The 144,179-nt window shown below is 39.9% G+C and overlaps 7 protein-coding genes and 1 pseudogene across 12 annotated transcripts in view; 6 read left to right on the top strand and 2 right to left on the bottom strand.

Moving 5' to 3' along the window:
* The window catches only part of pdgfbb (platelet-derived growth factor beta polypeptide b), a 12,856-nt gene extending 10,188 nt beyond the window's left edge, over positions 1–2,668 (top strand). Inside the window, exons 6-8 of the mRNA XM_018667784.2 lie at positions 1–440; positions 561–725; positions 857–2,668. The exon at positions 1–440 is cut by the window's left edge and continues 395 nt beyond it. Coding sequence (XP_018523300.1) covers positions 1–440; positions 561–706 — 586 coding nt within the window. The 3' untranslated portion in view covers positions 707–725; positions 857–2,668. The remainder of the gene's footprint in view (positions 441–560; positions 726–856) is intronic.
* A 5,039-nt stretch (positions 2,669–7,707) lies between these two features.
* On the bottom strand, positions 7,708–19,268 carry csf2rb (colony stimulating factor 2 receptor subunit beta). 4 transcript variants are annotated; one of them, XM_051073675.1, is made up of 15 exons: positions 19,145–19,268; positions 16,870–17,068; positions 15,823–15,940; positions 15,512–15,687; positions 15,145–15,299; positions 14,002–14,146; positions 13,599–13,788; positions 13,312–13,466; positions 12,300–12,433; positions 11,370–11,541; positions 11,076–11,172; positions 10,811–10,877; positions 10,624–10,703; positions 9,993–10,155; positions 7,708–9,532 (listed from the first exon to the last, which is right to left on the bottom strand). In XM_051073675.1, the coding sequence occupies exons 2-15, from the start codon at positions 16,973–16,975 to the stop codon at positions 9,140–9,142; spliced, it is 2,151 nt and encodes a 716-aa protein (XP_050929632.1). In that variant the 5' UTR covers positions 16,976–17,068; positions 19,145–19,268; the 3' UTR covers positions 7,708–9,139. The 4 variants fall into 4 exon arrangements, with proteins under 4 accessions (XP_050929632.1, XP_050929631.1, XP_050929634.1 ...); XM_051073674.1 differs by having other exon boundaries at positions 19,149–19,261; XM_051073677.1 differs by having other exon boundaries at positions 10,050–10,155; positions 19,149–19,261.
* An 8,598-nt stretch (positions 19,269–27,866) lies between these two features.
* pvalb6 (parvalbumin 6) lies at positions 27,867–70,266 on the top strand. Of its 2 annotated transcripts, none has more exons than XM_018667745.2 (5): positions 27,867–28,145; positions 66,798–66,863; positions 68,366–68,498; positions 68,615–68,724; positions 69,557–70,266. In XM_018667745.2, exons 2-5 carry the CDS (start codon positions 66,803–66,805, stop codon positions 69,580–69,582), a joined length of 330 nt encoding a protein of 109 aa, XP_018523261.1. In that variant the 5' UTR covers positions 27,867–28,145; positions 66,798–66,802; the 3' UTR covers positions 69,583–70,266. The 2 variants fall into 2 exon arrangements, with proteins under 2 accessions (XP_018523261.1, XP_018523262.1); XM_018667746.2 differs by lacking the exon at positions 27,867–28,145 and adding an exon at positions 59,737–59,846.
* An 856-nt stretch (positions 70,267–71,122) lies between these two features.
* On the bottom strand, positions 71,123–89,028 carry baiap2l2a (BAR/IMD domain containing adaptor protein 2 like 2a). The gene is made up of 14 exons (XM_018667744.2): positions 88,783–89,028; positions 88,209–88,284; positions 86,860–86,946; positions 85,235–85,296; positions 85,062–85,133; positions 84,703–84,783; positions 84,428–84,559; positions 83,156–83,254; positions 81,407–81,476; positions 80,338–80,545; positions 76,461–76,526; positions 75,685–75,883; positions 73,711–73,751; positions 71,123–73,330 (listed from the first exon to the last, which is right to left on the bottom strand). Exons 1-14 carry the CDS (start codon positions 88,834–88,836, stop codon positions 73,249–73,251), a joined length of 1,329 nt encoding a protein of 442 aa, XP_018523260.1. The 5' UTR covers positions 88,837–89,028; the 3' UTR covers positions 71,123–73,248.
* Positions 89,029–92,456: 3,428 nt separating this feature from the next.
* Positions 92,457–105,032, top strand: cbx6b (chromobox homolog 6b). Its single transcript, XM_051073679.1, is given in 7 exon segments — positions 92,457–93,531; positions 98,674–98,956; positions 99,429–99,469; positions 99,471–99,671; positions 101,052–101,231; positions 101,907–102,038; positions 102,040–105,032. Coding segments are annotated over 7 exon segments (1,650 nt in total). The 5' UTR covers positions 92,457–92,817; the 3' UTR covers positions 102,139–105,032.
* Positions 105,033–120,678: 15,646 nt separating this feature from the next.
* Positions 120,679–128,873, top strand: LOC108877658 (extracellular serine/threonine protein kinase FAM20C-like; annotated as a pseudogene).
* A 674-nt stretch (positions 128,874–129,547) lies between these two features.
* Positions 129,548–138,746, top strand: sp100.1 (SP110 nuclear antigen, tandem duplicate 1). Of its 2 annotated transcripts, none has more exons than XM_018667764.2 (16): positions 129,548–129,883; positions 130,501–130,675; positions 131,588–131,782; positions 132,066–132,185; positions 132,321–132,454; positions 132,563–132,622; positions 132,717–132,759; positions 133,114–133,209; positions 133,334–133,462; positions 133,730–133,869; positions 135,065–135,133; positions 135,406–135,542; positions 136,739–136,856; positions 136,961–137,035; positions 137,216–137,359; positions 137,465–138,746. In XM_018667764.2, the coding sequence occupies exons 1-16, from the start codon at positions 129,740–129,742 to the stop codon at positions 137,555–137,557; spliced, it is 1,872 nt and encodes a 623-aa protein (XP_018523280.1). In that variant the 5' UTR covers positions 129,548–129,739; the 3' UTR covers positions 137,558–138,746. The 2 variants fall into 2 exon arrangements, with proteins under 2 accessions (XP_018523280.1, XP_018523279.1); XM_018667763.2 differs by having other exon boundaries at positions 129,549–129,883; positions 131,588–131,815.
* A 348-nt stretch (positions 138,747–139,094) lies between these two features.
* Positions 139,095–144,179, top strand: part of LOC108877628 (uncharacterized) — a 5,104-nt gene continuing 19 nt past the window's right edge. Inside the window, exons 1-4 of the mRNA XM_018667730.2 lie at positions 139,095–139,909; positions 140,089–140,157; positions 141,463–141,755; positions 143,076–144,179. The exon at positions 143,076–144,179 is cut by the window's right edge and continues 19 nt beyond it. Coding sequence (XP_018523246.1) covers positions 139,672–139,909; positions 140,089–140,157; positions 141,463–141,755; positions 143,076–143,960 — 1,485 coding nt within the window. The 5' untranslated portion in view covers positions 139,095–139,671 and the 3' untranslated portion in view covers positions 143,961–144,179. The remainder of the gene's footprint in view (positions 139,910–140,088; positions 140,158–141,462; positions 141,756–143,075) is intronic.

The raw sequence follows: 144,179 nt of genomic DNA, 5'->3' as shown, positions 1-144,179 counted from the left end.
CAAAGTCACACAAACGCACAGCCCGTTACTGGAAGAAGACAAATCCAAACTGACAAAGATTCACACGAGTGGAATCTCTCAGCTTGTTACTCAGAATCCTGATGCCAAATTCAGCCCCACTGAGGAAACCATTCGTGAGAAAGCTGGGAGCAGGTTCCGACCGACCAAAGAGCCAAATCCAGAGCCTCGAGAGCAGGCGAGACGGAGAGAGAACGACACTCCAGAGGAAGAGAGGATATTACGGATGGAGGAGGCAAAACTGGAGGAGGAGAGAAAAGAGCTCCTACTCCTCCACAAGAGGTTGGACCAAGAGAAGGAGATTCTGAGACAGCAGCAGATGAAACGTGAAGAGGAGGCAAGGCAGAGAGAAAAGGGGACAGATCGTCGACATCACCTGCATGGTAAACATCATCATCTGCAAACAACAACACAGAAACCAGGTAACAGACACTTTTTAATACTTGAGAGTGATAAAAGCGCAAATATAAATACCTGTCAGACCTGTCATCTTTTTTTTCTTCTTTCTTCTTTCCTCTACTATGTAAATTCTTTTCTTACAGAGACAACAACATCTACGACTACCACACAACAGCCCTCTGCTCCAGCAGGACCCAGACCCCCAGCTCGTCCACACCAAACAAAGAGAAGGATGAGGAAGAATCGCAAACGGATCAGCAAGGCAGCTATGAGAGCAATGCTAATGTAGAACTAAAAAAAAACCCCAGGTGAGTTCAGAAACGTTTAGACAGTAAAATAGAAATAAGTGAATGAACTATAATACGTTTTGAATCAGTGAATGTGAAACTGTGGAAAACTGTTTTTTTTTAAAGAATATCTTTCTCTATTCCCCCCTCAGGGACACAATGTAAACTTGGTGTATTTTGTGGATAATCCAGAGGTGAAGCAGAGTGACTCCCTTCATATAAGTATTTATTCATTCACTCAGTAACCTGCTCGTCCTGTGAGATCTCCTCAGTAACACTACTAATGTCTGGTGAACCTGTAATTACACCTGGATGGAGTAAGAAGACGTGAGAGAAAAATGGAATATAAATAAAGGTGGACCTTCTTTTTTTTTTTTTTTTTTTTTTTTTTTTTAAAAAAAAGCATTTGCCTCTACAACGACAGTTGCTGGTATGAAGTGGCATCTGAAGACGGGCAAATTTTTTGCGAGTACAGTACATCAGGGGGACTGAAACTGCATCGCTGTAGAACTGTGGATAATAGTGCAATTTTAAAACCACGTGGAACCATGTTTTGATATCAACAGAGAGAAACTGCACTTATGTATTGACAAAGCCGAGTCCATGTGGGGTTTAAAAGTTTGTTGCTGAAAGACTTGATTTTGTGATAATGATAGTCAGACTGGACTATGAAGTGTGTTTGGTAGAAAAATGGACATAGAAATGGATAAACAGTAACTCTCCTGTGTCATGATAGAATCTGTTGTATTGTAATTGGATAATCTAAGAGACAATTGTTCAGTAGACAACTAATGCTGACTAAAATGACCAGTATCTCCATGTGTGATACAACTCACATATTTAGGGCTGAGTTGGGAAGATACAGCTGTGTTGATTTACCATACCAAGGCCTGATATCATTTATTAGCTCATTAAAACAGTGATGGTCTCTCTTTAACCATATTTAATGATATTTAACTCATTACAAACACTGGAATTACACAGATGTGATTGGAGAACGAAAATGTAAAATGTTGCATTAGTGAGGTTTCTTTGTTTCAAAATCTCATGACAGGCCTGAGGAAAAAAGAGCAAGGCGCTAGATGAGGTGATAGCAATACACCTGGGATCTGACTGTGTGCTATGTTTCTTATTTATTTATCTCTACCATTACTGTGGATTAACTCTCTATAGAAATACTGAAAACAAGTTGTCATTGAGATATGTATAAAAAATTCAGTCTGTCATGACAGCTGGGTGGTTCAATCAGAAAACAAAAACCAGTATGTTCGGTGACCTCCCAGTACCATGCAGTGTTTAAATTCTATGTCAAAAAAGTGCGTGCATGTATGTTTGTTTTGTATGCCTAAGTGTGTGGTGTAGTGTGTATGGGCTTGTGCCCACACCTACACATCTGTTATGCATCTCAATACTCATGTAGAACCATATATCTACTTTTCTGTCTCTTTCTCTCTGTGATAGAGAGAGGTCTTTCTTCCAGCAATTACATTTTGGCAGAAACACATTCCCTGTAAACTCTTCAGGGAGGGAAAACAAACACCTATTTATAGCATATTTTCCTCATGTGCCCCTATATTAGTTTTATTAATCTACATCACATTGTTTTTTATATTTGATTTACAGGGAAATTAAAGGGTCAAAACAAGTAAATCAATAGGTAGTCACATGAAGGGACACAAAAAAGCCAAACTTTACCAATGTAGATATTATTTTTGTATATTTCCATTAGAAATAACACTTAGAAATACACTGTTGATGCTATTTGGTATCCAATAATCCATAATCAGCAATTAAGTTATTGAAAAACATGGCTTGTATGTCCTTTGTGTCAATTTACAACTGTTAATGATGATGATTTTGTCTGTTTTATTATGAGATATGATGAAAGAAAGGAATGTTTGTGATAACTTTGCCACCTAATGCTATTTTCATATGGGTATAAGAAGCTAATGTGCTTAAATTGACTTTGTGTGTTTTATTCTTTTTTACCATTTTTCCTCTCTATCCATTTCCTTTTTTTCTAAAAGGCCAGTGTTTTGTTATGAAATGTGCAGTTGTCACTGCAACAACTGTTGCTCAACAGGTGACAGACAAATGAAGCAAAACTGATTTGAAGACCAAAGGAAAATTCTTGCTTTCTGCGTTCATGTGAGGTAAGTTTCGTCATAATTTCCATCATTTTCACAGGGTCCTTGAAGACACTGTCACACCCTGACACTAGTATGAATAGAAGCATCTGTCAGAGGCCAAGTGGAAAACATGAGTTGGCATTAAGAGTCTACAGCCATCCTAGTCACTCAGTTACAATGTGACTTTGAGCTAAATGCTAATGTCACCTAATGCTAACATGCTGATGCTAAGAAGGAATGATGTTTACTGTGTGTTAGCAAGCTAAGATTTGCTAGGACTAAAAAAGTACAGCTGGGGCTGATGGGAATGCCATTAGTTATGCAGGTAATTAGCCAAAAACCAGTGTATTATACTAATGAGATTTTGAATTTTTAGTTGTTGATGGCTGTAAATGAAAAGTCTACCAAAGGGTAAAGCACCAAAGTTATTACATGCTGAGGAGAATATGAATAAGTGTAACAAATTTCATGGAAGTCCCTCCAGCAGTTGTCAAGACATTTAAACCAAAAAAAAGACATTTTAACCAACTGACACACCAACATTTTTATCCACAGAGCAGCTAGCATGGCTAAAAACAATACTTGGCTAATAAAGTTCAAGAGCTTTACAAATTCGAGAATCACTGCCCATTCACATGCTTGTTCACATGAGATTTCATGGCTGGAGACAAAAGTGTCCCTAATTATCCATTTAGTCTCAGACAACTTTTCCATTTCTAGTTTAGCTGTTTCACTTATGTACAGTACAGCATCTTACAATAAGAAAGCAGGTGCTTTTTAACACCAAACACAAGGGACACATTAGCAGTTTCAAGGCTAACACATCACTTTTTTACAACATCATGAACTCCCTGATTTATCACCTTGTGAGGTGGATTTATTTACTAAGCCTGTTTGGCATGTTGTGTCTACACAGTGCATCTTCAGGTCTCCAGAGACATCTTATTGACTCCTGAAATTCACTGCCTCGTACTAAGTGTTAGTTTCAGTGATGTGCAGTGAGGTTTGTTCAATCTGACAAAGCAGACAGAAAAGGAATAGTGGGGGTTGCTGTAGTGTAGGTGAACTCTGGCACACACTCTCTTGATGGTTTGTTTTTCACATTTACCCACTTGACTCTTGGCTGCAAAAAATCCCCAACTCAGCAGTCAGCTGCATAGCTCTGTCTGCTAATTATGGAGTCAAGAAGTCATCTGCTCTCCTGTCTAAATGGAATCATACGAGGAATGGCTGTGAGGAACAATAAATGACAATAATCTATATATAGATATGTAGACTTGATTTTGGTTTTAAATGCACATTGATCTCATATTAATAATCTGCCTGTATAGCATCTGCATCTTACCCTTAATTCCCCTGTATGTGACTCCTCTAACACAATGTGTATTCAGGTATTACTTCCCGTTGCCCTACTGTCAATCTCACACAGACGTACTACTTCTAAACAGCAGACCATCTCCAAATTCAGCATCAAGGTGGGATGCCTGTTTTTCCATGTGTGCCTGAGCTGCTCCCCAACCCCCCCACGGACTTCAAACAGGAACAGGGAAGAGATGTGCTTGGAGGCTTGTTGACTGTGACAAACACACACAGGCATGCTTGCGCTCATTCAACACACACACACACACACACACACACACAGGGGTCATCCACCATGACAGTGTGGGAGTGTCACTGAGGGACCAGAGACTGTGACTAAAGACACGGGATGGTTCATAGCTGACTGACTGACCTTAAAGGACGATATGGCTTGTTGGGTCTCAACAACACTATTACCTAACCTGCAAACAGCCACTGGAACAATATAATGACTCTTCATGAACAGTGCCTAATGAACAGTTTAACAAAGACCAAACTCATGAACCATGACCCAACAATTAATATTAGTTAGTTTCAATAAAATCAGGCACAAAGGAATGCATTATGCCAATTAGGGGACCCCATAAAGATGGAGGTGTTTTAAGACAAAAGTCTTAATAACGGTTTCGAATGGCCACACTACAGTACAGATAAAAGTCAGCACCAAAAACAGACACAATAAACAAATAAATATGGGGACAGAAATAGTTGTGGAGAAAATGAAAAAAAGAGAGGCTGCAAAAAAAGTTTGAACCCTGGCCCCCCTCTTAGTCACACACAGCCAGCAAATCACAGTGAGGAGTAGATACGAATGTCAGATTGCCAGCTTCAGAAAGTAACAAAACTTGTTGGATGGAGCAATTTCAACACTGGAAAAGTGTGAGGAGAGATTGCAGACATTTTTTGACCAAGCAGTTGAGTTGGAGCATACAATGTTGTTACTAGGGGACATCTGTTCGTGCAGTCACATTGTGGGGACTCTCCCCTCATTTGTCCCCACAAGGACATGCATCTTGTCCCTTTTGACAAAATGCATTAAGAATTGTTTTAAGGATAAAGTCAGAGTAAGAGTAGGGGTAAAGCAAGGGTAAATAATTAATGAATGCAATGCCCCTTTAAGTGATGGAGGCAAGTTTGTGTGTGTGAAACCAGGCATTTAAACATGTGGTGGACCTCTGGGAATGTGCATCCATGCAGAACAGGAACAGCTTTAGTGTTTCTTAACTAAAACCCTTCTTAAATTCTATTCTGTCATTTTCTCTCATCATGTTGATGGGAGGGAGAGAGACACCCACCATTTTACAGGTGCAGTTTAAATAAATTACTGCCACTGTCACCAGGACTTCCCCATCAACAAAAAGCAAAAAACAAAACAAAGCAACAAAAACGTCAATAATTCCTTTCCGATCATTTAGAGGATGTCATGGTGATAAGAAAATATGCTACTTTAAAAGAAACAAAAAGGTCAACAAGAAGATGAGAAAACAAACACTAACAGGGTGACATTACACTGCCCCGACTAAAAACATCTAATTGTCCAGACTGCCTTAAAAGGCACGTCTTTGCCATACTGAAACTGTCTGTGTTTCAGTATGGCCTGGATTCCCTGATGTACAGTAGTGAGGAAACAGGAGGCCTTTGAACAGGAGGTTACACAAGCATCCGTGTGGCGCCACGCACTCCCTACACCTTCCAGCGCTTTTATTTTCCTGTTTTTATGTACGACAAAGGACAGGGACATGCCGTACATTGATGACAACACAATTACCCACACTACACACTATCAAGCACACACACACACACACAATAACACTGGTGTTTCCATCAACATACACACCTTTGTCCTTTTAACTGCTGCCCTTTTCATTTTTCACAGTTTAGGATTGATAGAATCTGTCACTTGTTCACTCACTCACTCATTTACTCACTCACTCACTCCACCAAAGCACCCTCCTGTCCCAGGGAACAATAGCTCTCTGATGGTAGCTGTGAGACTGAGGAATGTGACTGTTTTTGGAGCAGAATGTCTGAAAAAGCCAAGAATGCTGGAAAAACACATCAAATCACCTTCCCCTACCCTTCAACTACCATGGTCAAGGCCAAAGAGACAGGCACATTAGTGCCTTTTGTGGGCACCCTGACTTAGTCAGTGTGTGTCAGACTGCTCCTCAGCCTCATCAGACAGGAAGCTGTACCTAGCGATGGGCTGAAAACACAGGAAGTTGATATCAGCATGCCTGGAATTCCAGCATTGTGTTTTCTCAGCAGAGACAAGGAAGACTTTTGCGCTGCTCAAGCACAATATGTTCATAATATTAATTTCTTAACAGTAATGTTGCATTGCAATGTATTGTGTGTATTACACACTCGCACCTACTTCCAGAAACTGACAGACCCTGAATACTGTGTACAACCCTGTCAGGCTAGATAGATGTGTGGATAAACAGAGCAATAAATTAGATAACACTGTGAATGTGTGTGTGTGTGTGTGTGTGTGAGGAAGAGAGAGATGGTCTAACCACTGTATACACAGCTCTGAGATATTCACTCTCTGATTTGGAACTCAGCTGCCAAATTGCTATCTAAAAATGTCTTACCTGAAAATTTTGCACCTGTTAACAAATACAGACACTTGGTGACTCGCTGAGGTTAACAAATGCGAGAAAATACACAGTCACACAGAATCTGTTCCTATGGACAAAAACTACTTTTAGCAAAGGCTTGGGAATAGTGACTGATTTGGTGACCACCTTATGTTTGTCATAGCTTTGCAAGTTATTACTTTGTGCTATTATAAATCTCTCTTGTGCTCTCACTTTTGTGCATCAGAGAAAGAGACAGAAATATGGACAGAAAGTTCAGTATAATGAATGACAGCTGAAATACAGTAAGTGCTAATGCATGAGTGTGAAGTGAACAGACAAGAGACTGTGCTGCCCATCAAAGACAAAACACTGTAACTATACAATGTATAAATGATAAATATATCATATAAAGATGTAATTTCTGTGAAAACATCCTTTAAAATGAGCATAAGCTACAAAACAAAGCTAAAACTAAAGCCAAATCATATTAACTCAGTAGCTGCAATCTGCTTTTTGTAGTGCTGACACTGCAATAAGTGCACTCTAGCCTGTTATTATCTGAGCTGTAAATGCTGCTATATCAAGTGAAAAATAGCTGGTAAACTATCCACAGCTAAATTTTAATTGTGAAATACACTTAGAAATATATATATTTTAAAAACATAAATAAATTTTTTTGTCATTAGTAATGACAAAAGATCTGAGTAATTGAGTTAGTTAACTGTTAATCTGGATTAGCTACATCATGATGAAGAAAAAAAAAACATATATTCCTCCTGAGGGCAATTAGTTTATATAATTTTAGTAGCTACCATCTCAGTTTATGTGCCTTAACTTTATCAAATTTTAAATTAATCAATCTTATTAATTTCAATATAAATGACACCAGCAGTCAAACAGTCACCTTCCAAAAACATGCAATAATTCCAGTTAAATATAAAAAGTTTATTTTCTCACAGTGCAATTATCCACAGTGCAGGATTTACTTTTTTGGTAATATGTAGATTCTATCTTTTGGATAAATTAAATAGCCTAAAAAGCACATCATTAAGGCATTATAACCCTTATATTATAACATCTGTTACATAGTTTGACAGCCAAACTCTTTTTTCTTCTTTGCCCATGTTCCCTACATGTTCGCACTCCCAGCTTGTCACATATGAATGCTAGTTCAGGACCATTTGGTATCACTTTTAAATGTGCAAGGCACACTACGAAAGAATTACACTTGAGGGCTACCCAGTGAATTACACAGTGACACCAAATGTAATTTATGTTTGCATATGTGTTTGGGGTGAGAACATGTGTATAATCCATTCATAAAACATACACAAAAATCGTGATTCCCTATCACAGTATAGAAGTGCAGTAAACATAGTGCAAACTTGCATTTTTACTGACATCAAATAGGTCTATAAGTAACATACTTGAGGGCAAGTTTTATATCTTAAAGGTAGCTTTAACATATTTTCATTGCAATGTAGATTAACATAAAGTTCAGCGTACTCAACAATACATAGGCTGCAACAATGACAACAAGGTCCCAACTCACACACCTTTGTGCAAACACGCATTTTGACTGCAGTGATGGCGGAAGTCAGCAGATGTACACACTTTTCCTATGAATAGCAGTTTACATAATTCAACTTCTTATCTCAGCTGTGACAGAAACACGAAATTTGAGGAAGTAATAAAAAAAAAGGGTACATTTCAACACAATTCTTAAGCATCTGTGGTTAGGTCCCGTACATTTCACATTGCATGAGAATTCGTACAAAGTCAGTAAAATGACCATAACTTCCTGTGAAAATGGAATGGAATATCTCAATGAAAATGACACACTTTGAGCTTCATTGACAACTTAATTGCTATTCTAATGGATTATATGAACATATAAGGTGATCCTGTTATTTCATCCTGATCTAGTATATGTTAGGAAGTAATTTCATTCTTTTTTTTAGCAAAGAAAAGAATCATTTTGTGTACCATACTGCAGTCACCCGCCACTTCATTGCACTCACAGGCTCAGCTCACTATTGCCCTCCATTGGTCAGACCTCTCAACCTGATCTCAGGTCAGATAACAATAAAAGAAGTAAAAAGGTTCTTCTAAAAAAAACAACAACAACAACAACAACAAAAAAAACACCTAAAACACCTTCTAATGTGTATTGACCTAATAATTAATACATATATTTGTTTTTTTCTACATGGAAGGATAAGTAGTTTGAAATAAAATGGAAAGCTTATGAAAACACAAAAAAATAATCACTGCTTGATTAACTTTCATATCTCCTGAAAAAGCCTTACAGATCCTGTTTTGATGTGCTCCTCTCTCGTATGACCCTGGTAACCAACTCTGATTAGGGCTGTGGGAGGTGGCAGTACCCCGAGGCATGCATGGTCCCACCCTGAGGCCAGGGGGTGAAAGGTGAAGAGGTGTAAGGCGGAGGCTGGTCCATGCTGGTGGCTTCGCTGTGGATGGGCTGGAAGTCTGTCTTATCAGGGTGCAGCATGGAGTCCGAACACTGTTGATCCTGCTCCAGGCTGTTGTGCCTGTGTGTGTTTGTGCTGGCATCGCTGTGAGATACGAGATCCTGTGTGGACCTAGAGATGGTGCTGTTGGGTAGACACACATAACCCTCTCCGAAAAGGGCAAAATTCACAGGGGGAGGAGAGCCATCTGATAAGGTTTTGTTTTTGTTCTCTTTCTCGTCACACTTGACATCCACTGGCTTACAGTTGGGCTGTGATGTCTGTTGAATAGACACAGTGCTGTTCAGTATGAAATTTAATGGCTGGAAATTAATTCACAACAATATTTTGATAACATTGATATACAATATTAGCTTTGCTAAATACAGTATGTAATTCTGCCTACCAGCACTTCTGTACCTCACTAATTAACGTATTATATCATATTTGTTTACAAAAACCAGAAGTGTTGACACAATACATTGTGGTTTTATGGGGATAATAATACATACTACTTCTTGGTGTGGAGAAGTGACTTCCTAACTCTGCACCAGTCCCAAAAATTGTTTGGAACATCAACCCTCATCAAACTACAATGGGTTGTTTTGACTCTGCATTTTTATGTATACTGGATAGTTTTTTTTTAAAGCTGATTTCCTTTTTGTTGATCTGTGTTGGGTACATGAGAAATTCTCATCACCTAGAAACCTGACAACCTGGTTATGGCTGTGAGTAGCTGACCTGACAGAATATGTATGGCCCACTGAAGCTCATGGAGGATGTGTCAGAGCTGTTGACCTTCTCAGTAGGGATGGGAAAGTTATCAGTGTTCCAGAAGCCCTCGTCCAGCTCCAAATGATTTTCATCAGCATCTGTGATTGGCCACAGCGACGCATGTGAGGAGCTGCAGGGAGGAGAAAGAGTAGAGAGTTTTTGCTGAGTATCGTTGTCGTTGCTGACTATCCATTCATGCAGGTGACACTCAGTGCCACAAAATAATCTATGTTGTATAATTAGTACTGTTCTCCACATATTCTCAGTTGGAGGTGCAGCAGTGTTTTCATCTATGATAGAATAATTTGTAAGTGTTGACTGTCTAGAAATTAGGGATGCAATGATATTATGGCGGAAGATCTGTATTAGTCAATATTTGCCTTGTTGATAGTGCTGTGGTATTATATCCACTCATGACAGCCACTGGGTGTCATGTGAAAGAAGGTTATATTAAAGGTTGTTTCATGAATTAGCATAATTAAATTTGTGCACATTCAAGCATCGGTATCAGCTATTGGCCAAATAGTTATTTTGGACATCTGTATCAGCTCACAATTTCACAATCCCTACAAGAAATGTCAAGAGTGAAATGTGTTACCATGTAGATATGGTGTCGAAGTGTTGCACTTCGCAGATGGAAGCGTCCTCGCTCTGAATAAAGGTCCAACTGGCTGCGGACTGGATCACAAAAATACACAACGATTCACACATTACAAACAGAATAATTTTGTGATTAATTGAATTACTACATTATGACATTGAGCTGTAGAATTATCCACTCTCACCTGTATCTCAGACAGGATTTTGCTTTTGCCCGGAGAGGGAACTGAGTCCACCCAAAGGACCACCTTTCTATTTGTTTAAAAGACACCATGTAAAGAGAGAGTTGAAACTTGATTTGGCAAGTAAAGCATATTAAAGATAAATTTTAGACTTATTTTATAGATGGACTATTTGTATAATGTATATACTCCATTTATCTGACAGTTGTAGTATGTCAGTTTTGAAGAGAAGTAGCATATATACAGAATGAATACATAAGTAAAGTACCTTTTACAAGCTGGAATGGTGCAGTAGAGTGTGAAGAAGACTGTGGCCACAAACACACTGATCAGAACATATATCAAGGTGGTGAGTGACCAGGTGGCTGTCAGGGAGCAGAAAAAAGACTAATGATTGATGATAATGATGAGCATGATTTTTAGGCCCATGTTTTATCTCTGAATTAACTGGTCACTTTCTCCAGAATGGAGAAAATAAAATGTTATTAATAGCAAAAAGGTAATTCTCACAAGAGTAGGTGAAATGAAATGCGCATCTCAGAGTTTGCGTGTCCTGTGGTACCTGCATGCGAGGTCCAGTCCACAGGATCAGTCCATTCAGAGGGGATTCCCTCGTACTTGATGCCTTTCCCGGGGATGACCAGTGACCTCACTTTGACCTGGTAGTGCTGAGATGGGACCAGAGCTGGCAGGGACATGAACAACTCTGAAGAGTTCAGCAGGGTAGAACATCCCTGATAATGCAATGCATATAAAATCCATTAAATATTGTGTGATTATGTTGATTTTAAAGGCAAAATCATATTTCATTAGCTAAATTCACTTTTCTTTGAATTTACTGAAGCCAAGCAGTATATTGTTGGATTTCTATGTGGTAAACTGCTGCAGTATGGATTAAAGATGCTCTATGTACGTTTTTGCCATCACTCCATAACCAATATAAACATTAACAGCTGTTTACTTACCAGTCTAGAGGAAATGTAACAAGTTCAGCATCAAATACCAATTTTGAAAACTCTTATTTTGCTTCTATTTCTATAACTTCTTTTCTTCTACTAAAGTTAGCATGCTAACCAGCTAGCCCTTGCCAGTCCCATCTCGTAAAACATTTTTGTGATAGTGAGTCATGGTGGCATCCAATCTGCTGTCAGTCCAATGTAAGTAGTGCTGCCAAGAGTGTTGCTGCAACACACTATTTTTTTTACATGAATAAAATAAGATAAGATAATCCTTTATTAGTCCCACAATGGGGAAATTTACATTGTTGCAGCAGCATAAGTGATTGAAAAGATAGAAAAAGACATACAAGTAAAGACAAGATAAAAACAAGATAATGATATGAACAGAATATGGCCATTGAATTATTATCAGCTGTTAATTAGCATTTTAGCAAATTAGCATTAGCAATCACTTTACCTTTAAATGCTTAAATGCTTAGCTAATGCTCAATTTTTACAGTTACAATAATAATAAAGTAATAATAGTCTCTCACCTGATCCTGTGTCCTGTAATAGCAGACCTCATAATACAGTGAAATTTTCGAAGATTTATTTGGTGCAGTCCATTCCACAATCCAATCGAGGTCTTTCTCCTTCACTCTTACTTGCTGTGGTGGGTTGGGACGGACTGTGGGCGAAGAGATTAGTTTATAGCATACGTCAGATTAAGACGATCACTACTGTAAACACATACTGCTCAATGCTCTGTACAGATTAAACACAGAAACACTTTAGAGTTTTGTGCAGCTTGGCAGTGATGGTAGAGAGGATGAAAAACAACAATGGTCTAGACTGTAAAACCTGACACTTTGTATTTTCAAAATCATCATAAGGTTACAACATAATTTCCTCAGTAACATCTTATCTCGTCTTATACAGGAAATTAGTGTATCCGGGGACTCTGTGGTTAAAAAAGAGAAAATCTGAAGAAATTTGTAAGAAAATGTCATGTATGGCTTTGATATAATCAGAGTGACTGGTCACAATCATATGTTACATTAAACATTCCCCATAGGTTTCAGTGGTTAGCAGCAAGTTAGGTGTAAATGCCTATAAGACCAGCATAGATATAGCACTGGTCAGAATTCATAGATATGACTCTGTTGGAGAAATGGGTGAATGTATTTAGTATGTAGTTTATTTCTGCGTGTCCATATTTAATCTTGGATTGAGTGTGTTTGTGTGCTTGTTTTTGTGAATTTTTGGACAAGTGTGTTGCATTCAGATTGATTTATGACAGAATAAAACCAAACCCATCTTATCTTATTGTGTGGTAATAAACAGACAGTGATGCAGTAGTGCCATTCAAACACTAGGTGGAGACACTCAATCACATCACAGCTCCTGTGTTTGTCTGCAACAGCTCCCTGCAATTTTATCACCTCTCTGTGTGTTTTTAATTTGGCAGGACATGTTATCTCTACACCCTACTCTGCTCAAAGTGACAGCTCCCCCTCCACACCCCCTCTCTTGTAATGTTGTGCGCTCTGTCTCATGTCCACTCACTGTGTTGGTGGACCCTAAAAGTCTTGGCATTTTGCTTTGGTTGGAGCTTGAGCAGCAGATGTGCGGGGTCTGCGACAATCAGAGAGCAGCTGTACTTCAGCACCATCCCGCTGGGGTCGCGACTTACTGTTGGGTTCATGCAGCAACTCTCAGACCTGGAGGCAGGGATTAAAAGGGAGCAGGAGGAGGAGGAGGAGGAATAGTCAGGTGAGCGAATGAATGATAACTGAATGGGTGCATCGTTCAGGCTTGACCAGGTGGTGTTGTCAGCGTCACACTCGACTTACAGTGCAGTCTGGCTGTGTCGACAGTCCAGCTGGTAGGTAATGAAGTGAGACAGCTCTCTGCTCACCTCCCAGCTGCACATCACCTCCTTCTCTCCATCCAGCACACAATGCAAACTGGGAGACTGTCCGGTGTCTAGGGCCAGAGAGAAAGCGATAGAGAAAGAGACAGCTAGTAAGCTCCAGACTTTTCCTAGGCTTCCATAAAAACAGACAGAGAGAAGATTAGAAATGTGAGAGAAGGAGATAAGGAGCAGGGTCTGTATCAGAAGCACCCTACGTGAGAAAAATGATTCAGTGCAGTCAATATGCGAGTTGAAGTAAATTTGTGCTCATACAGAAAACGATTTTGTTAAGTGATTGTATGTAGTTTTTAAATAGTGCACATTTTTTTCCTTTGACTCACCCTCCTCAGTCTTCCAGGTCACCACAGGACTCCAGTCACTCCACTGGCCCACACTGGCCCGGGCCCTCACCCTAGCTTCATACCGGTGACCCGGATGCAACAATTGTTTCTCAAGATTCACACTGGTGTTTGTGACTTCCTTAGTCTGCAGAGAGAGTGAAGAAAGATGCATATGAATGATGGAATGATGTGGCATGGGCCAGGGAAGAACCCAATAGATTCTGGTGTGTATCCGGATTAAGGGGTTGGCATTGGTATGCACTCAACTGAATGCCATTCTTATTTGTTTCTGCTTCCAGTGTGTGGTGACACACAGAGCAAACTCATTTTACATCATATTGGATCAGCAATCAAAATATTCAAAATACAATATTGTTATTTGTTTTTAGCCAAATGTTTAGCAAATGTTAGCATGCTAACATGCTAAACTAAGATGGTGAACATGGTAAACATTGCACCAGTTGCACCAGCTAATTTCACAGGAGCTGTACACTGCTCATTTGTATCTGGTTTCACTTGGTAACCGCTACTGTATGGGACGCAACGAAAGTAGCTGTTTTTGTACGTTTCTCTGGTATGACTAGCACCAGGGCTAATCAACGTGGAATAATGCGTGATTACACTCCCAAGTCAGCAGAAGGGGTGTTTTTCTGTTGTTCCCATTCTGCTGATATTGTGTCAGTGCAGCAAAAGTACATCCTGTTTTTTTCTTTGCAGTATATGTTATTGTACAGTATGTTTAGTATATTTACATCCTTCATTTTAGCTCACCAGGAGCTTAGTGTGTATCCCATTTTGAATACAAATGGGCCCCATGAATTCACAGCTCAAACTGGTTTTCCTGTCAGAGGTACAGTATATCAGAAATTATTTATGCACCAGTAACTGCTTTCATTATCACTGCTAAATATAATATAGCAAGCTGTTTTAACGTCAGTTAATGTCAGGAACTACAACAACACTCTTGCCCATATAAATGCAACTCTTTTCCTGCTGAAAATACACCAGCCAAATTCAATTTCAGCTTTTATATCAGAAATATTAAGTTTACCAAAAGAGTTTTGATGCTTAAAAGTCACTCCATGACTTTGATATGACGTGATAATTTGATTCAAATCTGGTGGCAGAATCTTTTACACTTACAGTCCAATTGTCCTGTTTTACTGTTCTGTAGCTGAGCTGATACGTAAGGTTTTTGTTCAGGGAAGAGGAAGAGGGGTAGGGGCTGGACCAGCTGAGCCGTCGGCCTCCATCACCTGCATCATGTGTGGATAGGTCCACTGGTATGCGTGCTCTCACTGTACAACACAACAATAAACACAAAATCCCATAGCTCCTTGAACAGCTGAAGTGATGACACTTCCAGACACAAAATAGCAGCTAAATGTAATAAACAATGGATATTTCTGCATTATAAAATGTCTTAATTCGTACTTAGCAACATAATTTATTTCTGTAATTATCACAGAAAATGTGACAGTTACAATAGACGGATGTCATGTAAACTCACAGAGCTGAGACAGATCCAGAGGCTTGTTCTGGACAGATGAGCAAACAGTCAGTGACTTGTTCTTGAGGAAGAAGACTGTGTGTTTGATGCCAATGGAAAATGCACGAGCATCATATTTGCAGTGGACAGTCCCGTGCTCATCTTGCTTTGGTGGATTGTATGGCACACACAACACCCTGCAAGGACATGGACACAGAGCTGTGGCACACACTAAACTTTGTTTCCAAAATTGCATATTTGTCTTATTCATTGCCAAACATCCTTTTCACTTTTGTTCCCTCTGCTCCTCTGGTCTTCTCTTTTGGTTTTACCTGTTGGATGAAAAGGTGGACCAAAGCTGCAGCGGCGTGTCTCTGTGTTTCCTCCATTTGCAGTGGACTTGGGACATGTAGTCATTATGGCACTGTAAGGATTCCAGCAATGAAGACACTGGGTAGAGAGGGAAAAATATCTGGTCAGTGACTATGCTATAGTGCTCTTAAGATACTGAGTTGCGCTGCATATAAGCTGTAACCAGTGGTGGAAGAAAGATTCAGCTCCTTTACGCAAGTTAAAGAAGTAATACAGCACTGTAAAAATACACCATTACTAGCAAAAGTCATGCATTCAAAATTTCAGTCAAGTAAAAGTGCAGATGTATTAGAGAAGTTTGTGCTAGCATTGTGTTGTGGACTATGCTTTCCCAGTGTCATATATGTATATTATAAGACTGTCAAGTGCAAACAGTATTTTTACTGTCGTTAACCACTTTAGTTTTGGACAATTTAATATTAAAAACTCAGATTTTATGAATATATTTCTGCCAGTAAACAGACTTAAACTTGTTTTTAATCTAAATCAACTTGTTAAAAAAAAAAAAGAAAGAATACAGCGTCTGTATCTTGAAACATGACAGAAGATGTCAGGTTGCTACAATGAAAAGTCAAAAAAGTTGACTTTCTTTCTTTCGTTGAAATTCTTGAAACACGTATTTACAGGAGAAACATGTTACAAGATTCTATCAAGATGCTTTTTTAATGATAATATTTTTTGATGATATACTTTTGATGAAGATGATAATGTGTTTTGTATGTAACTAATAACTAAATCCATCAGATAAATGTAGTGGAGTAAAAGTAAAAAGAAGCAGCAAGTAGCAATACTTGTGTAAAGAACTAGTACTTCAAAACAACACTTGAGTAAAAGTACTTTGATATATTTCACTGCTGACTGTGACTTTCCCTTATGTTCTGTTGCATCCCAAGACAAATTTAGCTGAGAGATGATCCAATTTATGAGCTGAAATATTGAAAGGATTTTGAAAGCTTTAATTGAAAAACAATCCAGATGATGCCCGGTGAATACTAGCAGAGACTTACCGTTCTGTGAGCTGCTGCTCTCATGGAGGAGACAATGTTCCAGAGCAGAGGAAAGAGCCAGAAGAGGGAGCGCTGACCAAAGCACAACCCGGAAGAGAAGCATCATTCCTGGGGACAGAGAGGGCTGTACAAGCCTGTGTTTTTCTGAGCTGGTCTCAGGAAATGTGCTGAACTGTATGTATTCATATCATCAACAAGTCTGTAGAGGAAAGGGGAGGTTATATACAGAGAAAGTAAAATAAGAGAGAGAGAGAGAGACAGACAGAGAGAGAGAGAGAGAGAGACAGAGAGAGAGAGAGAGAGAGAGACAGAGAGAGAGAGAGACAGACAGAGAGAGAGAGAGAGAGAGACAGAGAGAGAGTTCATTTACTAGAAATAATGAAGAAATGAGTCATGACTACCAGCACTCACTTCTGCTTTGACTGTCGGCTTTTTGTGGGATGTCACCACACATCCGCCTGCTTCTTATCTTTCTCTCTCACATGTCATTGGCACTGATAAAAAACTACACGTTGTCACGAGGGATCATTCATATCAACATAAAATACCAAATACTGGAGACACGGATCAGTTGTTTTACAGCTCTGCTTAAATATACGGCCTGGCACTAAAAGCACAGTGCTAAGTGTACGACGAGACAAAGCGACTCTCACACTGACAGGCTGAGTTTCAAAAGACTGTTAATAGAGACTAGGAAATCTTAAGAGTGCTGATACAAACATAGCAATTATGAATTATGAAAGTGCTCTTTCGTGCTCAATTTTGGCAAGTGTTCATGAGCTATAAGATGGTTTAGAAATTAAATCTTTAACCTGAGACTAATGTACTTTTTAAAAACTAATTTCTGTGCTAAAATGTAATGTAAATCCTATTTTCATAACATTATGAAGGTCTAAATTTTTGTTGTATTATATGTACTTTTTCTTTAAATTGTGATTATCTGTACCCAAGCGAGCCACACATGTAACACAAATGTGTAATTTCTAGGATGTATGTCCGTCCCACATCCTAAGATCCTAAAATGAATAAATAAGAAAGTCTCTACAAGTTAATTATAGGCTGAAAATTAAAATTTGGTAACTTAAGAAATGTTAAACTCATATTTATCTGTGACGTTTTTAGTTCCTTATTTGTTTTCCTGTAATTGTCTCTCAGTTCTTTAGCTCCCCTAAAAAAGTATTATCTCACAATGATTATTTATATATTAGATATATTTTAATATAAGACAATAATGTCTGTCCCTGTAGATTAATTCAAATAATTGAATTTTAAAATCATTTTGTAGCATGAGTATGTGCTAAACCTTAGTGTTTGTAGAATCTTTTTCACAGTTCTCAAAATGTGTTTATATAAAGTGAGAAACTATGTGAAAAGATAATACAGTTCAAGATAAAAAAGAACACAAAAAAGAGGTGTGATAATTTCAGGGCAGTCACACAAAGGGGGGATTTTAAGGGTCACTCGGGCTTGTTTTAGCTGCTGTTTACAGTTGTAGGTTTGGGGAAAACCCCTGTCAGCAAGAATGTGAGAATCCAACTATTGAATCTGAAACCACATAACCTTCTCAACCTGTTATTTTGTACAGGTACAGTGGCTTGCACAGCAGAGCAGAGCGGCAGGTTTGAGTGTGATGCTGACATGAAATCATCAGCCACACAAATATCAAAGACAAAAGGAGGTTAACCCCAAATATAAGCACAAATATGGAAAACGTGTGTATGTAGGTGAATGAAAGTGTGCATGCAACATCCAAGAAGACATGACAAAATCCCTTCATTATAAATAAAGTACAGAATTGGTCTTTGGATAATGTTGGCTACATTTCTTTCAGCATGATCATCCAGATCATCCTGAGGAGCGATACTTTATTACAAAATTCTAGTCTGATTATGAAAATTCACTGTAATTCACGTCATGTTTGAGTCACAGGATGTGAATGAGCAGGATTTCATGTTGCCATTCATCCACTCAACACATTTCATTATCATCAGTTCTAAGGAAGACAGCAAGTCTGTCTCTCTTTGACTGAATATTTTTAGATAAATTATTGTGTCCTGATATCATGATGTCAAATTAGAGCTGAGATATATAAATATAACTGTAGATGAACTTGTTTGTACTGTGATATCTATGTCATCCACAAAATTTTAAGCTGTGGAACAAAAGGTTAATTTAAAGAGTATAAATGTGAACAATGTGACACAACTTTCGCCCCCATGAATACCTGACTATTGATCAGCCATCCACAAAATCACAAAGTAAATCTCCCACTTACCTGCCTTAAATGATAGAGACTGCTTTTCCATTGTCCATCCAACTGTCTGCCACATTTCTTCCTTCTTGTCAACCAGCTCCTCTTGAACACTGTCAAGAACTCTGTGGGAGTTTCCTGCAATGAGCTCAGTTTCCCCTTTTTGGTCACGGTACCACTTAATGTCATTTTCGCTTTATTGCATGATCAGCTGTTTTTTATTTGTTATACTTAGTGGTAATCTTGTCAGGCAGAATTTTGAAAGATTTGAAATTCCAAACTTATTGTGGAGGTACAGACAGTTAAAGACAGACTCAGTGGTGTAAATCTAGAAGCCTACAGAATGCAAAAATACACAAACAACACATGTCTATCAGGCTGAATCAGTACCTAGACAAAGCAGTTTTGTTTCTGGGAATGCACGGTCTGCTTTTGAAACAGTTCCAGTCACTATTTAGCATAGAAAGTGAAAAAAAAAGGATTTACAAAGACTTTATAGAAAGTTGTAACAGAGAATACAAAACACAAAACACCTGATGGGCAGTATGTTTAAGACTATTTTAACTGACGTTAGCCTGTTAACATACTGTGCCTTTTACGTTACTTTTTCTGTTTAAATGCAATAAATCAAACCAATTTTTGCTCTCTGATCACAAAATAGACATATGTTTTGGTTTCATGATACAGCCTACTCAAGATTTGCCAGATACATACAACTGTCTGTGGTTAATCGACCGCATGCTTGGAGATAACAGTAGAGTTGCACATTTCCTTTATGTTGCTCTGCCACATGCAGCTGAAACCTCTACTTAGATCTTACAGATAGATATCGTCATTCAACTGTCTTACTTAAATCATTTCTAAAGATGCTTTTTTTCTCATAAGTAACTTGTAAGCGTCACACAGAACTGGCCTGAGCTCTCTGCTGTCAGTCAAAGGTGGGCGTAATGAACATTTCTTCAAAGAGCCATCATTCAGTGTCGGGACATGAGGCACGTCTTCCCACTTCTTTTGAGGGGGCACAATGTCACTGCTGTCTGGCAGTGAAATGCATTTTTACTGAATTCTAAATTTTCTAAATGGTTAGATTAGTTTAGTTTAGTTTAGATTAGATTAGATTAGATTAGATTAGATTAGATTAGATTAGATTAGATTAAGACATGAATAAGAGAGTATATATGAATAAGGTATAATTACATGTTCATGCAGTATAATGCAAATATTTTGGTGGGATTACTATGGAAGTAAGTATGGCACCCTAACTATTTCCATGAAGTTCATTGTAGAAACTCAATTCAAACATCAAAACGTGCTGCTCAGTCAGGAGATATGATATGCCTCATTACTTTCTATAAAAATACATTTAGAAGCTAAAGTGGGGGACATCACAAACTGTGCGTGAAAGTGTTAAACTTTTCTGAAAAATGTCTATTTAACTCCTCACAGCCACAAATTTCACCCTTCACACATAAATTTTTTTTTGCCAGAATTTGTCTTCTTTCACACAGTGTGACCAAAGCACAGTGACTTACAGAATTTCAACTACAAGGTTTAAGGTGGCAGGGGAACCATCCATCAGGCCCATAGACTGCAATACAAATTTAGAGTTCTAAAACTGTTTTTGAAAAAACAAAACAAAACAAAACAAAAAAACCCCACTTTTTTCCAATAGGTACCAGGAACACAAAATTGCACAGGTGTGTGCAGCAAAGTCTTGTAGCACATACAATGTAAAAAGTCTGGTGACACGAGTTACAGTTTTTGACTGGATAGCAGGAGTTTGAGAGGTGCGTCAAGCTAGACCTCACTTAACTCTGAGCACCTGGTACCATAACCATGGCAACCTCAGTTGGAGGTGGCTATACACACCTGGTGGACATTAAGTCATTAATAGCTTTTCTGGTCTCTGTGGTGTTTACACTCATAGCTGTAGCCACCATTACCCTCAAATGAGGATGTGTTCTCTAGAAGACTTGATATGAACACCCCTCTCTTGACCTTGGACCTCTGAATGTTCTGAAAGCTTTGAGTCCCCAAATGACGTGCTTGCTGACGTTTTCAGAAATGATGGAGGCCATGGAAGTTCATTTCTCGTTGGATGGTAAGTTAATATATTGTTATTTTAGTCACATAGAGTTTTTTGTTTGAGTTTTTTTTTGTTGTCCATGTTGCTGTTGTTTAGCAGAGGTGTTCTCGCAACTTCACCAAATGAAAACCAAGCAAACTGTGTACACAACTTCCCATGTTGTAACCATGAGTTCCATGAAAGCAGCATTTACTCAACATGGTGGTTCTTTGATTATGTCAACATATTTTACTGGCAGACTGTAGTTCAGTGCCATTCATCTCCCAACATCATCTGACCAATAGCAATAGTGTGGTCACGGTATGATAAACAGTGGTCGTCCATCATTTTTCACTTGAGTAAATTCACTAGCTAACTAACATTAGTTCAATCCATCCAATGGCATGCCGACCAACTTAAAACTATAGTTGAAATCTAGGCCAGTAACATTTGCATATAAATGTCAGTTGACCTTGTGTTTACTTTTTTCACTGACACAGATGAAAATGAAAGGACCACTTTGGGAAGGGAAGACATACAGGACCAGATGTGGAGACTGAAAGAAAAAGAAATATAAAAGTCGATTGAGATGAGAGAGGAAGAGCAGGTAATGCCCACTGTGCACAGGATAGGATTAGTGTTGTCCCTGTGTTGTTCAACACAAACAAAAACTGATCTGATCATAACCAAACAATGTAGGCCTAATTACCACAGAAATATATGCTCTTTGGTAGTTACAGTGGAACATATATATAGCTCAATTTAACAACATAAACCCTGCATAATCATAATCATAGTATGGTATTGTTGTATATGTAACGTTTTTGCTTATAGTCATGTAGAATGTGTTGAGTGAGCAGTGAGGAGTCAGATAATTCATACTACAGCCCACTGACAATAGGGTGTGGGGCGTTAAACTGTTGCTATATACTGTTTCCACACTACATACAAGACACATGGACCCTTTTCAACAGTTTTCACTGGAAGAGCTGTTATAACACAAATTTAGTCAGGAGTCTATTTCAGTTAGTGCCTCTAGCTGACTCCACACACACACACACACACACACACACACACACACACACACACACACACACACACAAGATAGCACAAAGATAGCTGTACAAGCACATGTCCTTGTACAGCTATCTTTGTGGGGACTTGTCATTGACATAATGCCTTCCCTCGGCCCTTACTCTAACCTTAACCATCACAACTGAGTACCTAACTACTTCATAAATGAAAATTGACTTTTACTTAGTTTCCACCAGCATTTGCAGCACTTTCCACTCCCTTCAATACAAATTAGAAATGAAACTCTGACACAGATCAGACTCTGACTCACACGATTCTCATATCTTCTTTTGTTGAAACATTAACAGTTTTAAACAAAGTGATTGGCTCAGAGGCTCAGTGTCCTGGCTCAGGACGTGGCTTTTTACCAGTCCCCCACACTGCCCTGTCACATGGATTTCAAGTAGCAGGACACCATGCATGTTCATATTCATGCTACAGCTACACTTCACGTCATTTCAATATGACTTTAAAATCTTTGTGTTATCTGACAGGTCCAGCAGTTTAGTTGTCTCAGATCATGAACCACATCATGGTGATCTCGGCTTGATGCCTTTGAGTCATGAAGAAGAAAAAAACCCCAGCAAAATCAATCTGACAAACAGATCCAGATGAAGAATGTAAAGGACATTTTAAGGCCATGTGGGGAAAAGCCAAAAACATGCATGCGCAGCAACAGATGTTTATGACTACTCAGAGAAAAAAATCTAAGTTTAAAGCTCAAGAAAACAGAAAATAACCCTCACTGAAGTTATCTATTTGCCAGTTTGTGGTTTGGTGTTTCCGATCAAAAAGGCAGTTCATGTCAAGTCAAATTCATTATTTGCACAAATTGTTTTTCACACCGCTCAGATGACTCTTCCTTTCTCTATTTTTCAAAAGCCCTCTGACTTTCTGCTGAAAGATGCTCTTAGCTCCTCAGTCTGAGCAAAATTAATAACGAAGGAAGATTCAAAATGACCTGACAGTCATGCAATTCACATTTGCAGTAGATTTCAAGACAAATGTTGGATGCCTGTCTGTAATGACATATGAAAACCAAGACTAGAAGCAGTCATAGTAAATCTTTCATTGAAACAAAATCGATGGGAAAACATGTTCTTTGATGCCGCATGCACAAGGAGCTCAACACTGTGAAATGAGCTTCAAAACAAACAGATAAAGATCAACCACTGGCATCTGTTGCTACAAAGTTGTCAGTGTTAGCACTTCACAAGTGGGTTTGGCAAGGGTCCAGACAAGTTGGGAAGACTAGAATAGCTTCTGTCTCTAGAGACTTAAAGAAGAAGAAGAGGAAGAAATAGAAGAAGAAAAACTCCCCATGTTTCTCAGAAACAATAAGAAACTGGCCAATCATCTTGCTTATATCTACATATCAGCCACTTGAGGTTTGTTTGTGTCAAGAATATGGTCAAATGAGGGGATGTGAGGTCATGAGTTAATGAGCTCTTATTTTACAAAGGAAAACTAAATCATCTGAGCGTGACCTTAAATTTACAGAACTTGAGCTAATGAACTACATAAATGTGAGATGGACTATAATTTATCTGTGGCACATAAAAATATTTTACATATCCTTGTTTAGGGGGTTTACACACACACTCAGAACCTCTCCCGAAGTTGTATCATAACAATACAATAACATCATAGTACATTTAATGAACATTATATCAGTGTCGTTTTGCAGCTCAGAAATACAATTTCAACCTCAATCGTGCCACCTAGTGATCACAAACTTACAACTGCTGTTTAGTATGCCTGGATGTAAAAGAGAAATTATTTTTTCAAAATCATTTTTTAAAAATCATTTTGAGTGTGAGTCTTTATTTAAAAGCATTTCCTAGTCTTGAAAAAAGAGCAAAACTTCTTGTTTCTGTAGACTTGACTGAACTGGACAAATTCACAGGACAGCAAATGTATCCAGCAGTGCTGAGTACCAGAGGTTTGGACAAAGTTACCTAATTATGCAACTGCCTCTGGGGGTTCAAATCTGTTTCTGTCTGAATGACTTTATCTCTCTGTTTTACAACAGCACAATAACAGGCACAGCGCATTTCTATTTTCATTTAATTCAGATATTGTGCTTTATTTATATATATGTCACAAACTGGACACATAAAACACATCTCAGCTTTATAGGAAAACACATTTTTAGTAACTTGACTTTTATTTTGAACTCCAGAATTCCTAATGGCGCTTACTGTAAGTACTTACATGACAACATCCACACTGAAAATAAATGGTCTTACAATCAATTTATTGTTTGTGTGTATGTAATTGTAAGCAGACAGGAGCCATAAGAAAACAGTTTATCCTGCATCTAAAATCATTGTTTTGGGCGGATTTTTTCCACAGAGTCAATGAAACAAGCTCAGCCATGTCTCTTAATCGGGAAAAAACAAATTGCTCACTTAATAAAATGAGATTTTATACTCTGGAAAAAAGATAAAAATAAATAAATAAATAAAACCTCACAGCCAAATCAGGGCTAATGGCATTTATACACTGCATGATCCAAATGATTGGGCCAATCTGTTGTTGTTGACTAATAGTGCAGCTTTCACCATTGCACAGCCATCATCCTTCTGGTGTAAAATGAAATACTCTTTGATGGTAATGAGAATGTGATGTAAATTAATGAGATCAATAGTGAGTGTGTGTGAGATGGGGTAGGAGGTGTGTGTGTGGTGGGGGGTGGGGTGGTAGAACAGGAGAAAGGGAGCGAGTCAATTACTGGACTCTTTATTAAGAGAGGCATACTAGTCCAATAAGAATACATTATAGTAATTATAAAGTAGTTGTGGATTAATCTGGGCAGAGTGCTGTGGGCTGATAAACAGCTTGAGGAGACATGTCTGTCTCTCTTTATCCTGTCTTATTCATTTTGTGGCTTCTCTCACGAGCTCAGGACACACACACACACACACACACACGCACACACACACACTTGATGTTATTACTGTCACAGCACAGTAACATTCCATTACTGCCTGTTTCCCAGTATCACTTGAGAACTATCAAATCAAAAGTGAGACCAGAAATCACATTTAAATTTATGCTAGTGTCAGCGGTGGTGCATCCAGACACTGAAATGACATGAGCACTTGTTTAACAATTCATGTAATATCCTGGGACCAATGATGGTCAAGTCAATTTCTCCTCCATATAACACTAAGAAACGTTTAGATGTCCAAACAACGATTTTTACCAGAATAAATAATTTCTTTAGTTTCACTTTAGTGAGTGTGTAGTGCACTCACTTCCTCTTTCATTGTCGGCAGTTGTGGTTGTGCAGTTCTGGCAGCCAGAGAGAGTAGACAGAAACACAGCAGCTTGTAAGGCAAAATCCCTCAAAGCTGGAACTGTGCCCATATCTCTCGCTCTCTCTCTCTCTTTCTCATGCTGTTTATCTCTCTTACTGTCCATTTATTTGGAAACACAAACTACGCACACATTTTGAAGGGTGATTTGCCTGGGAGTCTCACAGGGGTGATTCCCATGGTGCAGCACATTAGTGTGTTGAAAGCAACACATTAGGGCGAGCCTTGGGGAATTTTAGATTTATTTAATTTTTTATGGAAAAAGGACTGCCACTGTCAGTGTCATATGTTTTAACAGCTGAGTAAAGCTATCCCCTCTTTTTATTTTGAAAGAGACAAGAGGATCGAGGATTAAGCTCTGCATTGGCAAGCATCCACTCTGCTAAAGTGTCCTTGAGCAAATGAATCCTCACCTTGACAAAAGTAATTTCCTCATCAGCTCCAGAGTACTGCAGCTGACCCAAACCTCTGACACTGAATACAAAAAGAGATTTTCAAATGCATCACATCTGTATTATCACCGGCCCTTTTATGGCTCTTGGGCCCTACAGTAATGAATGAGACTTGACCTGTAACTTGAGAACCATACTGCACTTTCACAGAGCAATTCAGCGGCATTCATTTTTCTGCAATGGCAAACAGTTACAAACAGGCTCACACACATATGCAAAAAGAAAATACCCAAGCTTGAAATTTTAACATCTTACAGGTTGTATTTTTCGTTTTTACCACACTGTAATCACAGATGGCTTACTGAATGGGTCTGGCTGCTGTACGGGCAGGCAGAGCCTCTGCTTGAAGTAACTGTTAACATTTCTTGTTGGAATGGCAATCAAACATCTGCCAAGAGACACAAAATGTCTACAAAGATGCAAAATTACCACAAAAAGACACAAGAAGCAAAATTACCTCAAAGACAGAGCAACAACAAAAAGACCTCATGACTACAAAGAAACACAAAAATTACCCGAAAAGAGGCAAAACGACCACAATGAGGACACAAAACAGCTACAATAATACACAAAATCTCTACAAAGAGACCCAAGGTGACCATTACACCAAAAAGACTACAGTGAAGCACAAGATACCATAAAGAAACGCAAAATGACCACAGAAAGAAAGGAAATGATTACAGCCTTCATTTTGAGCCGGTGTCAAGTCTGGATGTCTTACTCAAGTGTAGAAGGGCTGGGGGTCATTAACTTGTCTGTGCCCAGGAGCCCAGTTACTATGTAATCATTTCATGACTGTTTTTAGGTCGCATGCATTCAGTGACACCGTATGTTACATGTGACCCATTGCCCACCCTAAACCCTCTGAAAGCCACATGACAGATCAGTGGATTTTCACAATATCATCATCTTCCATTCAGCCAGGTCTGTTCTTTCTTCCCTCTCTTTCCATCTCTCTTCTTCACCACCCTTTCATCCCTGAGTGCATCTACCCAGAGGTCAGTCTGCTCCTCTTCCCCCACTCTCCACACGTCCTGTCTCCACATAACCCTCGCTCAATCTTTTCTTTGGGCACCATGTTCCTTTATTCCAATTTTGTCATCAGCATCTCACAAAACTCAGTCAGCTCTTCTTTCCTCTTCTTCTCTCACCACTCTCCCCCTCTTTTTCTCTCCCACCCTTCCATCCACCACCTCCGGTAAGTTATTGCTCCAAAGTTAATTGCAGTATCTGTACTGGAACACACCAACACAGGATTGGATTACAGTGTGATTGAATGGACGGAAGGACATTTCACCACTCAGAAACTGATTGTTTCCAGGGGCAGCCCGCATGTGACATGAGTTGTACATGTAGTTTTAGGGGCTGTAAAAGGTTACACTTGTAATGGAGTAAAGAGTTCTGAAATTTGATGGATTCATTTATTTTTTCCACCAAAAAAAAAAAAAATAAATAAATAAATCAAACCCCACAAGAGCAAATCATGAGCATACCTGTTTCTGTGTTTTCTATCATGTTCTCTACCTCTCTTACTGTTTTTTTGCTTGTCCTCCCCTCTCTTTTCCCCTCAGTCTTGTCTGCCTCACCCTTTTATCCTCCCTCATTTCTCCCCCCAACCACCCTTTCCTTCTTTCCTCTCTGTCTCTGCATCCTTCTCCTTCCTCCCTCCCTCACCAACTTTCCTATCCCTCCATTCCCTGCAATCCCTCCTCCTCCTCCTCCTCCTCCCCCTCTCAAACATCATACAATCCCCTCCTATCCCAATCCAGCGCACCCTCACTCCCTCCCTCCCTCCCTTCCTCTCCCTTTATCTCTCCCTCCCTCTCTCTTTCTCCCCTTCATCTCACCTCCAGCCGGCTTGAGCACCCTCCTCCTCCTCCTCCTCTTGGATCACACAGCTCGCCTGCTTTTGTCCACTTTCTCTTTCTCTCTCACACCTCTCACTCTCTCTCTGCTGTCTCTCGTCTTTTACCTCTCTTTCTCTCTCTTTCTGTCTCTTTCTCTTTGTCTGTCCTCCACTTCTCTTCAGCCGCCAGAAGCTCGCAGGCTCGCCCGCTCTTCCTTCAACCAGTGAGGATTCAGAATCACCTGGGACGAAGTCTCTGTCACTGGAGGTAAGAGTCTCTGTGTGTGTGTCTGTGTCTTTGCGTGTGTTGGTGGTGGTCATTCACCTTACCTGCATCAGCTGCAGCTTCAGAAGCCAGATGGGATACCTGGTGAAAAGAAGAGAATGAGGGAAGAGGCAGATGTAGTGGAGAAAGCCAGCTGTTCTGCAGTGAATGGGAAAGTGACAGGATAGGGTAAAAAATGTAAAAGAGGCAAACAGCGGTAGATGATCTTGACGGTGATGGTGTCAGGGGAAAAGTGAAAGAAAAGCATGGAAAAAGAAAGGCTATTTTGATGCGGCAGTCTGCTGTGACTGCCGCATCAAAACAGACAAAAAAGAGTCAGAGAGAGTTCAAGAAGATGGAAAGAGAAGCAAAAATGGAAATGAAGACATGAGAAAAAACACAGACCATAACATCAAAAATGAACTAGAGAACAGGCAACAGAGAGAAGGAGAAATATTTCAAGTGGAGAAGGAAAAAATGAGAATGGGATGCTGATGTTCCCCCTGCTGTAGCAGCTGCATGCCTACAAACGCAGTGGCGCCTGCCTCCTCCTCTCCCGTAAAAATCCCATTCACAAACAGAACCTGAAAACAGGGGATGATGATTGGTTCCCTGAGCGCTGTGTGTCTGCGTGTGCTTCATTGTGTGTGTGTGTGTGTGTGTGTGAAAGAGAGAGAGAGATGGAGCAAGGAGGAGAAGGAGGGAGGGGGAGAAAACCCATTACATTCCTGTGCGGGTGATGCTGAGGCTTCGGAGCTGAGACTTGAATGAAACTGCAGGGTGTGAGCTCATACATTAACATTATCTATATTACACAGTCCATACCACACAATGATGCAGAGATGGTGAGCGACGTATACACACATAGATCTTAGTGCATTTTAATTTCTGAGTCCATTTTGTTCATTGGCACAACATAATGACAGACAGATGTGGTCACAGACTGGGGCGTGAGTGGTAATTTTGCACCAGGGTTAAACTCTTTTTTCCCCCTTCTCTAACACTTTCTCCCTCATTGCGTCATTCTCAGCACTGTTCCAGATTGTCATCCCTCTCCCTGCCACCGTCACAATCTTGCCGCTACCACCAACCCTCCTAGATTAACAGCTGTCCAAACAGCGATGCACTCCTGTCTCGCCTGATGCTGGCCAATTAGAAAGTGACATTTGTTTGGGGAGGGTGGGGGGTGGGGAGTTGATGCGTTAGACTTGAAGGGCAGGGAGGTGATGAGGAAGGGAGAGAGATGGAGGTGAGAAAAGGAGGAGGAGGAGAGGAGGGGAACTTCCGATACCTTTTCAGGTGGCAAAGATTGAGACAGGAGATGTGAGAGGAAGTAAGAAGAAGTTTGGGAATGATAATTTGGCATAAAAAAGAAGGAATATTTTTCAGTGTAAGATTGGTGGAAATATGTGTGTAATATACTGATAATGATTGTTATCATCCAAAAGTGGTTGAGATATTTCAGTAAAAACTCCAAATGTCAAGATGGCTCTTCAAGAAAAGTAAGGGGATCACCAAATTCATTAGGATTCATCATATGGGAACCAGGATTGTTTGTACAGCTTTTTTTGGCCAATCCATCTAGTAGTTTACTGAATAAGGGACAATTTAGATCTGTGGCACCAGACAGTTTCATGACAGATTATTTTTCTCTTAATCAAAATGACTATCTCATGGTGGAGCTAGACGAAAACACAAGAGATAACCAAAATCAGTGGGTATCATTTTCTGGGGACCATGAAAGTTGAGATATTTCAGTCTGGACCAAAGGGGCTGAATGACAGACCAAGAGACCAACATTGCTGTACCTGGGTCCATGCTGCCAACACGGCTAAAAAGTAAAATCGGACAAAAAATAATAAACTAAAAAAATAATATAATGCAGTACAGTCCAGAGGATATAAAGTCATACAAGGCAGTTAAAAGCGAGTTTAAAAAGCTGATTTTGAATGGTAATTAATTTCAAAGTTCAGGTACCATGGCAGCAAATGCACAGTCATCCTTTGCTGCAAATACAGACGTACTCAGGAAAGCTTTTTGTGCCAATCTGAGTGTCCCTTGTATGTATGCACTTAGTAGGTCAGATATATAGCTCAGAGTCAATTAATTTAATGCATTATCAGTGATAAACAAAATTTTCTAACTGCATTTAGAAAGCAATGGAAAGTCAAGTACTGATTGCAAGTTACAGTAATCTAGAAGGGTTGAATAACTTTCCCCCTGTCAATGGCAGACAGAAATTGTTTTATTTTAATGATTAAAACAACACTGAATAACCCCTTGCACTTGGCTGTCAAAGTTCAGATTTGAATTAATAAATACTATTAATAATAATTTCTGGCTTGATATTAGGAGGCATGAAGCCAAGTTGTTAGGCTGGGTATAATATAATTATTACAGTCTTGTCCTTGTTAAACTTGAGAAAGTCATCCAACATCAAAGTTATCTAAAATATCTAAAATTCAGTATCCCCAAAAGCAATCCTTTAAAGCAACTAAACTACAAGAATCTGTTGTGTGGACAGAGAGATATAATTGTGTATCATCTCCATATACGTGACACAACATAATCACAGAGTTAAGCATGTAAATAGAGAAAAAATAGGGATCCAGAATTAAACCTTGAGGTACACTGCAAATAAGTTTTGTAGACAAGGAAATATATCTACACTTCCAAAGAAAAATACCTGTCGGGGAGATGTGATTTTAACTCTCCTTTTTCCACTTCAACAACAAGCAGGATTTAGAATATAGCCTATACAATAACCATCTACATACTCCTCCGGACCTATCCATATACACTGTTAAACCCACACATTATATGTCCCCATAAACTTTATCACCACTTCCCCATTAGATATAAAAGTCAGACGTGATGCATGGTAGCATATCTTCTCTTGATTTCATGGGAATTCCGTGATTTAACAAGCATGGAGCTCTGTGGAGTGTGAAATACCCAGGTGTGATATAATGCTCCTGGGGGAGAAGACCTCACAATGTGTCAGTGGGAGCTGTTTGTGCATTTGTCTGAGAAAGAGAATAGTTACATACTGTGTCTGTGTGTGAATCAGAGGAAGGAGGGCAGGAAGGTGGAAGGGTGGTTCGGAGCATGATGTGTGAGAAGGACAGAGAGAGAAAAAAGACAAGGGCTGGGAGTGTGTATGGTGCTGAACAGGTCTGTGCAGTATTGATGCTGGTGTGTTTAGGGAAGTGTGGAGAACCAGTGAAGGAGAAATTTAGGACCTGTGTCAGAGGGACTGGGACAGGTGGACTAGGAAAAGTATCTAAGTACCATGACAGTCAGACTGGGATTTCAATGAGTGTGTGTGTGTATATTAACAATGTGTGGTCTATGTGGTTATTAAGTGCTCTGATTAACTGCAGGAGCTCTGAGTGCTGCTAAATTCTCATTTGAGGTGGCTCTTGTGACCATGTCAGTCGAGATAAAAAAAAGTGTGGTGTGCATCTGTGTGTGTGTGTGTGTGTGTGTGTGTGTGCGCTCTTCTCTTTTATTCTCTATCCCAGTTCATACATCCAGACACAGTCCTTCCCACTAACACAGTATCCACTTTTATATCTCCATGCTGTGTTTGGTTCAGGTGCAGAACATTGTTGTCAGCACATCTATTGAACTGAACAGACATCCTCATATGAAAACTGTCACAACAATTTGAGAAATCCACTACTTGGAAATTCTGTCTCCTACTCCAAAAGGAGCGCCATGCATTAAAATACTCAGTGCAGACTGGGAATGATGCAGCAATTTACTCTATATGACTCAAGCAGGATGCTGTCTGAATTTCAGTCTATTTCTGTTTTACTGTTGAGAAACTTTTGCAATGTTTTCTTGTAAACCATTGCATAAACCAACACCTAATGGTTCCTGATTTAGAACATTATGTGGTGAATAATCCAAAATAGGTTTGCTTTGAAAGACTGTCCTAAAATGTGCGACTGAGTTCTTAACACAAAATGATTTTCATTACTGGAGCATGCAGACATCTGTCCTATCAGTCCAGTCTGCCCTGCTGATTAGCAAAATGTTAGCATGCTTACCTTTTTAGCAATAAACCAAAGTGTTGGACAACAAAACTGGTGGTGGTGCTAGCATGGACAGTTGAGAGATTACTAAGATTCTTACAATTCATTCTGAGGGAGACACTGATGTTTGTACCAGATTTCATAGCAATCCATCCAATACATACCATGGCATTTCACTCAAAACCAAGAATGCCAACCTGCTGTTGGCACAAGAGGAAAAATTAGAGGATCACCAGAGTCAGGATGATTTATCCTCTGGGGATCGTGAAAAATTGTGACAGACTGACACTGCTGTCCACAAAGCCATGCTGCTAACATGGGAAGGAACAGAGAGACACACAAACACAGCAACTGTACATTTATTATCAAACCACACAGAGACATTGATTCATTATCTGTCACTACCTTAGCCGCATTCTGCAGACCCGTTTTGAAACTTGACATGAACCTGAACACAATGAAAAACAAAACCCTGCTGATGGTTGGGGTGGTGCTTGTGTGTCAGCATGTGTGTGCACAACCTATACAGTACGTTTGTGTGTGTTCCTGTGTCTAGTTGTCTATTTTCTCTCCTCTGTTGTTCATTGCCGTGTGAAGAGTGTGAGTGTGAGTGAGTGGGCTGGAAACCTGCCAGTGCGTAGACTGGACAGGGAAATTTCATTTTACCAGGAAAGATAGGGCAATATAGATGTGTGGGTTTGTGAAGAAAGTGGTCAGTTAATTGTGAGTTGTCAGAAAGAAAAAATCTAACAAAGTTGTCAGAAAGAAGCATGGTGCTTGTGTAGCCAAATATTTGTGGGAAGTGGAACTTGATATCCTTGGGATTTAACATCACCATCATCATTTCCTCTCATTTCGCTTTCCTTCCATTCCCTCTTTTCACTGTTTAAATCTGTTGTCAGTGTTAATCTTCTTCTCCTCATCCCTCACATCCTCCACCACCTGTGAGCTGATATACGACAGTACACTAAGTTGTGACTGCTGAGCATATGGTCACCTCGTCTCTACGGTTTCTGCGCTACTTAAGAGGTTGTCTGGATAATTAAAACAGTGTTCCCAGCCACAGAACAGAGGTCGCTCAGAGAGAATTTGCATTTGCGCTGATTTTGTCATGAAAAGCACCATTAACTCTGTGTTCAGGACCCTTGTTAAAAGGCACTAATTAAAACACAGATTTTGATATAAGAGAATGAAGAAGAGGATGTCACATGTTTTTTTGCTGAGGTGACAAATTTAAAAAAGAAGGGAAACTGGAAGCACTCAGTGCATTCATTGCATTCATGTGGCCCAGCTCGACAAACACACACACGGTATGCTTCATTGTGCATTTGTTCGTGGGCTGCATGCAAAGTCAACTAGGCAATTTGTGATATACTGTAGCACTGCAGGTCAGTGCGTCTTGTCCCATAGATACACGCTGATACAAACAGGCACAAACAGGTGCGCACACTGACAAAAAAAAAACTATGTACTGATGCAGGGCAGGTCGCACGATGACTTACACTGCTCCCCTCCCCCAGCCACCCAATCACATTTATACAACACACACCACCACACACAAACACACGTAAAAAAATGATATCATAATGGCCCTAAACAGAAGGCTGTGATAGGCAGACGGAGTTGTCACTGGTGAGTCTTCATTGCCAAGGTCAAGGACAGATGTTGTGTGAAGCGGCTGGCATCTGGAGAGTGCTTGATGGTTTCGCTGACATGCGGAATGATCAGTGAAAACGTGCCCAGCGCTGCTGGTTTGGGGCTTAATATTATTATGTGTGTGTGTGTGTGTGTGTGTGTGTGTGTGTGCACCTGCAGACAGCGGTGCAATGTTGTGTGTGGATGCAAGCGTGTGTTTGCATGTGGCACCAGCGTTGGAGCCGAGCCACCTGTTAATAAGGAACTATGAGCATGAAGTGAAGAGCGTCTATTGAAGCATCAGATGCTGTGGTTTAGCTTAATATTTGAATAAGTGATGGGTTTATAGTGGTGTGTAACACTCTGCCACACTGTGCTCAGCTGGACTTTATGAAGGTTGTATACACTATCCCAGTGAATGAAAAGGTCTCAGGTGTTATTCTGCCCTTTGATGACTAAATTGCAATACCTGCATTACTTTAAATGCCCTTGGTCTACTTTCGTTCTTCGTCTGTTCTTTATCACTGCAGCTTATCTCTTTCTCTCTCTCTCATGCAGAAAACAGGATGTGAAAACACTCAAACCCTGACATGTTTACAAGCAGATAAATTTGGACATGGCTAAAAAGTAACTCACCTTTTTTTTTTCAAATGTTCTGAAAGCAAAGCACCTTTTTTTCCCTTGAGGGAAAACTTAGGTCCAAAGGTTGTTTGAGTTATTTGAAGGATTGGATGTGTTTCTATGCACAGCGGTGTCAGAAGTGTGAGTATTTTTACCCAGGTCAAAAAGTCGATACTAACTTTAGACTGTCACAGAGGTCAGCCCAGTGCAACAGGAGTCAGCCCACTTCCAATTAGAGAACCCATGACCTCTTAAATGAGATCATTAATGAACCCGTAGTCAGGTGGGAGAGAGCAGAAATGGATTGAGACTTTTCTTATTTTAGAGCTTGGACTTTATTTTAGAAAAGAAAAATTAAACAGGTTGATGATGTGACCTATTTTGTCAAAGCCACTTAAAGCCTCTATCTTTGGGGAACAAAGTCACAGTGTATATATAGATTTACACTAGTTCTTAAGTGCAGCGAATACTGTCAATCGTAAGGTTAAATGTTTACTTGGGCAACAAATGTAAGTTGTCAGATTGTGCAACATCAGTGCAGTATTCTGAATTACACATATTCTACTCTTCATTGTTTTTTTTTTTATTTTAAGACCACTTTTATTTGGTTTTATGGTATAAAGACTAAACTAACATTAAACTGGAGATTCACAAAATGATGCTTAGATAATATTAAAGTCTGTTATCAAAAATTAATATGGACTAAATCTCTTTCATTTAAGGGAAGTAAATAAAGGAAAATAAGTTGAAATCCAGAAATTTCCAAAGTTTTTAACAGTTTTTAAAGTAGGATTACTTAAAGCTGAATGAGAAGTTCTTGGCTCCCAGTGCAACAGAAAAGTGGGAAAATGAAAAGCTGCCATAAAGGCCCAGTGCCCTGTATGCAAACAGCTCGAGCTAATGTGGAGCAATGAATTGGTCAAACATCAACCCACAGAGTGAATGACAGCTCTTCTCAATAGCAGAGATTAGGTGAGATGAGCCGTAGCTTTGGCTTGGCAAAGCAGCATTCGTTGTGAACAATATCCATCAATCCCTCTTGAATGTCATATCCCAGGCCACATCCTGGCCCCTCAGGAACAAAGGCCAGGATGGCGATGGAAGTTTTCCTTCCATTTGTCACTTCTTTACTTTGGTCCCCTTTCATCTGACCTTCATTTCCAATTCCCTGTCTCCACATTTCATTTAGTCCACAACCCTTATCACATCATCCGTTTTCTCTCTTCCCTACTTCCATCTCTGCATTATCGCCCACTTTGCTACTCGATTCTGTACTGAGAATTTCCCAGCAGAGTATCGGCCTGAAAATTATGACACAGCCAGGGCTTTGTCTAGGCCTAACAAAATCTGTTGGCCTGCATCTGACCCAATGCTGACCCAAAACCTAAGCCACTGTTTTAACAAAAAGACTCCCTCTCACATTTGACACACAATTTCTGGTGGGTGTACTGGTTTAAATGTAAAGGTGGCACACTGCAAAGTCAAATGAAAGATGTGAACAGATGTAAAAGTGTCATAAATTGAGGCAAAGCCTGATCATGTGGGTTGAAGATGTTATTTGACAAAAATATTCTATGTTGCATGACTTATGAACATAGAAAAAAAAAGAAAAAAGAAAAGTCTGTAGCGACAATAATAGAGTGTAGAGTGTGTTGTGGTAAAAACTGAAATCAGACTGGGTTGACTCTGGGTTGTCACACAAACACATAATGTTTTACCCCATTTTCTAAAGCTGCAACACTGATATAATTCTTCATACTGGTGATCTGACAAACACAAGGCAGCAGTAGAAGCAACACTCAGTGTTTCTTCTATATTACACTCCTTCATGAGACACATTCACTTCAGTGCTATTAGTTTGTCGACAGACAAGGAGGAGGCTATTTTCACTTTCATATTGCACTGGTATGAAACAAAGACTCTTGCAGCTGACTTTTGCCAAAGGGGTTTAGAGGAGCACGTATATGTGCTTTTCTATGGATGCAACAGTATGATATAGTAGTGTCATGCACTTTACCTTACATGTACGCAGGATGTGTGCTTATGGAAGAGAGGCCTTTTTGGATTTCCAATGTCTTTATGCGTCTCTATACATGTGCCTATGTGAATGTGTAACCTCATGGAAGTGTGCAGGACTCTATGTATCTCTATTCACTTTGTCCCCTGCAGCTATAACTCATTTATGCTGTCTCTCTCTTTTGTGGCTTTTTGAGTGACTGCACATTTCTTTCCTTTATGTGAATGTGCATATTCCATCCTCAGCCTCCTGCCTCCCGCCTATTTTCCATCCTGTTCTCTTTCTCTCACTTTGTAAGAAGGCTGGCCCCAGCGAACAGGCCTGAGGCGATTCTTAAGCATTTGAGTGTGGACCAAGCGTCAGAATGAACATGAGAGACTGAGAGGGGGTGTGTGTGTGTTGTGTATGCCCCTCTCTGAGTGTGTGTCTTTGTGTTTGAGCAGTCGAGGGTGTGCTACTACTGCTGTAACTGTTAGGGTTTTCTGCTGCAAGGTCAATGGAGCACTACCCGCCCATCTCGCTCTTTCTCGCAGCACTGCAGGAGCTGCTGTCAGTGACAAGAGGGTATCAGCTGCTGCTGCTGCTGACCAGGCATCACTGCCGGGGTTAGGGATACAGGGCAGTGAACACATACTGGCACAAATTGGCATCTACATGCGCACTCAGTGCATGTGGGTCAGCATTGCTCACTCACACACAATACAGTCTGACATGCATATACACACAGCACGCCACCAGCGCTCAGAAAAGTGTACTGATGAACACTTGAGTTCTGATGTGTGGATAGCCAACCCACTTACTCTCCTACTCCTGCTAAATGCATCATTATCCAACTGTGAGGATACACTGCGAGTCTATATTTAGACCGCCCTAAACAACCACCCGCAAACTCAAGCGCAGTGCGGGCAAGTCGTGTGTCAATATACAAACCACTTATGTAATGATGCACAAAATTAGATGGATGAATAATACTCTACAAGACAAATGCATGATTACAAGAAAGCTGCAGAAATGAAAATCATTATCATGATATAAAGTTGATGACAGTGTTACACGAGTGTACCTTGCCTTGTTGACTCAAGGTCAAACTGTCCTCCTGAAGAAGAAACAAATCTGCCAGCAATGAAGGCGAATGCCCTCAAACACTTGCCTTTATGTCCAGTGAATTTACCCAGTCTTCAAACTGTGACTTTAACAACCCCTCCTCTCCTCTCTGCCTCTTTTCTCCCCCCACTCTCCTCTTTCCTCTCACATCACAGACATGGTCCAGAATACAAATTGTGTTTTCCTTTCTTTATTTGGGTAGCCTATAATGCTGTAGGCCAGAGGAGAATGGGAGAGGGGAGTGAATGTGTCCCACCAAAAGAAAAGGGAGGCAACAATGAGGTGGTAAAGCCGCTCTGCAGACAAAAAGACGAGGGGACAAAGAGAGGTAGAAGCAGAGACACACACCGAGAGGGAGAGAATATGTAGAGAAGAATGGGAGATACATGAGCAGACAGGGAGAAAAGATACAAAGACAAAAGGTAAAATGCAGATAAAGGAGTTGTGTTCAATAATGGACTGGATAGTCTTCAAAGATGTGGTTTGAGATTTGTTCCAACCAACGGTGAAGGTACTTTCTCCTTAATAGTGGCTGTGGAGTGCTACAGGGTGGGGGTTGATTCTCAGTGAGATCGGCAGTGAGATCAGCAGCACCTGTGACCTGTTCATAGTCCAGTGAGTCATTCGAGTCAATGTCCAGATCAAAAATATTGATCAGTAAAGCTTTGACTTTTACCTGTAAGATAATACAAGTCATCAGTTACCACATAATTCCCTGAGTCTGCTTTCACAGGCTACATGGGGCAAGAAGAGATACAGTGTTCTCCAGCAACAAACTAAACGTAAGCATCACCCAGAGAAGAAGATACACATCAGTAAACAAGCAAAAACCAGGGATTTATTAGAATTTTAAGAGCTTTTATATGGAATTAATCTTGTGTTTTGATCTTTGAATTTGGACTGAAACTTTCAGCTCTTTTTAAAGTTTGCCAGACCTGGAATACCAGGCATGTATTTTACCTTTGACGTGTTTTGTCTTCAGGAAATGCCTAAGTGTAGAGATGAGTGATATATTAAGCTGGGTTTATACCTGATGCAAGAGGTTGACAGGTGTCCTTCTAAAATACCTATGGCACAGGTTTTGCTTTATAGTTTTATTTCACCCTGTTGACTGCAGTATTTTCAGTGTTTTGCAGTATTTCACACCTAACATACAACTATAAATCAAACTACATTTCACAATTCAGAATCATGGTTTGAGGAAACATTTGAAGGAGTACTCCAGTGATTTAGTATTGCACTTCCATAAAGTTGCGAGTGACAGATTAAAAACAAGAATGGTCAAAGCCAAAGCAGCACAGGGCAGGATATTCTGACTTTTTGTCCTTAGTGTGGGTCAAACCCCCAAAACACTGGATCTTCTATTTCCCATAATGCAACTTGATAGAATCTTTCATTAGACTGTTACTGCCTCCAAAATACCAATGCCTTTCAAATTCAAGGCCTCTAGTTTGTAACACAGGCTTCCTGTTATGTAAGCCTCGAGCCCTGATGACATTATCTGAGTAGTTTTGAAAACTTTGGAAATCTCTCTCCACCGTGCCCCCTTAATATTCTCTAAATCAAAGATCACTGATTTGATTTGTTACTGATCTCCCAAATCTCCAACAAGCTGGGGAAACTAATAGGAGAAGTAAACTCTTCATCTTCAAATTTATGTCTCACTGACCTTGAACAAATATAAAACTAAAACTGAACTTGAAAGAGCTTGTGTGCAGTTTTCTGGGACGGTGGCTGTATGTGCTGTGTGTAAACCTCACCCCCTGCTTCAGTTAGTCCTACAGGCCATTGAGACAGCACTATGACATGGTGAGCAGAAGGACTGTCTCTGCTTGAAGTGCCCTTGAGCAGGACACTAAATTTACTTGCAAGGACAAGACCTGTGATAAACCAACTATGGCAATGATGAAGTACGCCCTTACTCTTAACTAGACAAGGTTGTCCTGGTTAAACACTTTCAATGGTTCATTCAAGTTGCATGGGACAGCAAGACAGAGCAACAACATTAAAGGAAACAAAGTGGAACAGGGAGAAAGGAAGAAGGGTTTGGGTGAGATTGGCACCAAAAGGCCAAGGGGGGTTTGTTTGTGTGATTGTGAGTGTCCATGCTTCATATTTTTTGTCTTTTGTGTGTATGCCCTGAAGAGGTGTGTGTGTCTCTGTATGAGTAAAAAAAGGAGACACTCTCTCTGACCCCATTTACTCAGGGCTCAAACCATTTTTGTGTTGCATTGCCCTGAGTGCCACTCCAGCCACCATACGCACAAACACTCAGTGGCGCGATCGACGTCTGGCTCATTTGATTTAGTGTTTTCCCTAAACAAAGCCCAGCCAAACTGGACTCCATCACTTTAAAGCAGCCGAGGAAAAAATAGGCCCTTACATCACACTGCTGTGAGCCAGCCAGGCATGACGAAGACTGCAGTATTTTCAGCTGGGGAGACACAAACTCTCTCTCACACACACACACCCATTGTACCCGTCGCACTTTAAAGACACGATAATATAGTTGACTAGCTCACTATAGTGAACCAGTCAACCCTCTCTAATGTGGCATCTTTGGCAAATAACAGTAAATAACAGTGACAAATAACAGTATCTAGAGATAAGGAAAAGCATGGATGACTTCTCAGTGCAGTCGCAAGTGAAAGTTAAAGTTATGCTGTGATGCTCTTCTTTATTTTTGCCACTGTGTGAATCCATCAGTGTTAGAGGGATGTATATACATGTGGTATTTCACTTCTAGGATAATGGAATAACATATATATATATATATATATATATACATATGTGTGTGTGTGTGTATGTAAGTTTCTGTCTTGTGTGTGTGTGTGCTGCTCTTCATCTGTTACAGTTGTGATAAAGTAGAGTAAAGCAGATAGTGATTTGACTCTTGTAGTCAGCTCCTTGTTCAGCAGTTATGTCACTTATGTCTGTGTGTGTGTGTGTGTGTGTGTGTGTGTCTTTTTGCATTTGCATGTGTGCGCTAATGTATGAAAGTACCTGCAAGCCCACTTTGTTGGTACCTGCACTAAAGAGTGCACGTGGGTGGGTTTTTGAGCGTGTGTGTTTCCATATGTGTGTGTGTGTGTGCGTTTTGGCAGCACCGTGGCCTTCAGGCTCTCTGTCTTGTAATGCTGAAGTATAAAACAAGAGAACAAGACAGTAAAAAAGATGAGGCAGCACAGAGAAGAGACAGAGGAGCGAAGATCACTCTGAGTGACGCGCAGCCCACAGGATGGTGACACCGACTGCAGAGAGCACATAGAAACAGACATTTCACTGTCAGAGTCAAGGTCATCTGTATCATTTGAATTATATACATTCTGTTGGTGAAGCACAAGCTTTCACATCCTGTTTGCGACATGCTCGTCTTCAATTCAGTATTCATAGGAGGATAACAAAACGCAAGGTCCCTCATATACTGTACATGTTGCCCCTGAGATAGACTATAACAATGTGTCCTGGGTCAGCATGCACTGTTTTCTCTGCCAGTGCATGCTGGGTGCTAGAATTGGCTCCAGCCCACTTTCCTGCATCCCTGCAAAGGATAAGGCGGGTATAAAAAATGAATGAAACTCAACTCTGTAAAAAAAAAAAAACAGATTCACCTTCCTCAGGATTTGCAGAGGCTCACTATCCACAGTGGTGCGGCACACCATTCATGACTCTTCTACTACACCAACAAACAGAGGTCAATGTAGACTGACTGCTGTTAAAACACATGTAGGACAAGAGGAGTGAATCGCAGGTGGGAAAGTGCAACAGATTATCCAGTGTTGCAGTAAATCCCATGACAAATCATTGAAGTTTGTTCTGCATTTAACATTCTTTTTCTGTGCATTTCTGTGGGTGGACTGTCAGTGACATTATTTACAGCATCAAGGTGTTTCCAGTTAGTAAGTAATGTGTTTCCATTATTATTTTCTAGGAGACACAGTGCATCCTAAGCCCATTCTATTTTCTGCTTGGTGGAGCAACAGAGAGGGAGAGGACATGTCAGTGTTTCTTTTCATTCATGTTGTTTGTGGCCCCAGAGGAACAACATCAGTGCAAGTACAACCACAGCAACTAGCTAGGCAGAGTTTTCTCAGGAATACCAAATAATTCCATGCAATGACACCTTGTGTATTTAACATAATGACTGTGATGATAACTATTGTTTAGCTGAGGCAGAGAGCGGCTAGATGAGATATTTCATTTATTATGCCTGCATTGTTTTCCTGCTTTCCTCTGCATTTCAAAACCCTTTATCTGCTTTGCCTGATTGAAATTATTAACAATAGGGCCATTTCCATTTTGTGATAAATGTAGAAACTGCACAAATCTGTCCCTCAAGTCAGGCTCACACAAATATCAATACAAAAATGTAATTAATTCAGAAATTCTCCTCGGCAGTCGCAGACGTCTTACTGATCCCCACCATGAACGATTACTTATATTCAGATCCTCCCATTCAGATACAGTGATTCCTCTGTCTTTCCCAACAAGTTATAATGGCCATTTTTACACCTCATTGAGCCCAGAAGCAAAATTATGATAGCGCAGTCTTGGAAACTATTGATGCCGCTGTCGTCTTTAATCGGCTAGATGAATTATTCCATTTGGAATGAGAAGAAGAAAGGGAAGAGGAGAGGAGGAGAGAGTAATGGCTTGGCAGGGGAGCCAGTGAACGAGGAGATGTACATAGAATACACATTTGTCATCAAGGGGCCTAAAACCCCTAAAAGATTAAACCACACTTGTTTGTGTGTGTGCGTAAATGACAGACATACCTATATGTATGTATGTTTCTCGGCCCATGTAGTGTGTGTTTGCTACATACACTTGGAGTGTGTTTTTACCAGACATTTATTAGCAGTGGAGTGACAACACTAATGTGCGAATCAGGCATTAGAGCAGACGCTGACTGGCGAAACATGACAGACAGTTTTCCTGGAAAAAGAGGAAAGAAAAAAAGAGGAAATGCTGGGCACAGAGAGGTTGGTGTAATGATGGGGCCACTGGCTGCTCATTGTTTGTGTGTGCATGTGTGTGTACACATGCACGCAGTGTGTTTGTGTGTGTGAGCCACATCCCGGTCCTCCTGTGGTCATCATTCAATACACCACACCTGGAGCATAAGAGCCCGTCTGCTGCAGCCAAATGATCCTGCCAAAGGGGTTGGGGTGGGTGGGGTGAGGACACAGGAATGGAGAAAGAGAGATAAAAGGGAAGAGGGGGAATCAAGGATTTAGGGGTGATGCAAATGTGCCAAGAGAGGGGGCTGATATGACCTCATAGATGTGTGTTGCTAAAAGAAAATGAAAGCGTAAAATTAATGGTATGGAGATTTGGAAATGGGAAGACGAGAAAGAGAGAGAGTGAGCAAGAGACAGAGAGAGAGAGAGAGAGAGCGAGAGAGAGAGAGAGAGAGACTCAGGGAAGGACGGCCAAATGAGAGGGAGTGGATGGATGGAGAGGCCGTGAGATAGATGACAGTGTTAATTTAGGTTTCAGGGACATATTGTCTCTGCAGCTTCAAGAGGATGGAGAGGAGCCACACACACTGACAAATGAGGGAGATGAAATTCAAAAAGAAAATAGAGAAACAAAGCTGAAAACCAAGAATGGAGGAGAGGATGAGGCCAAACCAGAATTGAAATATGACAAAAAATAGACAATAGAAAGAAGAAGAGGTGGGTTTCACTCTGCTGCCCAGTCTGGCCCCAATCCCAATGCATGATATCAGAGTGGTACTGAATACTCCAACATCATTCTGCTATTAAATGGATAAAAGTTAGATCCAAGGAGACACCTCCCTCCCTCCAACCACACCCTCTCTCCCTTCCTCTCAAACTCACTCAACCCAAAAAGCATTTTTCAGATTGTGTAGCTGGCAGAGACAAACTGACGCAGTGTGTAATTACTCTGTAAAATGGAAGCCATGAAGGGCCTTTGCAGAGAGTTTTGCTTTAGGTTGACTCCATTACTTGGGTAGTGAAATGGAAAAAGATGGCATTAGGTCAGAGCTGAGGTTAAAGCTACAAAGCACAATGCCCTTCATGCAACAACATTTTCATGTTCTTATCCTAAATATCTCATACTTTGCGGCTGACTGACTGATGAAGTTTCCCAATTGGCCGTTGCTCCTTCAAAATGAATTGGCGTGAACAGTTTCTATTACATCATTGGGGAGGGGTGTTTACGAGCAGTGTTGCCAACTCAGCACCTCTGTTGCTAGATTAACCAACTTTTCAGAAAACACACCTACTGACAATTCTAGCAACTTTTTGGACAAATCTTTGCTGCCTTAGTTTTCCCTACTTTTCCTAGTTGGCAGTATTGCCCCACAAGCTTTCCCTCCTCAGATACACCAGCTGACCCAGACATGACTGACCTTCTAACTTTTTCTCTGAGTTTATAAGTAAATATAGCTGAAATCACAGCACAACCATTTCTGTAACTTATGTGTCTGGTGATTTTGTCAGACAATGCTGCAGATTTTAGCAGTGCAGAGCAGCAGCTTGGAAATGGCTTGGAAGTGACTGCTGGATGACACATAGTCTTAATGGGTTAACTGTGGGTTATATTAAAAACTGTATATGTGAGCATATAGAGTAGGAGAGAAGCAGGTAAACAGATAAAGGGCTGAAACCATCTGACACTAGGCTGAATTCAAATACAACAGAATGACATGTCATGAATATTTCTATTGGGGTATTACATCATCGAGCAACATCCCTTTTTCGAACAGGCTGTAGAACTACAAAAGAACTACTTTCCTTTGTGCCTGAGAAAAAAATGGTGAATGTGTGAAGTTCGTTCAAAAATCTGTCATAAGAGAAATTCTTACATGAGGTCCATTGACTCACCTAAGTTGGTGAATTTAATACAAGAACTAATACAAAATTTAACATGCTTTGCACGGCTAAAATAAGGTTGAAAAATTTGCAACATTTTAATACTGCATCAGCTAATCCATATAACTGTTTGCCACCCATCACAATTCTTTGATGTAACTCAGTTATTTGCCCTTATCTCTTCTTTAATGGTAAATGCATTGGTCTATTTTTTTTTTTACCTTCATGTTGCTCATCTGACAAAATTTCATGGCCAAAGAACCAACGAGAAGGTCAAAATTTGAGCCACTTTTCTTGTTCATTTGACTGTATAACTGCTTGATATGAAACTACTTGAGATGCAAAGCGACACCTGCTCATTGAGGCGCAGCATCTGATCACGTCTCGTCTCACCTGAATAGAGAACGGCATGATGATGAGAGAAATGAGAAAGTCGTCACAGACCTTGACGTGACTGACAGCTGCCAGCACCCAGCAGAGAGAGATGCTTCTCCCAGGGAGAAAGAAAGACAGAAAGGAAAGAAAGAAAGAAAGAAAGAAAGAAAGAAAGAAAGAGAACGAACTCCCCCTGGCACCAGATGTTCATTGACAAGAGACTGGGAAGAACAGGGAGGAGATGGGATGGAGGTACAATGAGAATATGAAGTGAGAATGATGAGAAAAAGAGGGCAAATGCAAAGATGAAAAAGCAGGGACGAGGACAGAGGACAGAATCTGATGCAGTTCAGAAAATCTAATCATAACCCTTTGGAAATTCTCTTGAAGATGCTTAATTGGTTGTGAGTTGGGAAATTTCTGCGTATGAAAACGTCAACTCTGGATGATTTTGCTTGGGTAAGAAGAAAGTTTTCTTCAGAGTAACTTCAGTAATTTGAAGTGTGAATTCCTTCCCTGTGACTTGAATGAGAAGGAGGTCAGGCTGCGCAGGATTAATAAAGAGATATAAAAGATAATGTGAGAGAGCCACGAACAGTTTGTCCCCTCATCGATCTCATCAAACTGTCATCAGAGCAGCTGAATCACCCTCATCAGTGAACGAGGGGACATCAGTCCTGCTGTCCTTTCTCTCTCACCCCACCTTTCCACTCTCTGATCTGTGTCTCATCTACCCCCCGTCCCTCCGTCCCCACTCCAGCATCACACGCCTCTCTTAATTACTCCCCCTGTCTGTCTCCTTGTCTCCTTGTCTCCCTCTCCCTCCCCCACCTCCCTGCTTGTCTCCTCACCTGCCCCATCTGTCACCTCTGATTCCGATTCCAGGGGCTTTTATTGGCAGGCCCAGTTCAAGAACTACTACAACTGAAACCCTCACTGTCGTTTGTGTGTTTGTGTGTTGTGTGTGTGTGTGTGTGTGTGTGTGTAGGTGTGTTTGATGTGACGTGAGAGAGGAAGAGAGAGGGAAAAAAGTGTGTGTGACCTGACGTGTGTGTCCTAACTCCTAGCAGCTTCTATTAATGTTGCAGAGCGGTCAGGAAAAATGGGCAAACTCCTGCTGAATGAAGGATAAACCAAATCCTAGCGAGGGGACGAGGGGATCAGAGGAGATCAGAGGAGATCGCTCTTACTCAAACACACCTCTCTCCTTCTCTTTCTGTCATTCACTCCCATTGTTTCCTGCTCTCTCTCTCTCTCTTTTGCTTATCATCATATCAGATCTGCAGTCCCTTAATCTGTTTTTGTTTCCATGAGATGACAGAAGAGAAAAATCTCTGGAGTGCCGTACAGTAGGAAGTATTGTATATCCTGCAGCTCTGTGTGCTGTCTCTACACACACTGCACACACTGCACATACACAAGGAAAGCCGTGTAGACATTGAAAACGCGCTAGTAAAGTGTTTAAGTTTTGATGCAGGCCGCTGAGCACTGGCTCCCTTGGGTGCAGCAGCGATGCCCTTCAGATAGTAACAACAAAGGTCAAAGTATTGATCATTATTCATCCTCACAAGCTCTGAGTTAGTGAGTCTTTCTTTCATTCTTCCTTTCTTCTCTCTCATCCACACACGCACACACACACACACACCACACACACACACACACACACGCATGCTTCCTCTATAACACTTGACGGTAGGGGAAAGGACTGGGATGTGATGACTGACTGAATAATGTTCACTCCTACATTGCTGTTGCACTTCAGGCTGCAGAATAATGGATTCCACTACTGATTATGTTCACTTTTCAGCCCACATATAAAAGATGCACACACAGGCTGTTGTTGAACCAGAGAACCAACAAATCCCACACATGTTCAGGCATGTATACATGCCTACACAAACACTTATTGGGACCCCTACACTGCTCAAAACATATATAATATCCATAATGTAATGCTTCCCCAAGGCTGATGGAAACCACTGAGTTAATGCACATGAACACTGTCAGGTCATAACAGTAACAGTCACCAGAGGGCCACTCTGTGTTTATTATATTTGCATCTATAGGCTTTACGTGCACCAGTGTACTGTAGCAGGTAGCAGGTCAGAGAGGTTAATGCAGAGGAATAATAGCTCACGAGTCATTAACTTGGTGTGATAAGAACATGATGTGGAGTGAGGAGTGTGTGTGAGTGTGAATGGGCCAAAGGGTAAGCCAGAGGCAGACGGAGTCACATTTGGAGGAGGCTGTTTGATCCAAAGCAAGCTACGCATGAAAGCCTGAGAAAAGAAACTGAGGATGAAATTGAATCCTGAGGCTGTTAGATGTTCTTTTTTTCACATTCTATTAATATTCAAAGTGCCCATTGGCCAACTTGTGCGATGGGACTTTTTAAACTTTCCATTAGCTGTACAACATTGATAGCATCAACACTATCCACTTTGTATGGCTGCATACACTCTAGAACCACTTTCCATACAACTTACAGCATTTAGTTAATGTTTGGTATTAACATATTTGCCTACTAATATTCCAAAATCCAGGATGATACAGGTGAGTGTCTGTCTGCAGTGTTCAATAATCAAGTCTTTCATGTATTCCTGCAAAGGGAACAGTGAGAGGATGCCTCTCTGCCAAAGATTTATTACGCCTGTTTCCCCAAGAAGTCATGAATGATGCAGAGTTTGTTCAAAGGCTTGGCGACACCTCACCCAAACTGCACAGTTATAACTACACTCTGCACTATCTCTTCCATAAAATGCACTGCAGCTGGATGCAGGTGAACTCATTTTAATCCAGGAATTAAAATGAAACCAATTTCTTTTTTCACAGGGCATAAAATTAAACACGGTGTGACGTTTTCTTGTTACAGTTAGATAGGAAGACTTTGCTTTCCTGGGCTCCCAAGGAAAAAAAAGTGACTTCATTAAACCATCTTTACTGTCACTGCCACTGCACGCAATGACAGCCAATGGCTCAGAGAGCAGGTTGAATGAATGAGCTTTTATCTAATCAGATCATACTGTGCTTGTAGGTGTGCACTTAATAAGTCATGCCACCATGGGACATTAGCAGGGAGTGGATCGATGCACACAATGCCGGTGCATTAACTTGACTTAATTATAGTGTCTCTCTGGTGTCAAACCCGACCCCCCCCCCCCAACACATGGATACACAGATACACTACACTCAGTCACCAGTTTATTAGGTACACCTGGCTAAAAGTAGATATTGCAGGCTACTACAAGAGTCCAGCAATAACTCCTACTTTCATGAAACTTATAATGTTCAGTTTATAATGTTCTGCGTGATCATTGTGGAGGATGTAGTTTGTGGTGCTGTTGAACTGTATTGTTTAATACCATTATTTTGTCCACTCCATTTATCTCAATGAAGGTAGGTTAAATAACACCAACACCTCTCTGAGCCAGTGTTAGCAGTGTTAGCTAGCTCATATTGGCTAGAGTGACCATAAGGAAGGCAGTTTTTTATTCCTCACAGAGCTGTGTGTCTGAAAAATATAAGATCTAAATGTTGCCCAGGTAATCAGACAGCCAACAATGCAAACACTCGCTTTTCACTCTCACAACCCAGCCTAACCAGTTGGCCAGACAGGTAGCATATGTAGCCTTGCCAAGCTAAGTAAATAGACAGGTTAGTTATTGTACTGTAACTGTGCGCTGTGTTTATTTACAGCACAAGCTGTTACTTTTGTTCTTCCTCTAGCTAAAGAAGCTAATTGGCTAAATGTGATAATAGCTATTGAACTATATAAAGATATTAATGTGTCAAAGATATGTATATTCCAAAGTGCACATGATAGACAAAGATAAATGAGCTCAGAATTTAACTGAAGACACGCTTGCACACATACACATTCAATCCTCATTTAATGTACACTAATGCCTTCAATTTAATGTTTCATCGACTGATGGATATAATGATAATGGTCCCTCCTTTCTGCCTTGCAGACTGGCATAGTGTTGTCCAGAAGACAAGTGAGTCCTTGACTGAAATTAGATTTTAACTGCAATGCGGCTGGCTTTCAGTGCACAGCAAACTGTTAGCCGGTTAGCATAATGTGTGTTAATGGACCATTCACTTACGAATGACTCTTATACTTATACTGTCCATAAAGATCAAATAAAGTCAGACATCTGCAGGATGAGAGTGCAGAACAGGTGCTTCTTTCCTCATGAACGCCGGCCTTGTTATTGCTCTAATGTTTTTGTAATGTGCAGCATATAGTAGTGTGGCGATACCAAGTCAGCCTCAGATTAATAAAGGAACACATGAACGTCAGGCCGTCTGTGACAGACAGTCTTTGTTGGGTATTATTGTAACATGCAGATGTGGCCATGTGCCATTGATGTGATTCAAGCTTAAGAGGATTTAAGGGTGGAATAATCTTAAGAGATTTTCTCTTTTTTATTGCCTGACACTAGTGACTTGTTGGAATTCGATAGACTTACTGCTCACACCCCACATATACCAATTCCCTGTACACACTGAACTTCAAGGTCAAATGCTTCTTTGTTAATTTTTAGAACATGCACGTGTGCAGTATGCGTGTAGGGTTACTGTATATATATGTGAATATTTGCATACTTACATGTACAAATTTGTGTAGGTGTTTGCAACTGTGAAAGTAGGAGGAAGGTTACATGTAGCATGCACTAAATGCTGACATGTATAAGTGTGTCCTGATGCATGTGGACATGTGTGTGTAAAGCATTCATTTCTTCCCCTCATCTGCGATTCCTTCACTGTAAATGCTGCAAATCCCCATAATGAACAGACCAGACTCTTGTCTTGATTGTAGAGATAAAAGGATTTTTCCAGTTACACAATATTTTCAATTAAGCTACATTTACTGATACAAATCAGTTCTGTGTGTGTGTGTGTGTGTGTGTGTGTGTGTGTGTGTGTGTGTGTGTGTGTCCTTAGGTCAAAACAGATTAATGTTCCCCACAACAAATAGCTTAATGGGCTGTATGAACCATAACTCAAATATTACAGGTCCAGTCTGTCACTTGTTTACAGTACTGTTTCTGCCCACCTGTCACTTAGTCATGATTCACATTGTGTTTGCAGCCAATGTGATGTACATAGTCTGCATGTGAATACAGAAAATATACAGTGTAATCTATTACACTGGACACTGGTCATTTAATATAATAATACAACTCATATAAACATATTATATGATCTGAATAGTAATATGAAAAACTGGAATATGAAATTGTCAGTCTAGTCATGTGATATATGAATGGAATATTTATATGCTTGCTTTTGGATACTATTTATGTATGGAAAAAAAATTCACATTGACACTGACATATATGGCGTAAACTTAAGTGAGCTAATATTTTGCCAGAGATTAGGTTGCTTGTCACTGCATGTTACTCCTCTAGGGACACCTGTGATCACAAACACTCTTTCTAGTCCTTCAGTTACTTACCAGATTTCACAAAAAAACTTATTTTTTAACGTATTTTACTACTTCTTACTACAGTTATCTTCTTATATCTCCATCTGTTTCCAATCCTCTTCACTATTTTTTCTCTAAAAGTTGTGCTTTGAAAAAGGAGCCCAACCCTATCCTAACTTAACTTGACGTAACTTGTTTGAAAGCTTTCTACAATGTGGTTATGAAGTTTTGCCTCTTTTTTCATCCTCCTCTTCTCTCTCTGTCTCTCTGTCTTTGAATACTCATCAACTCTCATATCTGGGTGCTGGAACTAATTTTGCTTCTGAAGTCAGTCTCAGCTATTCCCAGACACCTGTTGCCTGGGTTCACACCATCCTGCCAGCCAAGGCAGGCACCAGATACTGTGTGAATCACACAATCGCCCTGCATCTCTCATTTAGACCCTGCACTTCACACAGTGTAGTGCTGCTCAGCATTCCTGGTATGTGTGTGTAAGTGTGTGTATATGTTTGTCTATGCTTTCATCCATTATATCTAGGTTTGTCTTGGGATTTTGGTTGTATGTGTGCATCTGTTTGACAGTACACCCTGTGTGTGTTCATGTTGTTTGTGTCAAGTCAGGTTTGTTTTTTTCTGCAGGGTATGCTCTTTGATAGTTACGATTTCTGGACAGAATGGGAGATAGCAGCAGTTGGCTCAGGGACACCCTACAGGATACAATTAGGATGAAGTTCACCACACTTGTCCATCCCAGTAATTATTTGGTGATATGAGAACAGTTGTCTAATTGAATCTTGACCACACTAATCTGACTAATCTTAGTTACGTCTAAGTTACATCTGCTAGGTTCTAAATTAGTCCAAGGGATACCAGAATGACGTTTTAGAAAAAAGTTCAATCCTAAACAGCCCTAGACCTCTAGAACCACATCACCATGTCTCAACAACTATTGGCTGGATTTCTATAAAAACTGACACTTATGTTCCCTTGAGGATAGATTTCAATAACGTCTGATGATCCCTTAGCAAATTTGATTTCATCTACTACTACAAAAACAAATGACATTCCCATCAGCCGTACTTTTGTGCTTAGTGCTAATTAGCCAATGTTAGCATGTTACCTCCAATCTTCACTAAGACAGTGAACCTAATAAACAAGATCAATATGTTAGCACTATTATTGTGAGCATGTTGTTTATAGGACAAAAACAAACAGACAATAACAACAATCCAGACACCTCATGGCTTGAAGAGATCCAACACTGACCTGAGAGATGTCCCACTCTGTGCAGACCAATGGACAGATGCATAGATAGATGAATGACAGTTCTCTGTCGCCACACTCATACATCTTCCTCCCTAAATCACATCCAACAAATCCTCTTTTTTGTGAGCAGCCTTTGGACTCCTCTTTTTGCCCTCCATCATCCTACCTTCTCTCTGTCAGGGCATCATTCCTCTGTGTGTGTACAGACAGGTCAATCATTCTTTCTGTCTTCTAAGTCTCTTGGTATCTTTGTACTTCTGACAGAGGGTGTGTGCAGTCCAATATCTGCAGGCCCTGCAGCGAGGAGCGTTCCTCTGCATCAAAATGCGCCTGATGTGTGAAGCCTTATGTCTTTACATGATCTGATTAAACAGAGTAAGAGGGAGAAGATTTGTCTGGATGCCTTGGTATTTACACAGAAAGAACAATGATTAAACAGGTGGATCCTACAAACACATGTGGAACATACACACATGGACACACACATATACACAAAAACAGACAGCAGAAGAGATTGGATTGGATTTGCTATTAACAGGCGAATGATTCCTCTCCTCTCCCATCTCATTCTCATTTTGCTGTCAACAGACACCCCCCACCCCCATCTGTCTATCTATCTATTGTTCCCTTCATCCCTTGCTCAGCATATCTTTTCCATTTTTGTTTTATTCTCATATTCTGTCCTTTTTTCATCCATCTCTGCCTTTTCATGTTTCCTTCACCATTTTCAGTCTACTCACTTTTTCACTCTGCACCTTTTCAATGTGAGAGAGACAAATGGAATTCAAACTGCTGAGACACAGTAATATAATAGTACATGTGGAGGAAGAAGATGATGCCATGTAACGGCTCTGTTTTCTCTTTCTGTCTCTTTCACAAAAACTAGCTGAGTGTGTGTCATGCTAACAGAAATGTACATGTTCTTTCAACTATTCCCATTTTTAAAATGGATTTTATGTTCCTTGCAATGTCTGATAACATATAGAGTTGATTTTTTTGTCAGTATAATAGAAAATGTTCCCTTCATATTGGCATACTAAAGCTTCACCAAATGGTCCTTGACATTATTTACATTCAAGCACCACATTGAAATCTCAGAGCATACTTTAAATCTAAATGCTTTTTGCTTCAAAGCACTTGTTCCCGTGAGATGCACTTACACTGAAGTTAGTGTCTACTTCAGCATTTATTCCATGCAATCTTTTTTCAATCATGTCTTTTTTCCGCTGTCATGTCTATGTCTATCAAGCCTGTCGCTTCACTGAAATTCAGCCCTTGAATGCTGCTCTAAACTAAATAAATCAAGCAGACTGACTTTATCTGAATACGAAACCTTGTGAAAAAGATGCTGATGGTGGCAATCTGCTCTAAAAGCATAATTTGATCAGATGTGAGGACGAAGCCTTCCTACTGTGTGGAGACAACCTGCTCAGTGCTGAGGACAACTGAAGTCAAAGCCTCATTATATACATAAGCATTTAGCAGATGCTCATATCCAGTGACCATTGGAACAAGAACAACAATAAAGCGAGTGAACCCTTCTTCATGTTTAGACAGGATAAGTAGTCTGGCAATTCTATGTCCTACTTAAACAATAGGGTGATGTCTGATTAAGTAAGAAATACACTTCTATCAGCAGTTTGAAAACAATTAAGGGCCTCAGTAATGTGCATATAGTTGCCAAGAACAAGGCAAATAGCAGATTTAGAGATGAGTCAGTGTGCAGGTGTGGGAGTACTTTGCTTGTGGAGGCCATACAAGCTAATATCAGTGTTTTGAAAGGCAGTCATGCAGCTAACAACTTGTTTGTGCAGTATTTAATGGGGCAGGATCTAATACAGAATATACATAGTTTTTTTTTATCTTACAAAAATGAGTTATCCTAAGTGGCACTAAATAATCCAAAACTGACAGAACATTTTGTGGGGAAGCTGTTCAGCTAAGAAAAGAGCAGGGAGAACTTTGTGGTAATAGATGATACTGCTTTCATGAGCTTATTTATTATCCTCACAGTGACTGGTTGATTGAGGGACCAGCCTGCATGGGTGATACAGTTAGTTTGAGGACCTTAACAAATACTTAAGGACCTGGGAAAATTTGTCAACATGTTGCAAGCTATGTGTAGTTTCATTGTTTAGGCAAGAGGAGCTACAGCCTGCAAAAATGAACTCTGGATAGTTATATTCAGCTGGAACACGATGCCCTTAAACAACAGCCTCATCGACTATCAATCGACTATCAAGTGTATTGTACAATAGATCCCATCAAATATAATTTGTTTGCTGTTGCTGTTCCTATTCCTCTTGATATTGCATTCCTTTTTTAAAGTGGAGTTAGGCAGACCCAAGAATTTTTGGGTGGTTAAAATCAGATTCATTAGTGGTGAAACAGAGATTCTGTGGTGTAAGGATTTTGAGAGGAAGAATGAGGTGGTGGAAGACAAATGGATATCTCTGTCACTTATACCTAGATGCAATTTTGAACCATTGTTCCAAGGATAGGAAAGATAAATACAGTTGAGTATCATCTGCATAGCAAAACACTGGCTTGTCCTATCTACAAGAATATAATCTCCAAAGATTATATTCAACAGGTGACAACAGTATGGGAGGATGATTTGTGAAATTTCAAGGCCAAGTGACCTGGCATATATTGAGAACAGGGGTTTCCAAAGGTTTGAGCCCCACATGGACAGCATATATAGTGAAGAAGGACACCTTCTCTATGAAACTTGGTCACCAAGATGGTAAAAGAACCACACAAATGCAGCCAAGAAATCCCAAGGTCTTCAAGGGTGCCAAAGTGGAAGAGTCAAAAACAGTCAACAAGCTGATTGTGGAAAGTCTGAGTGGTGTGGGGAAAAAGATGTCAAAATGTTTCATGATGTGTGTTTTTTCTTTTAAATATCTGGCACATCCATACCTTAGATTTCAAAATGTGAAGAAAGACACATGGCTTGAAACATACTCTGTTTCTCTCTCTGTCAATCTATGCTACCTTCCAACAGGTTCACAACGTGTCTGTATTATCTTGGCTTACCTGGACTCAGGTTCAAAGGTATCTCTCTTTCCTGTCTCTTGCCTTCTCTTATTATTATCCCTCTTTCTCTCTTCTTTTCCTCCCTGGAATTCATCCTTATACTCTGTCTTATCCTCTTTGATCACCCCAAGAATAACTTCCCTTTGTTCTAAGTTACAGAATATAATGTAAATGTAACCTCACGTTTCACTCAAAACCTGTGCTGGAAAAAAGTTTGATCACAGGTTTGTATGTCAAAAGAAGACAATGAGAAAAACTTTGAACTGACTTGTTTGTTTGTTCTGTGTCACAAATTATTTGACTTACAAACTGAAGAGAGATACTGTCAGGAGAATTTCTAAGTAAGCAGCACTTTGATTAGTGTGATTAATGGTAGATCTGGTGATAGTTTGTTTTAGCCCCAGTGGAAAATCAACACATATTTGCAGTGTAAATGAACCAGTAAGGAGGGTTGTGAATTTATGCATTTATACAGCACAGTCAACTAACTCACATAGTCCTTTGACACAATCTAAAAAAATAATTCTGAATGGAAGTCCCATAAGCATTCACACAAGCCAAAAGTCTTGTTAATGACAGTGATGCACAGATAATCAGATAACCTGAAGCTGTGGGACAACTGGGACGGAAATTCTGATGCTGGCAGACTAAGAGAAGTTTATGATGCTTATTAAATGTGCCCTGTTGCCAATGCTAAGGGAATAGAAGACAAACATAGTTTACGAAAGTTTTCACTTTGTCTCCAGTGGTAACTTCTGATGGTTTTCCTTGTCAGGGCTTAACTATGCAGGTTTTTTTCTCTGCCTTATTTTCAATCATATTGCTTTCTCATCCCTACCCTTCACCCGTGTACATACCCCATTGATGCTCTCTGGTGAGATCGATTGTTGATACCTTGCCCTCTACCACTTCGCTGGTTCAGTCCCTCCCTTTTTACCTTTCTCTTTTGCTCTGTTGGCATCCCTCTTTCAATTTCTGCTCTTTCATCATGCACCTCTATCTCCCTCCCAGCATTGCTTGTTGCTACTCCATCACCTCCTCCTCCCTCCTGTCCCCCTGCTGTGCCCCTTGCCAGATTTGCAAGAGACACCCTGGTACATCATTGGATCAGGACAACCCCCTCTGTGGCCCTTTGGCTGCTATGAGGGGGGTTGGAGAAGGTGATAAGTTTAGAGAAGTGCACCAACAAATATATAGAGTGTCAAGAACAAGTTAGTGAATCCTGTGGAATCATATCCATTTATGTATAAATTTGTTTTTAAATATGGTCAGATCTTCATCCAAGTTAGAATCATGAACAGTCACAATCAATTTCAACTAATAATACACATAAATCACTGTATTTTTCTTGTCCATACTGAAAACCTCATTCAAAAATTTACAGTGTAGGTTGGAAAATGTAAACCCTTTGGCTAGTTACATTAACAAAAGCTAATTGGAGTCCAATCAATGAAACCACATTGGAGTGTGGGTTAGAGCTATTTTGACTGATAAAAACACTGTTGATTTATATAAAGCTGGAAAGGGTTACAAAGTCATCAAGATTTTAGATACTCATCAGTCCACAGTCAGACAAACTGTCTGTAGATGGAGATGATTTAGTTTTGTGGCTACTCTGCCTATATTTGGGTGTCTGCCTAAGATGACAACACAGATGTTCAGTAAGGTAAAAACTAAGCCTAGTAACAGCTTAAAGTATAAATCATCAATCACTGGAGCTGGTTAACATTTCTGCTGATGAATCTACCATACATGAATCATGGAGCATTGAGTCTGTGTCAGGGCACCAGGGAGAACCCTGCTACTCTCCAAAGAAAACAGCACTATGCATCAGCATTTTCCAAAGAGCATCTTGACACTCAATAATGCTACCAGGTAAAAGTCTTATGGATTGCTAAAAAAGCCCAGCCCTTAACCCAATAGAAATGCTGTGGAATGACCTCAGAGAGCAGTTTACACCAGACAGCTTAAGAATATGGTTTAGCTGAGGCAGTTCTGTGAGGAGGAATTCTTCCTCAATGCTGTACAGGTTTGATCAGCAGCTAATGGGGGAGCTTGTTTGAGGTTATTGCTGCCAAAGGAGGTTCAACCGGTTATTAAAACCAGGGTTCACTTACTTTTTCCACCTGCACTGTGCATATGTAATGGGTGTGTTCAATAAAGACACAGGATATTATAATCATTCTGTGTTATTAGCTGAAGCACATTGTGTTTGTCAGTACTTGTGACTTCCATGAAGATCAGATCACAATTTTATCATGAATTAATGTTGAAAACCAGGTCATGCTAAAGGATTCACTTACTTATTCTTGCCACTGTAGTAGGAGGGAGAGAATCATTTGTCACAAAATTAGATAAGGATGGTTGAGGGAGAGATGCAACAGAAAGGGCCTGGGATTGTTAAAAAGATTTAGGACTTTGAGGAGAAGGTTTTTGAATTGGACTGGGAGCAATGTCCCAGTGCATATTTGCCATGGGGAATACAGAGCAGAGGACAGAAAGAGAAAGAGAGTGAAAGAGAGAGAGTCAAAGTCAAGTTATCTCTGGGCAGATCAACAAGTTCACAGATATGTGAACAAAATAGGTCATTTGTCAGCGCCAACCAAACAACCCATGTGATTGTTTTAGTTGACTCACAAGTCATTATGAGCATTTTTTTTTTATCTGCCAGCTCTAAAATTTATGTCTGTAAGTTTATTTGGCTAAAACTACTTGGCTAAGGTTAGGGAAAGATCATGGCTTGGGTTAAAAGAAACCAATGCTGACTGCTGGTAAAATAGACAATGTTTTGTTTTAAAGACACATTTTTTGGTGAATAGTCATTGTCAGCACTAATCTAGGTGACAAACAAAATGTGTTTTTGGTGGCTGGTTAAAAATAAAAGCTGCCCCATTTTAACCAGTTGAACGCTTTAAATGTAAAGCCGCAGCAGGAAATGTTTGGTTTGCATTAGCACAAACATAATACAGCTCTGAAATGTTGTTAAGAGAGTGAACAGTAAAACAGTGAGGCTGTTATCAGTGAGACATAATTACAAACAGTAATTCTGGAGTACTTGCATGGATCATTTCCTGTGAATCCATTGTGTGCACGGAGGCTCTTTAAATCCAGCACAGGTATGGTGGATTCCCCCATTAACATTAATGAACACTACTTTACAGAAGGATAATTACAGACTGTAAATGCATTGAATGACTATTGCTGGAAAAAACACTGACCCTCTTGTCAGTTTTCTGGTGAGGATAATCCCTGAAATATAAAAGCTTCCCTTTCAGCACTTCATGATTAAGTTGCAAAGATAATAAATCTTTACCACTTCCAAAATGATTCTGAGAAAAACATCCAACACGAATAAATAGTCCATCATAAAATTGATAGCTGTCGCATAAATACAATGCCTCGACAGTAACTGAGAGAATAACACCTGTTGTTGAAAGTCGTTGTACAGCAGAGAACACAACCCATTTCACTCACACCATTCCCCTCACCCCAACATACACAAACTTTCACAACACATGCGCAGAGACTCAAGCACCCATAAATCCATCCTTCCCAATAAAACTTGTTTATGGCTTTCACACACAGACAGTAGCCATTAAATCTTGTATCGGCCTCTACCAACCAAGGCTTCCTTAAAGGTCAGTCTGAGAGGTTCTTCAGTAATACCACTGGTGGAAACAGCTGATGTTTTCTGTGATCTATAATCACATCTATAAGTGAGCCTGTGGGAAGACTCGTTGGCAGGATGTGCTCCACTGTCCCAGAGGGATATATAGCCTGCCAATGCCTGAGTGTTTTATTGTTGTCGTTAGCAATGAAGAGCAATGGGGCCCTATCTCTACAAAGTCACCATAGCCTGGACTGTGGAGGTTTTCTGAATTTCTACACATATTTCTTGAGTTATTGCTTTAGCATAATTCCACAAATCCCTCAAACATTCAGTTTGATATAAACAAACTCCTCCTCTAAACAGGGGCTGTTCAAGCTGCATTAGCAAACATGAGCAAGCATGGGAGGCCTGTCATGCTTTGGTTTTATCCACATGTTGAAGCTGTGTGCACAGGGGCTTTAATAAGAGTATTAAAGAGTGAAGAGGGTGTTGTCTATTTGTCTTTCCACAACTTGAAAAACAAGAGTGTAATGAATGGATTAAAGAATGTGTTTATTTGCAAGGGTTAGCATGCTCAGCTAACTAGATTACAGTTTACAATAGTAACTCACCATCACTTCTATCATTGCATCATTACAAGGTTACATTTATTTGGGTGATTACAGGTTCATATATATATATATATATATATATATATATATTATATATATATATATATATATATATATATATATATATATATATATATTATATATATATATATATATATATATATATATATATAAAATATATATATATAAATTTAAAAATTTAAAACAAGCCAGCTGAAAACATTAAGAAGTCAGATTGCATTTTCTTTCAACTCATGGGACTAACATTAGCTTAATTAGTTAACTAGTCACAGCTGATCCATCTGTGAAAATCAGCAGTCACAAACTAGAAGTGAGATGTTGGTGGTAGACGGCACGCCACCGCTATAGTTTTAAATCAGCATAAAAGAAGTGCTGTAAAGGAAAGCCTGGTGTAGCAAACAGCAGGCTAACTAAGAGGGGTGTCAATAGTAACATGCTCTTTGACTGTAGGAATTAGCCAGAAGAGGCTTTGGATTACTAGCATGTAAACATCGTAATGTTTTAGATTAGGGAAAGTGAAAGAACACCAGTGGTAAAGATAAAGGAGCTCAGGGTTTTATAATCTGTCACTGATGATGCAGAATGCCTTAAAGGAGGGAATAGTTGATGAGAAATAAAGGTGAAAATTAAAAGTTTAAGAGAAGAGAGACAGGGAGAAGCAATGAGAGAGCGAATGGTAGAGACCGGATCAGAGTAGGATTAGAGGGCAGAACGAAGCCCCGTGGATGGGAGGTGGGAGAAAATTAGGTGGAGAAATCAAATGGCTGGAAGGGGGAAGGAGAGAGGGTTAGAGGAAGGGAGGGGCGAGGAAGGGTGACCATAAGAAAAGAAGCCTGGCTGGAATGAAAGGTGGCCATTTATGATTATTAATAGTAATGTTTGATTATCATGAGTGCAGTCAGGAAAGCGATACGGCTGGGCCTAGCAGCCTAACATCACTGGCCCCATGCTGAACTGGGCTCCCATTTTTCATCCTAAAATAGTTGGAGTGGGCATGTATAAAACAGAATGAGCAGAGCCTCTGATCTTTTACTGGACGTCCCTCTTGCACCTCTCTGCCCCCATCCCACCTCAGCATCCGTCAGTAACAAGGTAAGAGGAAGACATGAATGCAGGAAAAAAAGAAATACAAGAGTTTGTAAGGAGTGTAAAGCACTGTCTTTTTTTTAATGATGAAGACTCATAACATAACCAGGTTACCTGTGGCTGGATAGAGAATGGCTGACATTGACCTTGCAGTAGTTGTGCTGTTCTTGATGTTGCTTTGTAATCAAATGCAGAGATAGATGAAACTAATATAAAAGGTGATAGATAGAGAAACGTGGGAAGAAATGTAATTTACCCTCTTTTACAAGCTTCTCTATAGAGTGAGATTAGATATAGATATAGAGACAGTATATCAACAAGGTAATTACTTTCTGATAGCAATAGTTTGCTGCCAAAATAGGAGGCACAGGAGTAATTTAGTTGAAGTGCTTACTTGTGATATATTTCAAGGTCAAATTTTAATTACTATTAATGAGACTGAATACAGATTCACGTCCATGCTCCAGGTAAACGTGACTTTGTCAAAATGCTGATGCAGGAAAAGACATGAAGTCCCTCTTGAGGATGCACTGATCCTGTGTCCAATCACAGAGATTTACAAAATGTTGCATGTACTCATACAGCACATGCATTATGTACTATGAATATTCATAGACAGAATGATACTTAAGTGGATGCGATCTCAGTTAATTAATGAGGAGGGCGCTTAATATTTTGTTTGTGTGTCACAGTGAAATATGTATGTCTTTTAACACTCTCAACGCTGGTGCTTCCAGTCGAAGATTAAATGGAATTACTTTTAATTTGTTTTGTAATATTTTATGCAAATATGTAGCGTGTCTGAATGCTTAATAATGTTTTCATCTCATATGTGTTTTGCAAAGTCACCCCATTAAAGTTTGTGACTTTATTAGATTATGATAGAGGTGCCGACAGTCAACTGGGAGTGTGTAACCATGGCCAGGCATCATGCATCATGGTCTAAAGATTTCTAACGCTGGTGATTCCCCACCTCTCTAATCCCTGTATGAAGCATAGACTGTAAATTGACATTTACTGTTTTGTAGTCAAAATATCTTACAACTGTTGGTTGAATTAGCATTTGGAAAAGACATTCATATCCCCCCTGGGGATAAATTGACCCAAGTCTGATGATGCCTGACTTTTGCTCTATGTGCCATTATCATGTCAAAATTTTAAATGGTTCAACTTCTGTACTGTTCTTTTCAGTGCCACAGTAATAGAGATAATGTTAGCATGCTAAAATACTAAACTACAATGGTAAACATTATACCTTCCAAATATCACCTTGTTAGCTTTGCTATTGCGAGCATATTAGCTTGCTGATGTTATCATTTAGCTGAAAGTACCACTGTGCCTAAAAACAGCCTCATAGAGGCATGGCTAACATGGCTGTCAACGGTTTTTACACATACCACAACATATAATTAGTCACACTAACCTTTCAAAAAATTACAACCAAGTGACTGAAATACTCCTGTAAAAGAGAAGTGCTAGCAAAAGCAACTGAAAGTACAAATAAAGACTACATTTTTAGCTCACAAACTGTCTCAGTCAGTCAGACAGACAATTATATTCTGTGCAGCTATGAACACACACAGACACACTCAGGGCTATTGTTGCCAAGCTGTAACTGTGTGGTTAAGCTATCCTGTCCTGTACCTGCCAGCAGATTAGACAGTGGACAGTGGTGATAACAGCCGGATGATCCCCAGGTCTCTGCACTACTCTTATCAAATCCATTCTTCCCTTGCTGTGTGTTTGTGTGTGTGCATGTGTATTTGTTTTTGTTTTTGAATGCTCACCATTGTATTTTCTCTCCCTATCAGCAACTCTATAAAATCAGTAGACAGTGTAATGCACACTGAAAAGAGAGCTCTGGCTACATTGAACCATCGAGCTTATTTGAAGATCAACTGTGCAGATCAGTGGTATTTCAGATAGAAAGCTTTTAAGGAAGATGAAAATCAGTGGGGCCTCCTGAAAATGGCCTGTTAGAGTGGTTCATATTTTTCAGATTTACTGGGCAACTAACGTGTTATATCTTTTCATACCCATGACTATACTGACTGTCATCTCTAAATTTTTTTAAAAATATTATCCACTCAAACTTGTGAACCAGCCATAATGCAGTAAGTTATTAGAAAAAACAACAACCTGAATTCCTTTATATCTTAAAAATATATTAAGTGTGTTTTATGGCAGCACAGTCATCATGTAAGTATCCAAAGTCACATATAGAGGAATAACCCTTCTCATTCAGTCATTCATAACAAAAGAAATCCAATACTGGTGACCTTACTTTAAACTTATAACAGCATAGCACTCAGACAGTGTATGATGAACATAACAGCGATGATTCCTCAAAACAATGTTCATTGTTTAATGGTTCACTGCAGTACACAGCAGCGTTAAAGGGAGAAACTAGTCACACAATACCATCAAAGCCTATTTCTGTAGAGGACACAAGTTCACACAGTTCACAAACTGCATGAAATGATACTGAAGAGGAATATTATTCTGCAGTATCTCCCTTTTCCCCTTAACTATCACCATCTAACATGTACTCATACTTGCATGCATTTTGTCATCTTTTTAACTCCCCCCACAAACATACACACACCTGTCAAATGAGCACAATGAGCTCAGGTTTCTTGAAATGCAAGCACATTCTTCTTTAAGCCTTCCACCTCTTCACCCCAGCCTGCTTGGCACCCTTTGTAACGCATAAAAACACTTGCATCATGCACCCACACATTCACACACTCATGCAGCTGTTACAGTAGAGAAGTTGGCAGTGCTGCAGCATGGTTAGGTTTCCCACACCTAGACTGACCATCAGGGTCATGGGACTTCTCACAAAGGAAAACCCCAGTTTGACAAATTCATCTACTTCAAATAGCTCGTAGGTCGACCTCTTGTAGGATGAGATGTCATTGTATCCTCCAGAAACCTCTAAAATTCCATTTTTATGTCACATTTTGTTTCATTTGCCCCCCATACAAAGCATAAAGCATCTAGACTATGTCTTTATTCAACAGCTTTAAATCAATCCGTAATAGTTATGAAATAACTTAAATGTATTAAACCCAACTGACCAGTTATGTAGCGTGAAAAAAGAGGACACACCCATACATAAAAACACAACAACAGAAAATAACATTTTTTTTTGTGTTTATTTGTTTTGCCTGAGCATTCTGCCTAAGCCATGAAAATATGGATATATGATATGAATATATATGAATATAAATATTTCTTGTAACTTTAAACAAGCTGTCAACAGCAACCTCAGGGACTTGGACTGTAGAAATCAGTGTAGTGAGGAGTAAGAAATAAATCAAGGACATCCAGTACAATTCAGGGTGAAACACTTGATCTAGCCAAAGATAGCGGTTATAGGAAACAGCAACAACTGAACAGTAAGTGCATTATACCAGCACTGCAGCGCGGCAGATAACCTTGGTGGGACCTGATTGATGCTCATATCACGCCTACTTAAATTCAGATGGGACTTTAAAAGGAAAAACACTGCTTTACAAAATTACTGTTGCTCAGAAAGTTAAAAGTTAACATGGAACACAGGTTGCAATCACACTGAGCCATCGCAAAGCAACAAAATAATAATAATTTGAAGATTGAATCATGTGAGTCTTTTTGTTTTCCAGAGAAGATACATATTGTATATCTATTGGATCAATTGAAGAAATCACTGATAAATATCAGGGTAGGAAAAAACGCAATCAAAACTCCAAGGTTTTACTGAATTTCAAATTGCCACTTATGTATTTTTATGGAAACATGCAACCATGGCTTTGCTCAACAAAAGTATCTGCCAAATGAATCTGTGATGTATTAACTTCTTTATTACTCTGAATTGATCTTCTTGACCTCTTGATCTGACCCACTGGTCCTGAAGTGAGCTCATACTGTATACATATGTGGAGTATGCCAGCCCAGCCAAAAAAGAAACTGTCATTAAAGATAGATTTAAGGGATTAGTTCAACATTTTAGGAAACGTATTTGCTTTCCTGATGAGAAAATATCTCACATAACCCCAACATGTCATTTTTACACTGTGGCTGTTAGATGTAGCTTCATATTTACCAAACAGACATGAGAGTGGTATCAGTCCTCTCATCTAAATTGTGGTAAGGAAGCAAATAAGCATTTTTTTTCCCTGAAAAAAAGTTGAATTATTTCTTTAACGGGAAAACATGTGACTTAAATTAAGCTGTATGATATTCTGCTGTAAACATCTCAATCTGTATTCAGGTATTTGACGTGGAAAAAAGTGTTCCATATTCACAAAGATAACAAATCTGACGTCAGATCAACACGAGCACAACCCTGTCTTTACGCTTTCCTTTAAATAAATCAATGTGGCTTACTTTATACAGTTCCACACAGCGGCACACTGACTGAGATATCTCAGTGAATCAATCTTATCCTCCTCATTTCACGGCGAATTGTTTCTTTCCCCCCAGGACACCTTTGTGGTAAAAGGTCAGAGAAGGAGGTTGTGCTTTTATAATGATAAAAGATTGGATGTGTGGCCACACAAGTTAAGCAGTGTTCGGTATTGATCTGTGTGTGCAGCAGTATGTTACTGAAGTAGATAACGTGAAGCTCATGCATCACTGAAACTGAGGGTGACACCAGTGGAAAAAGAAATCTATGAACTACTTCACATAGTGGCTAACACTACATTTATCTGTGAGTAGTTTATTTCCAAAACACTTAAAGAACTGGTTAAATGACATTATTTTGATAACCACGGACACTGACAGCATAGTTGTATGCCATCAACTGTCTATCATTTAAACTGTATTATACTGTGCATTGCACATGTGATCTTTCTCTTTCTCGGGTGATTAACTTTCTGATTTCTGTGGTAAATATTATATAGACGGTTATTGTAGATGTCAGTGTGGCAGATTACAGTATGAAGCAGATGATATCAGAATAGCTACACTACTTAAGGCATGATGCAGCAAAGTAATGAAGCATGAGTGATTTGTACAGGTGGAAATGTCCAGTACAGGCCACTCAGACTGTATTTCCAACATTGAGAAGGACAGAGCGTTGATATTTCCTAGCTCAGCGTTATATGCTGTGCACAGAGAGCACAGTGATGATGATAATGCTCTAAGGAGGATGGCGATACAGTGTCATTACTTTGACCTTTTTACCTGACATTTCGCTTCTGCTTTGCATCAACATCACACTTACTGACATACTGGTATAAGTGAATATCTACAGACGGGAAAAAAGGTAGAGGAAAAACCTGAAAAATTAGTGGAGATGACAGTACCACCATCCACAGGGCATGAGGGGTCACTGATGTGAATCATATGCTATGGCCTTCACACTCAACAGATCTCAACCTAACTGTAAACCAGTGGAAGATTTTGACCAACAGCACTCTTCGCCACCATCATCAATAGAGCAAATGAGGGAATATGTTTTGGAGGAATGCTGTTCCATCCCTCCATTATGGTCCAGAGACTTGCAGAATCAATACCAAAGCACTGAAGCTATCCTGGTGGTATGAGGCCCAACACCTTACTAGGACACTTTATGTTGGTTTTCCTTTCATTTGTCACTAGACTGTATATATGGTATGTGTAGCTGTTTACAGCAAGTTCCTCAGAGGATCCCAGTAGCCTCACAAAGCCAGACTCAACCTCACAAGTTGAGGTTTTTGCCTGCTGCAGTCAGTTGGTGTACTTTATTCCACACTAAAATATCTCAACAACTATCAGATGGATTGTCATGAAATTTGGTGCATACATTCACAGTCTTCAGTGGATGAATTTTAATTCCTTTGGTGCTCTCCTCCAACTTAAATGTAGTTATAAACTGATTTCTGTACACAGTTAACTGGAGGCAAAGACCACAAACAGGTCAATGAGTGGTGTATGAATCCATTTAGGTAGAAGTGAGGTTTGTGTGAATGCCTGGGTGAAGTGTTGCTCATCTGCCGTACGGCCTACTTGAAATAATGTTTCTCCCAAGCAAATTCCTGTTAAGGCTTGCCAGACCACAACGAGCAAAGTGAAATCAGAGCACCACATCCTCTAATCCACATGTCACTTACTTCTTTCACAGCTCTGTAAGTTCCCGTCTTCCTCCGCCGCTCGCTCTGAGGGTGTTTGCGCAGCTGTGCATTCGGCATTAAGCGTATACATGCTGTATATGTGTGTTTGCAATAGCAACAGAGGAGAGAAGGGCATCAGTCAAAGTCAGGAGAAGGTGACAGCTTTATAACCAGCGATCAGGTTCGGTCACACACACGCAGTAAAAAGCCAACGCGCTGTTAAGTGCCAGGCTCGCCTTTCATAGTGTGAGGTACAAGAAGGTTCTCCGTCTGGGCTGACAAACTGAACTCTCCTGTGGTATTTTAGACACAGCAGAACATTTAGATGGCCTGTTAAACCCCCGCTGATGTGGCCTCTGGCCCCATGCCCCTGCTCTCATCTGTAACAACTCAATGATATCACACAGATGCAATGAAAAACACTGATATGGACACCACACTGGTTGCTCTGTCCATCTGAGCCCCCCCAGCTCCTCTCCTTCATTCTCCTTCATTCACATTTTTCTTATTTTACTTTATTTGGATGACCCTGGTCCTATGTCAGATAACACCACAAATAAACCTCTTTTCCTTCCTGTTTTTCTCAACACCACCCTGCTTTTTCTTTCTCCACCTCCTTTCCCACGCTCTCTCTCTTTGTCACTCCTCCTCGACTGTCACTAATTCATTCTGTCACTCATCACCTCTATCTCTCATGGCCCGGTTTCCTGCTCCATTTGTGAGAGAGTGTCACCAGTGTAATACGAGATTGTGTCTGCGTTGTCGCTCTGCTCTCTAGCGACCTTGTTTTTAACCTTGTCCCCTCTCTGTCCTTCTCTTCCTTCTCTGTCTCCTTTCTTCCTATCTTTTGTTCTCCCTTATCTCTTTTCTCCAACAGCTAAAATGGCAATGAGCAGCATCCTCAACACTGATGACATCAAGAAAGCTCTAGATGCATTTGCAGGTAAAGCACTTGTTACAGCTAAATGGCAAAATAAATGGTTCCCAGGTAGCACCAAAACTTACAATGACCACTCATTTTTATTATTTCACTATCTTTTTTGTAAAATCACAAATATCATCTGTCATTTTGGCATGGCTCAGAATACTACATTACCCATAAGCCTCAGCCATCGTTGTAGATTTTGTTCAACACTTTGTTGTTGCAGCTGGGAATAAACCACTAAAACCCCCCCAGCATAATTGACCACATCCTACAGGTAATTTATCCCCATCCTCTGATAGATAGATAGATAGATAGATAGATAGATAGATAGATAGATGTGAACTTAATCAATCCTTTGGGGAGGTTCCCTTCAGGAAATTCAGGATACTACCCACTGGAATATTCCAGCAGAATGCATAACGGATGACATTGTCATGGTTACAATAATAAACTCCCATTTAAGGTTACCGGACAGTCAGTTTGGTTAGGTATAGGCACAAGAACTACTTGGTCAAGTCCCTGAAAAGATTTGGCTTAAAATAAGTACTGTTTGTTATGGTTAGAGGACCTTCATTGTCATGATTACTGTGTTATGCTTTTATTGTAAAGCACATTGTAACTGTGTTTTCAAAGGTGTTTTATAAACAAAATGTATTACAAAAATTATTATCATTACTAAATTAATTCAAAACTGAACCAGAATCCAAAAGTGAATTGATGTGAACTACAGATTGTGATTTCTGTTCATCTTTTGCTTCCACCTGCTGCTAACAGCGTATGTAACAGAATTTTAAGCTCAATGATTCGATGCTTCCTGCCAGAGTCGTAGTTAATATCTACCTCTAAGTTTTTATGTACACAGTGTTTGTCTTCTGTTGTGGTGATTCAAGAATTTTATACCGATCCGAACAGTTAAGGTGTGTCAAACTACGAATGATGTCATATGACCCATGGGAAAATTTATGGGATTTCAAGATTTTGAATAAAAGTTTGTCATGAAAAAACTGATATTAGTATATATATATATATATATATATATATATATATATATATATATATATATATATATATATAAATATATATATATATATATATATTTTTTTTTTTTTTTTTTTAATTCTAGAATTTCTTCTACATAGGTGCATACCTCCAGTTAGTGTGTTTGCTTGTACTGTATAGTGTAGACAGACAGAAGAGGAAGTTAAAGCTCTATGACCTAGAACTGATGGGTCCTCTGGCAAACACAAGTTCTCAATCTATAAGTATAACACTGTTTTATTAAAAGGCTGCTTTGTTACAATTAAATTTTTGCCTTCAGGCGTCATCACCCAGATCAACACAGAAACTTATCAGCAACTTAAAATAACTTTTAGAGGAGGGCTCCACTGAATGCTTGCGTCAATGAAAATGCACATGTTTGGGATCTCAGGCCCATTATCTTTACTGTACAACAGAAACACTGTGTCTTTATAAGTAAAGTTGAAACAATTTGAAATGTCTGTGTGTGTGTATGTGTGCAGTTGCTGATTCCTTTGACCATAAGAAGTTTTTTGAGATGGTGGGTCTGAATGCCAAGTCTTCTGATGATGTGAAGAAGGTCTTCACGGTGCTGGATGCTGACAACAGCGGCTTCATAGAGGAGGAGGAGCTCAAGTGAGACAAACATACAACTGCATATAAACCCAGAGATGGCAACAAATGATCTCACAGCACACAAAACATTAGCGTTCTGTGACATGGATCTGTTCTGTTTTTCTGTCTCTGACTAGATTCGTCCTGAAGGGTTTCGCCAAGGATGGCAGGGACCTGACAGACAAAGAAACCAAAGCATTTTTACAAGCAGCTGATAAGGATGGAGACGGCAAGATTGGAGTCGATGGTAAACACCAAATCTACTCCATTAGTGGGAGTGTCGCAAGGTCACCGAAACCAACAACACAAATATGGAAGGAAACGTGACATACACAAACAAACAGGGGCAAACTGTTTTCATTGGCTGTAGAACTGCAACATCAATGTCTTTATGTCCATAGGATCTTAGACTTCCTATTGCTGATTTGCATCACTATACCAAAAGAAACTAAAATTCATTCTCAGGCATCTTGTTGCACTGTTCAGCGGATATTGTTCTCATCTGTTCAATTAAACCATAGAGACACAAAGTCTGTTGAATTTAATTCTAAATATGACTGAAGTTATTCAAGCACCCACTTGTAGATCAACAGATACAAAGGCAACACATTGTTTACATGATTCGGCCCATTAAGGGGCTGTATGTAAATTACTGGTGCAGGGAGGGGTGTGGTCTGAATTTTTAAAAGCTTGAGATTCCTCCCAAGGGTTACTCTTATAACCCTCTGATTTTCACATAGCCCAAGTCTCATATCAGAAGTGGAATTGGCATTTGCCAAAATTATGGTAACTAGTGTGTCCTGTTTATGGCAGCTGCCCTCTAGATTTGAACCACAGGCTACTAAATGAACAGTTATTACCAAAGGCACTGAATTAGCTATCAGCATGGACAGGTTATATAATACTTTTGAGCATTTTCCAGAGGATAGCAAGACTTTTTTGACACTGCATGGTGTTGACTTGTTACCGTGTGTGTAACTCAAAGCTAAACACATTTTTACTGTGATGGATCTTTAAATGTAGAGAGTAAATAACTCAAAGATTCTGACAACTATTTGCTTTTTCGTCTTCTCTTCCAGAATTTACTGCCCTGGTGAAAGAATAAACAGTCGCCTAGTGTGACTGACTAGCGCTCCAAGATCACCTCCTAACCACCGCCACATCCTATCACCCGCTGAGCCCCCTCTCTCCCTCCCCAGCAGCTACACTTCACCACCCCCATCATGACTCCCAGCCCACTAGACTGCAACTGATTCCTGCTACACACACTCCTGTGTGTGACCCCCTCACTCCCATACATCCTCAAATACCCCCATGAGCTACATTCATCCTATTTATTTTTTCCTTTTTATACAAACTGTTCTTGTTTCTGTTTATGTTTAGATATAAAAACTTGCCTGAAGGTATAAATCTCACATTTTAAAGCATAAAGTAGATATTTAAAGAAAACAGAGATTTTAAGAGAAAGACCCTCATTTCCTTCTGTGTTTCTGACTTCACCCTCTTTCTTATCTCTTTGTTTTTCTTAACACTTCCTCCCACCCACCCTCTTTCTTTTTCTCCTCTTTCTGTTTTTCTCTTCTCTCTGTCTCTGGCACTGTTCCCTCCCTGCTTTTGCTCTCCTTTGTCCCCTCCCACACCATCACCTCATCCATACATCTATCTATTCATATCTATCCATCCCTTTCTCCTCTGGTAATGAGCTGTTGTAAAACATACCAAAAGAAGAAAGAGGTCAAGCTGTGAAAGAATAAAATAAAATGAAGAAAACAAAGCCTCGAGAAACACTGACTCACTCTGACTCTTCTGTTAATTCCTTCCTTTGATATATTTCTCTTATCTGATTTCACACTTTCAATCCCTCTCTCCTTCTCTCTTCCTTTCTCTGTTTCACTGTCACTCCTGTCTTATCAAGCAGAACAACTGAAGCATATCTTGACAGCGACCTAATAATGTATAAAGGGCTGTACTTTAAAAAGCTTTTGTCTTCAAGAAGGTCAAAATTATTTTTCACTTTCATTCGTAAGTATTCATTAGCACCAGATGTGTCAGCTAAGTGGTAATAAGGGAACAGAAGCGGCATGAAAACAAAGTCTATGCAGTTACAGATCACTAAGGAGTCTCTCTTTGCCAGCATTTGCTTTGCAGTCCACATTACATTATGAATCTAACTTCACTGACAGAGGAAAAAGAAGGAGGACTCCACATTATTCCCCTTGCCAAAGAGTCTTTACTCATAAGCGCCGTGCTAGTTTAACAGAACCATGCTGTCAAGCCATTAGCAGAATTGGATTCACACTGAGGTTCAATTTGGGTTAAGTATGCCCAGCGGAGGACCCAAACAGGCAATGTGGGAATCCAGATCTTCTTTACTAGGCCATTTTACTGCCTGAGCAAATAAACACAGATCTGAAGCTTAGAGGCTATCACTCACACGACAAGAGCAAGAACTGTTGAGTTGAGTGTAGCTCAGAAAAGCAATCTGCTTGTCCCAACAAACTGTTAAGGTCAGTGTGATTCATAAAGAAGACAAATGGTCATTGGAAAGAGGGGGATTTATGGGAAGTGACATGCAGAAATGACATCTTCTTTGTGACAAAGTGACAAAGTTTACGTTGCTACTCAGAAGCAGTGAAGAGTCAAAACACTGTAAAATGTCATTTTAATAAACACAGTATGACAATTAGGAGTGTGACATACTTTTAAAGGCTCTTATAACATTTTCTCAACTAACTTTTTATTATGAGTGCTGAGATTTTACACAAATGTGTTATTTCTCGTCAAAGCTTTTGTTATTTCAGAAGAGTTTTTTCTTCTTCTTTGTTTGTGTTGTTGAACTTCTCCTCTAAAATGGTTCCGCTAGAAAAGGTGATGTTATGAGCTTGCATGCTCCAATCAGAATTTAACAACATCAAAAAACATCTACAGTTTTCAAGCTTTAAACTCTAAAGATATTACCTAATAGCTTGGTTGCTGCTTATTTAGCAGTCAATATTTAATGTGCTACAGAAATACTTAAAAGTGCTACATGTATGTTTAGCCAACATTAGCATTAACAATTGTTTACTACCAGTCTAGAAGAAATGTTACAAGTTCAGCATCAAACTTCATTCCTTTACTCACCAAGCAAAGGCAACTCTTGTTTTGCTTCTATTTCTATCACTTCTTTTCTTCTACTGAAGTCAGCATGCTAAGCAGCTAGCCCCAGCCCTTTCTGTCTTGTAATACCACTTTTCAATGGTGAGTCACTGTAGCGCCTAGTCTGCCCTCAGATGCAGGCAGTGCTTGGTAAGTAAAAAGCTGTTAGTGCAGGCTATGTAGCAATAGCAAAAACATATATATGGCACCTTTAAGATCATGTTTTCAGGGGCTTTAACTGATGATGTAATACCAGTATTTTGATTATGCAATGACTTGAATTTTTATTTGTTAGTTACTATAATACAGTATATAACAAAATTATCATTATACCATCTGTAAAAAATGCCAGCTGCCTATAAAGGCCTCAGCTTTAACTCACTGGTTAAAGTAATTATATGATGCTATAATGACGGTATTACATAATCCATGAATGCATTGCATTTTTCATTACATCTCTGCCTCAGACATATTATCCTATTTTACCAAGATATTTCATTATCTGCCAGAGGTTACATTATCATTTTCTACAAGCCATTTTCCAAAGTACATTTGTAATGCAATTAATATTAAGCAATCATCTTAATTCTCGCATAGACAGTGTAGGAATAAATGGTGGACACAACACAATGGCAATACAAAAATATAAAACATAGAGAAGATCACCAAAGCATTTTCATATTGTGCATGGCATAAAGCGTCCATCCCTGAGCATCTTACATAAAAGAAGATGTGTCTTATGTTGCACATCAACAAGGTCTTAGCAACCGATTCCTAACATCAGCTGTGCATATCAAAGACTGTACTGGACAATATCCAAGTCATTCACATCAGCTGATAGCATTTGAGTACCAACAAATCAAACATCACAGAGGATGGATGATCTAAGACCAGGTAAGATCAAGATATATATTAGTTTACATTATATTGTACTATGTAAAATATAATTATATTGAACTGTATTTATATCACTATTGTTCACTTTACAAATCACAGAGCAGAGAACCCATCATATACATAAAAAAGATAAGGACACCATCATGTTTGCTGTTGGTTTACCAAGATCTAAAGAATATGAGGGGTGAGTGATAATTTTATGGTCTAAACAGCTCTTGTTACATAAGCATGCAGTTGAACTTTTTGAGTGATTTTGCAGAAAGTTTGAAGTAACTTTTGTGGCTTTTCTGTACAGTCTCAGCCTTTGTGCAGTCATCCGCTGAATGTGGACTGGAATTTGACCAACACCCGCCCTGTTCACCTGATTTGGCACTCTCAGAGATGTAAAGGGATCTCAGTGGTTGACATTTTGACAGCAATGATGACATCACTGCTGCTGTGGACCTCTTTCTCAGACAGTGCTGACTTGCAATTTTAAATTACCCAAAATAGAAATGCCACAAAAGTTATTAAATTCAAACTTTTTTCAATCTAAAATCTAAAATCCTCGTGCAAACCCAAGAATTTCAAAAATTTCCTCTTTCTGTATCTGAGCAGTGGGGCTCTATGGTGAGCAGAAGTATGTCAAAGTACTAAAGTATTTACTGACAAAACAACGTCCATTTAGCATTCACTTTACATACAGCCAAGGTCATAAATGAACTGCCTAATGAAAGCATTTGTTTCTGGGTTAAGATCATCTGCGGTACAGACGTGGGGCCGATCTGTCATTGGTGGATGTGGGCTTCAGCTTAACTGTCGCAAATGGGTTGGTACCCCTTCAAAACACAAAGAGGAAAGGAAAGAGGGAAATAAATGATGAAACAGTAGAGGTTATAACAAGAGAAATGAGCACTGCACTTCAAACTGCACAAGCATCATCTGCCAAAACTGTTCACCTGAAGTGAGAGCGATAGCCATCGTTCCCAAACAGCCATAACTGAATGGGTTCAGAACTAAACTGCACTTCAAACTCTAATGGAAGGAAAGTGATTCTATTTAAGATCACTGGCCTCATCTGTTGTTCTCAGATTTAATGGGTTCATGATATACTTCAAAAATATCATTAGTTTCTCTGGAAGAGAACACGAGCCTCTATTTTCACATCTAACAACCTGTCTACACTTTAAAAGCAGAGTCGCAGTTACATTATTCTTACCTTGGGAAGAGTTCTGGTGGTGATCCGTGTGATTGAGATCTCTGTAGAAAAAGATGAGAAAGGTATGGGTGAGTGAGGGCCAGTCCAAACCACTAAATGTAGAGACTTGCACTAATGGAGGCACAGCAAGCTTCAGCCTTGACCCCTCGCCCGCTCTGCTTTCAGTCGGTCCTCCCACGAGCAGCTCATTGATGTGCGGTGCTGGGCCGCTTCACACACACACACACACACACACTCACAGAGTGTGTCCAGTTGACACAAACTGCAAAAATCACTGTTTTCTCAATAGAGATGAACAAGATAGCAACAGCAACACGATCGTGCAGAGACATCAAGAAAAATTTATCCATCGCAATGAAAAATATGCAGTATAAAATAATTATGTAAGGCTGCCACTAACAATTACTTTCATTATTGATTAATCTTTTGGTCTATAAAATATCAAAAAAATAGTGATAAATGTCCATTGCAGTATTCTGCAGCACCAGGTGACATTATCAGATGTCTTGTTTTGTTCGACAAATAGTCCAAAAACTCAAATATTCTATTTACTATAATGTAAAACCAAGAAAAACAGGAAAGTCTCACATTTGAGAAGCTGAAAAAGTTATTTTTGGCCTTTTTCTGCTTGAAAAACTCATTGATGATCAAGAAAGCTTTCTTTTGATCATTGAATTGAGTAGTGAACTTCAGCTCTATTATTATTGTTTTTTTAAAGGAATAAATCTGCTCGATCATTTTTATTGTTGGCTTGAGGATTCATAGCTAAAATGCCGTGCTTTGTCAGTGAAAGCATAATTTTCCATTGTGAGGATCAACTGTGGTTAGTATGACTCAAATTATAGAAGAAAATATCAAAGTTTATGAGGGCCATTTATGCTTCTTCCTGTCTCTGCACGTTCCTGACAGAAGCAGGAATGCTATTCAAATCACCATGTGACTGGAGAGAAGGTTTAGTCACACAGCAGCACCCTGAAGTCTGAGCATCTCCACTACAAAATATAGCATTCACACAGTCTAACAAAAACAAAAGGGTGCACACGCAAAAACGCACACAATCTCCTTGCCCATACACCATCAGCAGCTGGAGCTTCCTCCCTGCATCCACCAGAAAGATGGATGTGGTGTCATTGAGAACAGCACCTGGCCACAGTGCCCCTGCTGGACAGACGGGCAAATACCATCAAACGTCTACACATCATATCTCATCAGAGCTTTCTCACATCATTTCTCCATCCTGTATTTTCACTTTGTTTCTCCTACTTGCCCTGAGACTTCCACAGCAAATTAAGTTACTTAAATACTGATGTACTAGGGTAATACATTAACCGCCAAAAATTGATACCAAGGATATTAAGTTCTAACAGCATTATTAATGGTTTACTAATGCTTTAAAGATCAGCTAATTTACTGCAAATAAGAACAGTTTTTGGGTTGCCAGGTTGTGCTGACTACATCTCTAAAAATGCCTTTATCAACAGCTTATTAACACTTACAACTACAGACATCATCAATATAGCTTATTAATGATTTACTAACATTTAGAACTGCAGACTTGATGGTTTATCAGAAAGTGGAAACCATTTTTAAAGAATCACCAATATTTAGAATTACCAGATATAAAGGACAAAGACCAGACAAAGGGAAATTTGTTCTTTGTAATGGTTTTAAACTGATCTGTAAAGCTTTAGTAGCCTATTTTTAATCCTAGTCATTATTTACAACTTTATAAAAGGTCCTTGTTAGAAAGTGGTATCCTAAATGTCTTTAAAAAGGCTGCAGAAGAATTGCAGTAATGGTGCAAGAGAAAAACTTCATGAGCTTCTTGCAAAATGTAAACATTTAGAATGACATCTCAGTGTTTATGTGAAGAGGATGTTAAAAAAGTCTGACATCCTTTTGATGGAGAGAGAGAGAATTGATTGATAACAGCTTCACTGATCGATGATCAGACAGACTGACTGATTGCCATACCTTGTTTTCTGAGTTTGACTCAACCCTACTCGAAGGTGTGATTGGTGGCATCTCAGAGTGTTTATTTGAAGACAAAGATGAAGGTGGTGGTGGAGGTGGAGGGGGAGGGGGTGCTGCTCTGCTGTGGCTGCTGCTTCCTGGTTGGTTCAGCAGGCTGCTCATGCTGCTGCTGCTGCTGCTGCTTCGGAGGGTAGAGTTTCTGAAATTACACAAAATTATTGTTATTTATTGTTGGAAAAGTTTTTTTTTTCATTTGTTTGTTTGTTTTACTTGACACCTTACTTGAAATGTTTATCATACTACATGCTTAAAAGACATTATGAACACAAAAATATGAGTATGTTTTGTGAAATATTCATGTTTAAAAATTTAGACATTCAGCTGTGGCACAGTGAGCAAAGTTTTAGTTGAAGCTCCTACTGATTTTCCTTGCAGCAATAGGTCACCCAAATATCTTAAATAGTTCATGTTATTAGTCCAGTCCTGAGTTTCATGCTGACCCTCTTTTAAAACAATAAGGACAGCCCGGAGGAGCTGTATCAGGTCTGACAGACAAATGTTGTGCAGTAGGTTCAGTCTAGTTTTTACAAAGAAGGAATAGATACATTAAGTATATTATCCTACAGGTGACGAGAACTTAACTTGCATTCTAATGGGAACTTTACATTTTGTCAGTGGTATGACCACATTTTCTTTAATAGCCTGCACTGCAATACTGTCATTTAACAGTCATACTTGTTGAATTATTATTATTAGATTAATCATTGGATATTTACCTGGAGCTGTTTGACTGTGGAGGATCATCCACTGGTTCTACATATGATGCTGGAAACCATCCCTGACTGAAAATGAAAGACACAGAAATTAAAGATGATGCTAGTAGGATCATGCAGCAGTGCCAAGGAACGGAAAACTGGGTTAACCTCGGAAACATAGGAATGACTATGTTAGCATACAAATATTTTAGCTCAAATTGCCAGTGTACATAAGTACATACTCAGTGTTACAGAAGTCCAGTAAGATTGTTTTAATTAATATTTTTTTGTCCTTGAAGGGTTTTAGTGTTTAGTGTTTACCATTTAGCATGTAATATTTTATCAATCTTCTCTCCATTCATTTGCTCATTGTAGCAATATTCTTTTACTTTCTATTTAGTAGCACACAATTATGGTTATCTTACATTACATTACAGCAGTGCAGCAGAGAAATAAAGAAACATGTATATAATATATGTTCAGAGGCGGTCCTGGCTAGATTTGCCGCCCCCCTCCCCCTTGCCTCTTCGGACACACACAACCTGTATGACTCTCAGCAGCAAGTTGACGTGACAATGAGGGCGCTGTGACGCTGGGACGCTACCTGTACCGTACGCCGTGATTTTGTGAGACCGACATTTACTCGCCACTCTGCGTGTTCTTTTCACTTTCTGTCTTGAAGTTTTCTGTTACACATTATCTGCTGCTGCTTTGTACTAATCTATCTTATTTTTTGATCGCTACCCGTTTATTGATATTTTCTTTGACTCTAGCCTGTTCGTGTTAGTTTAGTTTAGCTTAGCCGTTTGTAGCCTCATTAGCCTTTCTTAAATTGTACCCTTACCCTCTCATTCCTACAGCTAACCTAGCTTAAACCAACTACTACCATGGCTTGTGTTAGGTGTTTTGCTCTTGAAGACAGGGTGTCTCTGCTAGAGAGACGTGCCGTCAACTACGGCAGCTCCTTTCTCCTAGCATTACATTAGATATGACGGGCACTCCAGATAGCGTTAGCCACAGGCTCGACAGCGAGCCTGTTAGGGCTAGCTTAGCCTCGTCGGCAGTGTGTGCGGAGTTCGTCCCTGTCAGTCGGCGGGGAGGGGCACGTAAGAGCAAGCAACCGGTTGTGTGGCCTGGTCTGTAGTCGCCTCTTCCGACTGAAAACCGGTTTTCGACTCTAGCTAGCCCCGTTGGTAGTCCAGTTCGCCCGCGTGTCTCCCCCGCTCCCGCTGACAGGGCTAAACAACGCACTCTAGTCACAGGGGACTCCATCACTCGCAATGTCAGGTTAGCTTCGCCAGCCAATGTTTACTGCCTACCTGGGGCCAGAGCTTTCGACATAGAGGATAATCTTAGGGTGCTGGCATCACGCAGGGAGAATCAGGGGGCTCAGGCACATTCCATACCTAGCTATAGCAACATTGTCATTCATGTCGGCACCAATAACATTTGAATGAAGCAGTCTGAGATCACCAAAGCTAGTTTAGCTAGTGAGTTTGCCATAAAGATGTGTCGGCATCGATTAATTGTTTCTGGTCATTACCCATGCGGGGTAATGATGAGGTGTACATTAGATTAACGTCTCTGAACCCATGGCTGGCTCGTCACTGTAGTGAGCAGGGGTATAGTTTTGTGGATAACTTGCCTTCTTTCTGGGGCCGCCCTGACCTGCTGAAGGCTGATGGCCTGCATTCTACTGGAGCAGGTGCTGCTATTTTATCTAGGAATATAGACAGGTGTTTACGTCGGGTAGGGTAGGGCCCTAGTGATCGGCAGGTCGGAGGTGATTAGAGAACCTGCTAGGTCTTTAGGTGGTGTGGTTTTGGAGGCCACTATTTTTTCTGCAGTAAAATTGATACTGAAACAGCACTTGCTAAAGTAGTAAATGATCTTCTACTCTCTCTGGATTCAGATTCCACCTCTCTGCTCCTCTTACTTGATCTTAGTGCAGCCTTTGATACTATAGACCACTGTACACTGATGGACTGACTAGAAAATAGATTTGGAATCTCTGGTCTGGCCCTCAGCTGGTTAAAATCTTACTTATCTGACAGAACTCAGTGTGTCTCTTGTAATAACACCATATCAGCCTTCTCTGATGTGAAATATGGAGTACCCAAGGGTTCTGTTCTTGCCCCCCTGCTTTTCTCTCTTTACATTTCTCCTCTTGGCCAAATTATTCAGAGTCATGGAATTAATTTTCACTGTTATGCTGATGATACCCAGCTGTATGTGCCTATAAAGGCTGATAATGCCTCAAATTAGGGAATTAGAGATCTGCTTGTCTTCTGTTAAAAGCTGGATGTCTCGAAACTTTCTGCTTCTTAACTCAGACAAAACTGAAATGCTGCTTATTGGCCTGGCGCGATATAGACACCAGTTTGATCAAGTAACTATATTCCTTGACAACTGTGTGATTTCTCAAAGTACAACAGCCAAAAATCTGGGTGTCACACTTGATCCTGCTCTTTCCTTTGACCAGCACATTAAAGATATTACAAAGGCTGCCTTTTTTCACCTGCACAATATAGCTAGGATTCAGTCTTTTCTTTCCATAGCAGACGCTGAAATTCTAGTTCATGCCTGTGTTTCCTCTAGACTGGATTATTGTAATGTTTTGCTTTCGGGACTACCACGTGCTAGCACTAAAAGTCTGCAAATGGTTCAGAATGCTGCAGCTATAATGCTAACCAAATGGAGAAGGTTTGACCACATTATGCCAATTTTAGCCTCCCTTCATTGGGTCCCTGTTCATGTTAGATCAGACTTTAAAGTTCTCTTAATGACTTATACAATTCTAAATGGGTTAGCCCCCTCATACCTGTCCGAGCTTCTTAACCCTTATATTCCCTCCCGTGCTCTGCGTTCTCAGAGTGCAGGGCTGCCATCTGTCCCCAGAGTTAAAAAGAAGTCAGCAGGCTGCAGGGCCTTCTCCTATCGGGCCCCCTTCCTCTGGAACAACCTCCCTATTGATATTAGACAGGCTGACTCAGTTGAGGCTTTTAAATCCAAACTAAAAACTCATCTCTATGCCTTAACTTTTGGCTAGCATATTATTCTGGTTCCTATTTCAGGTTACTATTTTTCCTTCAGCAGGTTGGGTCAGTCTCAATGCATAAGTTAAGCTTAGTAGTTATTAAATGTTGTCCATGATGTCCTGCCGGCAAGATTACTGTAAACCGTCTTAATATCGCTGCATCTCTTTAACTGTGTGTTTCTTCCCTCAAGCACATTAGTGTCCAGGTTGTGCTTCTCTCTCTTTCTTCTACTGTCTCTTACTGCAGGGTTCTGTCTCTGGAGCTGGAGAGTCTCCTGCTGCTCCCATGATCCAGCTCAACTGATGATGCAACAATAATTAAACATTTATTAGTGTTAGTGATAGAGTTAGTGCTACTAATGTTTCACTGTTTTGTCATTATTATCCCTCTAGCTATTAGTATTATTATTATTATTATTACTACTACTATTTACATTTTGACTTAGTCTGTGTAGCTGTGTATCTGTTGTCTTGCTCTTACCCCATCCCCCCACCCCCCTCTCTCTATCTCTCTGTCTAAACCCAACCGGTCGAGGCAGATGGCCGCCCACCCTGAGTCCGGTTCTGCTCAAGGTTTCTGCCTCTTAAAAGGAAGTTTTTCCTTGCCACAGTCACCTAGTGCTTACTCATGGTGGGATCTGTTGGGTTTCTCTCTGTAAAATTTATATGATAAAGAGTGTGGTCTAGACCTGCCCTATATGTACAGTGCCTCGAGATAACTTCTGTTGTGAATTGGCGCTATATAAATAAAATTTGACTTGACTTGGCTTGACTGATATGTTATTCAAGCAATAGATATGCGTGTCAGTGAGTGCAGACTGTGGTAAATCAAGACTACGCTCACAAGGGAATATTTCTCACCGTGAGCTGCTGTCAATACGTCCAAACAGCCAGCCGTTCTTGGGCTGTTGGACCAGCACAGTGATTATCTCTCCCCTGGTGAAGGGCAGCAAGGTGGGGTTGGAGGCAGCAGGTTGGTGGGCAACCCGGGCCCTTGTAGATCTTCCTCTGCCACCACCTCCCACCGAGTCTGCTGCAAAGCGAGAAATGCTTCCCTGGGGAGATGGGGCTGGAGATATGAAAAATGAATCACACACTGAGAGAACAGTTTGCTAAAGCACAAGTTAGCTGATAAACCCACTTAAATGGCAAAGATGGATCTCTGGTGAAATGATTAATTAAAAACTATAACTGGCTGGGATTTTTTTTTATTCATTATGGCTGTGGTGTTCATAACTCAGAGGGTAAGCAGACTGCTAAATATCTTTCTTTTGCTTTGATGGCTGAGGATGCAGTTCATTGAATTAAACCAAACAAGGAGGCATGGTTTTTCTCTCTAGTGAACATTAGCTGGGTCGCTGTAGTGCTCCAGACAACAAGGCTGCTGCGTGCAAAGTTGCAGAGCTGTATATAGGGAGGAGCACTGTTTAATATTCTGAAGTTTATTTTCTGCTTTTGATACATTGTTAATGTCTCTATTTTTACTCTAGATAAGCAGGCCTAATAATTAGACAGACTTTCAGCAGAGGAAAGTACAAAAGAGGAGGTATGAAAGTGCATAATGCGCAAAATATGAAGAGGGAGAGACAGATAAAAGGCTTAAAAAGTGATAAAGCAGCTGGTTGAGTGAGGGCAAAATTACTGATACACAGGCAGAGGCACTGTGGGCTGCAAATGATTTACATATGAAAATGAGTATCACAGAAAGACTTTCATTCTAAAATTGAGATAACACAAAAAATGTAAAATGTAAAAAGTAAAATGACCAACAAGAAATTTAAATCTCTTTATGATATTGCTGCTATGTGTTTTGATCACTTGAACAGCTAAAAGGTTAAATGAATATTTTAGATCATATTTATGTGTTCAAACATGGTGTCAGTAAAGTGATATCTTTTCTCATAAAATCTGTTTAAATTTAACCACTCACCCCTTGACGGTATTTTACCAAGGGACAGGTCCTCTCTGATCTCTCTGATCTCCCCACGATTTATTCCCATCTATAAAACCAACAGTACACAACACATTATACGAACAGGTCCAGACAGTAATAAGTGCAGTGTGTTCAGCTGCCTCACTGGAATTACACATTTTGAGAAATATACTTAATTGCTTGTCAAAGGCTAGATAAAAGAGATTGATATCACTCTCTGTATGGTAAATGTTTACATTACCACAATTAAAAATGTATTGCTGTTAGAGTAATTCAAATATGTTTATATGTCTACACTGAAACCTCTCAGTCTAATGAGCAAGGTTTCCTTTTTATTTTTAATTTTATCATTAGTTATGTTCCTTTGAATTTCTGAAAGTGATCATTTAAAAAAAAAAAATTAGTTAATATAACTTTATTTTACAGTGCAAAGGATTAACACAGAGTGAAAATTGGTTTTTCTGCCTTCCTCCTGACTAAGGAACACAAGTCCAAGGAACTTTCTCTCTTCATAATGAATCACAGATTAAGATTTGAAGTCATCAAGACTCACTCACTTTTGCTGAAGGAAGATTGTAGTTTGATGTTTTAGCACAGTTTCAGTTTTTACTTTAAAACGGATTAACAGCTTGTTGTTATAAAGATTAGGTGGCAGTTTTTACAGTGTACCACTAGCAGTCCATGAGCTTAGCTTAGCACACAGACAGTGTAGGATATATTGGATATACAATAGTGTATGTTGCAATGAGTAATCTATGTCACATGCGAATGTAAAAGCCCAACTCAAATATCTGCCTCAACTGGCTCACAAGCTTCACTCTATTATAGACAAGGATAAATCCCACATCGAACCAAAACAAACACAAAATCCACGTTAATCCTTTGATTGTTATTACCACAGGATGTGGGATCTGTTGGGTTCATTGGCATGTCACCTTCCAGTGAGGAACAGACTGAGACTGACAGGGTTTATCTCAGGGGCGTCTTTGTTGTTTACTTGAGGCTTAATTGCACCTTTATACAATGAACCGATTTCAGTTCCTTGATGTTAATCCTACTTTTCTGAGATGGAGATTTGTTTGAATTCATACTCAACAACTCTACAGCATGTGTATGTTCAGACAATGTAAAATGCTCAGGTTCAGATAATTACTGAAGTACAGCTTTATCACAATCACATATTCTCCTTTTTCATGAAAGACAACCTGTAATCTTTGTCTTTCTACTTCAGCGACAGGTTTAATCCTCCACAGAAAGCCTCCCTGTCACAGAATTGTGCCTCATGACTGAAATGTGATTCATTTTGGTGGTTTCAAATTAAGTCAGGTTCAAAGCTCCACCACCAGAGGGCACCCTGGTAGCAAAAATATTACTGCAGTAATTCACTGAGTTTTGAATGAGTTACTATGTGTCCGTGTATGATAAAGAAATTAGAAAAAAGTTAGTGTAGCTAACTCTACAACAGTCCCATCACCATATGTTTTCTATAAATTCAGTTTTATTCAGTAACTTTAAAATACATTAAATATATTTTTTTTATCTGGCTCAAATGCTGTTTTCAATTTCACAAGAATTTTCACCATCTCACTGAGTATCTCTCAGTTCATTCCCCGGCAACAGGATTATGTGTCACACCAGCAGCATACTCTTGGAATACAGAAAGATTCATATGCCATCTGCCTCAGACCCAGTTTGAATAATTCAAAAAAACACAGTTGGTTTATGTGAACTCTGCCCTGAACTCACAGTGTTGTCCACAGTAGCTGGACGTCTGGCCTCAGGTCGTCTGGTAGCGTTCACCTCCTCTGCCCAGGCATCAGCTCTCTGCTGGAGAGAACCACCTATCTGCCACACAAACACAAGCAAATCTATAACAATATATTTTTTCTCATTGGTAAGTGATAACAGAATTAGCATCTTTTGTAAAAGCAGCTTACGTTAAAACTAATTGGGCAAAAAAATAACAAATATATGTTCACTGTATGTTTACTGTATCTTCATTAGTCATAATTTTGACATAGGAAATCAAAAGTTGTACGTCATAATTTTGACTTTTTATCTTAGAATTTTGTCTTTTCTTGAACATCTTTATTTGTATAGTAATTTTTCCTTTTTTTCCTTTTTTGGGGTAGAAATGGGCTTCCATACTTTTTACATTTTAAATGAAATGAATTACTTGCAGTAATTATCTTGAAATTATATTAGACTCAGTTTTAGTCTTATGGACCAGTGAGATACAGTAGCCTGGTTTGCATGCCTTCATTGGTGGGCAGTGTAAGATGTTACAAGGTCAGTTCATTGGAACAAGCCTTGTAATTGCATTCACTTTTTTTTCTTTTTTTTTTTTGGTTTAGTTTTTAAAACGTAAATTTTTTGACTTTGTTGCCATATGAAAGAGAAAACCTCAAATTTTTTAGAGGGATGATGAGTTCACTGGAAGGCCAAATTTGCCAACTCCTGCTGAAGCCTATCACATGAGTACAGAGGGTCAAATAAATAAACACTTGCAGTATGCAAGTGCAGTAGGTCAGTTGCTATAGTCCTGAATGACTGGTCGAGTGAAAAACAGCTTCAAAGTCCACAAAAGTGTGAAGATGCAGGTCAAGAAGAAATCACAGACATATTTATCAATGGGTTTTGTTGGCTTAATGGTACCTGCTGGATTTGGCTCACTACACAAAAATCATTCACAGTAAAATATTTAATTAGGTCAGTAGAGTCCTTGAGTCCAAACACACACTTGTTAGTGTGGCAACCAAACTGAATCTGTACCTGTGCCTCAGATGTTACTGCTTGGTGGTTAACCCTCGTTATAAAGGAGGGGACTTTCCCTATGGGAACCAATAAAGTCTCACATAATCATTACACATTATTGCAAATTCTTTCCTATTATTGTCCCTCTGACATTCACTGTATCGAGTTGTATGACAAACCTGACCTATTCAGCACGTGCAATAAGCCAACATAAACCATAAAATATTGAATTCACAAATACTATTCAAAATAAGTTGTATATACCTTATTCATGAGGTGGGCAATGGACTGCACCAGTCCACAGTGTTTCTCAGCCAAGAAGCGATATCTCCTCTCCTCTTCCTTCAGAGCCTCCCCATGGCTCTCCCTCAGGAAATGTACATACCCACTATAATCCTGAGGACACACATAATTGATAGCACATATACACACACACACATATATAGATATATATGCACTGTACAAGAACAAATACATATACAACGGTGCTGAATTTCCCCTCATGATGTAGGAAGACAGAATGTGACAAACACACAGACCTGGTTAGTTCCTCTCCTCAGGTTTCTTTCCAGAGCTGTTGCCTGGTTGTGGACTTCCATCTCATAGTGATTCCGACTGCCCTGTATGACAGAGAATCAATATCACATTCAGTAACTGTACTAACTGTGTGCAGAAATTAGCAATCCAGTGGATATATCTGTGTGGTAAGTCTGTTATACTGCTGTATTAATTAATAAGATACCTCACTCCAGGGCCACACAACCTATTTGTAGGTCCATAACTGTTCCCATGATACCTTGCAGTTACGATTTTAATTTTCATTCTCGGACATAATTATGAGATAACTGCTTGTCATTCCTATTTGACCTTGTGGTGACCTTGCTTAGCCCTCACTCACTGCTATGTAATCTTTGTCCAGTCTAATGTTGTTGTCCATCTCTTGAAGAACCTCCACACTGAATGAGCGGAACTGGAACAAAATGCACACAAATCATATTATAAACATGTGGGAAAATGGACCACAAAGGATAAGCTCACACTCAAAAGCTGTATGATTAGACATTAACTTACTAATACATCCAGCTCCATGGTGAGTCTTCTTTGGTTCTCAGAGATCTGAATCAGGATGTCTCCTTTAAGACAAGTGCATTACATGTTACATATTCACAATATATTACTAAAGCAATAAAATGACATCATATGATATAATCTTTATCTACACAAAATGTGTGGTTTATTTAACACACAGACACACTCTAGTTGGCACACACTCAAACACATTTACCCAGTGTGATTCCCAGGTAAAAAAAAAAAAAAAAACATTAAAAAAACATGTTTCCATGTTACTTGAGCAAATCTGACCGCTGGACCATTTGTGTTTATTTGCCCCAAACAGCCAACATACAGTTATTAGCTTTAGCTAGCTAGCCGTGGATGCGTGGGCTGTGTCTGTGGGGGTGTGTCCACCACAAACTCTGATTCTCTCTGTTATTTGCCACCAGCCTCTCTTGTTTTTCCTCTCATCTCTGCACACTTGTGAAGCTGACTCATAGAAGGCCCAGTATATGGACAAATTTTTCACCCAGGATAAAATATTTTCACAGACGCACCTTTGTGTCAGTTCTAATTGCATCTTTCCATTGACTTTATATGCAGCAACACTGACTCTGCAATTTACTTGGCATTCTGCCTGAACCCTCAGTTATACTCATAGCTTTCCAAGGCTAAATATTCTGTCCAAAATCTGATAAAAAAAACATTTTTTGTAAACCTGCCTCCCCAGTTGTGACTGTTTTCATAAAGCTTAGCGAAAGTTCAGTCAGAGGAGGAACCTAAATATCTGATAAACTATTTCTGAACCTGCTTTAATATCAGTTTTACTTTACTGTATCATTGCAGTATGTTCCGGCAATGTCAGACTTGTTTAGTTTGATTGTCACTGTTCTGGAGATGTAATACTTGGATACATTTCCTCACTGAGAGGACTGTATCACTGTACAGAAAAAGTAGACTAATGATCCAGTTGGGACAAATATCTTCAACTCCAGCTGCTAAACCTGACATGACATCGTTTTAGAGTGGCTGGGTTAAGTGAGCAGAGCACAACCCGCTGCCTGTCATTGTCTATTATTCATGCTCCCCGCTAGCATCTGATACCCACTCTGCCAACACTCGGCTTGAACTCACATAAAGACACCCTCCAACTTACATTGTGTTGCAATTTAACTTTGAACCATTCAGTTGTCATATGTAGATATCTGACAGTTCTGCCACATTCTTGAACTTAACTTCACCTGAGCCCAATGCAAATACTGATTCAGACTGAACTGCAGGTAAAAGTCTTTTAGTCCTTATCAGCACTAATTGTTATAGACACTGTGATATTCATGCATTCAGTAACTTCCTGGGGTATGTTTTACACTCCTACATGTCAAAGAGCGTGCTAACCACACACACAAATACTTTACACATGCACTGTAATTGTGAAAGGAGTAATAAAGTGCCATGAGGGTAAACTTTGGTCTTTGTCATACAGAAGAATTTTGTTTAATTAGTTTAATAAATGCCCATAAACACATCAAAGACAAAGCGTTCACATCCTGGATTGTAGGTGCAGAAATGAAGTCTTTGTATTTCCACTCATTAATCACAAGATTGCACAACCCACCTGTACACGACTGTGTGTGCACACATACCTATGGATCGTGAGGACATTGTGTGGAAAGCTGTCTCTCCAATCTTCGAAAGAGCACTGTAGTACGCCTCACTTGTTACCGCAAGAGCTGAAACACACACAAATACACACAATGTAGTGATTTAAAATATATTTTTTTGTGGCACAATTCATTTTCCAGGCATTGGACTCATTTTGTAAGTTAAATGTACAGTTTAATAGCATGTTAAAATATTAAAATGTACAAAACACTGCAAAAATTTTTTTTATCAAACTGTGTTTAAGCTACTTTTAAATAACAGATTTATAACTAATTTAAATGTATTGAATTATAAATTAATGTAACATATTAATTACAGGGTACTTATTAACAAATGTAAGATGGAGAGCTACAAAGTTTACCTGCTTTTCTGAAGTTACTACAATCTGCTTTGTAGAACGGTACATGTAAAATTGAATGGATTTCAACAGTAAAAACCAATGTTATGGTGCCTGAATAACAACGGGATGGGAGAAAATGAACAGCATTGACTGTCTATTTGAAAAATAGATCTTTCAAATTTATGAGGTGTCGGTTCTGGTTACATTAGAGCCTTGGCTGGAGCTCATTAACATGTCCTGAAGTTATTGCTCTACTTTGGACACACAGAGGGAACTTATGGCCTCTGTGCAGGTGGCAACAGCACACATCATAATCTGTGTTTTATGTCTGCAGGGCTTTTAGTGCAGTGGTGCTGCAATTAATCAGTTGTTGATGATACAGCATTAGCACTCAAAGCATTTATTCAACAAACACCTATAATATGATATGGTGTGTAAAAGCACCACCATGTAAAGCTGTTTCTGTAGCTGAATTTCATGTGCATTTCACGTTTAATGCATTGCACACAGATTAGACGTGATTATGGTGTGTATAAATAAGATATAAAATATAGACGCAATGACTGTACATTTAGATTCAAATTAAAAGTTTAATTCTGGCCCTGGAATGACCTCTTGTCTTTCTCACAGGATTTAAAGTAAGCATAGATATACTGTGGAGCATAGAAATAAATTCACAACCATTCAGTCAAACCTTCATTCAGTATCCTAAATCCCCCCTTTGTACAGGGAAATCAAATATCATTGTAGGGTCCTGTTTGGCTGTTGACAATGTAGTCATAACAATCTCTCCGGACCTTGGATGCTGGCCCATAGCCAAGGCCATAACAGCACCAGGATATTCCCAAAGCATATGGACTTTGGAATGATTTTTTCTCTGTGCCGTCATTACCTTCTATTTAGTTTATAGCACTAATAAAGATAGGTGTGTGGATTTCACACACAAATAAGCCTGAAAGTGGGATCTTTTTTTCTTTCTTTCTTTCTTACCCTTAAAAGCTTGGACATAGCTGTTTCCCAGTGATACCAGTTTCTGTAGGCTCGGGTTGAACTCATCCATCAAGTTCTGTTTGGGAAACACAACCACACACACACGCACAAAGACTCTGTTGAAGCTTGAAAGTTATAAGACCCACCCAAAAATCAATAAGATTCATCTTTGATTCAATCTGTATTTGTGAGCACACACAAACTCCAATCCCCAACACTAGAACACAGACAACCTAAGACTCCCATCCCTGGTGTTATCAAGTGAAGAAAATACTCCTTGAATTTGAAACTGACTTTGCGAATTCACATCATGTTTGCTTGGTAGGAATTACATAAAGTTTAACTGAGCTTTACTCCTCAGTAGCTAAGAAAAGTTTCCATGTTCTCCAGAAACTGTCCCAGTTTCCTGAAGAGTCTATTGAAAAGAAGTTACAGCACAGGAAAGACCACTGCAAGTACTCATAAAACTACTCTGTGGTTATTTATTGCATTCATTCTCACAGGTAAATTTGTCTAATGTCTAGTCTAAAGTCTAATGTGAGCCACTGGCCCACACACAGTGTGTGTTACTTACCGAGTAAATCCCTAAAGTGGCATGATGCAGCTGATCACAATTCGTCCTTGACATGTTGCTATCCAGAATAGTACAACTATTAATGAAACCTTGAGAGTGTCTGCAGGTTTTAAATCATCCAACGAATGCACCACAGCCTCAGAGAGAAAAGAGAGTTAATCGTATTGGAAAGGACATGTGGTTGAAAAGAGAAGGCAGCTCGGTGTGGTGGTAATTGACACCACTGTGGCCTGAGAAAGACTGGAGTAAATAATTAAACATGGCTCAACCATAAAACACGCTGACATATGCTGTAAACCCTGACTGTGTGTGTGTGTGTGTGTGTGTGTGTGTGGGTGTTTCTAACATTTTATGTTTTATTCAAGACTACAACAGAGGTCTGTTTTCACTCTGAAATGCAGAATATATATATATATCTATATATATATCTATATATATAGATAGATATATATATATAGACAAAAAGATAACATTTTAAAGAATAAGGTTTCTCTCTGACGATCCCACTCTGCCTGTGGCTCTCATAAAAATCCTAAATCTAAAGAGGAATAAATGGAGTATTTGACCTGGACCTACTTTCACATTTTGCCCACTTATGAGAATCCATGGCAATACATATGCACCCATTTTTTAATTCTGCTATTGTTATTTCAGTCTACTCTGCACACACATAATCTATCATATGTCTGTCCCCCCACCCCCCACCTATCTAAGGCTCATATTAGAGAAATTCACTTGACTTGAAAAAGTATGAAAATGTCACAAAGTGCACTTGTGAATCAAGCAGATTTGGAAATCCATGATTTCCTTAATCCCAATCCTTTAATGCGGTAATGTCACTAATATTCCTCATTTTTGATTGGTTAAAATTTCTGAAAATGTGCCAAAAGTCCCTTAATCCTTATACTTTAATCACTGTAGATGTCAAAATCATACATGAACACAAAGTGCAGGGCAAAAAAGTAGGAGTGGTAAACCTCAGTAGTAAACCATAAGAAGTATTGATTACTGTTATTCATCAACTGAGAAAAGACTCAAGAAATAAGAGAAAAGCGAAAACCTCCAGATCTATTTTACAAGACCTGAGGAGATTTGCTCTGCCATATTTGATCAAAACCACAGATTAGTGGAGAAAATGTTATTGATTTCTTTCCTTCTTTCAGCCGTCATATTTTGGCACGAAGCCCAATACCTAACCCTCCTGATGCCTGGCTGAAACACACACTGCTGTGCACTGCACTAGACCCACACTTCTGATTGATTTATTATTATCAGACAGTAGTTTTTTTTTCTTTCTCTGACATGTCAGAGTCAGTGAACTCCCCATGAACCCCTGGCAGAGTCGTACAGGTGCAGCAAGGACGGTGATGTATTCCTTTTGTAAATGCATCACAGATAATGTGCTAAGAGTACCACGACTATATTCTGTTTTATTTGATACATATGTGTGAGAGAATCCAGACAGGAATTAAAGAAGTAAACCGTGAACTGTGGAATCTTTGGCTCCTAAATTATTTGTATATAGTTTAATAGATGACAGGCCCTGGCAGAGAGGGAGTGAGCCTTGTACACTAGATGGCACCATAAACTAAGTGGAGACCTGACTAGAATTTTAAACAGCTTTGAAACACACACAATAACTGTGTGGTATTAACTTTGGTTTAATATTTCAGGTATTAGCACAAACATCCATTCTGTATATTAAAGCTTTCATACACCAAATATTGACAACTAATTGTAACACATTAAATATTACCTTATCATAGATTATCGGTGTTGGGAGGTCAGCATATCACTTCAAAAATGTACTTCAGTAAATGTACTTTCCATCACTGTTGACCATTAGTAGGTCTTTAGTGTACAGATATACTGTGTACAGTGTGTGTGTGTGTGTGTGTGTGTGTGTGTGTGTGTGTGTGTGTGTATGTGTGTGTGTGAGTATGGCAGAGGGGATGCTTTTAGACTTTAAAGTTGCTCCGGCCAAATCCCCAGCATAGATTATGGATAAAATCCTGTGGAAAAATCCATGCTAGCAAAATGAAAATTTCCACCAAAGGAAAACTTTAAAGCTCTAACACCACCACAGTGCACAACATAAAGGCCAAGGGTGACTTGGGTGACAAATCTGTGTTCAGACTTGCTGGCCACAGAGTTTCTCACAGAGGATTTTATAGACATAATAGCCCAGTAGTATATTTTGATCATTAACTGGGCAGCAGAGTCCAGAAAGCTTCAGCTATACTGGCCTCTTTAATGCACTTGTAGCCTTTATATTATCAAAGCTCTGCGGACTGAAAATGGACTGAGCAATCATTTAGTTCCAATAAGCAGAAGGAAACATAATCTTATACTTGTGTACTTTAATCCACAGGCCTGATGTTGACACTTACATCATCATAAAATACTGAAATAAAATCTGTGTAAAGCTATGAGCACCACTACAATCAACATTAGGACCATAACAGTGACAAGTTTGAGAAAAAACAACTACAATATGAACTCAAACTACTGCTGCAAAGCTATTCACAGCCAAAAATTCCACTAGCGCCATTTAGTGTATAAGCTGAATACAAATTTATGGAGTGCAGCTGTCACTATTACTTATAATGTTACTTTTCCCAAGACTCTTGTCCCTGTCTCTGCAGGAGTACTCAGCCCCTCCACTTTACCATTCTGTGGTGTTCCACTGAAGACTGAGAGCCTGAGCTATTTTCTGCTGCAGACATGTTGGATATCTCACACCTTCTCCCTCGCCCATCTTGAATTAGAGCTTTCAGCGCCTGCGACTTTGAGAAGACTTAGCTTTAAATCCCCCTTGTTGTTTGTGTGAGAAGGCTCATCACACCCTAATTTTATACACGCGAAAGCCACTTCCCTCACACAACAAGGATTTTTCTTTCACCTTTGTCAATCCGTGTGTGCGTGTGTGTGTGTGTGTCAGTCTTTTTCTCTCTCTAGGCCTCTCTCAGGCACATCTCATACATTTATTTTTTAATTATGTGTGCTTGCGAGCATGTGCATCACTCTCAGATTAACATGTATTTTTACTGGCAAGCACAATTTAATGAAACTCACTAATAGCACCAGATCTGTATCATGCTCTGCGGCACACACACACACACACATTTACCCCCACTAGGCCCATCATTCTGTCATCTCTGCTGCTGTAGAGCTGTTCCACAGAGAGCCTTGAGGCTGACTTATGGCCGTCCACACATCATATTACTGTTCGCCTGTAATGTGTTGCTGAGCTAGAAAATATTAAGCCAAAGGGAAGAAAAACTAATTTTCTGATGGAGTATGGGTTGTTATGCATTGCTGGGGGAAGATCCAATGCAGAACTGCATCTTCAGAGTGGGCTGAAGAAAGAAGAAAAGTTTCCTCTGTTTTGAGGCTGCATACAACAAGCCTTTCAGCACAAGCTTCAACATACAAGATAAAAAATCTGATTTGTTTTTGAGAGCAAAACATGTTTGATATTAGTGTTTCTTGTCCAGAATAAGAAACCATAAAGATTACTAGAAATTCTGCTGGAAAAGTTCTCTCTAGGCTTCAGGAGGAAGACATAATGTACAAAAAGTGTGCTACCAGACTGCATGGAGCAGTGTGTTCATAACTTCTCTCTCTCTCTCTCTCTCTCTCTCTTCTCTCTCTCTCTCTCTCTCTCTCTCTCTCCTCATTCTGCTTCAGTATTAACGGGCTGGATTTTGCCTGAATACCGAAGACATGCGCGCTGAACAGGGGGAGGAGGTGTAACACAGACTGTCCGCCTCTGATGTTTTCTGTTGACTCCATGATCACTCAATTATGGTGCGGAACTCTCGTTTTCCAATCGTCTGTTCTTGTGGAAAAGGAGAAAAGTGAGGAGGGATATTTCTCCATTTATATGCAGGGAGATAATTTGATACTTTCTCGCTGTTTTGGAGCTTTTAGTTTCTTATAGATCAGTCGTGTTTGCTTATTATTAGATTTTTCTAATAATCGATCGCCCCCGCCGCCACCCTGAAGTTCATTGTTATTATCTTGGCCGCCGGGATGGTGGCCTTCATCGGAGCGGTTATCTGCATCATCGCGGCCGTCCACACCGGATCCTCCAGGACTGCCGCGGCGCAACAGCAGCCAGCAACCGACAACCACTCGCTGTATCCGGACGCGGCGGCGCAGACCCCCGCCGCAGGGGGCTCCGCGGCCAGGGCCGGATCTTTGGGCGCTCTCCATGGTTCTGAAACACCCGATTCAGAGGCGCCTACTTTCAACATCGGGCTCAGCGGGCTGGATGGAGTCACAGGACTCACCGGACACGACCCGACGGTCAGCCGGCTCATCTGCACGCCGATACCCGCCGGGGAGTGCAACCCGAAAAACTTTCAGCAACAAGCGGATGACCCGTCGCTGTACGCAGGAGAAGACTGGGGGTACCTCCGCACCACCGCGGAAGAGCTCCGGCAGACCGTCCTGCAGCAAAAAGACCAGATATTAACAGACCAACGGACCATCAGGGAGCTGACGGGGAAACTGTCCGAGTGCGAGAAGGGGCTGGACGGCAGAAGCAGCGGCGCGGACAGGCGAGGGAGCGCCGCGGGGCTGTGGGGCGGCAAAGGCGCGGCGGAGGAGACGCACGTGGAGCGGATCATGGTGCGGGACAGCCCGGCGTCCGCAACGGACAGTGCCCACTTGCTCACCGTGAGGGCTGTGGATGAACTGGAGCAGGCTATCACTCAGCTCAAAGACCGCATAGAGAAACTGGAGGTAAGTAGAGAGTGAAGAAAACCAGTCCTGTGCACAGATCACTCTCTGCATCCAACTAAAACAACACTTGACAAAGGCAAGCAGGCTAATTAATCCCAAGGAGCAGTCTTTGGTCCCTCATGAATGACAGGAAAATAATGATCTCCCAGTTATAAGATTCTCCAGCTACAGTTTGCTGTAATAACTGATTATCAGAGTTGACGTTCATGGCTATATTTGTCTCTTCTTCACTCTATATCCCCTTTAAGGATTTCTGGGCATGCATGAGTGGTTTATGAAAGCAAGGGTTTTCAATTTTGAATGAGAACAAGTGAGTTATCCAAAAGGCTTTGTGTGTGATAAGCGTATTGGCATCCAGAAAGCCCTCTGGAAAAACAACAACAACAAAAACATCAAGTGAAGCTATTTACTAATTATTAAGTTGAAAAAAAAAACACAATACAATCTCGCAGACTTATAAATATATAATAGAATATAATTTAAAAAAAAACTCTCTTCCTAGTAGTTTTTGTATAATCATAACACATCACCTGTTAATGCCTTTAATAATGCATGAAATTGCTTTGGCAAGACTGCTTATCCATCACGCCAAGACATCAAACTAATACGTTAAATTAAAAGAAAGATGGAGATGAAGTGTAAAAGGCAGATAAAGGGGGGTGGGGGGGGAGAAAGGGGGTGGGGGAGAGGTGAGATAAGGATAAAGATAAAAGGGGGAGGAGGTAAAGGGGGCAGCAGCAGAAGCAGGAGGAGAAGGATAGAGAGGAGAGAATACAGCAGAGTAACATGAAACGTGCTTTTATCTGACCAGAATCTGATGATGTATAACCTCATTTTTGGCTAAAGAAATACCATGCATAATTTATGAGCTGCCTATATTTGTTGAAAGCACAGACTAAACCTGCTTCTCTGCAGTATAGTACTGCTCACTCAGTGGTAGTTTATGTAGGACATGTCTGCACGGGTCATTCTCTTTGTGGATAATGCACACTTTGTTCCACTGTCACAGATGAAAAAGCTCAATAATGTATGAATGTAAATCTCCATGTTTAGCACTTTTCAGGAATAAAAGACTCATGTGCATTGTTTCCTTTGACAGAATAAGATGTGAATGGATTTCACAGGTCTCAGGGTGGTATTTAAAACCAAGCCAGTGTGTTTTTCTCACACTGCTCTGCCTCTACCATTCAAGTCACGTTCCTATGTACAAGAGGTACTTGGCCTACTTCAGTAGCACAGTGTGGTGTTTACATCAGAGCCTGTGTACTGGTGAATATACAAGAGGAGCACTCATCTGGGAATACTAGTCAGGCCAAATAACAGTGTTAAATTCCTTACTTCCCCAAGCTTTCTTCTTGGATGTGGTCTGCGCAGACTGCTTTGCTGATGGTGCATACACTCCAGCAACCGCTTAATACCAGTCACTGTGTGTCTGCATGTTTCTCTACAGCCAGAAAACCTACAGTCATTACACTTTTTCACTTGTTGAGACAGAAAAAATTAATTCACAGGCAATATTGCTAATTAATTAGAATCCAATCGAATGCCAGTTTCAGTGTATTCCTGCCTGTTTTCTGCTGTTCCACAAGCAGCAGTAACATCGAGTCAGACGTGTGATGCAAACAAGGTGATGTGGTCGCAAGTGGTGTGAACGTGGAGTCAGTGGTTTTCCATTCAGTAGCATTACTCAGTACTTGGGACCTTATTTTCTGGGAGCAGTTTATGTTTTTTCCTGCAACATCAGTGTGATTTCCACTATAACCAGAGGCTCAGAGATAGTAAGCTCTCTGTAATATCATGTTGATCCAGCTCCAGTGTGGTGATGTGCCACGCTGCGCTTTGTTTCAGTTGTGAAATCTGAATCCAAGGGCAATATCTTCCAGCCAAGGCTATGTAGCTTGTTGTGTATGTCATTTTTTCAACCAATCAAGTGAGAGGTGACCTTGTTTTCATGGAACTGTTTTACAGTAAAATGTAAGCATGTATGGGTGTGAACTGGCTACAGCATGGACACTAAAATTCTGGGCTCTGATTCTATTATTTATCACTGCTGTGATAATCTCAGTTTATTTGATGGAAGATATGGAGGGTAAGGTAATGAGGAAGATATGACAGACTTCATGGTTGCCAGAGGATGAATCTGAATTACTTTAATGATCCCCTGCCTTTTTCTGTATAACCAGCAGGTAAACATTTTCACATTTCCTGTGATACATCTCAACATCTACAGATGATTGAGCACCAAATCTTACATCACTATTCATGGGCGCCAGAGGTTATACTGACTTTGGTGATCCCCTTAGTTTTTCTCCAGCGCCACCTTGAGGTTGACATTTTCGGTTTTGAGTGAAACTCTTCAACCACTATGGAATGGATTACCATGAAATCTGGTTCAGACATTTATAAATATTCATTACAATGTGATGTTTTATCACTAGAAATATTGCAAAAAATCTTTAACCAATTCAAAATTACACCTCTTTGATTACACCAGTTATGAAATTTATTTATTTAACTTTGTGTCAAGTTGGTGTTAGGTATAGGGATGTTGTATTTGATGAATTAAGAACAGTAATGATGCCTGTACCACACTCATACCAGTCTGAATTTATTTTGTACACATAGGGTTTTGCAATTTTTATATTATATTCTCTAGAAATGTTTGACATCTGCACATGTAAATACCTGCCTCGGAGCCTAACCCCAGGCTCAATAACAGAGCTGTCAAATACATTTGAGGGTAGATCACCTATTATGCTGAGACCCACAGTAGTGTTTTTGATTTGAGGCTCTCCATTAGCATGCAGATAAGCGGATGCATCATAGAGTAGTCTACAACAAGGTGCAAAACTATTATTTTGTGTTCAGTTTTAGACTAATAACACATAATACAATACTGGCCAAAGGCTGGTTAACAGTGTTCGTAGGGCACATTGAACACAGTAGACTTGACAAGTGAAATATAATAATAAATTATCAGGAATTGCTGGAGAATCTTTTTGCCAACTTTACCACAAAATATAACTATATCCCTATTTAAAATTGCTTCTAGGGATAGAGTGATACGTCTACAGGAAAACATGCACACTGAAAATGGGTAAACTGAGGATCCCATTGGAAATTCCATCCATCATGTATCTAATTTGGGACAAAAGTCAAGACCTGACCTCTGACCTCTGACCTCTGTGTAATAATTTAAGTATTTCACATATTTGTTGTCACTGTAGGAAGACATTACCCTTTGTATCATGACACTATAAGCAAACTATGTTGCTTATATGCATTATTCAGAGTAAAGTATGTGAATGTATTTTCTGCATTAATTCCCTTGTGGTCTTTTCTGCTACATACTGTAAAACTATGCTTGATGGATACTGGACCACATAGGCTTTTGGGAATCTTGCAGAGTCTGTATTTCCCAGATTCCCTCCCCTGTGATTTGGGTGTTTTGTTTTTTGTTTTTTTTTTTCAGTGAAGCATTATGCAGTGGAGCTGAGCAATTTGTTGCTGACTGAAATAGTTCATTCTCTTGGCAGCCTTTCTGTCTTTCAGTTATTTGCTGTGTTATTCTTAATTGGGGAAAAAAAAACATCCTTGTAGACGTAAGATGAGTCAGTTTAATGAGGATCTGCTCAGACCCAAAACTTCATGTATTTAACACTTGAATAGGCATTTCTACATCACAAGACATTTGACGTGGTTATAATCCATAATGATAATGTGAAAACATGTGGTCATACCAGGGAAGTAGCATGAAAATCTGCAGGTCCCCATGGCTTTACAGAGCTTTATAGTGAAATTCATCCCATTGTTCAGCTGTCTGACTGACAACCTTACTATTCTGTTCAATCTAACCACTCTCACAGCATCATTTTTGGCCACAGCAGACAGCTGTTTTCAGTGAAAAAGTCCTAAAAACCTGCTGGACAATACCTGCTCAGCACCAAACAGCAGGCAGTCACAGTGAGAGGCTAGGTGGTGAGCATAGTGGAGCATTTAGCAGCTCAAGAATGAAATATTTCCCTCACGAGTTAGAGACCAAAAATCTGAAAGAGCTAAAAGAGACTGACTGGCCCCAAATGAAAGCTAATGTTGCTCCATAACTGCTGGATGTGTAAATAAGCAACTGTTTGCTAACAAGTTTATTAACTTAAAAAGTGATTATATGTAAGTATAACCCTACCTCAGGTGGCCAAAATCACTTACTTGGTTTACCAAGCTACTAAGTAGGCCTGCTATATGCCACACTATTTTTACTAAATTAAAAGACTGCAAAATCAAGATATATAATCCAGAATAACACACTTAGCATTGTTGCCAAAGCATGCTAATGTTCCATAGAGTAGTAAGATTTGAGATTCAATATAAGTGAAAAAAAACAGCAGGTTTTAAGGATTTGTTTGACATTAGAAAGATTTGCTTTCTAGCCAACTAAGAAGATCTCATACAACTGTGTGTGAAGCTGTAGCCAGTCGTCAATCATCTTAGGTTAGCATACAGACTGCAAACAGGGGGGAAACAGTTTGACTGGCTCTGTCCAAACTAGCTAGCAGTCTAATTAAGTAAAGCATCTAGTGTAAACAGTTAATGAGTATAAACAATTCAGCCTTCTTCTATGTGAATTAAAACATGCTAGCAAAGACACAGTGATAGTTAGTTGACCAGTAGCCAGTGATTAGCAAGCGAACAGGTCACTTTCTAACCCTTAAAAAATTCAGCATTTTTGGAAATACAATTATCTGCTTTTTTGTAAAGAGTTTGTTGAGAAGAGGAATTTCTGTTGTGTCTGTACAATAAGTATGAAGCTACCATCAGCAGTCAGCTAACTTAGCCTACCATTAAGTCACATACACGTTCCATAAAACCAAAATGGTGAAAAAGTAAAAACATTACATAACATAGTAAAACTGTATAAAATCAGCCCCTAGATGTATCCCCAGGCCTAATGTAACGTTTCAGAAAAATCAATCATTAATTGGATCTAAAGAAGTTCGTCTCTCATAGACATGCAACTGCCACATAATGATAATGAACTGCAGATGAGCACCACAGCAAATGAAGAGAGTGCTTATCAGTATTTTCCTTAGACAATAAAACCCACACTCTGAACCTGTTTTCATCCACTGTCTCCCTCCTCTGCAGTCAGACATTGGCCCATTTCCTCACAACCAGACGGACAGTAGCACCTCAGGAGTGCCAGAGGAAGGCGGGATGTCTAGCGGCCCAGAAAGGTTGGCTGATCACGGGCACAAAGCTGGTGCTGACAGACCCTGGAGGATGGAAGATTTGGAGGGGGAGCTGGAGAAGAAGGTGGAGCTACTGGAGAAGGAGAGAAAAGCCCTGAGGCTGGAAACTGAGAAACACAGACAGGAAATCGACCGGGGCATTAATAAACTACACCACCGAATCTCAGGACTGGAGGAAGGTAAGATATTAAAAGTATAATACCAGAGTAATCAGACTGTGCATGTATGTGTAGGTAAATATTAATGAGTAAATTAAAATATAATAAGAAGTTATACAAAATGATGAGAGAAACTATGAGTGACTGTGATTAATCACATTGCACTGACTCAAGTCACTAATGATGAGAAATAATCTGGCATAGAAACAACCACAGAGGTTTCATTTTTGTATTACTCAGATCAATCCATGGGGTGTCTTTATGATGAATTAATTATGTTTAGCTTATGTAAAAGAAAAAAAAGATCAGAAAGATTATTAGATCCATGCCCTGCTTAAAAAACATGTTTTTTAATATGAAGAAAGTGCAGATAAATTAACGAATGAATGAAAAAGTCCATTTCATCTTTGTTCCAGATAACTGTAAATCTTTGCATTCTCTAGTCACTTTCCTCTTTTGTTTTCAGATTCAAGCTCTCTTTCTTGTTTCCCAGGTGTCTCCAGGCATTCTTTCCCAGAGGGCTACAGACTATCTTTTCCCTACACGGACAAACTACATGTATGCTGTTGTGAAACACTCTGTCCCAAAGCTGCGGGCCTTCACCCTCTGCCTGTGGCTGCGGCCCGCAGAGGGAGGCATCGGGACGCCTCTGTCTTATGCTGTTCCCGAGCAGCCGAACGAACTGGTGCTGCTGCAAGGCCTGCACACCCCGACTGAGCTGCTCATCAATGACAAGGTATTGTGTCAGTTTATGGTGTAGCTGCAGGAGGAGCAGTGTCAAGAGACTGTGGGTGGACTGTACTGACTCTGTACTGACCTGTCCACTGCCTGGAAACGATTGAATTTCCCAAGGAGGTTGATATCACAGTATATACAGGGGCCATGTTTCAAATTATTTATGGATTAAATTCCTGAAATGTATTATTAACTCAGCTCAAACCTCTCAGGCTCTTGTTCCACACGAGACTTTATTTTATGCTCTAGTCAAGATGCAAAATATCATGTATCCATATTCTGTATAGACATTGTAAATACTGACATAAATACTGACAATTACTCTACAATAAATCCAACACCACTGTCAGTTCTCAATATTTCTATTATAAAAAGATAAAAAGATAAATATGTGCTTGCACTAAGTGTGCATAGTTTTTGTGCATGAAGACAACACTGTGGCATGTACTGTAAATGAGGAGTTCCTCCATCCATTCAAATATACAGTAAATATTGATATATGCAAATTGTTTGTTCCATGAGTGGCAATAGGTTTATGTCAATAATACACAAGATATGTAGAATTTGTCAACTAGATGCAATAATGCAGCCACAGAAACCTTTAAATTAGGAACTTATAACAATGGATCGATGGATAAAATGGTACTAGCTGCACATAACGGTCCTGTGAGGCACAGTGACTGGACTCAGAAGTCTGCAGCATTAATATGGGATAGATATAGAATAGGGGGACTGACAGTAACCAGTATACGTATCTTTGTTTTTCTGTCAACTATAATCACCATAGAATCACCCTAGAGGAGATTCACTGCAGCTTTCTACACGGCTCACCCACTTTTTTGAATTTCACCAGTTGTAGTATATATAGAAAACATTATCGCCTCGATTAGATCTTTTTATGCATAGTGCACTGAATTAGCATACAAATAAGTATTATAAATCAAATGAAACAGCCAATTTAGCAGACAAGCTAAATAGCCTCATTCATGTGTTTAAATGACAAACTAAGCTACCACCTTGACAGCATTGCAGGGTGGTGTAGTGCAGTGCAGCGGCTTTAGGTATAATTCAGCAAAGTCATTATGGTAATAGATGCCTGGAGGTAAAGCTGTGTGTCCTTGCAGGTAGCAGAATGTCTTTGGGACTGGGAAAGTACTATATAGTATATAGTACTATATATAGTAGAGCCAACTTTTGAACCCTGAAAGACTTTTTTTGTCAAAGGAATGTCAAATATGTGGATATGCAGCCGCTATCGTGCAAATGTATTTCTCACCAGTTGCCTGACGACAAGTCTTAAATTCAAATGCGTGACCCTCACAACCACCGGAATGCAAACGTCTACTTTTTCAGAGCTGCCCTTTTGCTCTCCCATTCCTAGGTGGCGCAGTTGCCCCTGAACCTCTCCAGAGGCAGCTGGCAGCACGTCTGTGTGAGCTGGAGCCAGAAGGGGGGAACCTGGCAGGCCTACCAGGGGGGAAAGCTGAGGGGCGAGGGCCACGCACTGGCAGCCGGTCATCACATCAGACCCGGGGGAGTCCTCATACTGGGGCAGGAGCAGGTGAATGCATAAGAGAATGAGTGAAACACTGAATGAAAGAATTACATTTTAACTGATTAGAGGTGGGTAAGGTAGTTTACTCCAAAAGAAATCTAATTTGGTGGTGCCCTTCAGACTATTGCTGACTACAGCACTGCAAGCAAATACTGGTTTACTGCCTGCAGCTGTGGCTCTATTCACTTACTGGTTTCTCCATGAGCTAAAAAATATATAGCAAATAGAATGAGTAAATAAAAGCATTTGACAGAGTGGACATAGACACAGTAAATCCACCAAATCAGTTTAGTTTAGAGCATAATATTGGCTAAAGTGTTGAGTGTTGAGGTGGTTGGTGAGTGAGGTGTGTGTGTGCGTGTGTGTGTGCAGCTCTAGGCAATAGGAAAGAAATGGTTATAGGCAACAAGAGTAATAACCTGGGGGACCCTCACCTAGAGACAAAAGAACCCCTCCAATATGACTCTTTTGTTTCAGAGTCCTGTACGCACACTGGTCACTTTTTACCACATCTCCTTAATCTTCCCAAAAGCAAGTCCGCAGTTTTGCCCAAGGCAGAAAAACAGCTGAACCTGAGCCTGTGTGTGTATGGAAGTAAAAGTGTATTTGCTCTTCGGTCACCATGCTCCTTCGTGAGGCCTCCTCTCTGTCATCTATCTAACAACACTTCTTTTGCTCCAGGATTCCCTAGGTGGGGGGTTTGATTCATCCCAGGCTTTGGTTGGAGAATTGTCCCAGGTGGGTCTTTGGGATCGGGTCCTGTCCTCCAGCCAGGTGGCCAGCTTGGCTCGCTGCAGCAGAGTGACCCAGGGCAGCTGTGGCCCCCTGGACTGAGGACGGTGTTGAGGTTTATGGTGGAGCCACCAAGGACCCAGGGGAACCATGTAGTAAACACAGCAGGAGCTCTCAGTGACTGACAATGGTGAATGGCTTTGAGGAAAGGGGAATGGAAAGAAAGGCGGGGATGAGGGGTAAAGTTGTAGCCATTTCAAGGTAGGATTCCATCTGCGCGATATTAGCATGGTAACAGGTTGTTCTAATCATCTCTGTGTGGCATGGACTGACATGTATGTAAAAAATGGAAAATTAATGGCATATATTTATATGACACAGTAGAGGCTTGGTAGTTACTTCACGAAACTTTCTAGCAACTACAGCCAATACCATCATGGAGTCAATGGAGAATTGTGCAATACAACAAAATGGCGTTCCTCATATAGCAGTTGTATAGGTATAATGTTACATTTTGAGCTCCATGTACTTGTTAAGTTAGAGGACATTCTGGTAAAATAGAAATGTCTTCAGATTTAGGCTAACCCTTAATTATGTTGTCAAATTATATTATACGCTTTGTTAGTAAACCAGCTAGCAGTTTATTTGCCAAAAGTATCTAATGTTAGCAACTGAACCCTCTGTTAGCTAAACCAATGAGCTATTATGTTGGCAGTGAGGATTAACTGATTAGCTAGCTAAGAAGCTGCCATTATCTAACCTTTAAAGGAATAATTCAACATGTTGGAAAATATGCTAATTGCCTTTCTTGCAGAGTTAAATGAGAAGAGGAACATCACTCTCATGTCTGTGCAGTAAATACAAAGCGACCGTCAGCCTAACGTAGCCTAATGTAAAGACTGATAACAGACGGAAACAGCTACCTTGTTTCTATTTCACAGGTAACAAAGTCCACTTATCAGAACCTCTAAAGCTCACTAGTTCATCTCTTATATCTCGTTTGTCGAATCACTACAAAAACCAAGGAGTGAAAATGACAATTGGCAATTCATTCAATTGCGATTTGTGCCAAACTATTTTGTCACCAGGACAAGTGGCTAGACAACCAGCAGAGACTCCAGAAAGTATCTGGTCCCAGGCCAAGATATACCCTGATACATAACCCCTCGTAAAGCAGAGAAGTGCTATTTTACACTTCAGTTCTTGTACAGATTAAACAAACAAGATACAGCATGTAAATTTGTGAGCTTTAGAAGTGCTGATAGGCAGATTTTGTTGTTGGACAGAGCCAGGCTAGCCTTTTACCTGTTTTTCCAGTCTTTATGCTATGTTAAGTTACCTGACTTCTGGTGTTAGTATCATACATAGTGAAGCTGCCATTTAACAGTTAAACCTGTGCAGAAATTAACTCTATTTATTTTCTTGAGGTAGCCAAATTGTAATGAGCCGTCTCCAGCTGTTGTTGCCTGAAAGCTGCTGGCCTCCTGTGCAGCTACAAGAAGTTATGTTAAGCCAGTTGAAATCCCTCCATGAGTGCAATAGGGTCAGACAGGAGTTAATTAAGGGCTGTGACAGCTTTAGAATTGTGAGTCAAGGTAAGGTGATGAAAAATGTTGGAGAAAGTGGAGAGAATATTAAGTAGCACATGGCATCAAGGAGTAGATGATGAAAGAGACAGGAAAGAAGGGGGACAGGAGAAAAGACAGCGCTTGTTAGGAGTGATGCTACATTGTTTTCACCTCTGCATGATGTATTCATATATTTGTAATGTCTTGCCACTGCAATGTATCGCTCACAAGTTTCACAAAAGAGGACAGTGCCTCTTGAATCCAGGCCTAGGTGGCTGTCTTTGTGTTTATCTATGAAGGCCTGGGGGTCTCTTTTGCTCCCTGAATGAGTGACTGAACAAATCTAAAACCAGACATCTAATTCCCTAAGGAAATCACCACAATTAGCTGAATGTTACTCTACTTTTTTGGATGCATCAACACATTTCTTGACAAGCCTTTGCCCCATTTATGTAATTCTGTGCACATTTAGTGAATCAAGGTCAAAAAGTATGTGATCTAATCAAGGAAACATTTGGCTTAATCTTACGGTACACTTCATGTTCTTTAAATTTGTGGTCTTGAATGCAACTTTCAAACACAATTTAATTTCCAAGTTTCGTAATTCACTCACAGTACTTTAAGATTCTAACACATTGAATGTTTTCTCTTTGCAGTTTTAAACATGCAACCACCCAGTAATGTGGTGTGATAAATAACAACCTGCAACCTCCAGCTCTTCCAACCTTCCTACATTCCATGCATGAGTTGTATTGTGTTTTTGTAACACATCACGTCACACCTGATCATGTTTGTACTCCAAAAACCTTTGGACGATTATTCTCAACTGTTGTGTGTGACATGATGTTAAATACAGACATTTCTAAAACAACTGGTTCTCCCTAGCATAAAAAATAATCCTTAGTGGAAAGTGCCTGTCAGGGTGTTTGTACCCATGTAAACAAATCATCAAATGTATTATCCTGATGAAAAATTCACACTGCGAGATATTTTGAACTAATTAAGCATCAGCGTCTCTGCAAAATTCTCTGGTGGATTTTTAAGATTTAAGAGGTTTGACAGAACATTTGAAAACACCGACACAGGACTTGAAACTTCTGTGCAGTGCCACCAAACTCATGCTAAATCAGGTCAAAATCATCTCGCTGTGCCTAATAGTGTCTTTGATGATGCCTCTCGGTATGCAGTGTTATTATTAATATTATGCCTGGTGTCTGTTCAGCTCATGTCAGAGCTTTTTGGGGCTTTTTGATAGTGGTGTGGCATTATTATGTTTTTAATTATTGAAATTGGAAATCTAAGCTTTTTAACTCTATCTGCAATGTTTGTCTTTTCTTACATGACAATTCTGTTTTATTTTCACTGTATGCATTGGTATCTGTTTAATTTCATGTTGTTTGTATAAATTCTGTGTGTCCTTGTCTTGTATGGTGTTGTATTGTTCTGAATATGTGTTGTGTACAAACCTCAAATCTTTATTAAAGTCCTACTTTTCAGATGTAAAGAATGTGACTCTTTTCATAGTTTCTTTGAGCAAATAGTTTCAGAAAAAAAAATGCAATGACTTATGACTATAAGAGTCTTTGTCAGGTGCTTCAGAGACACATATAAACACAGACACACACTTGTGATTGAAGTGCAGCAGTAATAAAAACCTGCTGTGAGAGCAAACCCTCCTATAGCAAGAGTGCTCTCCAAACTCAACAAGAGAAATACTTATTTTTCTTCAATGACAGAGACAAAGCATCTTTTTTAGTTCTCCAAGTCCTCTGTTCATTCTCCTTTTTAGCCAATTACAGGAGAGAGTTCAAGGAAAAAAGCCCGGAGCCTTCTCCCTCGGGTGCAGCAGATTCATATTCGAGTAATGAGTAAATCGAGGATTTAGGAGACCCAGTGAGTCATGTGTTGTGACTCAGCTACTCATCTAGATGGAAAAAAACAAACAAACAAAAAAAACAGGTTGTATTTCTGCAGCACGTGTTTTAGGGGTGTAAAGTGTTCAGGAAGTCAGGTACAGTGAAAAGTCTTAAATGTACAGGATACTGTATGCTATATATAGTTCAATGAAAACACATAAAGTTATTAGATATTTTTCTCTTCCTCATTCAGGGTAAACAGAGCTACAGGCCTGCAAATAGAGAGAAACAGCTAGCCTGGATCCGCTCAAAGGAAACAGCACCTCTAAAGCTCACTAGTTGACACATTTTGTCTTGTTCAGTTAATGTGCACAAAAACAAAGAAAGAAAAAAAGGCATGCTAACTTTGTGGCATCTGCCTCTAGTAGTTTCTCAGAGTCAGGAAAAAGTCCAGACCAAATCCCAGACTATTCAGCCTTTATTCAGATTAAATACACACACTCAAACACACACACACACACACACACACACACACTCTCTCTCTCATTTGTTTAAGTCATAAGTCAGTAAGTCATTTTATGCCTTATTTATGTGAAGATATCTTGGCAGGGAGCAGTAACTTATCTGGAGAGACAGAAAAAGAGCAGTTTCCAAATTCTTTTAATATTCCTTCAAGTCATAATTTCAGTTTATGTGATACATAAATTCCCATATGTCAAAAAATAGCACTTGTGTGCTGTAAGATACCAAAAATTGCAGCTGTATTTCATTGGATTTCATCAATGTTTATCTAATGCATCAATCCCTGTATGGCATTAGAGTGTAATCTCCCTGTCTGCATTAAAATAGGCACATTTAATTCTCACTCTGCATTCATTCTCCCACCTCTGTGTCATCCTCCATTCTCACCCTCCTCTCATCTTCTCACTCCCCCTCTCCTCCTCCCTGTGGCATACCCTGCGTCACCCTCCTCCCCTCTCCGCTCCTTGTCAACTGTCACCTGCTCTTTACTCAATCCCAGCATTCCTCATGTCTCATTTCTCAACCATTCCTTCAGCCAAGACACCCCCTACATATTTCCTGCCAAAAAACAAGAGATGCGCACACAGCACGGGGATCCGGCTTTTCAAGGTTGCTGTCACAAATCTGTCATTTTTACAGATATGTTGGGCGAATTGTGGGCAAAAACTGAAGGGAGCAAGCATGCAAGAGATTTGTCGAAACAAATAGCTGTGAGTAGGGATTTAAAAACAAATCCATTTATCTGTGCTTCTCTGCCTCAAGACATAAGTCACGCTACATCATTTTTTTAGTCTTGATTTTCTCCTGGGCCCTTGTGCAGTCTATGGTGATTATTTGATAAGTCAGCAAGTGACTGATAGAGAAAAGGCAACAAAATTCATACCAGCAGGTACATCAACTACTGTGTGGCACTGAGACGTACAGAATAAAACAGCAATATTTTTAATCTCTAATTAGAGTGAGTCAATCTGTTCAGCCATTCCAGTGGATAAGACATGACTGAGCGCCGTTTGTTCACGCAATCCTGTCTTTTAGTAATGGACTTACGACTTAAGTCTATCAGCGGCTCGTGCCAGACAGTCACAGTCAGCTGGCTGGTGTCACACAATTTAGGTCTAAACCAAGTCAAAGTCCTGCTAACCTCATTACTGTGTGGGTGTTGCCTGCTGTGTGTGAGAAACTGCTTATACACAGACTGATGAGTTAGAGCTTAATGTTAACCCCTTCAGCACTAATGCTACCCTTAAATATCCACTGAAGCAGATTCAAAGTCAGACAAAAGATTCTCTACACTGTACAAAATATCAGTATTTTACTGTTTAATAGATAAACTTGAATTATGTTATGCAATATGCAAATGTGTTATCAGTTACTTTTTGCCTTTGCCTTTGTCTCACACCTGCTGTGGTACTTAAGCTTTAACTAAATCTCCTGTCACAGACACTTTCTAACTGCTTTTGGCAGGCTGTCATGTGTTAATTTCTTTCAACACTCTCAACATTTCTCAGCAGCAGACGGAAGAGACGTAGGAGGAGACACAAATTCAATGTGTGATTCTTACACATCAATTCAAATCTCCTCCTCTCACTTTTTTCTGTTTTAGCATCGCAAACAAAGGCATCAAACTTAGGAGTTGGCGTCTTTGCTTTTCTCACTGAAACACAGGAATTGAGAGTGCAGTAGCAGCCTGCAGCACTGTGTGCAGGGGAGATAAGGCACATGACCCTCTGACAGGAATGGATATACTGGCCGCAGCAGGGATTTAACCTGTGACCCTTCAGTTCCTGTAAAAACCTCTATGATCACCAGGATGACCATATTAAGCATTCAACACATATCATCCACAGTCAGAAGATGATGTTCCCTGTTGGATAACCCATCCCCATTTAATCTATAATGTTCCATCAAGGAATGGACACATTGTAATCCCATATAATCCATGGAATGGATGGATCAACAAACAGAATCGCACACTAAAAGAACTCTCAGGCCGCATACAGTACAAACTTACTCATGATAAAAGATGAAAAAGTGTCCAGTTTATTATGTCACCACTTGTGTTATTCTTGTTGTCTTTGACTGTTCAAATGTGTTCAAGCTTCCCTCACAGTGAATCAGAAGCTAAATGTGTGGACTCTTTCCTTGAGATGGGCTTGTCTTTTCAAATTCTAATTCTATGTGTAAATGAAATTATTTTTTTTAAACCTCAAGCAGATATTCAGCCTGGAAGCAGGCTATCCATTTACAGCTATCCATTTACAGCTCCAGTAAATATTGATTGAACTTTCCCATTGGAAGTTTTGTTATATATTTTTGTTTAAGGGAGTATTTCATTTTACAAAACACTCCTCTAGTAGCAGTTTCAACTGCAAAACTCTTTCACATAGGATTTATTCACACAATGATAAATGACAAAATGTCTTTCACTGAAAGCTGAAACTTAAAGGTGCAATATGTACATTTTTGCTATCGCTACTTAGCCAACATTAGCATTTTCAGTTGTTAATACTTACCAGTCCAGAGGAAGCATTCAAAGTTCAGCATCAAACTTCATTCCTTTGCTCACCAAGAGCTGTCTCCAGCGTTGGAATGGTAATTCTTGTTTCACTTCTGTTTCTGTTGATACTTTTCTTTTACTGAAGATAACCGGCTAACCAGCTAGCCCTGTCCCTTTTCACTTCATAAAACTACAGAGCAATAGTGAGTCACTGTGGCCTGCAGTCTGCCCTCGATCTGTGAGAGGATGAAGAAGTAGCACTGCCCAGAGGGCATGTTCTAACCTCTTGTCTTGGTAAGTAAACTTCTGTTAATGCTAACACTGGCTATGTAGTGATGACAAAAAGCTTGCATATAGCACCTTTAATGGCCCTATCAAATTGAACTTCATGATTTTAGTCCTGGTTACTGGTGGTAACAGCAAGCGCTGTTTAATTCTTCATGTCCCAGAATCCTGGAGGCATGTTGTAACTGCTTCACAGTAAAAGCCAGCCCGGCATGGGAATGTTGCCACAGACACCAGATTTAAAACCCTGGTATACTACAAAATGCAGTGAGATTTACCTGCTGCTGATAGGCCTAATCAGAAATATGTGAACTCATTTGGAAAGGGCTTGAATGTAATGGACATTTATTTATGTAAAAGTCCTATGCTCCAGCTTTAAAAACAAGGTTCAAGTTCATAAAAATCTTAAGGATTATAAGTTAAATATTTGGGTTATTGATTAATATTTTGTCAGAATAGCATTCACACTGAATAGAAGCATTGTGACCTTTTGTGGTGACCATGAAAACTACTCTCTATCAAAGTCTTTAAATCCACCTACTCATCACTTTCCCTTTTGAACCAGGGTAGGTAATCCACCTACTCAGCCTCCACATGGCAGTGTACCAGAATCGTTACTCTTCACACACATACACACAAACATATACAGGCAGGCACACACACACACACACACACACACACACACAGTCCAAAATCCCCACAGAGGCTCCATCTGGACAGGAACAAGCTTTGCTCTTCCTCCGTCTTTGTCACCCACTTTGCATCTCATATTCCTCCCCCCATCCCTTCCTCCCTCGCTTATTCTCCCTCCTTCAGCAATGCAATACTCCTTCATACACAGGTAGGTGGCCTTGTGTAACTCCATGGGCAAAGCATGGGTTTAAAACAGCCAAAGTCTGTGGTTTTGCTTCCTCTGGGGCCACTTATGTTAAAAATACATACACTCATGTTGCTGTGTGTGAGGCGCTTTGAATATAACTATACCCCGAGTGGCTTATTTAGTTATAAATAAACCTGCATTTGGTTTGCTTCCTCTCTTATTAGTTTAATCCAAAAATCACCCAGGTTCTTCTTATTTAGTATATTGTAGCTGTCTCCTGCTCGGTCTGACGCCATGTGTTTGTAAAAATAAGCACTCTTGACTCACCTGGTTGTGTAAGCCATGTTATCTCAGTCAGTTTTTTTTTAGCACTCTGGAGAAACCTTTCTTTCACACGTTTTCCTTGCAGCTAATTACTTTATTGGTTATCTAGTCAATTTTCTGTTGCTGAAAGAAATCTCAAATATGCAGGGTGTCTCAAGTTGAAGCCAATATACATGACGAACTGTAGATGAATAACAATATGTATCATTAACTGAGAAAGCAACAGGGAACATCTTCAGTAATTAGACTCCATACACATGTAGCATCATCTCAGAGACAATAAACAGGACAAGATGCAGTTTTGTGCTGGGAATTCATTGTGTTGTTTAATATGAGGCTTTGTCACACAGATATTAGCTGTGCTCATAGATCATGATAATTGATTTTGTTATTAGTATATTACCTATCATTCATCCAGCTACACACTGTACATACTGAATGTACACAATTGAGCATTTTTAAAAAGTTTGGTTGTTTTAATACCAGGTTCGTCTAGCAATAGATTATGTTGGAAGAAGTGTTTTTTACTCATAATCAGCCAAAACAGACAACTACAACCTTGTCTCAGGGGTACCACGACAGGAAAACTGGACTCGACTTGACTTGAAACTATACTATAATATAGCTCAGGCCTACTTGGTTCCATATCAGAGGGTAGAGGAGGTATTTCCACACTGACGTAATCCATCCCTGACATTTCCCTCCAAATCTCTCTCTCTCTCTCTTATTCTCCATCTCTCTCTGTCTAATTATATCTCCGTAACATCCTCTTTCTTACCCTTTTGTATCTCACTCCTCCCTATTTCCCTGCAATGGGTTGAGCAGACGCATGATAATTTTTGAAGCATGTGATTCAATTCAGAGAGGGCTTTGGTTCTGTTGTCATGTGTGTTGACTCTTGGTTGCATCTGTCTGTTACGATCCACTTTGTGATTTCATTTATTTATAAAACGCATTTTGAATTATTCATTCTCAGAGCATTGTACTTTTTAAATGTTCACTTGAACTTGAGCACTTAGATTCTGAATTAACTTGCTCATATCTCCAGGCAAGAAGCTTTTAAGTATTTTGTTTTTAGTTTGACATCTTTATGATAAGAGTTCCTTGAATGGTCATTTGCATGCATGGCCTACTCTCAATCTACGGTGTTTGGAGCTTATAAATGCTGCATAGCCATCAGTCTCAGCATTTGCAGGCAACATCAACTTTGGTTTTATTTCACTTTTCATCATTAGATACATTTCTTCTCTTGTTTCCACATACTGCAAAAAAAAACTGGAAAATAACTAGAGAATTAAAGGGTGTGTGAGATGTGTGAGATGTGTGAGGACGAATGAGTGTCAGAAGACGAGAGGGAGAGTGAGAGGATGAGTGGAGTGTGAGAATGAAGAAGGGTGAGAAATGCAGAGTGACAACACAACAATCGAAAGCGTCCAATTTCATACTTACAAAGAATACAGGGGAAGAAAAGGGAAAATTAAACCAGTGACAGCTAATCAAGCTGTCTTAATGTTTGCCTTGTCAGATTTTACATGAAGTGTATTATCGCCTGTCATTAAATATTAAACGATGAGCGTGTATGCAAAAGACTTCCATCAGCCTGTTAGCTGTTGCCTGTTAGTAATTGCACCATGTGTATGTGCAGGACAGTGATCGTTCTTCAGCACAGAGCATCTAATGAGGAGCAGTGAGGTCTGTTTTATCACTTCAACTAAAATATAAATGTGGTGTGCACTCAGAAACCCTCAAAAATTTGTGTTGCATTTCAAGGTGCATGTGTGTCTGAACAGACCTGTTTAAAAATGCATCTGTCTTTGTGTTTTGTCCTCCAAATATTGTCTGAGCGAACGCACACTCATGTCCTCTGAGGGCTTTTCATGCCATCTGCTGGAAATCAATTTTCTGCTGGGTAGAGAGATACACACAAACGCAGGTACGCGCGCGCACACACACACACGCACAATTTGCAGTCTTGGCTTTTTGCTGACAATCTTGTCTTGACAAAATTAAAAATTACTCCCTCTCTCTCTCCCTCCACCTATGTGTCCTCTCCTCTCCTCCTCATTATTTGAAAATGGCAGTCAAGAAAAAAAAACACAACCCACGCCTTTTACAGTTTTACTTCATGAGTAATGGATCCTCCAAATCCACCACGCAATCACGCTAAATAAAACTCATCAATTAAGAATCACAAGCATGTATTAGCAGCACGACACCGGTGCGCCTCTCTGAGTCATGCACCATATGGCCGACTCCTTGTCACGCGCTGAAATCTTTTAACACTCTTTTTGTACATTTTTAATGTCCACACACCTCTCTCTGCTTGTTGTTGCAGGTTTGGTGAAATGATTAAGTAAGAAACAATCACAGCTGATCATATTGACTGTGTCATGCTGCTTTGAAGCTATCCACTTCAAAGGTAGACATATTGCTTCATCACAGACCACCTGAGGCTCTGTTTGTAAGCTGTGATGACTTCTGACCTATCCCATATCTCGGTGGTAATGATCTTGCTCTCACTAGCACCTATAGGGCTCTGCCTCCAGGAACAGTGCTGGGCTGTGTGTCCATTTTGACATGAACCAGAACAGAGTGGAAAGAAGCAATGAAGCATTTGGAACAACTGTAATAGGGCTAATCAAATACAGCAGGCCTAGTTGAGCATGGCAAAGTTAGCATGTGAACTGGTTAGCAGAGACACAAGGGCAGACTGATAATATTTAAAAGCACCTGCAAAGATATGAAAGCACCGATCTGGGGCAAAGACACTGCATTCAACTTTATGATTATATGACCTGGTTCTTTTTGGGTTTATATTACAGAAAAATCTTTGTCTTTCCAACTTTGGGAAAGGAAAATACCTCCTATGACAGCCATAGCTAATAGAAAATTTTATGGAGTAGTTATCAAATCAGTATCTAGATCTTGTATATAAAAAAATGAAAACTATAAACAAGTGAAACAGAAAACATTGTTTTTAAAAAAGCACAAAGAATTAATTTAAGACAAGGCAGCAACAATAAAATTACAGTAAAATTCCAGGAACAAAAATGATTAAAACAACACTGAGAGACAGCAGCAGCAATACAGAAAGTATAACATGAAAACAAATCTCATTTAAAAGTGCAAGACTTAAAGTGCAGAATCAATAACATATGGACCAATACAACATAATAAAAGCCTCAATAAATACAACTTTCCAGAAGCAGTTTAATACTTTACAGTGCTGCCAGCTGGCAACCAAGTTTCTAGACTGTCAGTTAAGTTTTATTTGGAGAGAAAAGTCTCATTAAAACTCCTCTGATTTGAGTTCAGTTTATTCATCATGAGGAGGAAACAGTTAAATAAATGTCTCCTGTGGCTGAAGTAATTTTGTGACCCCAGTGATGTCATGGTGATGTCATCAGGGTTATCTCAGCTTCTGCTCAAGGCTTCAAATTTATAACTTAAAATATTTGTTACAAGTTGGGGGCGTGGAGTTTGAGAGTGATAATCGGGCATTTTCTCTTATCAGGATTAAAGATTATATCAAGCTGCATTGTGGGAAGTGTAGGATTCTGTTGTTTTTGTGTCAAACCTGAGGCAAAACTATTCTGGTCATTCTGTTCCCCAACTTTTATAGACATGCAATAGTAAAAGTACCATGTGTAAAAATGGATCCAGTACCAGTAACCAGCCAAAACAGTTTACTCAGCCCCTCATAAGTAACAACCTTAGAACAACTAGGCTGCAATCAGTCTACATTACAACCCTGGTAACATCCCAATCCTGAAAACTTTTCTCAGGCAACAAGATCATTGTTCAACCCCTGAACTTACCTTACATCCTTAAGGATGTAGTTGTTTGGACTGAAACCCAGCAGAGTGACAAGAATTTGATCACCAGTGTTCATTTAATTTGATGTAACAGATCTCAACTAGACACTAGTGAAACTAGCTAGCAATATCCCGACTCTGCACAGTGGTGTGCTAGCTAGCTTGTTTGCCATATGACCAATTTAGCTTTATAAAATGAATCCACTCATTACAGTGGCAATAAGTAACACTAGCAACACTAATACACTAACATGTTCATACAGAGGACATACAATACAACCATACAATACAAATTTGCTACATTTATGCAGAACAGAGTTTATGAACTGATTAGGCCTGTTTCCCATGAACTGGCCAAGTTATGACATAAAAATGATATAAATGTAACTTTTAAAAAATATGTACCTGGATGGACACAGAATATATGTACTGCTCAGTCTTATAGCTGGCTAGCCATGGCTCATTCAGACTCCATACACGATAAAAGATCATCAAGCTAGCTTGTTTGCCATCTTATTTGACCAGTTTAGCTAAACTTAACTCCAGTTTATCTCTGTAAAATGCTTTACATCCAGTTTTTTGCAAAAATGTTTTTACCAGGGTCATATCAATTCACCATACATGTATTTCTACCTCAGGCTTATCGTTCATGAACTGGCAAAATTAAGCAGCCACCAATGGCATTTAAGTAGAGGGCTGGGTTTGCTAATGTGGTCCAACAAACCTACGCTACTGTACTGAAAGTCAAAGTACACACAGTACAATCGTCACATTTACACATGAACTCATGAAATGTTATGCTCAAAATTTTCACAGTGGTAAGTGAATAATCTTTACATAATTAATGCTGGAGCTGTGTTCTGTGTCATTCTTCCTATCTATCTTAATTTTTTGCCCTTCCTTTCCTCTTTCTTTTCTTCCCTCCTAATTGCCCCACATGCACGTTCATACACAACACAGATCCACACACTTAGCCACAGACGATGACAGATTGTCCCATGTGGAGAGATGCAGGATTAGATTATCCCACAAGCTGTCACCTTGAAAATGGACGACAAGAGAGAATGAGAGAGAGAGAGAGAGAGAGAGAGAGAGGGAGATATATGCGAGGTTATGAAAGATGGATGGAGTGAAGAAATGTAGATGTGAGAGAGATTAGAATTTCTCTACTGGGAATACAAGAGGGCTGGATTGGGTTTCATATATAATATATATGAGTTTCGACTTGTATATGAGTTGTTTTCGTGTGTTATACTGTGTTTGTGTGTGTGTGTATATACAAAGGAGTAAATGTGTCTCTCCAAATAAACTGTGCGTATCAAACACATTGTTGCTCTAACTCTAGTTGGTATTCCACATGAGTTCCCTCCTTGTGGTCTCACACTCCTCCATCTATCTTACCCCCCCACCCACCCCCACCCCATCTCTCTCTCTCTCACTTCCTTATGTTTTTGTCTTGTTTCCTTCTGTTCCCCATTTGCATTTGTTCCTCTTTGTTTTTATTTGTACCTATTGCTCTCACCTGTTTTGCTTCATCATTCCTGTCTCTCCCTTTCATTCTCCCTCTCACTCTCTCTCTCTCTCTTTCAGCTTCCACATCTTTCAGTCCCCCTCCTCCCACCCTTCCCTCCCCCTCTCTCTCTCCCCAGATGAAATATTCATGCCCATCCATACCCGGAGTGTAGCAGCAGCAGCTGAAGCCACAGGAGTCATTGCTTTCAAAGACTTCGGGCCTCTGAGCTTACAGAGAGAGAAAGAAAAAGAAAAAGAGAGAGATAGAGAGAGAGAGGTAGATGTGGTGGGAGAGGAAGAGAGGGAGTGGGCGGTAGAGAGAGAAGAAGTGAAAACAGAAAAGAGCAGGTGAGAGAGAGGAAGAGAGTGATAAGCTGTGACAAGTGAGAAAGGAAGAGAAGGAGTAGGAGGATGAGTGAAAGACCAAGGAGCCCCCCACCCCACCCCCCATCAAACACCAGGCAACACATGATGAAACGTTGTCTTTGCATTCCACATGCACTCTCACTCTCACACACACGCACACACACACCTGCAAATAGATACTGTAGGTTAAACACAAAGCAAAAGAAAACCACAGAGAGATATTTCGCCTCCAGCACTTCAAACATCAGCCGACACATGATTAAACACTTCACTCCCTTTGTATTCCACAAGCACGCACACCTAAAAAAAACTCTTTTGGACCCTTGGGTGCTCACAAGGCCACTTGAGCAGTTTTTACACTGGCACACACACACATGCACAACTAGTGCACATGGACACAAGTTTTATAGATAGAGCACTCTGCTACAAACACGCTCTTTCTAGAACATAAACACACACATTAGGGCTCAGAGAGCTTCCATCGGTCAACCCTACACATGATCCAATAGGTCCTTTGCTGCTCGTTCTCCCTCTAATGTGCCAGATGTGATCTGGAATTTACTTTGTCTTATTATCCTGAGTTTGCACAACAGAGTCGCCGTCCGCCTGGCTGCTGGATAAAGCACACGCACGCTCCAATTAGGTGCCAAATTCTGGGTTGTTTCCAAGCAACCTACATTAAGCTGCAACTGCTGTGAGGGAAACAGGGCTTCAAAGCTTTGAAGGATGTTTTCGCTCTTTGAATGGGAGTGTTTGAGTATGTTTTATGTGTGTGTGAATGGCAGGAAGGCAATAAAGACGGAGAGACTATAAAGAAATTGAAAGCAACACAAATTCAAAATATGTTATTATATTGGATCTCCTGACATCCTGTAATAAGATCAGCCGCACTGATAGAGCAGATGGAGTGGATTGGAGCCTTGTGCCTTCAGTGATCAGAGCGACTTTGAACAAAATGCAATCTTTCCTTTCAGTGCCTGTTGTTAAGCAGCTGATCCTGAAGTGACCTCTCATGAGAAAAAGAGTGGGATTCATAATATATCACATTACATAACACTACACTACAGTTAGTGGATAGCGTATGTTTTGCACTATGGGCTCTCATTATGCCTGCCTCCTGTGTGAAAGTACTGTATGTCCTCAACTCACTCATCAGTTGTCAGTGCTACAGTCCTTCACTCAGCTAAATTATCTTCACTGACACTATTCACTGTCCTAAGGTCTACTTTAAAATCCAAAGGTGCTTTTACTGTCAGAGTCCACACTTGTGGTAATAGCGTCTATCATCTTTGGTAAGTCTTATGCTCAAACATGGTTGTTGTTTTAGAATTTTCATCTATTATAATCATTTTTGGTCCACTGTAATACTTCTTTTAAGGAACATCAACAATGAATTAATCCTATCAACAAGTAGGATCAAGTAGTGTCAAGTAACTGAGGGAGGTATCTCTCCTGACAGCTTTAATTTTTTTCTTGATTCCTAAATGGGCCTATATGTTGGTGTTAACATGTTTCTGTCTGTTAGACTGACAAAAAACATTTTCATCTTCCTCCATTTTCACACAAAAACCAAATTTCATAGTGAGCTGATAAAATGCAGAGTAAGGAAAGAAGCCTTCCCATGTAAAAAAAAAAAAAAAAATCTTAGATCCACTTTAAAATACAATTACATGGCTCCGAAAAAGATTTAAAATTACAGGAGGACCAGCAAGTAAATAAATTCAGCTGTGTTTATTACTGGGGAGGGGGAGAGATATTGGTGACATATGTGCTCTGGACTGTATTAAAATTATGCTGCCTCCCAGAGAGAAATAAATCCCATCTGAAATGCAGCTTAAGTCATATGTTCCTTGAACTGCCATGAACAATGGCCCAATAGTTTATTTTTGAGATGATACCACATACACCATCCTGCTACCTTAAATACCTGCAATGCATATTAATCCATGGCTGAAAATAGTTCTCGACAAATGCACTATTTACGGCTTTTTGGGTCATGTTTGATGAAAACTGTGATGCCCAGCTGTTATAAGAAACTACTTAGCCTTTATTAAAACTTTAACTATATAACTGTCAGCTGTTTTTAAAGATTTATGTCTTCAGCGGGAACCAATAGGCTTGGTGTTCATTGCCACAGAGCAGGGAAGTCAGAAAGTATTAAAAGACAGATGCACACAGTGTTGGTTTTACTTTTGATTGGTTTGATGAAACTTGTTGACAATAAGAGAAATAAAAGAATATCACCAGAAATAGTCATTTAAAGTTACTGGTTTGTTATTATGGTTAAGCTTATATTCTTTTCTTGGCACATTGTATTATAATGAAATGATCAATGTTATTCACTTCATCTGTCATTGGTTTTAATGTTATGGCTGAATGGTGTGTATTAAATTCTCACATCACTGCAGCACATTAGATCATGAATTTAATGACTCATTAAACCACCAACCATACTTCTAGTTACATCCACTGATCATTCCAGTTTACAACAGTAAGAATATTAAAAACTAAACTGGTATTGTTATGTATTTTGAGTTTTTACTCAATTTACTGAAACATGGAAAATAATATCATCTGTTTGCCCTCTCTTTCTGTGTGTTTGTGTGTCTGCTTACATATTGTGATCTCATTTGTAACATTTAACAGTTGCTTACATGTAAGGAAGAACCTGCATATAATGCCACAGCATATTGCTGCAGGTTGAAAAACATCAGCCTATTCTACTGGGATGTGCTGCAACATGCATAATACATTCTCTCTCAGAGCAAACTTAGCTAATTAACAGAAACATATAGTTGGCTAATTAGCAGTGTGCGAGACAACGATTTTTTCAGCCCCCGGAGGAAAGAGAGCACTGAAAGTCAGAGAGAAGGATTTAAAGTCATAGCAGGTAGTAGAGTGGATGGTTAATGGTAAAAAGGGGGAGGGAGAAAAGAGGAGGGGCCAGGTTCAAAGAAAGACAAAAAAAGAGAGACTGTGTTAAAGAGATTAATATTTGATTTAATCTGGGCTCCTTTGGAATATCAATTCATTACACTGCATGTTTCTCTCTGTGCACCTTAATGTGCTGCCAGTATCAAACTGTTTGTGACTGAGGATCCAGCTCATTCTTTTTGACATCTCTTGTTAAAGCAGGCCTTTGAAAAAAAAAGAAGCTCCTTGAATTCCCAAAATGAACAAAATGCACATCAAGTGTCCTCTCAAAACCAGAGGCAGATATTATTTGCTCACTAACATAAGAGAGAAAGTGTAGCCATGATGGAGGGAATACAAAGAGAGAAAAAAGGACAAAGGGTAAAATGACAGAAGTGAACTACATGTGGGTAAAGAAATAGTATTATGGGTAATGAGCTAATTTCCTTATACCCTGAGTTAGATAAGAAGAAGATGTTATGAATGAATATTTTCTTGTAGCAGATTTTATTTGCTTTGAGCAGAACCAGACTACCTGTTTACCTCTGTTTCCAGCTGTTTATGCTAAGCTAAGCTAACCAGCTGTAGATAGCCTCATATTTAGCATACAGACATGAGTGTGGTATCAGTCTTCTTGTCAGCAAGAAAACCAGTGAGTAGTTTTTCAAAATGTCACACTAAGTTATTTGTCATTAACATTTATCTTTTCAGTGCTGTCCTACTGACCTACCATGCCTATGTTGGGATTATTATCATGAGTCAGTGATATTGTGTCAGCTCTCTGAACAGGATTGCTATTTAACCCACCCAGCATTGATCCACACAGACTAAAAGATCATTTGGCAGTACATTATATTGTAATTCCCCTCCTCTTAACTTTGGGTCATACAGACACAGGTCACTGGCAACCGCAACATGCCGGTCCTCTCACTTCTATTTGGATTAAAGTGACCACATGATAGCAAACAAACATTGCATATGCAATCGCCCTGGGAAGGAACAGGATAAAAAAAGTGGTAGAAATGCCACCAAACTCTGGATGTCCGCCCCATGAACAGGGGAAGAGGAGTGGAATAGAGAGAAGGAGAAGAAAAAAGGGTCTTGAAGAGAAAGAGATGTAAGTAATTCCTCCAGCCTGCTGGTCCACACAGGGAATTTGGGAGCAGCAAGCTGTTCAATAATGTATTGATTTTCTTAGTGAGCTTTTCTTTCTTTCAGGATTTGATGTAAATGATTATCTGACAATTTGATGCTTAACTAGTGCAGTGCTGTGAATACGTGTACCTGTCTCTCTGTCTATCCACCTGTCTGTCTAGCAGTGTTTAGCATAGTCTTGCAATACATTTTGACTGTATTGAGCATGTAGGTTATAAGGTGTAAGGCAGCTATATGTCCTCTGTTAGCTGTTACATTCTGCAATTTACTGAGAGATAAGGCGAACAGAAATGTGCCTCACACTTGTGTTCCTAAACATCCTATAAAGTCTCAGTGATTTTGAAACAGAGGAGACCAGAACAGGTGTTAAACTGCATCCTGATGACCATGAAACTGCTGACGAATCCCTTTAAAAGTGAGATGTTATTGTGGTAGTGCAGGAGCAACAACTGTATGAGGCAACAACATTCACTCCACTGGATTTTGTGAATGGTCTCAGCTTGTTTGACTGTTATAAAACCAGGGAGACATTTATTCAGTTAAATGACTCAACTAATGTGGCTCCCATACTAAAAATGTTTAAGCACTGACAACAGCTGGTGATGGTTAGAGGCACCGTTTGGCCTTCTCTAAATGGGTCAGAGATGATCACACTGAATATACATTTTTATTCCATTCCATAAGCAGTTTACTTTGGCTCATATTAATGCATTTGTGTTCAACAAAAGTTAGTTTATAAAATGCAGTTTTGTTAAGACTTTTTTTTTTTTTTTTTTTTTTTTAGCTTTTTTAGTATCATGTTGTTTTATATTCTCCTAAAAGTGGATGGCAGGCCTGTTTTAAAAGGTGAGACATCGCTACTTGACATTTAACTTAATACAGCTGCCAGTATTTCAGTTATTTCAAAGTAAAAGTCCTTTCTCATTGAGTCAGTTTTTCTGATTTTGTCCACTCCTGTATGTGTGTCTAAGAGGAATGCAATAAGCAGAAAATGTTTCATCATGATCAGGTTTGAAGTGCTGGCAGGGCTTCACAGTCTGTTTGGATTTTAAATGGCTCCCTCTGTTGTTGCATTTCTTTCCTCCAGCATGGTGAGACAGAACCTGGGCCGATCCACTCGCTCCATCTATCTGGGTCTGGCGTGTTTGTCCCTCACTCTTCATCTCCGTGCTGGCACTTTTTTGCCTCTCTGTTCTCCAGACAGCCTGCGTCCTTCCCACCTCTTCTTCTTCATCCATTCCAAAAACTGCATACCCGTCGTCATCAGTCTGTCTCCCACTCCTCCTCTTCTTCAGATGCCTCTTCCTCACATAAGCTGCCAACGAGTCCCCAGAGTGACGAGCGTCACAAACTGAATGCTAACGCGTTACACCATAAAGGGAAAGACTTGTTCAGCTGGGCCACTGAGAGGGAAAAGAAACTGATTGGAGCTGGTGATTCAAAGAAAGTGATTCAAAAGGTCAAGGGTCGTTCTAAGCTGGAGGCACTGTTCAATCACCCGCTGTACAACCTGCCACACCCAGACCCGCAAGAAGACGACTGGCTACTGAGGGTGAAGACAGATGAAGATGCAAGGGATACAGGAAGTGAGGAAGAAGTGAGGGAAAATGCCATTAATGATGACAGTCAGTGGTGAGTGAAATAGACTGTTCTGCATCTTTGTTGAATATTTAAGCATTAACATTGGTTTCTGGATGTATAGTTCTTCACAGGACTGAGGAGTCTGGATGCACTGAGTTTCAGGGGCAAGATTTAATGTTTTCTATGCTTAAATCTTCAAAATCCTCTGAAATCTTCAGTCAAAATCTGTTTGGCTTGCTTTCCAAATTAAATTATGGCAAGTCTCTGTTAGCAGCCTACAACTACTACAACTAATGAATAGATTGCAATGAAATTATGAAATTGAAATGTCTCAACAATTTTTGGATTGCCATGAAACTTGTTTTAAAAAATGCAACATTGGTGAATCCATGACTTCATCTTGGACCATCAAGTTAAAACTTTTAAATTTGTACTTTGGTTCATACCAGCTTGCTAACACACTAAACTATGGTAGTGAACAGTATGTGTTATGTGTTAATTGGAAAGTGATGATATGATATCATGTGAATTAAGATGGTAAACATGACAAATTGCTTAAATGCTGCTGGGAGAAAGACTCTTAGTCTGGTGTCAGACTGGACTGTAAGGTACAATGAATTACTGCTATACCAAACTGGAAATAACTCTTTGGGATATTTATGGTATTTCCATCATCTTTTAGCCATGACACTGGTGTTGCGTTGTTCTGCCTAACAAATGTGATGAAATGAAAGGTAATGCAATGTAATATGTTGCATTAGTTGCCTAAGTGTTGCTTTATCTGGAAGTTTAAGACATTTCCTTCTTTAAGCATTTTACAGTTATAGTTTGTTTTATATAAAAGCCGCCCTGAAACAAATCATCTGAACCTTAGCTTGACTGTTAGATGCTCATTTTGCCAACTGATCACCTCCACTCCCTCCTCTTAAGGCACAGCGCCAGTGAGGAGGAAGGCTATGACAAAGTCACTTGGACGAGCGACGTGGAGACCCACCCTCCCTGGCTACGTTTTCACCTGGGCATCTCTTGCTGGGAGCTATACAACAGGAAGGATCACAACCTAGCCCAGCTGACTCACTATTTGGCAACGCAACGTATCCTCGGTGCTGGTGAGCAAATGAGAGGGGCAGGGCTAACAGATGAGAGGTGAAGGCCAGAGAAAGGGTATAAGCAACAAAGGAAAGACGTTAGGAGAGGGTGCACAGTGAAGAAGGAAGAGGAATACCAGTGATTTAATCACTGTGCCTTTTTATCTTTCTGTTCCTACATTGCAGAATAACAGAAAACATACTGTAGCCATGGTTCTTTATGTACACATGTTTTGCCAAAACCTGCACAGCTCATTCATGTGAAAGCAACAAATCTAGTCATATGAAAGCATATGAAAGATCTGGGTCTGTATTCTGTACCATAGCCAAGATTCAGGCTTTCACTAAAATAAGACTCTTCAGAGGGCTGCATTGCTCAGTATACAAAGATTAAATCTGGAAACTGACCTAGTCTTTACCCTGAACTGTCCCAGTAGTGCTAGGGTTTAATTTGAGTATAATTATTCAGCTTCCTCTTGGTTAAACACACTTACAAAGTCGCACACCACGCTGCTTTCTCATTTTAACTATAATCTCTTCATCCAAACAAGCTGGTCTGTGAGAGGGCCAGAGGCAAAGCAACGTATTCACTGAAGTTTTCACTCAGTGAATACAGTAAACTGTGACACAGTTCATATTTAGAAGACATCCAGATATTCACATAAAGGCACACATATAAGGCGATAGATCCATATGAGCAGGCACTGATGTGTGAAAATGAACCCACAAAGCACAGTTACACAGAACGGAAGAATAAACCCAGGAGGATTCAGCACACTGTTTGATGACCCACAAACCCTTTCGGTTGCAAAGTGAGAATTTGAAGGTGGAAAAGCAAACAGAAAGGACGCATGTGGACCATAAATTGATTTTTCATGTGTGTGTTTGTGTGTGTGTTCAGTTACATGAACACAGTACAGGATACTGAAATCCAAAGTCACTGCAGTAAATACTAGATTTATGAAGCACTGGATACACTCTCAGACACAGACACCAATGCTTGCAGAAAAAACACCAAGTAAAACATAATTATAATTCTAAACAGCAGGCTAATGCTCACATGTTCTTTTATGTGGTAGGGTCATAAATGTAATCCTCCCACAAACTTGTATTATATCAGCGCCCACACACACACATAGACACACACAAGTGCATGAGCACGCACACTCATGCATGTGTACATAAACACACAGGCATGCACATGCTTATTTTGTGTTTGCTCGTCCCAGACACCCTGTACCCGTCTCCAGCACGCTGCAGAATGAATAATGTATTGAGATTTGTGTTATACGCTGCAGATTAAGCACTAATCTCAGCTTCAGGCTGATTTTTTGTCACTGTGTGATCCATTTTTTTATGTTTAACACTTACCGCAGTGTTTTAAATGTGTAAATCCAGGTAAATGTTCCTTTTAATCAGAGTTACAGACACATATTATATATAAATATGAGAGGATTTAATATATTGATTTATGAATATTGATTTTATTCATTCACATTGCCAAGTTGTCTGAAGTGTGGATGAGGTGGAACAAGTGTGTTGGTACGAAAAAAAAAATCCAATTGTGACCAATTTACAGATCTCAGTGGAGGTAAAATGAGTTAAAATAAGTTGCCTACCAGTTAATGATTTCCTTGTTTATGAGCTGCAGAGGCAAAATTGCTTCAAGATAATGAAAATTATTCATAGATTTTACCTAAACAATGTGCAATACTGTGCAATAACTTCCACTAAGTCAGAGAGTTCAAATGCTGCCATTAAACTCATCAAAATCAAGTTCATACAGTATTTCATACAGGTCTTATTGTGGTTATATACAAAATGGAGGGTCCAGTGGTAGTTGGGTTTTTAACTATGTAATAGGCCACCATGTGGAGAAACAGGTGTAATGCATTGCACTGAACAAACACCCAGTGCAGTAGACATATTAAAGAAGTCTGGTGACATTCTATATTTTGGTTGTGAATAAATCCCATAAAAGACCAAAGCCAACAGTAAACTGATTTTAGAAACCAGTATTTTCTGTGCAACCAAAGCCAAATGTTACTTGTTCCTTGTGCCTTCGAGCTCCAATATTGTCCAAAAAATACCTAAAAAAACATCATTGAGCCACAACGTTGCTCTGGTTTACATATTACGGCATTACAATGAATATGGGCACTGGAGTTTATTTTAAGTAAGTCCCCCAAACGTGGATCTTCTGTTATAAATACTCACTAGGTCACAATATGTGTATTCATCCATTGCTGAAAATAGTCCCTAACAATTGCAATTGCTCAAACAGGAGCAAATAGGGCAAATGTTTCAGTAACATTTGCTAGTGCTCAACTATTTCAGAAAATTATTTAGCCTTTTTAAAGGCAAAAGTTATGTATTTGTTAGCTGTGAAGATTTACATCTTCAGTAGCAACCCACTGGGCAAAGTGTCACATACAGGACAGGAAAATCAGAAAGGTGGATGTGTAGAGAATTTAATCTTGTTTGATCTCTTTGTTTATTACTGCATGTCTATGTTTTGCATGTCTGTCAGTTCAGAAGACAGGAGGCACCCAGCTCAAACTGCTCATATCGTTCCCAAATTATGGACAAGCTCTGCTCAAACCCATAAGGTAAGACCACACTGTCCTATAATGTTGACTGACTAACACTCAGGCTGGCAGGCCAACCTTCACAAGCTTTGTGTTTCTTTTTCATAAGGCAACCTAGAATTTTACCGTAACATTTTACATATATCAGCATATGGCCTCATTTCTGTATGATTCTGTGTGTTTATGTTGTACAGACAGTCCAGAGATGCAGAGACGGATGTAAACCTCTTCTACTTCTCAGACTTTGAAAGACACAATGCAGAGATCGCTGCCTTTCACCTTGACAGGTACAGATGGTTATACGCTCTGTCAGGCAGGCGTCTTTCTGGCTAGACAGACCGTTCTGTAACCAACAGGTCATTGCTTCAACACCTGAATCATTCATTCATGAAGCTGCTATAGTGCTTGTCTCAGCGATACGAGAGTAAAAAGATTTATATAGCACTAAAGTTATACTAAGAAAATCAATAGGAAGAGTACACTTGTTTTATTTCTCATTCATTCTTTCAGTTCATTCCTTTATTCTTGCTCTCACCTTCTCGTCTTTCTTTTGTTAATGTTCATCTCTATTCACATGTCTCTGTCTTTCTGTCTCTTAGATTGCTCGGCTTCAACAGGATCCCTCCAGTGGTCGGTCGACTCATCAATGTCACCACAGAGATCAGAGAGATTACCACTGACCACAGGTTGTCTAGGACCTTCTTCACTTCCCCTGGTATGTGTGTGCATGCATGTGTGTGAGTATATACAAATGCTCGCACTCTTTTCTTATGGCTTTTTCACCTTCACAAAGCAGCACCCATTAATTACACCAAACAACACTTCTAAAAACCAAGCTGTCTCTTTCTCTCTGACTCCCTCTAGCGGGGAACGTGTGTTTCTATGGCCAGTGTGAGTACTACTGTGCAGCAGAGCACCCAGTGTGTGGTCAGCCACATGTACTGGAGGTTTCCCTGGCTGCCATGCTACCTGACCTCACCCTCGCTCCCCGCAGGTCCTGGAGGTCACCATGGAGACGATCCTATAGCCGCACCAAGCTGGCACCGTGGGTACACTATCTGTCTCAATTAATACTCTCCTTTGTTTCTCGTGGTTGCAAATAACATGATGATAAACCTTATATAAATATACAGTATTATGTGATTGATGACAGTGTAGCTTACATTTGACAAGAGTGTTTGCAGGATTGTAAGTGTTCGCTGCCCTCCAGTGGTCTGAATCAAGGACTACAACACAACACAAAATTTGTGGCCACAGTACTGTAGATAGATAAACAGAGTACTTTATTGATCCCAAAGAGAAATTGCAGCATTACAAAAACTACATCACATAACTCACAAGAAACAAATGAGGTAGGTGAGAAACAAGGTCAATTAAGAGGCCAAATTCAACACAATGGTTAAAACTAAGTAAATAAAATAGAGAATAGAAAATAGAATACATTTTCAAGTCATAATGTCAGTATAATCAATACCGATGTAAATACATAAAACTAATTATTACAAATAACAAAACTAAAAAAAATATCTACATAAAACTGTTAATGTACCAGTTTCACTTGTTGGAGGACCATGTGTAGAAAGATTTTCATTGTAATTCAATTTCCAAGCAGGGAGACATGCAGGGACTTAATCTATTAGGCTCCCTGTCAGTAAGCTTCTGAATCACAGCAACAAAAATAAGATTATATTAAAGAGACACACCAGTTTTACGGCTGTGAATTGTCTTCTGTGGGAGGTTTCTCAAGTAAAACAAAAACCCTGATGATGTCATAGTGAGGATGTCATCAGGGTTACCTCAGATTTGGCAGGGATGGTGTATACAAAGATGCTATCAAGTTGCATTATGAAAGGTGTAGAATCTCAGGTCAAATAAGGGACTAAAAGTCAGGATATCTTAGATTCTGCTGCTTCAATTATGACCATTCTTTAATGCTAATTCCTGACCTGTCAGCTGTGATAAAGACAGACTATCAAGCAAGTGTCCTACAGTTTATAGGGGGCTCTAGCTCTCCTGCTCAACTCTGATTGTGGTGGGAGGGTGTAAGCTCTACAAGGTGACATGCAGGATTACAGTAAAGTTTTTCTGGAATTCAAGAATTTTGTTTATTTTGATCATCTGTAGTTCTTAAGCCAACTCTGACCTGGTTTAAATTTGTACCTGATTGTCAGCTGGATCAAAAGATACTGACATATAGTGTATCTTTCTCAATACTGAATATTCTTAGTATCTGCACCTCTTAAACTTGAATGACTTGATCCTCAATCCACTTAAATCACAAAGTGAGTCTGCAACAGGCAAGAGAATCTTTTTCCCAAATGAACTTGAGTCCAGCCTCAGAGAGATTTTAAAAATCCATGAGGAAGAAGTATCTATTATTTACTATGAGCAGCACTACCCACTATGGTTGAGGTTGAGACAAACAACTGGTAAAAGATTTAACTCCCAAATAAATAACGTATATACTTATGGCCCATCAAAATCCAGTTTCTTGTGCCTAGTTTGACTGAACATCACTGACTGCATTGTTGTTCCAGGTGGGAGAAGGACCTGACCTACTGTGACACAGTCAAACAGACGCCTCCTTACAACCACGGTACCAGACTGGTGGATCTCATAGACATGGCTGTACTGGACTTCCTCATGAGTCAGTTTCTACATTTCAAACTCAATCTAGAAGTCAGTTGCCTTGTAGTTTAAGGGGAGGGGAATTAGAGACAGCATATTTGTGGTAACTGACCTAGATGTCCTTCTTTTTCTTCCTTTAAAGGTGCTACATGTAAGCATTTGCTATCTAGTCCAGTCTTGTAACACCACTTTGTGGTACTGAGTCACTGCAGTGTCCAATCTGCCCTTCGGTCCAACATGAGAGGATGAAAAAGTAGCAGTGTTTACTGAAGTAAACAGGCTGTTAATGCTAACATGGTAATGATATCAAAAACTTACATATAACACCTTTAAGAGCAGAGGTGAATAGATTCAGAATATATTCCCAGCATTAGAATTTCTAGTAGTAGAGTATTATCTCCTGTGTAAATGCACTCAGGCTGTTATTATGAAATTTCAATCAATACATGGCATTTTTAACTGCATCCTTTTTTTGTTTAAACAAAATGCTTTCCCCATAATATAATGAAACAAATGTTTTCTGTTCAAAGGCAACATGGACAGACATCACTATGAGACATTTGAGAAATTTGGCAATGAGACTTTTCTCTTGCATCTGGATAACGGACGGGCGTGAGTAATCTTTCACCAGATGTCAACTCAGTCAGTTTAAGATATAGTTACAGTAGAAACAACAGCATAAGTCATGTCTGTCGGCCAAATACTGAAGAGATGATTTTATGCAGCAGCCAACAACAACATCAGTTTCACTTCTGACTTGAGAGTCAGTCACTGTGACAATATTTTTTCACTAAAATGTTGTTGATAATGTTTTACAGGTTTGGGCGTCACTCTCAGGATGAGCCATCTATTCTAGCTCCCTTGCAACAGTGTTGCAGGTAAAACTAAATCAGGCAATAACACTAAATGAAGGATGGGGGAAACAAGTTGTAAGAAACTAGGTCATAAAGTTCCAAGGTGTGGTATAGAAAACATATAACTCAATAGAAATTTAAATGACCCAGAGAGACTGTGGGTGTCAGTTAAAGTATGATTTAATTGAAATCCTTTCACAACTTACTTTTTCCATTTAGCATCTCATTGTGATCTCCTTCTCGGTCCCCTTGTTGTAGGATTCGTCGCTCCACCCTCCTTCGCTTGCATCTCTTGTCCCTCCCTAGCTTCCGTCTGAGTGACATCATGCGGGAGTCACTGGCTCAGGATCCTCTGGCAGTCGTTGCCCCCCTCCTGTCTGAACCACACCTCTCTGCTTTGGACCGACGACTTGGAACCGTCCTACAGGTGGTGCAAACCTGTCAGGAGCAGAATAGCGATGTCATTTACAACGACCTGGAAGGATACAATGACACAACAGCCTGACTGAAGAAAAAGATAACAATAAATTATATATCTGTGTCAGATTACTTGTTTTTTGTATAATAAATGTTGCAATGTAATTTGTAGCTAAAAAGATTGTTAGTCTGTTTAAGCATTTCACTTTCCCCTCTATATGTAGTTTTAATGAGGTCAGGGCACTTTCAAGTTTCTTGAACATGACTAAAATTCAACCTATGCTGAGTCCATAAATCAACTGGATCACCTGCTCTTTTCATAAAATGACTGAAGTGGTTGATCGAGATGTGAACTTCTCAATGAAAAGAAAAGATGAGAGGGACGATAATGACAACATTGAAACCTAAAGGTCTCCTCCAGACATAATTTAGGACAAATAACTGTTTGTGTCTGATTGTGTTTTCTCCCCAGCTGTTTTTATTACCTGGGTAAAGGTTCTTCAAGTTACATATACACCTCCTCTGATAATTTTGAATGTATAAATATTTTACTCTCCTAAAAGCTCATTTTCAGTGTACTCTGGAGGCTTAACTGGAGTCTCCACATCACACTTGGACCATGATTGTCCTCCAGACAAGTACATAGTTTACACATTTCTGAGGGCAGGGGGACTTTACGTATGTGAACTCTTGGCATACAGAGGGAAAATGTGAGGGACAGAGGCTCCAGAAGCTGTACAGTGGTGCCACCTGTCGCCTCTGACAAGAACTGCAACCAACGCAACAAAAAAACTTTCACTTTCCAAACGTCACTGGAAGCAGGAACTGAGAAATGAATTGTGGGCAGATTCACAGGAGAGGCTTTGATCCGACAGGAAGCAACTAAATCTGAGACCCTCTGCTTAATGTTTTGATGTTTGACCTACTATATTCAGTATCGCTCACCAGCAGTTTTTAGTAGCTTTCTCTCTTTGTTTTAATGACTGGCCATCGATGGATCCGTTGGATTTCCTGGAGTCCTATGAACTGCTGCAGTTTTTCCACTGTAATAAAACAGTGATGTCCTGCATGGAGAACCCGCACACCTTTCTCAGCCAGCTCAGGGATTACAACCTGATCCCCGAGGACAGATACAAGGTGAGACACTGGAGTGCAAACATTACGCATTTTTTTATTGGCCTCCTTATGCATCCTAACCTCCTCATACAGCCCCGTTTAGAAGAATGCCCGCGCCCGCGGAAATTGTACAAGGAGGGAGTATATGGCTGTAGCGATTGGGAAGGTTCACCAGAAAACTACGTGAAGCTATGGAACAATTATTTGAACATAAATTACTAATTGACTGATAACAGAAGTCTCTCCGTTTTAACAGTTAAACGCAGCAATAGCCAGGGCCGGATTAAGCCACTGAGTCGCCCTGGGCTAAAAGCTGTGGGCCCCTGTTGACCCCCCCACGTTTGTCCTCTATTCGTAGTAGAGGCGGTTCAGTGGTTAACATTGTTGCTTGTGTTAGATGAAGAACATGAACTTTGTTACGGTGTTTTCCTCTTTGATTACATCACAGCTTTACTTCTATAGAGAAGCAAGGAATTATTCCTTCAACAAAGAAAGTGGAGCCCAGAGGACCTTTTGAAAAATTTTGTTACAAATTCTAGTGATTCTGATTCTGAATTAATCATAACAATTGATCATGTCATAAAGTTTAGGTCACAACATCCAACCTTAATTTTCTCTATATTTTTGTGTGTGTGCAGAAGGTGAGCCGCATGAAGAGTAAAGAAAACATGAAGAGGGCCATTTATGATATTTTGGACTGGCTGGAGAGAGAACGATCACAGCACATCAGTGTGTTCTGGACATGTGTCTTCCAAGACATCATCCTGAACCAATACCCAACCCTGCGCCTGCTGCGTAACAGCCTCATGGACGGTCAGACTCACTTTTTATTGTGTTAATGTGTGTGTGCATGTTAATGATTATGATTCTACTTACTGTGTTTTGTCTTTTCTTTGCTTTTGAGGAACATATTTCGCACATGGTCAGTTTTGCAGTGTATCAGATTTTAAAATCAGACCAACCAGGGTTTAATAAATCTGAAGCAAAGACATCTAACAGATGTTTCAGTTTGCAATACTTTAAAGGATATCTCTGGTATTTTTTTCCCAAATGACCCAAGTGAGCAGAACACAAACACAAGGGAACGGAATTCCAAAAATAAGACAAACTGAAAACACAAAAGACAAATCAGGAGGATAATTTACAAAATGAAACTGGAATAAAAGTGAGAATACAAGAGAAATGATTTCTAAATAAAACCAAAAACCAGAGTCACTAAGGAAGGGGGCTCATGACAGACTGTTTACGGATGTTTCAGCTTGGAATACTTTAAAGGATAACTCTGGTATTTTTGAACCTGGACCTATGTTTTTGGGTATAGATGATTGATGAGGACAAAGATCCTTCTTATTGGGATAGTATCGAGTAAAAACAGTGCACCTGGCTACTGCAAACAGCTGCTGCAATGTAATCCAGTGGGCAGTTGTCCATGTCAAAATTTGTCCACTAAAGTATTTGTTTTTGCCACTGACAGGCTCAGATTGTTATTATAAATGTCTGACAACTTTATGGATAGGATTCCTACAGAGACAGACCTTTTTATTAAAGAGTAAGATCCTTTCTGTTTACTCAGAAACATCACCATGTATCACTACCAGACTCCTCCTCAATCAAATCAATATTTGGTGTGACCACCCTTAAAATAAGACTGCCAGAAAATATCTGTTTGTTTGTTTTGGTGTTCACCAAATTCTCACGATGTACTTACTTTTAATTTAATTGCAGGATCTTTCCATTTTAATAAACAACTGCCTGAAAGGGTGGATAAGGAAGAGACAGACAAAAGGAAGGAGCTCTCTGAAGATGAGGAAAAAGAGGAGGAACAAGTGAACTCAGTGAAAAAGAGGAGGAAACAGAGAAGAAGGAGTGTGTGTGATGATGAGGAGCAGCAGCCTGGTCCATCATCTCAGCTGACTCCAGGTCAGAAGAGAAAGTCAAAGAAAATATGCTTCTGTGAGTCATTTCCCACCTATGCCTTACTGCTTTAAACATGACTGTTTATTACCTGAAAGTCTGCCACAAAATGCACTATAGCTTTGCTAATTATGTTTTCCCGGTGCAGATTGTTACTCAGTCTAAATGTCAGGGTAATTTGTTATGCTATGTTTAAGTCAGCAGAATGTTTGAATGTGAAAGTGTCTCAGTGAAAGAAAGTTTGTCATTTGGAACAGAGAAATCTTAACATTGTTTTCAAATTTCCCAGCTTCTCCGATGAAGAAGGGAGAGAAGAATGACTATTGGAACTGGCCCATTTACAAGTCCTATCTCCCTGTGACCTGTGGACAGAAGGAGGGGACACTGAGCAGAGACAGACTGGCTAAAGGTCAGAGGGACGAAGTAAAGCTCATTGACTGAAGTGACTTAAAAGGGAATATTGTTATCATTGCCTGAAAAAAGGAAAAAAAAAACTTGATTTAAGGTAGAGATTAACACATTCCTCAACTTCTGTCTGTTTCAGGGGAGAAGTGCATTTTGTTCCAGAAACAGTGGTTAACTCCCAATGAATTTGAGACGTTGGCAGGGAAGAAGAGCTCAAGGAACTGGAAGTTGAGCATCCGATGTATGGGCAAGCCCCTGGGAAATCTTATAAAGGTGTGTTGAAAAGTAACTTAGATTTTTGAATATACACAGATCACTTCACATGCAGTTTTTTTGTAAAAATCTTTTGCCTTTCTGTTTTTTTGTATGTTTTTTCTTCAGGAAGGGCACCTGAAATCAGCAAGCTACAAAAGAGGACGACATAGAAAGGAATCAAAACTGGTGAGAAAACATAAATGAATTCTTAGTCAGTAATTTATTCTCTTGTTTTCAGTTGTTCTGATCTGGGCCATTTGCTCCCTTTTCTTCCTCCTAGGCCAGCAGATCCCTGTTCCCATCTGACTCCATCATAATCACAGGTTTGTTGTTTTAGTGTAAAACGCTGATTTCACAGAACTGCAGCAGTATACATGGAGCACTCCTGTTGGCTGAGTGAGCACTGCATCCCCACAAGCCATTACAAGAGCATCTGTTACCTCATATAAAATATTAAAACATTAAAATGTTATGTTATCATTAGAGCCAAACAGGGCAGGAACACATAAATGAAAATGGATTTTAAAATAACTTTCTAAACATCATGATGATTTTTGAGCTTAGCACTGACATATTTGAGAGAAAGAAACAGGCAGAGTGAGCTTCTTATCTGCTAATGTGGAGGAAATCATTGATAAATGCATCCAAAGCTAAAAATTCACCTCTTCCTTTTTTAGTGTCTGAGGGAGAAGAAGACGATGAAAATGAGGATGAGGAGGATGAGCTGGAAAACCAGGAGAACCAGGTCTCTTGTAGTTCTGAAGATGTCACAGGTGCCACTTTACACAAAGTACATTTATGCCAACAATAACACTGGTTATTCCAGGTGTGTATCCTATCGCAGTATCAGATAGCGATGGTTGTGTTAATCATACTGTCAACATGTGTCCATTGCAGATGAAGATGGAGACACTGGGGATCAGACTGAGCAGCAGTCAGAGGCCGACCGTGACAGCAGCAAGAGAGTGTTCAAAGTGACATGTGGAGATTTAGCTGGGACCCTTCACCTAAAACGATTTGCATCAGGTAAAGTTTACTATAAATGTCGACCTCATGGTGGCACTGGAGGGAAAAGTCAGGTGATCACCAGAGTCATTAGAACTCATCCTCTGGGAACCATCAGTGTCTGTCTAAGATATCTCAGCAGAGTGGAGATGTTGCCATCCCTGCAGTCTTGCTGCTAGCACGGCTGGAAAAAGCTACATGTATCTGTATATCTTGTGTAGTGTGCATTTTGTTGACAAGTGTGGTGCTGTGAACTAAACAAACCCTCCAATCTTTCTTCCCCTGCAGGGACTTGTGGGAAGAGTATTCGCACTGAGACGAGCTGGCTGAGCCCCGTGGAGTTTGTGATGGAGGCATCGTGTCCTCCAGACGCCACCTGGAAGAAAGACATCATATGTGATGGAAAACCACTCAGTGTCCTCATAGAGGTAACCAGTCAGGGTGGTGTCACACCATGTGTGTGTTGTCATCACAGACCACTGAGGGCATCTTTAATTGTTAATTGTGCATCGTATTTGTGTGGTGCAGTCTGAGAGAGAAAGTAGTGATAATTACACTTTAAAGTTACAATCCTTAAGATTCCAGTCCTGGTGGATTTGGTGTCGCCTGTGGTTACTGTGGCAACAGCATGTGCAGTTTCAGACCACAGCAAACACTCCTTTAGCAGCTGCTTTGTCAGAAATACAAAGAGCAACTGATGTATCTGTTTACAGTGCAGCTAAACCAATTCACATTTGAATAAAGAAGTCAACATAATTTATTTCAGCAGTAATGCTGGTTACTTTGCTGAGGAGAGGGAGCTGTGTAGCCTGTTGCCTGCAGCTCACTGTGGCTGCTCCTTCCTGTTACATTACCTTCTTGCCAAATTAAAAATGCTGAAAGTGACAGTTGTCCTGGAGACACATTTTTGATGAATGATGAGATTAGTGCTAGCCACAGTGACATGTATGTATCATGCATTTCCGGTGGCTGCTTCACTATTAAAGCCACCACATGTTTCACCAGTTGAACACTTTTAATGTCACGCAGCAGCAGTAGGAAGTGTCCAGTCCGCATTAGCAGTAACTTAATACAGCTGTGATATGGTGCACAGAGAGCAAACAGTAAGCAGTGAGGCTGCATCAATAAGCATGGCACTGGATTACATACATGCTGGATCCAGTGAGGGAATGGTGGACTCTGCCAATACAAATAAAAACTGCTATATACAGGAATAACTACAGATTGTAAATATATTGTATGGCTATTGCAGAAGAAATGCTGACCATTAATGGCCTCAAAAATAGGAGTTGATTTCATGGTATGGTAAGGATTATAACTTTAATGTGACTTTTGTCAACTTCTAAAGAAGTTACTGTTCACTGTTGGCACAAAGCCAAATGTATTACAAACTGCATTCCAGCATCAGCATATTTGTGTAGAAATAATCCTCAAAAAGACATGACAGTAAACTGCAGAAGGAAGTCTTAGACTGCAGTCAGTCTAAACTGGTAGAAGGTGGTTAAAAAGAAAGAAAGAATTTAAGTGTAGGTGGGGAGGTAATGAGAGAGCCACAGGATTGTTAAGTCTAAAAGACCTAAACTATGGAACAAAGAAGACGACGATGTTCATTATCTATTTCAGGAAAAGACCTTGATGATCCACTCATTGCTGTGCAATTGCAGACTGTGCAGTCCAAATGATGAAGACCGGGTAAGTTTGTTAAACAGTCAAGAAACATACATACAAACTGAATGCCCTCACCCTACATTGACTTTTGCTCTGCAACAATATATAAAACCTGTGTCTCTCACAATGATCTCTACAGTTCAGCTCTGCACCTTCTGAGCTGTGGCAAGAGAATAAAGCTCAGATTTTCATAAACAAAGAACCTGTTTTTCTCTCAGTGGTCTGTCACTGTGCAGAAAGATACAACATGTATGTGTGTAAATAGAATTGCTGTCATGTGCTGTACATCTTGGCAGGAGAATGAGAAGAACGATGATGAGTGTTACATCTGTAGAGGTGAAGAAGAAGAAGCAGAGCTGGTTGTGTGTGATGACTGCCCCCGCTCCTTCCACCAGAAATGTCACCTGCCTCATGTAGACGACGCCATTTTGGGGTGAGCTTTGACCAAAATAGGAGCCCACCAAGATGTAAATGACAATTAATGTTGTTACTTTGTTACTTGGTACTGGTCCTAATAATAGTGGTGAATGGTATAAACAGTATACAAAGTACAACAGTATGAATTTGCCTACAGTATGGATTATGGCTATACTGTGCTGACCAGTAGAGCCCTGCCTTTGATAATTGGGGAGTTGCAACCAGAAAGCAGTCACATGATTTTTGTTTATCCTTAATAAGAGAAAGAGAGAGAGCATAATGTTCTATTAACTGACTGACATGATTTAATTATGGTCTACATTGGGTTTCTGCTATGACTGTACTACAGTACACATAAACGTATATGTGTATACAGACATACCCACAAACACAGTACACGTACACATGACATACGAGCACATACACACATACACACACACACACACACACACACACACACACACACACACACACCCACACACACACACACACACACACATATACACACACAGACATGCATATTATGTAAGGCAATCACACCTCCAGTTGGTAAGGCCTCTAACCAAGTTTTTCAATTGACCTATTGGTAGCCTCCACATTCTCCTTTCATAACATGCACAATGCTATTTTTTCATGTCTGTGACATATTCAGATGAAGCCTAGACACTGAAACTACAGTGAAAAGTGTACGTTTTATGTAATGTTGTTGTAAGATATCAATACGACTGTCAACAGTGGTCATAATGGTTTTAAGAAAAACAAATATAATGTGATATATACAGTTTCTGTCACTTCTTTAAATTATACCATTATATACATTTCAGGCCATACTGCCCAGCTCTAACTTCTAATTTATAATAGTTACATGACTTTTGTTTTCCTGTACTCATGAAAAATAAAGGCAGCAGCAGCAGCTGGAATCTGACAGCATCTTTTTCAGTGCAGTTTCAATTAATGCAAGGTTTGCGTTCGTAATGTATTAAATGACACATACAGCTATAAGTTTATAGTAAATACTATGTACTTTAATAGTATTTTCAAAATGCAGAGTTTTATTATTTCTATCTAAATCCACATTACATTAGCCCGTTTTTATTAATGTAGGTGGACTCATTGAGACAAAAATAGAAATGGGTTTATACTCTGCTTAAACTTACATATATTATTGTGTCGTGTGTGTGTGTGTGTGTTTGTGTGTGTGTTTGTGAGCAGTGACAACAGACAATGGAGGTGTACGTTCTGTGTATACCAGACCACTCAAGACTGGCGTTATAGCGATGAGCTGGAAGTGGAACCAGCCATGTACCGCCAAATATCACAACACATGCTGGTGAGCATACTGTGACTGTCTCTCTGTCTGCAGGTCTGTCCCTCTTCATGTCTGTCTCTCTGTCCCACTGTTGTCACTCATCTCTTCTTTTCTTATGTCACCAGGAATGTCAGTATCTCGTTCTGTGTCTGTGCAGAGCTGATGATGAACGGACTTTCGCTTTAGACCCATGCCTCTATGTAAGTCTCTTTCTCTGCTGTTCAAAGCACCTGTTCACTGTCTTCCTATTGTTGAAAACATAGTACCATACCATACCATAATCAGGACACTGAAGGAAACACACTTGCTTACTGATCTAAACAAAATGAAAAACAAAGGTGTTGCATAGTGTTTCATTCATTTCTGCTTGGCACCCGTAGTTGGACAGGTACTCCACTGTTATCCAGACTCCGATGTGGCTGGGTAACATAGCAGATAAACTCCAGGAGAAAGAATACCAAACTGTGGGACAGTTTGTGTCTGACGTTCAGCTCATTTTCACCAACTGTGCCTCGTACAACCAAGTAAGAAACCTCTAAACCTCTAACTTCTAAACCTTCAAATATAAAAGTAAGATTCATATTTTAGGGAACTGTTTTAGTGACAAGCACTGTTTTGTTCTTTTGCAGTTTAATCCTGAATTTCTTGCCATGGGCGACCGACTGAAGGAGTTATTTAACAGTGAATTTAAGAAAGTGTTCAACATCCATGAACAGTGTTGACTGATAAACCGTGTTAAGTTTTCAAACTCTACTGGTAGCTATTGGGAAAAGGTTAGAAATATGTAAATACTTAAAATTACAGTACTGCAGCGGTCAGCACTGTTGCCTCATAGAAAGAAGTGTGTGTTTGCATGGATTCTCTCCAGGTACTCCAGCTGGTGACTCTAAATTGCCTGTAGGTGTGAATGAGAGTGTGAATGGCTGGATATTGTGCCTTTATTCTTCGACATCTGTATAATAGGGACAGACGGCATTTCAGAACAGGGGTGTGCACTGTGTGATTTGAAAATCTTAGGTGGCAGCAAACATACAGGAGCCCAACACACAAGATATCTGCGAACTGGGGAGACAAAATGTTCACAGCTGGCAAAGGCACCTCTGCTCTTTCATCTGCCATTGTTATTTTGAAAGTAACACCACTCGGACTTGTATGTTATACATGTCGTGCCTCTGATTCTGGAATGTTGGCATGCTGTATAAAGGCAAACACCAGGGTGGAATTAATGTGAATCTTTTAACAATCAAAGGCGGATATTCCTGGGACCTCTTAACGTCAGTATTCCGGGATCTCTGTGTAAGAGAGGGCTTATATGTCAGCCCTGCGATAGACTGGCGACCTGTTTAGGTGCAATGTCAGCTGGGACTGGACCCAGCCCTCCCGAACCTTAAGGGCTAAGCACTATAGATGATGGATGGATGAAAATTACAGTAATGCTAATATGGTAGATTTTCTTGACTTGTCCCTTGTATTTAGTAAGAAATTACCCAGGGGACTTTAACTTGTATTAAATCTTAAATTATCCAGATGAACTTGCAAGGTTTTACACTGCAAAATTTGATTTGTAAGTTAAAGTGTTAACACAAGGAGGACACACTCTATGACATTTTGTTACAGTGTGCCCACAGTGGACATGTCATTTTGGGATCATCTTCATCATAGGACATAAAAAGATTTTCCCAGTGTTTATTTTAAAGGTGCAATACAGTGTTTAGATTTTTCCTTTAATGATGTGACTAACAGGAAAAAAACCAAAGGCTAAATATTTCAGTGGTTTTCCTTCCGTACAAGTTTGTTTTTTATTGCCATGTTTCCCCGAGTCTGAATGTAAAAAGCACCTGCATCATGCAAAACATGATGATTTCCATGTCACTACACAGTAATTAAAGTACTCACTTGTGCTCTCTTGAATGTGTTGCTTGGGAATGTCTGCTTTTATATAGATATTTATTTGTGCACATCTTGAATAAAATCTATATTCCAGATTCAAAACAAACAAACAAACAAACAAACAAAAAAAAACAAAAAACAGATTGACACCTGCTGCCACTTCCACTGTGACTAACTGGACTTTTACTTACAGGTTAATTGCTAGTGTAGCTTTCAGTTAGTTGGCATGCAGCAGTACAGGTGAACGTGCAAAAATTTAAAATTTGTCTGCAGACAACGAACAATTTTACACTTAGAATAAAAACTAAATAACCGGAGTTAAAATTGAGCTTTACTTTGAATAAAATTTCCTTAACATTACTGCAAAATTACATAGTTTGTTTATTCTAAGAAACTGTAGAAAGTCAGAGATGTAGCCTGGTGTTTTCAGCAGGACAGCAGACCCATACTTTCAGTTACAATAGGAGGACACAGAAGGACACAGCATTACGTTCAGATTATTGTAGTCACAGAAATCACGGATTGGGTCCTTTTTTCCTCAGAGTGGTTGCATGATGAAAGATAAATCCTGATGATAATGTCGCTCTGAAGCTTTATTGTGGAGTAAACATGAGCAGCTGACGTCACCGTCACAGTTCCCAGCAGCAAATCTGTGCTGGGAGCTGCGCAGCCGCTCTGCGCATCCGTCGGCCGAGGTGGACAGCGCAGCCATTTCCCTGCCCCCTCGTGAAAAACATACAGCGGAGAGGGAGGGGGGCTGGCGTTTGTCCATCACGCATTTAACCAACCTCCCGCGCGGGAGTCATGACTTTGGCGGCACGTGCCGGGGCTGCACTCCGCATCACCGACTGAGACCTCCAAACTTTCTCCCAATTCAACGCCTGCGCAGACAAACGCACGCAGCTCTCTCCTCCATTTGGCTTATGTTTGTGTTTCTGTGGCAGCTATGGAGGGGGATATGCACGGAGGAGGAGAAGGAGGAGGCGGTGGCGGCGGCGGCGACCTCGCAGCGATGCACGTGAAAACTGAAGCGGTGGATGAAAATACATCTGCGCTGGTTTTGGGCAGTCAGGAGTCGCCTGCGTGCAGGAGAGGAGGAGGAGGGGGAGGAGGGGTGGATCAGACTGCAGAGGAGCTGGCTGACACAGAGCTGCAAGCAGCCACAACTACTCCTGTGCTGCTGTGTGAGTGCTCAGATGAGTTGATTGATAATCATGGTTGACGTGGCTTTATCAGCTTATCTTTATAGAGCAAAATGAAGGTGAACATAATGCAGAATGTAATATGTCATGGTTCATCTCCAAACTGGTGTAGTGTTACAACTGAACATATTTTAATATGACCAATATTGTCTGATCATTAGATCCTGTGAGCACAGACCGGTTCTTCACCACATCAGGGGATGGAAAAACTTACCTGAAGATAGCTCCAGGTAATCAAGCATCAAACTGTGAGGATCATATTTTTTACAATTGTGATATGTTATCAGCGTGAGTCAGCTAACCGCTCGTCAAAAAGAAGTAAGTTAGTATCTGCATTTATGTATATTTATGTCTTAAAATATGATCAGATCTTCATGCAAGTTACAATAATGAACAAACACAATCTATATTAAATAACACACAAATCACTGTTTTGTTCTTGTCCATACTGAAAACAACCTTCAAACAGTGTAGGTTGGAAAAAGTTTGTGAACCTTTTGGCTTTGACATCAACAAAAGTCATTTGGAGTCAGGCGTTAATAAACCTTGACTGTATGTAAATCTGTATATATGTAAATCATAGTTCATAGTGGCCATGGCAGAATACCACAGAGGAAACCACTGCTCTCTCACACTTGCCAAACAGCACACTGACACTCCTCAACACTACTGGGAAAATGTTTTATGGACTGATGAAGCTAAGGCTGAGTTGACTGGGAACATGGAGCACTATGGTATAAAAAGAGTACTACGTATCAACATGAAAACATCATCCCAGGATAGTACAGTGTTTTGGAGCTTTGCTGCCCTGATTGTGGATAGTTTGCCATCATTAAGGGGAAAATGAATTTTATCATGGCATCTTACAGAATAATGTCAGGGTGTCTGTCCACCAGCTGAAGCTCAGTAGAAGTTAGGTAATGCAGCAGGACAATGATCCTAAACAGTTCAGACCTTAACTCCTACAGAGGTGCTTCAACACCAAAATTCCTCCTCATGTTGTGCATGTCTGATCAGCAGCTATAGAAAGTTGTTTGAGTTTATTCCTGCCAAAAGATGTTTAACCAGTTATTAAAGCTAAGGGTTTGCTTGATTTTACACCTGCACTTTAGCTGAAGCACATTGTGTTTGTCTATACTTGTGACTTAGATGAAGATCAGATCACAACATATGACCAATTAATGCAGAAAACCAGATCATTCCAAATGGTTCACTTATTTACTTAGAGCTCCAAACACCAGAAGAGATTTTACAGTCCATTTTATGTTAAAGCCCCTGAAAACCTTGGTTCAAATCTTTGTTATTTTTTCAATAATATTAAATATTCATGACTAAATAAGAAACATCATGGAGAGTTCATTTAAAATCCCTGTTTGGCTTACAGCAAGTCTTGCTGAGAAAATGGGCCCTCAATGAAAAATCAGTGTATTGTTCTTTGACATATCTTCTTCAAACCCATCTACATATGAAGTGACTCCACAGAAACACTGACATTAATTTTTTTTTTTTTAACCACAATCAATGTGCCCACCCAGCTTCAGTGATGCCACCTGCTCCATCAGAGAAGACACTTCCCTCTGGCTCAGATTTTTCCTCCAAAGCTGTTTTATGTCTGATTGAGGCTGTTGGGCGCCGCTGGGGCCTGTATGAAACTCGGGAACGCTCACAACTCTTCCAGAGCGTCCAGGAGGAGATGGCGTCTAAGGGGCACGTGCTTCCTGTCGAAAAGATCAGACGCAAGTGGAATAACCTCATTGTCACATACAAGAGGGTTAAAGACCGCAGCCGGGAGACAGGACACGCAAAAACATCATGGGAGTTTTTTGATGTAAGTCTGACAGTTGGAAAGGAAACGTGATGTTAGGTGCTAGCTTGAGTGCCTTCCTGTACTAAAGGAAAGGTGCTGTATGTAAGTTTTTCCTATCACTACATAGCAAACGTTAGCATTGACAGCTGTGTACTTAACAAGAACTTCAGCCATCATTGCATCTCCAAGACAAGAAGTTAGAATATGCCCTCTGGACAGCAGTATTTCTCATGCTGGACTGAGGGCAGACTGGATGGTACAGTGACTCACTGTTGCAAAGTGATGGAACAGGCCAGGGCTACCTGGTTAGCACACTAACTTCAGAGTATGAAAACAAATGATAGAAATAGAAACAAAACAAGAGTTAACTCTGCCGCTGCTTTCCACTGCTGGACACAGCTCTTGGCCTGTAAAGGAATGAAGTTTTATGCTGAACATGCAGTGTTTCATCTTGACTGGTAAGTAAACAGCCGTTAATGCTAATGTTGGCTATGTAGCGATAGCAAAAACCTACACATAGCACCTTTAAAATGTTTTGATGCCAGACAGGAAACATTTCCCCATGCTTGGCTCCAATATGAAAACATCAACGTAATGCATTTCTTATACTTTATAAATAATTTTGAGGCTAATTTCAACTTGCAACTGGGTCGGGAAATGGTACTGTATTAGGTCTGAGCTCTGACTACAGCAGCAAACCATGTTCAGCCACTCTGTCAGCTTGTTTTCTCATTAATTTTGTAAGGAAAGTTGAATTAGTTTGTTTAAACCTCTCACTGGAGGATTATTGCTCTCTACTTCTTCTCTACTTTTAGCTGAGTAAATGGCCACTTTGTAAAGACTTTTTAGCCTGTGAGGACAAAATACAGAAATAGCAAAATATAAATATACATTTTTAGATTCACAAGTTGAATGAAGTGGAATGAAGAACGAGTCATTGATAGCTGTAAATGTAGGCTTTTATTTGTGCTTTGGGGTTTTTTTTTTTGTTTTTTTTTTTTAGAATAATAGAACTTGGGTTTACACTGTGTGAAATTCAGTATATTGTTGAAGGACTGTAGTTGGTTTTTATCAACAGTTTGAGTAAAAGGCCTTTTTTTAATGACAGATACAACTGACACTGGTGTAATAGAGCTTTTTACAGTAAGCACAACCTCTGGCTAGATAATAGCAGTAAGCAGCAGTAGCATGAGATGTGGAGCCTGGTGTTTGAATAGTCTGCTCTATCATGTGAATGGGTGTGAGATCATCACAGATGATCAGCTGATCCATGTGTTACAAATACCTTAAATTATTTATGTCCTCTCCCTATCTCTTTGTCTTTGTCTTTTTTCACTCCAGTTGATGGATGCCACGCTCTGTGACACTGTTGGCACTCAGATCACCAACAACAAACGAAACAAAGGTGGCAACACTGTTTCTACGCTGGCCTGTCCTTTGGCAAAAATTGCTGCAAAACCACAGCTTTCACAACCCACCACCATTATCCGCCCTAATAATGACTTTGTTATGACTGGTGCTTTGGAGTCAGTGGGTCAGGGAGTTGCCACCAGTCAAATTCTAAGTAGCACAGCTGCCATGACCTCAGCGACTACGGCAACCATTAGCTCAACAAATGCTCCAGAAGTCAAGCCCCTGATCGTCCTCAACGGTGACATTGTTACAACCAGTATTCATCCAGCCTCCATTGTGCCATCTCCGTCTTTTATCTCCTCACCTTGTTTTACAGAAACAGCCTCTACTTCTCCTTCCCTCGGCTCGACCAGTAACGCAGACCTCCTCAACACATCACGCTACATAAGCCGCAAAGCTCCATCCTTCTCATCCGGCGTCATACCTTTTCGTCTTACCGCGGCACCAGTTAGCACCAATCAGAATCTCCTTGGCCTCTCCTCCTCTTTCCCTCCTACGTCTACCTGTCTCACTTCCTCTGCCGCCACCTCGCTATCTGCAACAACTGTGGCGGGAGCTGAAGGACAGAACCAGAAAGGAAACGAGGAGCAGAGCAGCACCGCTTTGCTTCAGGAGATTCTGAAGCGGCAGGAGGAGCAGGCCTACTTGGATCGAGTAGCTCGCCGTAGGGTTGAGGCCAGAGAGAAGAGGCGTGAGAGGAGGGAGGTGCGGATGGCAGAGTCCCTCGGCAGGATAGCCACCGCCCTGGAGCTGCTCTCCTCTAAACAGGACACAGTCATTGCTCTCCTGCAGAGACTGGCTGATCGGAAGTGATGTCAGGTGAAAAGGTGGAGAGCATAGGCTCTTTAACCTTTTTCCCCATCCTGAGATCATGCTCTTAAAAACAGCCTGATACTTAAACATGACAGAAATACAATAGTTGAACAAAATCTGATGAACATCTCACTTTTATAAATTAAGGATAAATGAAATAGTGCGTTATTGTTACATACTTTACATTTAGTGCATTAGAGTCACTGCACTGACATTCAA

This window comes from Lates calcarifer, linkage group LG11 (genome assembly GCF_001640805.2).
Source record: "Lates calcarifer isolate ASB-BC8 linkage group LG11, TLL_Latcal_v3, whole genome shotgun sequence".
Lineage (NCBI taxonomy): Eukaryota > Metazoa > Chordata > Actinopteri > Centropomidae > Lates > Lates calcarifer.
Note: the sequence above shows the minus strand (reverse complement) of the source record. Positions and strands in the feature narration are given on the sequence as shown.

What these genes read in the sequence shown, in the direction of transcription:
- csf2rb (XM_051073675.1), bottom strand. Translation starts at nt 16,975, where the DNA reads ATGATGCTTCTCTTCCGGGTTGTGCTTTGGTCAGCGCTCCCTCTTCTG. An exon ending in CGACACAGCCAGACTGCACT is followed by an intron (nt 13,467 to 13,598) that starts GTAAGTCGAGTG and finishes CCCTGCCTCCAG; the next exon opens with GTCTGAGAGTTGCTGCATGA. An exon ending in TTTTAGGGTCCACCAACACA is followed by an intron (nt 12,434 to 13,311) that starts GTGAGTGGACAT and finishes CTTCGCCCACAG; the next exon opens with TCCGTCCCAACCCACCACAG.
- pvalb6 (XM_018667745.2), top strand. Translation starts at nt 66,803, where the DNA reads ATGGCAATGAGCAGCATCCTCAACACTGATGACATCAAGAAAGCTCTA. An exon ending in AGCTCTAGATGCATTTGCAG is followed by an intron (nt 66,864 to 68,365) that starts GTAAAGCACTTG and finishes GTATGTGTGCAG; the next exon opens with TTGCTGATTCCTTTGACCAT. An exon ending in CGGCAAGATTGGAGTCGATG is followed by an intron (nt 68,725 to 69,556) that starts GTAAACACCAAA and finishes CTTCTCTTCCAG; the next exon opens with AATTTACTGCCCTGGTGAAA.
- baiap2l2a (XM_018667744.2), bottom strand. Translation starts at nt 88,836, where the DNA reads ATGTCAAGGACGAATTGTGATCAGCTGCATCATGCCACTTTAGGGATT. An exon ending in CCACTTTAGGGATTTACTCG is followed by an intron (nt 88,285 to 88,782) that starts GTAAGTAACACA and finishes TTTCCCAAACAG; the next exon opens with AACTTGATGGATGAGTTCAA. An exon ending in AATGTCCTCACGATCCATAG is followed by an intron (nt 85,297 to 86,859) that starts GTATGTGTGCAC and finishes CTTGTCTTAAAG; the next exon opens with GAGACATCCTGATTCAGATC.
- sp100.1 (XM_018667763.2), top strand. Translation starts at nt 129,740, where the DNA reads ATGGATCCGTTGGATTTCCTGGAGTCCTATGAACTGCTGCAGTTTTTC. An exon ending in TGACTCCATCATAATCACAG is followed by an intron (nt 132,760 to 133,113) that starts GTTTGTTGTTTT and finishes TTCCTTTTTTAG; the next exon opens with TGTCTGAGGGAGAAGAAGAC. An exon ending in TAGTTCTGAAGATGTCACAG is followed by an intron (nt 133,210 to 133,333) that starts GTGCCACTTTAC and finishes TGTCCATTGCAG; the next exon opens with ATGAAGATGGAGACACTGGG.